Below are 107,194 nucleotides of genomic sequence, written 5' to 3' on the forward strand. Positions count from 1 at the left end.
GAAGAAAAATATTTTCCTAACAATAGTCCAATATCAGAGTGGGTTTCCTGGAGTATTAATAAAGACTGGATGATCACTTGAGAGGTATGTTGGAGAGGGGATTCTCATTCAGTTATGGGTTGGACTAGAGGGCCTCTGAGGGTCATTCTTGCTCTGAGATTCTGTGAATCTGTAGCCAATGTTAGGGCTTGGGTTGTGGTAGAATTGAGGGGTCGGTGTGTGGTCATAGTTAGGATTCCACATGTAGTCTGCTTAGGAGTTATTCTGAATTTGGATTTAGGACTCAATCTGATGTTGAAGTTAAGGCTGAGTCTGTGGCTAGATTTAGACAGAATCACAGAATTAGAAGAGACCATAGTGGCCAACCCATACTTAAATGAGAATCCCCTTTACAAGAACCTTCTTCCATCCAAGGCAGCCCAGGCCACTTTTGGATCCCACTAGTTATTAGGAAGTTATTTCTTAAATCAAGACTAAATTTGCCTCTTTGGAACTTCCACTTGGCAAACCCTGGAGTCAGGAAGATCTGGCATCTTGCCTCAGACATATCCTGGTGACTGATCCTTCACAAATGACTTCCCTTCTCAGTGCCCCAGACAACTTTCTAAGGCTATAAAATGCAAACGAATTGTTGATCTACATTGGTGGAGGATGTTTACACACTGGGAGTTTCCCCAGATGCATGAAGTCATAGGTCTGGACCTCCCCCACTAAAACCAGCAACAAGCAAAAATCTTCTGCGTATTACCCCTTGTTCTACTCTCTGGTGCCAAGAAGTGCAAGTCTGTTTCCTCTTCTATGTATGTATGTAGGTATGTATGTATGTGTGTGCATATATATATATGTATATGTATATATATATATATATGTATATGTCATCTCCCTTGATAAAATGTCAGCTCCTTGAGGGAAAGGACTTTTATTTTTTTTTCTTTGTATGCCTAGCAGCTAACAAAGTAATTGGCACAAGTACATGCTTAATTAATACTTATTCACTGATTGACCTATGAGTTCCACCTGTTAAATAGTACGGAATAGAGAGAGGTTAGAGGTAAGATGGGTCAAGTTCAAGGGGCACATCTAGTCCATTGTGAGCTCCTTCTACTTGAGGTTTTGGTGCTATCCCTGGTTATATCCTTTCTTTGTCTTTTCTAGTCCCATTATTGAAGTGTGACCCACTGCCCCAGTCTGGGAGAAGGTTGCAACTTTAGATATGGAGATATTGGCTACTGTGCCAACTGGGGAGTGAGTGCCATGCTCATATCTTTTTCTTGTGGCACCTTCCTCATCTCCTATGCTGCTCTGAACTTATGGCATCTATAGTTTAGTCTCAGAATCTTTCCTTAAAGGGCCCAAATAAGGCCTTATTGCTTTCAGTATAGAATGGCTGGTCTCTTCTGTGAATACCTTTTTTAAGTTCCAAATGAACCAGGGAAAGCAGGGTGGTATTACTGCATCTCTAGTTCTGTACGTAATGCCCTCTTTACATGCAGGCTGAGAACATGTTGGCTTGAAACTCTCTCTTAGGCATAAAGCATGATACTCACCTTCTGACGGTGAGGGGATGGAATCAAGATTTGGAAACAGACAGACATTTCTGGTCACGGATACAATGTGGTTTTATTTTGCTTGACTATATGTGTTATAAGGTCTGATTTTTGGGGGGGTTTTTTTTTAATTGAGGAGGTAAAGGGTATGGGTGGTAAGATGGTGATTTCCCCTCCCCACCCAAAAAAAGAAAGAAAAGAGGAGAACCACTAAAACATTTTTAAAAGTGTACAGTGTAAAGAAGGAAGTTCAAAAAGAAACACAGATAAGCCAGACAATTTTGTACGGAACTGGTTGAATTTATTATCTACTCTAAAAAAAAGAACCAAACAAGCAGGATGTAATAGAAATCCGCTGTCTCATATTCAATCCTCTTTTTGTATTCCATTTTGCATGTGGTTTGCTCATGGTTTTTAAAAAATCTTGTCTGTAAGTTCGTATGTGTTTGTTAAGTTCAGAATAGGAAAAGATAGCAGTAGATTTCTTGGCCACCATGCCCCACTCTTGGATCATGTTGAACCTGTAGTCTTCTAAAATGTCTGTGTCTTGTAGATGGACCTAGTTTTGTCTCCCTTATCTTGTCATCATCAACATCCCCAGGAAGCCCTCTCCACTTTTTGGATGACTATAATTGCTAGAAAGATTTTCCTCATATCAAGCCAAAATCTGCCTCTTGGCAACCCATTGATGTCCTGGAATCAGGAAAGAGCTATAGCTCTTAGCTGAGGTTCTGTGTCATCATTCCACATGGAAGAGCTGGTAGTTTTTTTTTTTTTTTAAGGTAAATATCACCATCTGCTGGAGGATAGTAATTATAGCAAGAAGGATCCATTACTCTTAACAGGGGTGGGGAGTCGGAGTGGTGAAGCACAATCAGGTGCCCGTCAGAGGGCAGGACATGAAGAAGCCAACCCCAGAGTTCCCCCTGGTTGGTTGGGGCCCCACTCAGGGTCAGTAAGTTAGAGACACATCCCTCTATAGGAGTGTGGTAATTCCAGAAGGGACAGGTCATTTGACTCACTCACCATAGGTTCAGATCTGTGTTCTTTATGTATGAATATAACTATGATTTGAGACCTTAGGGGCCCCAGTGCTTCTAAGGGGTGCTTATGGCCACCTTTAGTAGTTCTGATACATATGGAAATTCTTAGGTCTTCCCTATCTGGGGGATAAGGTGGCAGATTAGTAAGAGGTGCTCAGAGGGTAACTGGTTTCTTCTCACTTTATTATATTCAGCCAAATAAGGGCAGATTCCTCTGAACAAAGTCGTATTTAGAACCCAAGTTTGTCTCCAGGGGAGTAAGGGGAAAAGGAGTCGGGAGAAGTGGTACCATTTGTGGAGTACGGTCCTGTGGCAAAATAGTATGATATAGATGTGTGTGTGTGTGTGTGTGTGTGTGTGTGTGTGTGTGAAAGGCAAAGGCCCAGCCAGGATAGCCACAAGAAATCTTGGCACATGGAGGGCCAGTCACCACCGGGAGGCACTCTCTATTTCCCTGATCTTGGGTAACTCCCTGGAAGAGAGACTATTTGCCTGTGCTCAGCAAGTTGCTTAGGTGAAAGGCTCCCCTCACCCTCACCTGCTTTATGTCTCAGGACAGGAGGGAGCTGTCAGCTACAGCTGGGTCCGTAGACAATACTGTCCTTAGCCCTGGGTCAGGGCAGGGGGATGGAGATACTCTCTGCTCTGGAGTGCTGGAGAAGGGCTGTTTTTTCTGTGCTGGCTAGCTCATGTCTAAGTGATCCATCATGCCATGATCTCTAACCTGGGAGAAGAGAGAGCCCAGACATTCTGTCTGGTAGGCCTGTCTGCCGGTGTGTTGTTGGTCTGGCTGATGTTTGTGTGTGTGGCGTGTGTGTGTGTGTGTGTGTGTGTGTGTGTGTGTGTGTGTGTGAGATGCACTTGGGTCTCAGGGCATCTGTGTCTTGAGCATACCCCAGAAGGACTCAGGTAAGCCTCAGGTCCCTTTCGGTCTCCTTAACAAGGTGTGAACTTGACTTGCGGTCCTCCATACCTAGACTTGGCCCTTTTATTATGTTATTGACTCAAGGCCACAGGTGGAGGGGCAGAGTAGAAGCAGCAATGGGCAGATCTATAAGCCAGTGAAAGTCACACACCTGGGCTGCCCTTGGGCTGGGTCTTTAAAAGGACATAAGGTGAAAGGGCTGGAGAAACGCACAGAGAAGGTTGTCCAAAGGAGAAAGAGCAGTCTTTAACTGGAAAGGTAGAGAACAAGGTCGAAGAGGAGACAATTTATTCAGCCTCAGTTTGGTTGGAGGGGGAGGGAGAGGGAAAGCACCTACTGTGTGCCAGGCACTGTGCTAATCACTTTACACATATTATTTCTCTTGATTTCACAACAACCCCCGGGAGGCAGGTATTATTATCTTTATTGGTCAGACAAGGAAACTGAGGCAGACAGAGGTTAAGCGACTTGCCCAAGGTCACATGGCCAGGAAGTGTCTGAGGCTGGATTTGAACTCGGGTCTTCCCAACTCTAGCTAGGTAGCATAGGTCGATAGAGCACGGGGCTTGGAATCAGGAATACTCCTCTTCATGAAATCATATCCGGCCTCAGACGCTTCCTAGCAGTGTGACCCTGGGCAAGTCACTTAACCCTGTTTACCTCAGTTTCCTCCTCTGTAAAATGAGCTGGAGAAGGAAATGACAAACCAGTATCTTTGCCAAGGAAACCCCAAATGGGGTTGTGATAGAAACAATTCAGCAACAACTTCCTGAGTCCAGACCCAGCATTATCACCTAGCTGCCTAGACAGGCCCATTGGCATACATCCTTCGTCACTCCTTCCATCTCCTGGCACTCCCTGAGACTAGGCTCCCTCCTCATGACAGTTTCCCTCACCATCCTTCTCAATACTGGTCCAGGGGTGGGGAACCTGTAGTCTCAAGGCCACACGCGGCCCTCTAGGTCTTCAAGTGCGGCCCTTGGACTGAATCCAAACTTCACAGAACAAATTTGGGTGCGAAGGGTTGCACTTGAGGACCTAGAGGGGCTCATGTGGCCTTGAGACCACAGGTTCCCCACCTCTGGATTAGACTTTCCCTCATACCCCCAAGTTAGTAGAGAAATTTTCCACTCAGGATTCTCTTACTTGGATTCATTAGTATTGGGGACCCGCTAGAGAAAAATTCAGCATTATTTTCTTTCTTTTGTTTTAGACCATAATCGTACAGCAGTCAGTTTTCTCGTGCATTTCCTTATGTCAGACCAGGTTTTGTTTTGTTTTTAAATAACTCGTGTTTGCTTGAATGCCGATTTACTGATATCTGTTGCATTACTGTAGCCAGTCTGAGTATTGCGGCTAATACGAGAAGTATAGATTTTGCATCCATCAAATGCTAGTATCCAGAAGTTTGCCCAGAGCATGCTATGATAGCTCATAAATGTTCATATGTTTTTCTATTTATTTTGAAGCAGTCCCAGACAGTGACATGAGTCCAGACAGCCTGAGATTCTAATGGGCTGCAGGTTCATAGGATGAGGTTTGCCTGTTGGCCTAGAAACCCTGAGTAATCAACTCTAAGCGTCTCCTTCCTTTTGGGGAGCCTCGCACCTCTTTCAGGATTTTCTGAGTATGGTTTCTTTAAGTTAATCTGCCCCTCTTGGTGAGTAGTGAATTCAAAACTCCATTTGGATTGCCCTTGCAGTGGTAGGGACCCATTAGAGGAAATGTTGGGTGTCCATTGATAGAGAAACCCAGAGGAAATTCACCTATGATCCAGGGTCTCCGGGACAAATTTGGGTTTGCCTTGTGTAGGGCGGGACACCTAGAAGTTCTGTCCTCAACATTCATCTTTACGCTCTTTCAGACAGTCTAATTTCTTAGTTCCTCCATCTACTCAGTTCATGTGACCTACACATCCACTCCACCTTACCCACACACAGAGATGGTCATATATCCCTTAATCACGACTTCGCCCACTAGGGCTCCACTTCTCTGTTCATAAACGCCAAAAGTCTTGATCCAGACCCATGTGGATGGCCTTATGTGCTGAGGAATCCTTGGAGAGTTTTCACCCAGGACAATTTAGTTTCTCAAGTAAAAGTGAGGGAGTCACTTTGAGTCAACTCCAGGACCCTATTCTCTGCAGAGAGAGTCCTACGTGCTCTGGAATCTCAGTAGGGACTAGGTTTTCCTTCTGGGAGAGAAAGCTTGATTCATCTTTCTTTTTTAGGTTGGCCTAGTGATTAAACCGACCTGTATATGTGGGTTCAGAGTAGAGGGACCCTTCAATCAAAGGAAAGGACAAGAACTCCAGCCCCTTTCCCATGGAGTCAATGGATCAGGGTTGATACACAAGTGCTGAACCAAACTGGGGAGGTTTCCCCATCTCTATGGAGAGACCCTCATGTACACAGAGTGCTCTCTATGGGACTAGACTTCCCTCCCAGATAGGAGGCTTGGGTTTTTATTCATTTTCCTTTCAGTGTTGTTTAGGGCTTGGGGAAGGCAAACCAAGGCAGGTGATAACCTATTCAGACTTTGTTAAAAACGATGCTTGTTTGTTAATTTTATCACCCCATATTTGGAAGTATGAGAGAATGTTAATCGCCAGATTTTACTACAATCTGGTCACACAGACTTTTCTTGAAACTCTAACACAAGGTGCTGAGGAAAGCATTTAGAATGGATAATATAGAACCTCCCCAAGTCATCAGAGACCTATCCAGGATTTGGGACTATAGATAGGAAAAACATACTCTGGTAGATTTGTTGGGGATGGCAAATATTAACCTGGGGGGAGCTGTAAGGGTGAGGGGAGTCAATCACTCCACCCCACTTAAAGTAACTAACAAAATACTCTAGCCTAGATACCCTTATCAGGTGAGATCATCTCTATTGCATCAAATTGATTAATCCAAGACATTAAGCACATAGTCACACCTTGTGGGTTTTATATAAAATAGCAAGCTAGCTTAGAACAGTGGCATTTGAAGGTCTGGCAGCTGAGGGAGTAGTTCCAGCCAAGCCCCTGAAAGAAAAATTACCGGCGAACTTCAGGGGGTAAGGGAATTTGGACTTCTCATTGGCATACTAGCAGTACCCCTAAGACAGCAGTGGCTTTGTGGCAGTGGCAGTGACTGCATTGGGAGCCAAGGACAATTTAGGGAAACTGAGGAAAGGCATCCTCAAAGACACTGAAAGAGCCCAGCAAAAAGCTATATAATGCCTGAGGGGAGCTTCATGAGTTCCCCATGAAGAGGGGGACACCAGGATCTGTGAATTACCTCTCTGCCACAATAATCTCTAGAAGCCTGAGTCCACTTTCCCCTTGATTTTGTATGACCTGGTAGGATAGTATCATAGACTTTTGGGGGATATTTTGTACCAGCTTTGTGCCAGCCTTTTGGGGTTTGGTTTATAAAGGTAGACAAGACTATAGCTCTGGTGAAGATTATGACTGGCTAGTACTATCTACTACTCTAACATTTTAGTCCATACCCCTTTCTAAAAGCTAATTGTATGAAATTGCCTGACTAATCTTAACTGCTAATCAAAGGGGAGGAAGCACACTGATGGGGGCTCACAAATTATTGCATTAGGAAACTACATCTCCAGGTTTACCATCTAGAATCCCGATGGGAAATCTAGTAGCTTTCTCTGGGGACTCAATTTTCCAGACCAGAAAGGACCAAGGCGGACTCAGATGCCCCGTCTAGATGACCATAGGACACCAAAACTGGTCATACCTAAAGAAGGCATGAAAGCTATAGGCAAGAACCAAAGAACTGGACCACAAGCAGGTGGCAGTACTGTTGAACATTCAGGTCTTCCATGGCTGTAGCACACATGAATCTTGTTTCATTGAACCAACCTTCTGTGCCTCAGTTTTTCATAGATGACTGGCAAAGAGTAGATGTTTGATGAAGGACTATATGAAGTAATATAAGTCAAGAAGCAAGGGGATGATGGCAGAAGACTCAAATACTAGTCTTCTGAAGGCACTTCACTGTTACGGCAGTAGCAGACATTGGAGTTGGGCAACAGAGTGATGTATTGAACTGTGCATGATCCCACCAGGAAGCAGTTGGCACTGCATAGGGCATACTGTTCCTTGGGCATGAAAACTCTGCATGATCACTTCAGACATATGGATCCAAAAAAAGATTCTAAAGCTAGTGAGAGATAGATGATTCTAGCTTAAGATGTCACCAAGACCTAGGAGACTCAGCCATTGTGTGCAAAGAAAAGTACGACCAACTCATGTTACATCTTTGAAAACTGTAAGGACTAGCAAACCTTTGGAATTTATCTGCTTTGACTTCTTATCTCTGGAAGGAGACAACAAAGAGATAAGGAGATAACAAGAAAACAAGTCATCTCTTGGTGGCGATGGGCCATTTTACTAGGTAGGAACAAGCCCAACCTGGACCCAGAAAGCCTCCTCGGTTGTATTGTAGGAAAAGCATTTCTCAGTGCGTGGACTTCCTTCCAAGAGCCATTAAACTTGGCTGATAACAGGAAGTCTAGAACACCACCTTTCCACCTTCAAGGGGACCAGTAACCTATAATAACAGCTAGCATTAACCGTTTAAGGTTTGCAGAGCGCTTTACAAATATTATCTCATTTGAGCCTCGCAACAACTCTGGGAGTTAGGTACATTATTATTTCATTTTATAGATGAGGAAACGGAGGCATACAGAAGTTAAGTGACTTGCCCAGGGTCACCTAGTTAGTAAGTGTCTGAGGCTGGATCTGAATTCAGGTCTTCCTGACTCCTGGGCAGCTCTAGGTGGTGTAACGGGCTTGTAATCAGGAAGATTCATCTTCATGAGTTCAAATCCACTTACTAGCTGTGTGATCCTGGACAAGTCACTTAACCCTATTTGCCTCAGTTTCCTCCATCTGTAAAATGGCTAGAGAAGGAAATGGCAAACTGTTCCAGGATCTCTGCCAAGAAAACCCCAAATGGGGGTATGAAGAAATAGACAGGAGTGAAACAACTGAAATACAATATGTTCCTGACTCCGGGTCCAGAGCTTGATCCAAGTGTGCCACCCTAGCAGCAACCTGAAAGTCTCAACCGGGCTTGGATGAATGTGTTAGGGACACTGAGACCAGAACAAAAGATCTTGGTGGAGCCAGCATGTGACTTTTCTTGTACACGTGTACCACGCCACCAAGAATGCCAACTGTTTGGCGCCATACCTGTTGACGATTGGGCATGAGCCATGCCTGCCTATGGATTTTTGTTTTGGAGACGCCACGGAAGGACAGTTTGCAGACACTCCCCACCAGTACATATCGAGGTTGAGAGAAATTGAAAAAAACCTAGCATCTAGCTATGTATTGAGCCAAGAATTATGCTGGAGTAAATGGTGATTTGACATTTGTGCTCGTCAAGACCTTCGATGAAGCAACAGCTCTGCTAAGAGATCTTGGTGTCTGTGGGACATACACTGATGGGAAGCTACCCCATAATCTCTCTGTGAAGAGATCAGGCAGCTTGCCTATCTGCAAAGTGGACAGCCTGCAAAGACAATCCGAAGCAATTAGTTATTGCCGATAGGTAAGTCAGTTGGTCCCCCTGAATGAACAAGTCAAGACCAATAGATATCACATTCACCTGACTGGACCCCAAGTGAATGAGTTCACCTGCCAATCATGCAGTGGCTAGGTGACCCAGACAATGGCTGAGATACAGACTTTTCAAAGGAAAAAGACTTTGTGTACTCCAATAACCAATTCAAATAATAGGAGAGGATTGCATCCTAAGGCAACTTCTGCCTGGTAATTCAACCATAGAATCCCTTAGGGCACAGAGGCCAGGGGTGGGGAAATTTGGCCTTCTGACTGAGTCCAAGTTTTACAGAACAAATCCTTTTATTAAGAGGATTTGTTGTGTGAAGTTTGGATTCAGTCAAAGGGCCTCACTTGATGACCTAGAGGGCCACATGTGGCCTCGAGGCTGCAGGTTCCCCACCCCTGGCACAGACCTATCCCCCAGACCCAGGCCACAGCAACACTGCAAGTCAACCTGGGTTCCTTAGAGAAGAGGCATCAAATTTGGGTTAGCAAAACTCCCCAGTGCCTCTTGAACCAGATTTAAATATCACTGGGAAATGTTTAACAAAATGAATAAAAGTACAGTGCAACATAGATAATGTTTGTTTGTGGTTTTCTAAGTCAATATGCTCTGGCAGACAAGGATCCATTTCTGTACTTAAGACGATGAGATTTAGGTAGACAAGACTATTATTCTGAGGAGGATTATAAATGGTTAATACCATCCACTAACATAGCTATAGAGACAGGTCTCAGGAAGGTTAGGACCATCCATCCAATCACCAGACCAACCTATGATGTCCCAGAGGTACTGAGAAAATGGTTATATGTGTAGCCAGATGATGATAACCAATGCTGACCCTCCTTGAATGTAATTATATATGTCAGCCATTCGATAAACATTTATTAAGCACCTACTGTATGCCAGGCACTGTGTTAAGCACTAGGGTTACAAAAAAAGGCAAAAGATGGTCCCTGTCCTGGAGGAGATCACAATCTAATTTCATTGTTGAACACGTTGTTTCAGGATGCTTCTGCTTATTATACATTCAAGCTATATTTTTACTGTGTTGGCATCATGCATGTTGGGTGGTTCCACTTATATGCTAACGGGGCTTTGTCGCTGCTAGCTGTGTGCGTGCCTATTTTTGCCCTTTGGCCTTTCCTGTTGCCCAGTAGGCCTGCTGTTGCTACTAACGGCTGTTCTTCTTGGGCTTGCTTTTGTTCTATGGAAATGCCTTTGATGCTGTACAATGGTCACCGAACTTAGACCTGTAGTAATGGAAGCAGCCATCAAAGGATGCTTTTTTGCAACGTGCTGTGTCTTTTGTGTTCTTTGTTGATGTTTGTTTGTGGCTCCGGGTGCTGTGATGATTACCTGGGATTCTGGGTTCATCACCTTTGCTCTGTTATGTACTGATAAATATTCTGTGCTGTATTGCGTAATTATAGACGCCACATCTGTCACAGCTGATTTTGTAAGGGACTAAAAATTCCAAACCCCAGGGAAGAATGTCATAATGCCTCCTCCAGTTGGGGGAGGAATGATCTGGAACCTGCAGAGACTTCTGAGATTTGGAATTTTTTGCTATCTCCTGAAGCAAGGAAATACCACATGGGGTGGCCTCCAGGGCAGGATTAAGAGGCAATCCTGTGAAAAGGAGAAAGCACACGGAGAGGAGGGAGGTGGTGGCCAGTGCTTGCCCCAAGCCAAAGCAGCATTCATCAATGGCGGCAGATGATGGCAACGATGAAGGATTCTGGGACAACAATTTGGCAGCCCTCCTCCTCAAACCCAAGCTGAGGGGGAGACTCGAAGAGGTGAAATCTAAAGTGGCAAACGGCAAGGGGGTATAAGCCTGCTTTTTGGCCTTGGCCCCTAGCTCAGGTGGCTGGAACATTCAGGGGAAGGAGGAGCTGACTTTTCCCCTTTTCTTCCTTTTCCCCTGACCTATTTCTGCTCGCTGTGAGTGGTCCCCATCTCTAAGAGTGTTCTGTGCATTTCCTCATCTCCCTCTGTTCAGGGGCCTGAGTGGGTGGCCAGAGGCAGGACAGACAGCCTTGCTAATCTTAGCCACCCAGAAGGGAAGCTGCTTTCTTCCCTGGGGTGGATGGATGGGGGAGTTCAGGACCAGTCACCTCTCCCAAGAAGCTAACCAGCTTAAGGTGTGTTGTGTTAGTGACCTGGGTAAAACAGCGACATCTGGTGTTACCTGTGGATGACACACATTGCAATAATGCGATACTGGCCCCAAGGCCACAGGGCTTGTGGCTTAGCTTGGTCTTAGGTCTTAGTTCAGGGATGGGGGATGGTGGGAGCTGCTTGGAACTGCATATGGAGGCCTTGCAGCCTCCTCCCAGTGGGTTTAGCTCCTGCCTGGGGCCTAAGAGTGTAGCAGGGCCTGGGGAGCGTATCTTCATTCACTTCTCGGGGGACACGACCCAGCCCCAGCAGAGAAATCAGCCCAGTCATGTCCCTGGATAAGGGGATCTTAAAGCCCTGGCACCCACCCACACTTCCTCAAATGGAGGGAGGGGGCCCCAAGCCCCATTTCCCCTTAATAAGCAAGAAGAGACAGCTTCTATCCATGTGAGTAAGATGATGCCCAGACTCATAGCTTCTGCAAAAAAGAACAGCCCACTGGAGACGGCGGGCTGATGAGAGGTGCTTGTCTGTCATATGCTCCTCTAGAGACCGAGACAGCCTCCCCCGCTCTCTCCCACTCCCCCTCCCCTTCCCCAAGCCTGCACACATCTACGCCCCCGTGCACACACCTGGGGATGCATGCAGGCACGTCCTCTGCAGAGGCACCAAGCCACATGCTGTTGCACAGACACACTCATGCTCACAAGTGCTGGGCCGCACACCCACACAAAGATAAGTGTGAACATGCATGTAATCACATGTGCTCACACAGAGACAAGCCTCGGGACCCTGTGGGGAGAACTGCACCACCGAGGTTTAAATCCCAGGGATCAAATACAGCCTCAGACACTTCCTAGCTGTGACTCTGGGCAGGCTACTTAACCTGTTTTCCTCAGTTTCCTCCATTGTAAAATAATAATCCTAGTACCTACCTAAAATAATCATAGTACTAAGCATGGTACCTGGCACTTAATAAATGCTTATTCCATTTCCCCTTCCCTGTATGACCTTTGATAAATATTTCACCTCCCTAGGCCTCAGTTTCCCCATTTATAAAATGGGGGGGTCAGACTATATGTTTTGTGAGGTTCCTGTGGCTCTAAATCTGCACTGCTATGATCCTACGTGGAGTTACGGATCCATGTCAGCCTCAAAGGTCCCTCTGGGCTCTGAGACATATTCCCAGGCACACGTCTCGGCCATTGATTACATGCCGTGCCCAAGATCCAAGGATGTAAATGATGTCCATGCCTCCACATGTATTCATGCATGCACACAGAGATTCACTCTTGCCTAGAAAAGGCACGTAGACACAGACAAGCATGGAATCATGTGCTCCACAGGACACACATGTGAGATGCATGCAGAGACAGAGGGCAGACAAACACTCATGCTTACACGCACACTCTCCCTCACTACCTCTCTCTCTTTCTCTTTCTGACACAGCCTAGATATAGTAATCAGGGATTCAGAGGCCAGCCTCGGGGCTGCCAGCACCCACAGGCCCTGCATCAACCCAGAGCTGTCTTCTGTACCCCACCCAGGGTCCCAGGCCCTGATTAACCCCTTTCACTAATTGGCCACCAGACCCCTGACTTTGCTGGAGGCCTTCTTGGGAGCTGGGAGCAAGAGGCTGCAAATTGGCCAAGCAGCCTGGGTCTGGGGAATAGCATCTGCAGCTCAGCAGGAGGGAGCTGGTGGGGAGGGGGAACCCCTCGGGCATGTGTTGGGCATGCATGGACACAGAGAACCAGGCCTGTATCTGCTGGAGCGGGGTGGGGGGGTAGGGAGAAGGGATGCCTTGTGCATGTGTGGGGCATGCATGGACACAGGGAACCAGGCCTGCATCTGCGTACCCGTGAACACTTGCACAGGCAGGTTTTCTGACATATGTGTGCCAAGCAGTCATGCCTCCAACAATCTCCACCCGCACACACAGGCCCGGATACACACATGTATAAAAACTGTTGTGCTTACATGCATGCCCATGTTTAAAGGCAATCATATATAAAGGCAAATCTGACATGTCAGAACATGCCTGTGGACACATACATGTTTATACATAGACACAAAGTGGGGAGGTCAGAAGACCCAATTGGCTAAAGACCTGTTCCTCCCACTGCTTTGCTGGGGGACAGGGCAAGCACTGTTGCCTCTCAGGGCCACGAAATGAAGCGGGAGGGTTGTATGAGGTCGCCTCTGAGGTCCTTCCAGCTCTCATAGTCTGTGATCTGGGGCAGCAGCACAAATACGAAGATGTGACCAAATACACATGTGCCCATGTGCATGCATGTTGTGCATGCTGACCACAAAGCTCACCCTATTACCACCTCTCACACACATGTGCCCACACACACATGCACACCCCACAGGAAAGCAATGTAAACATGTGGGTTGTGTGTCCACACACGTGCAGACATACACACATACAAACATGTCAAGGAGAAAACTGTTTCTTCTCAGGCTCTGCACATTTTCTAGGTTTCATTAACGACAAAGCTCCTTAGGAACAGAGACTGCTCACTCAGTGCTCCCAAGGGCCTCTGTTCCAAAATGCCTTGGGCTGAAGCCCAAGTTCTCCCGGCCTCTGTCTACCAGGGGCCTCTCCAGGCCTGTTAGCTAAGGCTCCAAAGACCCCACCCTGCCCTTCTCCACAGCAGACACCCCTCCCCACCCACCCCTGGGGGTGCACTGAAGCATATGTTGGGAGGAGACAATATTTCATACAACCACAGAATGTCAGCAAGGAAAGTAACCTTCAAATCCTGGAATCCAATCCCTTAATTTTACATATGGTGATGCTAGAAACTAAAAAGGAGAGTTTAAAAAAAAAGACTCTGAGGGTCTTAGTGGACTGCTAATTCAACATAAATTAGTCCCACAACATGGAAGTCAAAATAGATACCCTAATCTTTTAATTAATGACTTGAATGAATATGTGGCACCCCCTTCCAGGGCTACTTCCCCCAAAAGTCTCATTCTCATTAGCTATCACTGCCAGGGTATCTAGGGAGAACCCTGAGGGAGGGGGGTTCTAGTACTGTTGCTCATAAGCCCCCACCAGTGTGATATGCTTCCCATGAATGATCAGCCAGACAGCGAACATTTCAGCAAATTATTCACTAAGAAGATATAGGAATGGTAGTTATAAAAAGTGCCCCTCTCCAGCCCCCACAAAAATATGGGGCACAGTCTTAATCCTGACAGATATATTGTGAACTACTGGTCTGATCTCTCTGGATAGCCATCTGGATTCAGTCTGTTACTGGTTGGGTCTCTCCAATGGCATAGTAATTGGAGGAGGAGAGGAGACAGAGAGAGAAAAGCTCTCCTCCTTTCTTTGCCCACCTCCTCCAGACTGGAAACCTCTGAATAGAACGCTTCCAGCACTGGATCGGTTCATGGTTCACTAGCTGGCTTAATATATATCCCAGGTGTAACATCACCTGGCTTTCATACAATGGCCAAAATTCTATAATCCTCTCAAATTGACTAGGAATCTACACCTAATTTATATTTTCGATCGATTCAATCCAAGTGTCTAGGCCTTCTGTGACTTTATTAATTGTGATGTGATGGGTAGAAGCCCATCCTTATAAGCATGCTTATTTAATTTGCAAATTCTCTGAGGCTGGGAGGCATAGCTAACATACAGGACAACAGAAGCACGAGGCTGGAACCATGAGCCAAATCTAAACAGATGAAATATTTCCTGTCCTCAAGAAGCTCGCATTGTAACAGAAGAATAGACACATATAGTCTGGAATGATGACAAAGAAAGGGTGTTTAAGTCCCAATAGTTACAGGGATGGTGAGGGAGGTCACGGGAGAGTACAAAGGCAGAGTTGATTTGATCATGGTTCCGGAACTATTCATAAGAATAGCTAGCATTTATGACCTGAGTTCAGATTGAGCTTCAGAAACTTCCTAGCTAGCTGTGTGACCTTGGGCAAGTCACTTAATCTCTGTTTGCCCCCAGAGAGGGAAACGGCAAACCACTCCTGTATCTTTGCCAAGAAGGCCGGTCACAAAGAGTGGGACACAACTGAACAACAAATGCATTGATAAGCACCTACTATGTGCTTCTCTAACTGGAGCCTCTCAACATCCCTGTAAGTTAGGGGCTGTTATTATCCCTATTTTACAGAGGAGGAAACTGAGGCACAGAGGCTAAATGACTTAGCCAGGGTCACAGTTATAAGTGTCCGAGGCCACGTTTGAACCCAGGTCTTGCTGACTCCAGGGCCAGCAATCTGCTGCCTCAGAACCGGAAGGTGGTTGTAGAGTCTGGGATGGGAGCAGGGAGTGAAGCGAAGCATGGTAATATTTGCAAAGCACACAGCTCAAAGCCGGGCACACAGCAGGCACTCTATAGATGCTGGCCATCATCACCATTGAACTTTCCTGAGAGTGGGCCAGGAGAGGCAGTCGTTGGTTTGGGGGTGGGGGGTGGGAGAGAGCAAGACAGACATCTTAGAGATGAAAGGGTTAACCCTGCCGGCATATGGAAGGGGGGGATTATTTTGTTTGGTTCCTGAAGGGAACGCTGGGGATGGGGGATGTGCTAGTTGCAAAGAGGTCTTCTAGCAGAGGCTGGATGACTCTTCTCCAGGGTGTTCTAGACTGGATTCCAGAGGTGCCCTAGGAGGGCCCTTGTACAAAGTCACAGGGCAATGGAACTCAGGCCTCCTTCCTCCTCTATTCCTTCCACTACTCAGGATCTTCTGGTGGATGTGGCAGGAAGGGGCTGACCCTAGGGGAGGGGGTGCTTGTGATGTAACCCTGGGGGAGCTGGACAGGGCCTCACAACTTGACAAATCAGTTCTTCGAGGCCCTGAAGTCCTTTAAACCTTCAGGAGGTCCCTAGGGACCCCTGGAACAGACAACACCTTTAGGCATTGGTCCCCAGTAACATTTACTGCCTGCAAAAGGTGCTCTGGGGATGGATGAGAGTACTTGGGGGTGGACTAAAAAGGGCAAGGAGGACACCTGGGATATTGAAGAAAAGCTTATAGAACTTTAGAGCTGGGGGAGCCCACAAGACAAAAAATGTCAGAGCTGGGAGGGCCCTTAGAACACAGAATGTCAGAGTTGGGAGGGCCCTTAGGACACAGGATGTCAGAGTTGGGAGGCCCTTAGAACACAGAATGGCAGAGTTGGGAGGGCCCTTAGAACACAGAATGGCAGAGCTGGGAAGGTTCTTAGAATACAGAATGTCATAGCTGGGAGGGGCCTTAGAATACAGAATGGCAGAGCTGGGAGGGCCCTTAGAACACAGGATGTCAGAGCTGGCAGGGCCCTTAGAACACAGAATGTCAGGGCTGGGAGGACCTTTAGAATACAGGATATCAGAACTGGGAGGGCCCTTAGAACACAGGATGTCAGAGCTGGGAGGGCCCTTAGAACTCAGTGTCAGAGCTGGGAGGGCCCTCAGAACACAGAATGGCAGAGCTGGGAAGGTTCTTAGAATACAGAATGTCATAGCTGGGAGGGGCCTTAGAATACAGAATGGCAGAGCTGGGAGGGCCCTTAGAACACAGGATGTCAGAGCTGGGAGGGCCCTTAGAACTCAGTGTCAGAGCTGGGAGGGCCCTTAGAATACAGAATGGCAGAGCTGGGAAGGTTCTTAGAATACAGAATGTCATAGCTGGGAGGGCCCTTAGATTACAGAATGGCAGAGCTGGGAGAGGCCTTAGAACACAGGATGTCAAGGCTGGGAGGATCTTTAGAATACAGGATATTAGAGCTGGGAGGGGCCTTAGAACACAGGATGTCAGAGCTGGGAGAGCCCTTAAAATATAGAATGGCAGAACATAAACTTTCAGGGCCATGAGGGACCTTAGGACACAAAGTCTGAACTGGAAAGGGCCTTAGAACTCAGTGTCAGAGCTGGAATAGACCTTAATTATCATCTGGTCCTATCTTCTCTGATAGGAAAGGAAAATGAAGCCTAGAGAAAGTAACTCTCCCAAGGTTACATGGCTAGTTAGGGGTAGAGTGTAGAGCCAGAGAGAGAGAGAGAGAATGTGTGTATGTTTGTGTGTGTGTAGGCCCAGTGCACAAGGGAGTTTAACAATCCACCAGATTTGTTGTAGTGCCAGGCTAGACTACCCTGGGCCAAGGGCAGAGACACTAGTTACCCTGAGCCCAAACAAGGTCCAAGGTTTCCACCCCCACCTCCCAACCCCTCAGAAACTGCAGCTTCTGACACCATTTTGTCCTCTTGCTCTCCTGGCTCCCTCCCTGTCAGTCACTGGTGGACGCAGGAAGCCAAGTGCTGACTAAACACCAGCATCTCTTTGGCAGGGGCTGGGGGTAGAGGGGGCCCGGGAGGGGGGAAGGGATGGGGCCACTCAGCAGCAGTGGCTGCTCTGAGCTGTCTGCAAACAAACTCCCCAAGTCCCCGCTGCTCGCTCCCTCCTCTTGGTCCCCACCTTCCCCCGATGAGCTCAGAGCGGCTGACGCAGCAGTTGCTGACAATTAGAAACTTCTGGCCCCTCTCTCCTGGGATGCTGGTGGGTGACTCTTCCCCACACAGCTGGGCAACAGGGCCTTGTCAGGCATGACTGGAGGAGGCCACCCACCCAGGGAGTGCCCTCCCTGGTCCGCTTCCACCCCCTACCCCTCCCAGGCAGCAGCCACAAGCCTCACATTCAGAACTGGGTGTCTGCTCATAAATTACCTCTCCCCCTTTCCCTCCGCCTTCGCCTTCGCCTTCCCCTTCCCCAAGGGTCAGTTACCAGAAGCAGCAGCTGCCTGGAACAGCCATTTCTTTTCTCTCTCTTTTAACAGGTCATTCTCAGGGTCAGAATATAAGAAACTTGCCCCCCATCTCCTCCCCCAACTACAGGAGGTTGGGGGTGGGGGAGGAGGGCAGAGGCCAGAAGCTCTTATCGGATTCCATTGAGAAGGGTTCTATTTAAGGTAAGTTGCTTTGGTCTGACAGAATCAGAAAAGATGCTGGCCAGATGTTGGGTGTCTGCACCAGCTTTCATCTTGCATTCCTTTCCTTCTGGACCCTGTGAGTCACCGTTCGACCAACACCTTCCCCCACACCCCCCCCAGAAAGGTTTGGAGACTCCCACCTCCTTGGTAAGTAGAAGGCTGACTGAGGGACTCCACCCGAAACCCTTCTTACTCTTGGGCAGACTTGGGAGCTAGAATTCCTTGGGTCCAAGTTCCTGACCTTTAGTTGCATGACCCTGGAAAGACAGTGCATCTCTTCAGGTTTATTTTCCTTTCAAATGAGAGGATCAGGAAGATAGCATCTGCATGTCCTCTTATAAATGACAGACCATGGCTTCAGGACCTCCCCCCACCCTCCCCCCCCCTTTTGGCACATCTCTCACACAGATCATCCACCTCTCCATCCTGGACCAATGACGTGACCTTTACCCTCTGTGGGCTTCCTACAGTACCCCAGGAACATCTGCCCTCTAAGTGTTACCCACAAGCCCACCGCCTGCCACCCACGGCTCTCCCTTGGAGAAAAACACCAAATGCAATGGCTGATTGGCTAGAAAGGCTTTATCAAATTCTTTAAAATGTTTACATTGAGAGTATTTATACATATACATACTGCAATAGGGCCAGGGGGAGAACATGGAGCTGCATTTAACAATCAAATGAAACAAGATGCATAGCTGTGGTCTGCTCTGGAAAGCTGGGTGCCTTTCTCAAGGCTTGGGAGGAATGGGGAGAGCAAGGCCGACAAGGACAAGGACAAGGACTGAATTGCACCTTGATTCTGTGGACAACCGAGGTCTAACTTGCCCCTACTCAATGAGATCTTTCCCCCAAATACTTGGAATCCAGCTCAACTGCCTGGCATGGAGGGATTCTCGCAGCAACAGTGCCGTTCCCAACACACACACATCCACCCACACCTACTTCTCCCTAAATCTCAGCATGACAGACTCACCCAAGAAGCCCGAGTTACCACTGGAATATCTGTCCTTATAAATATATTTATATCAGAGAAAATAAGGCACTCTGGGAGCATTACAGCTTGCTCTTCTAGGTCTACATCATTCTAGACAGAAAGTAAAAATTGGTTAGTTTCTCAAGTGAATTAACTGAATAAAGTTAATGCAATAACAAAATTGTTCCCTACCCTGCTTTGAGGCACTGTAAGAACTAAGATGAGGCACACGAGAGGCATGTGTCTGTAACGCCTGCTCTAAGACTCCCCATGGCTTTGCCCCTCCCCCACCCCCAGCCAGGCCAGTTATTACTGGTATTCCACCTCTCCAGATACGAAATGCCTCTCTGTTCCTGAGTAAAGGTCGTTCCTGGATTTGAGGCGAACCTTAGGGTGATGATGAGGCCCTGAACAGCTGTGACAAGAGCTGCCTTGGGGCCAGCGGGGTTGCTGCAGCGGGAGGTAGGCTATTGGCCTAGGCGAAGACACAGGGAGAATGCTAAGGCAGGGTCACCAGAGCCAGGGGAGTCCTTAATTTGTTCGAGCCATCCCTGCAAAGCCAAGGGCTTGGGGGTGGGGCATAGAGCCACATGCACCTCCCCATTAGCCCTGACAACCCAGCCCGGGCTCCTCAGTGACACTGGACAGGGTCATTCCTGGGAGTTCAGGCAGGCTCTAAATTAGGACAAGATCCCCCACCTTGGGGACACTCCCTTGGAATGTGTTCATTTCACAAGTGAACAAGAATCTACCACTATCTGCTGGTAAAGATCAGAAGTTGGGCCAAGGCAATCCAGGCTAACTGAGCTAGGCCACCGCCCCCTATCTCCTACCCACTACTGGCCTCTAAAATCATCACTAAACTTTGCATTTTTATAGTTAGAGGATTCACAAAGACACATGGTTAATTGCATAGAATCCTTTCTTAAAGGAACAGGGAGATTTAGGAATAAAAAGCATGATTTTTTTTGTTGTTGTTCTCTTTCCTGGGGCACATTTGCATAAGCAGAGCCCAGAGGACCTTTCTGCTGCCTGGGACTGGGAGCCCCACAAGCCAGGGTGGCTTAAGCTGGGCGGTTGCTGGTACAAAGCACCGAGGTTGGTTGCATAGATTTTAATGAGAGCATTGGGCAGAGCTGTGCAGTTGCACTCCGGGACTTGCAGATCATTACCAAGCCAGCTGTAGAAGGAGAACACAGCACAGCGAAACCCTAGGAGGTCACTGAGCTAATGATCTAATCCTACCTTCGGCAGCCAGCCCCCTCTGCCCCCTCCCCCCAAAGCCCTTCCCACTGTGGGCTTGCACATGGATGTGATATGTGGATTCTAGAAACCCAGAGAACACTGCCCCTTCTCAAGGTCACAACTGTGCAGGGAGGGGCTGGCTCCCCTTTCCGAAGTGGGGGTGGGGGTGGTGAAGGGCACAATTCAGCCGAAGCAATTGAGTGTACACACCAGACTGGTCAGCCCCAGGTCTCACTCTGGGCTGAAGGAGGCGGGGATGGCTCCTGAGACCAGAGAAATGCCACCCCCACCCCTGCATGCTTAGGGCCCAGCTCTGCAGCAGAACACCGTTCTTCCCCTGGCAGCTGGGAGGCTGGCTCCACTGCCTGGACCATTTGTGGTCTGAGACAAATGCCCATTCTTATGCTTCCAAAATGCAGGCTGGGAAACGGCTGCAGAGCCTTATAAACAGGGCGAGACCTGAGCTGAAGACCCCTGATCTTGTGTGTGCTGGGGGTGGGGGGAGGCCACAGAGATAAGCTGAACGGCCATTCCTCAGCTCCATTTCCTCCCTCCCCATCCTGGGGTTCAAAGAAAAGGAAATACAGGAGAAGCAATAGGGGAAGACAGGCACAATCTCCCAGTGATTATACATACCCTCATCTAGCCAGAGGGGTTTCTGTGGGCTTTGGCAATCACTGCAACTATTGACTCTACTGGCTTGAGAGGCAGCCTGCTTCTCTTTGTTTCAATGCTCTGAAAACAGGAGAGGCATGATTCTGTGGGCTAGTTAGGTCAGGAGGGGGAACAAAGCCCGTATGAGGCCAGTTCTGCTTACTAGCACCTCTGTGTTAATCTTGGGGAGGGGGACAGGGCTGGCACAGAGTTAGACATGCCACCCACTCCAGCCACCAAATTGGGCTTGGGGACAAGGACAGAAGACCTCTATTCATTCATATTCCCCTAACCCCTACCACTGACAGACCCCTTAAGGCAGCAGGGGCTATGATATGTAATCAGTAGACTCTTCCCTAAATTTGGAGGATACAAACAGGTTAAAGGGGAAAAGAGCTATAAAAGACTTATCAAAAATTAATTTGAGGTGGGGCAATGCCTAGAATGAATGCTGAGGTCTACTGATCAGGGCAGGTGGCTCCAATGTTTAACATTAGCATACATCCCCTAAGAATCCTTTCTTCTATTTAGCACAAAGCCTCAGACTAAAGAGGTCAGGATGAAATTCTTACCCCTCTCCAGAGGGGGCGCTCCCCCACCCCTCTGAAAGCAATGCTAGGGACAAATCCCTGGATTATTTGCTGAGGAAAGCATAGGCAATGAAAGCTCCCTAAAGTGGAGCTCCAGACCTGAGTTCTAGTCTCAGCTAGGTCCTACAGACCATGGAGACAAGTCCCAGAACCCTGGTTTCCTTTCCTAATTTGTAGGAGCAAGTCTGTCCCAGGGCTCCTGGTGTGTGAGTGGTATGGGTAAAGGGGCTGGAGGGCAGGGAGGGGCTGGGCCCAGAGTGGCTGCTTTAGATCCCCCACCCCAGCCATCATTTGTTCCTTCTTGCCTCCTCAGGGTCACAAAGAGAGAGCATCGAAACCCCCAGCTCTGCCAGCCTTGCACTGTCCTCACTGAGCCCTCTGGGACTGGAGGGGGACTTCTGGAAAAGATGCTTTCCCAGGTTTCAAAGATGCAGGACGTCCTTTGCTCCTCACGGTAAAAATGAAGGTGATGCTCCAGAGGGAGGGGCCTAGCAAAGTACAGAACAATCTCGCCAGCATCAGGCTAGGCCTCCACACCTGCTTCACGAGAATAATGGAAATGGTAGGCCATTCCGGTGACTCTGGTGTGGGTGGCCCTGCCTGGCCCAGCCTGGAAGGGAAGGCCCTTGTCTGCCAAGATCACACCCCATTCCTTATGTGGCCACCACTGCTGGCAGGGATCATGGAGAGGACTGGGGACTAGACGGTTCTTGAGAATGTTCCATGCCATGCCGGCAGATAGGTGGGGGAGCCAGGGTCAGCACTCTGCTTCCTGCTCCAGGGCAGGGGCTGAGGTGAGGCTGAGACCCCAAAGGCACAAGACAGGTTTAAAGTATCCCCAGGATGCCCACTAAAAGGCACTATCTTCCACTTACAAAAGAAAACATAATCTAAAGGTGGTGCCAAGAAGCAACTTAGCAAGAGGATTGAGAAGGGGATGTTGGTCTCCTTCCTGCCTGGCATCTCCAGACCAGATAAGGAAGACCAGTGAGGATGCTCTTGGTGACTTCACAGGCTGAAGGAAAAGTGAGAAGGGGAGAACGCACATAAGAGGTGTGCAGAAAGCACTCAGGTGCATCTTTGGTTACTTTGGGGAAGGAAGCCCATGGCTCTGTTGGGGCTCTCCTGGGGGGCTCAGAGCGGAAGGTGGAGACAGTGCTGATGGGCACAGTTAGTCGAACCATTCGTCCTCATCAAATTCTGAGGAGTCATCCTCAGAATCGCTGTACTCGACTGCAATTCGTCGGGCCAGGATGGTGGCCACGTCATTGCCCACCACATCTCGTTTCTCCTGCTCTTGCTGCTCCTCCACCTTACGAAGCTGGAAGCCTGGCCCAAGAGAAAAGAGCAGAGCAGAGGGAATCAGTCGGGAATCAGTCGGGAGCTGGGACGGTTTTGGCCCAGGGCACGAAAACCTCATTAAGCCCCGAGGGGCCCCAGCAGGGTTGAGCAATGCCAGGGGAGGCCCCTGCAGGCCTAAGGCACCAGCAGCGGGAGCGGGAAAATGGGGGGAGAAAGAGGACAGGGGAATGGCAGGAATAAAGGGACAGAAAAGAACAGGAGAAAGAGGGAGAGGGAGAAGGGAAGGGAAAGGAGAGGAAAAAGGGTGAAAAGGAGAGGGGGTGGGAATAGGACAGAAGGGCAGAAAAAAAAAAACCCAAAGTAAACATTATGGCAAGGATCGGAAGCACCATCAACGATTACCCTCGGTGCTGGGTATGATCCACCTCAGCCTACCAGGAATTCCTCTCTTCGTACTTCCTTTACCTTCCCTTGGAAAGACTGACCCTCAGCTTCTACCTGCCACCCCCCGCCATACTAAGGGCAGCCAAATCATGTCCAACTGAATGTCATTTTTGACCATGGAGAAGGCTACATCTGAGCCCAGTCAATCTCTGGATAAAGAACTGTGCAGGCCTCATTTCTGTCCTAAGTAAGCCACAGGCTTCTTGACAGCAAAGACCATATACTGCCCACGCTGCCCATGGATGGTAACCCCGCTGAACATGGCTCTTACACTTTTCAGGGAGGTGGATTAGTGTTTACTGAGGGTGAGCTGACACGGCTAACTAGTCCAGGAAGGAGGCCCACACCACAACAGAAAGAAATGCAAGTGATCTGAAGATCACAGAAGCGATAGGGGAGAGCAGAGTGTTCATGCCTGAACATGGATTCCTCTACAATTTCCCATGAAGAGCTCATCCATCTTCTGGGCTAAAGTCTTCAGATACAGGGAAAGCTTGCTACTCAGTGAGGCAGCCCATTCTGGTTTTGGCCATCTCTGAACATCAGGAAGTTTGTCCTTATGCTATGGTAAAATCCACCTCCCTTTAACTTGCATCCACCGTTCCTAGCTTTGCCTAAAAACCCTTTCACATCCTACCCTCTGATAATACCAAAGGGCCCCAGCTCCTGAAGAAGGTTGGTCTGCACCTTTTCTATGGGGGAGGCTAGAGAAATGCTACAAGTGGCCCCAGTACAAAGTGGATTTACCTTGACGAATGGCTGAAAGTAAGTCACTGCGGGCATCATTCACAGGAGGCAATGATGACTTGGGTTTGGATGTAGAGCCGTCGGCAAGTGGTGGCGGTGGTGGGGCCGGCTGACCGTCGCTGCCGCTGAAAGAAAGGGGTGGAGGTCCAGGGGGAGGAGGAGGAGGCGGGGGTGGGGGTGCGCCACCAGCCGGCTGAGCTATAGGAGGAGGCGGAAGACAAGGGTAGTCAGCGGCTGGGGGTGGAGGTGGGGGAGGAGGGGCAGCAAAATCAGGGTGAGGAGGGAAAGATGGAGGAGAAGGAGGTGGTGGAGTCCCTGGAGATACAAATCCAACAGGTGGCGGCGGTGGTGAGACTCTAGTCATTGGTGGTGGAGGTGGGGGAGCAGGAGGAGCAAAGCCTGGTCTGAGGCCAGGTGGGGAGCCAAGAGGTGGAGCTGGTGGTGGGTGGCTTGGACTGACAAGACTGGATCTCTTAGGTCCAGCTGAACCAGACCCTCTCTGATTGTCTACTGGGTAGCTGTGGAAGAAAGAAAACAAAGACATTATCACTATGAGATGAAATTGGAGAAGACTACCATTACACTATTTTCAATTTAAGTTAATTTAGGGGAGACAACACAATTTCATTCCCAAGAAAAGGAAATCTTTAGTGATCCTTCTCTACCCCACTGCTACTCCAAATCTACCAGCTCTTACCGGCTTTCAACTTTGTGGAAAACTTCAGTACCTCTGTTTATAACTAAGGAGGAAGAATGGCTACCCAAAGGCCAAAGAGAAACTTCATTCATTTATTAATTCATTCAATCGATCACCAACAACAATTAAATGACCGTTTGCAAGGCACTATTCTATACAAACACGGACACAACAAAGACCTTGTTCTCAAGGAATTTATACCTTATACAGGGAAAAGACATGTCCACAAGTGATCATAATATAAGAGAGTATATTTAATCTAAAGGACAAGCTCAGGTAAAATGCTATAAGAAATCTGAGGGAGGGAGGGAAGTATCAATTTCCCCTGGGATAGGCAGGGGACAGGGGCATTTGACAGGAAGGAGAGGTCAAGGAAAGCATGGAAGAATGAAATCTGAGGTGGGCAGGGAAGGAAAGGTGAAATTTCAACAGAGGGAGATGGAAGGGAAATCTCACCCAGGTACGGGGGAATAGCAAGAACAAAAGCATAGAGAAGGGAGAAGGGAGAAGAGAAAGGGCGACAAGATGAGAGACGGGGATAATAAAGGATAATTTAGTTTGAGTATATATAGTTATAGTTATAGTTATAGTTAAAGTATATATGAAGGAGAATTGTTTATGAAGGCTGAAAAAAGACGGTGCCAGACTGTGGAGGCCTTGAATGCCACGATCTGGAATTTTATCCTATAGGCAACGAGGAACCACTGAAGTTCTCTGAGTTGAGTGACATGAGAAGAGGTTTAGAATGGAAGCAGTTCGATTCAATAGGACGCTCTCATAACAGTCTCAGTGAGAAGAGGTTAAGGACCTAGACCAGAGAGACTGCCCAGGGATTTGAGAGAGAGACGGAAACAAGACATACTAGAGACATACCTTTCTGGACAATGGATCAGATTTGTTAAGCGATGCAGAGGGAGGGGTCAAATGTGACCTTAAGTTACCAGTCTGGGAAAACGGGGCTGTCATCAAGACATAAAAATGTTAGGCTCAACTTTGGACATGCTGACTCTACCATCACTCATGTGAGAGGGCAATCCGAAGTAGGGGATTAGACTTCTGAGGAGAAGCTGGGGATAGATAAGAGGAAGTGTGAAGACAGAAGGGAAGATGATCAAGGCAGAACCATAGTGGATGCCAACATTTAAAGGGTTAAAGGAACATTAAGAAGCAGCAAATGAAACAGAAGCACAATAGCAGGCTTCCAAGGAAGTCAGGAGAACTTGGGGCAGTCCACAAGTAGTTTAAAGACAATCAAGATAGAGCTTAGACCACTGGCTCCAGTGATAAAGAGGCTGTTGGTGACCTTGGGGGCCAAAGCATGGCTGAATAAGTGGTAAAGAAGTGGTGGCAGCAAGAAGAAGGGGCAGATTTGGGGGAAGGGGGAGGGGAGGAGGGAGGGGGAGAGAGAAAGACAGAGAGACAGAGACAGGGAGGCAGAGAGAGAGACAGAGAGAAGCGGGGTGGGGAGTGGAGCAAGGTCCCAGGGAAATAGGGAAAAATTAGTTGAATGGTACAGGTAACAAGATGAGGAATGACAAGCAGGGACAGGTCATCCTGCAAGCAAGGAGGGTAGTAGGTACGAGGCCAATGAGCAAGCAAGAGGGTCAATGCACCAGAAAACTGCATTCATTTACCAAAACTAGTTATGTAAACCCTTCCCAACGTGCACGCCCTAAACGAGAGTGCTTCTGGAAAATCTAGTCCGAGGAGAGTGGAAGCGAGGAGCGCCTCACATTTGCTGGTTATTTGGGAAAAGATGCCTTCGAGAGGAGGAAATTCACAGCCTCTGGTCACCACATCACTCGAAGAGCAAAAACGGAGTTTAACGTTCAGGCCACTCAAGGAGGTTCTGTGCTGCCACATTTAACACCTATCCCTGCTCAGTTAACAACATGGTGGTACACATAGAGAAACTACCAAAAATGAGAAGGAAACTACAAACCAGGACCCCTGATAAGGCCGGTTCTCTCTCAAGAATGGGACAAGAAAGAATCTGAATGAAAATATAAATCCTCTCATGCCAGACACAGTCTGTCCTTAATTAAAATCGCTCACATTCACTGCAACACTGATGGGGCCTGAAGGACAAGCCAGCTGGCCAGATGTGAGTGAGTTAGGAGATTCAGAACACAGTTTTGATTGGGCATTTCCTAAACCCTCTGAAGAACCCAGATGTTTCATGAGATATGAACAGGGGTTCCTTGCAAAAATGTCTATGGTGGGGATCTTTTCCCCCTCTGAAATATGAAACAGAGACTGCTGTATCACAATTCCTGTACAAAGAATTTTGGAAGGGGCAAAAATGGGCATTTCAATTTACTTACTCTAAATTTTACCTGAGCTCCACAGAGCCAGATTTCCAAGACCAGTATTTATGCATTCTATCAATACCTTTCAGGTCCCAAAGTGTCCCATGGTCAAATTAGCCTGGAAAACACTGCTTTACTACATCAGACAGTAAACCCCTTGAGGGCACATTGGTCTATACATAAGAAGCACTTAAGTGTCCAATTAATAAAAGAACCGGAGGATCTGAACCTGAGCAGCTGACCAGTTAGGAAATGAATGTTGCAATCCAAAAGACAGAAACTGACCCAGGCTCAGAGTGACGGTAAAGGATATGATTCTGAAATGAGACTAATTCAGAGGACGTTTGTGGCCCCATTGCAAAGCTCTGGGCCACATTCTTATTTATAAGGACTCTCCTTTAGGCACCATTTCTGCTCACACACTCCTTAGCGAAGCATCCATTTGGGCCCTGTGTTGGCCACATAAATTCTCCGACATCTCCATGGCCTGGCCTCCATCAGGAGCTGGCAACAGAGATGCTGTTTCCATGCAGCAAAGTCATTTGGGATTAGTGAGTCAGAGAGCGTAGGAAGCGAGGTCTGACAAGAGGACCACGGGATTTAAAGAGCTGTGGTTCTTCAAAACACTAGGACTGGAGCCTTCAGTACATGTTGATGTCCTATCAAACAAGATTCAAAGAGAAAATGTCTCTCTCATAGTGATGAGCCAACAGTTCCTAGGGAAGAAGGCAGCACACAGTGCATGGAGTGAATCCACAGGATCTCCAAACACCACGCACACGGTTACTCTGACATCCTCCTCCACAAATCTTTGCCAGAATGGCCGATAACCACCCGACGGGGAGAACTGGAGCGTCATCTCCTCTCCCCTTCCATTTCCAACTTCTGCTAGAGAGGCTAACAAGCCGGAAGATGGACAAAAGGCAAGAAAAAAGAGAAGATGAAAAGGGGAGGGATCTGGATCATACAAAGACCACATTCGACCCTTGGGTTAACTGGTTAACTGTCTGCTCAAAATTTCCTTGACAGTGTTTATTTTAAGGCATTTTATTTTATGTTGAGTTGAAGCTAAGAAATTGAGATTGATCAGCACAAGGCTTGACAAATTTGTTTTGAACCTAGGAGAGTAAACGGCAAATTATAGGAACCAGAGAAAAATGTCAGTTTTTGAGGAAAGAAAAAAAGGGGAGGGGGGTGGGGGTGGTGGGCGGGGGGAGAGAGATCAGGGCGTGGAGACAGAAGAGAGAGAAGGTAGAAGAAAAGCATTATGTTGCCACAGGACACTGATTTCTCAACATTATTCTAAGATCGAAATGAGGCTTGTGCGAAGACTCAAAGTCACAGCATGGCCTAGGGGGCTGAGCACAGGCCTGAGTCCTGAGAGCTTGGGCAAGTCACTTCTCTCTGAACCCCAATTTCCTCAGCTGGAAAAGTGGGAATAAAAACACTCAGACTACTGCCACTTGGGGCTGGTCAGCCTTAAAGCATTATAAAAACGTGAAACGTGATCGTAACTAACATTTACATAGTACTTTCAAGTTTTCAGAACACTTTCCATACATCATTTTATTTGGGCCTCATAACAACCCTGAGGTAAGTGCTTCAGCTACTACTGAGATTATCACCTTTCTTTTACAGAGGAGCACCGAGGCTCAGAGAGGTCGTGGCTTTCCCTTGGTAACACAGCCAGCAAGTATCAGGCATGCATGCGTGACCTCAAGCCCTCCTGGCTCCGAGGTCAGCACTCTATCCACCCCGCCAGACGACAGACCCACTGCCGCTGGAAAGGCTCAGAGAAGCAATAAGCACATATGGCTAATGTACTTAGAGGGAAATACACAGGGACCTGATGCCTCGTCATCAGCCCATCTTTCTCACTTCCCTCTCTGATCTGGAGGAGGTGAGAAGTCTACGGTGTCTGGCCCTCAGAGGTTCCCTATTAACGTCCAAAGCTATGGAATGGATCACTTTAATAACCACAACAGCAACAACAAAGATAGTGACAGAAATGGGTCTTACTATGGTGCTTTAAGATTTGCAAAGTACTTTACTTTCTAAAATCATGGGCTAAGCTTAACTGGGCAGGAGGTATATTCCAACGGGCTGACCTAGTCCCTGAGCTCTTCTCTGCTCTTCCCTGGGGTAGGCAGGGGATGAGGTGGGGAAACCTCGTTTACCTGAACTCCACTGGTGGCGGTGGCAGGCTGTCATCAGGGAAGGAGGGAGAGGGAGGAGAGTTGGAGTCTGACTGGGGTGGGGGTGGGTAGCCACTCGTATCGACACTCTCTACAGAGCCGATGCTGCCATTCTGGTACACCAGGTTAGATGGATACCTAGAAAGAAACCCAACACATGTCATTTTCAAGGTTCAAAATGTCTTTTTTTTCCTTTCCTGAAAGAAAACTTCTAGATGACTTCCGGTAGGCAGGATCAGGAAGACATTTTTAAACACTCACTCCCCAGGAAAACTCAAGGGCCAAACCCAGTGAAAATTACCTCCAAAGGGCCACCTCTAATTGCGTCTCACAGTGGAATGTAATTCCATCTGGGCACAGGTGAGTCACAGACCAATGCTGGGAAGCCCTGCTGGGCTCCACTGTTCTCTAAACTGGAAGTCCAGGCAGGGAATCCTGCCACTGTTTCATGCACCTTGTCATGGGGTCACAGATCTAGAACTAGAATTGGTGGCCACCACAGTGGCCATCTAATCCAACTCTCCCTTGGCAGATGAAGGCCGTGGGGCACAGGGAAGTTCAATGCCTTGCCCCCGGGGTACACAAGTAGCTGGCATCAGAGGTGAGATTTGAACGTGAGTCCTGTGTGACTCCAGAGATGGTGTTCCTTCCAACTGGACCTATCATGCCACTTCTTTCAATTACATACAGAAATTCCAGCTTTATTTGTTGCTACTGGATTTGAAGGGTATTATTAGAAGAATTATTGCAGTACCAGAGGATTAATTGTTAGAGCTGGGAAGAACCTTAGGGAGAACATCTTGCCAGTGCCTTCAATTTACAGATGAAGAAATGGAAGCCCAGGGAAGGTTAGTGATTTAAGCCAGGCCACACTGTTAGCAAATTCATTGTTTTCCATGCTGTGACCTGGGAGAGCTTGACCTAAGAAGGAGCAAGATGTAATGGAAAGAACAATGGACGTAGAATTGAGAAGTAGGTTTGAATGCCTGCTCTGACATTTAGTAGAACCAGTCCTTTAAGGTCTCCAAGCCCCAGACTCTCTCATTTGGAAAATGGGACTAATACCATTCCTACTATCTACCTTGCATAGTTATTGCAGAAAAGTGCTCTGTAAACCTTAATGCACAACACAGATGTGAATTATTTTATTATCCTATTTTGTTAAACTCTCTGCTCAAAATGTTAAGTGAAACAGAAGCCTAAGGCCTAAGGCCTGTCTTGTGGCCGAGGGCAAACACTGAGCCATGGAGGACAGTGAACACACAAAAATGTGACAGGCAAACAGCATAATTTTGTAGTCAGCAAACCTCTGAAACGATCAAAGGCCAAAGGAGGGTTTCCACTGGGAAACACAAAGAATGAACCTGAGCTGCTGAGAGGTAGCAGATTCACATGCTTCCTGCCAGATTGAAAGCTAAATAAAATGAGTTGCCAATTAAAATAAGAACCTGTTTGGGTTCACTAAATGAAACACTGCACATGTCCCTTAACGCCAGGCCTCAGGTGAACTGGCTTTTGGGAAGACAACCAGCTAGCCAGAGGCCCTACGGCATCATTCATCTGCCCTGTCCCACATCGTCATCACCTCTAACTGCACAGATGCCTGGGCCTTGCTCAAACACAGACTTGAAGAAGATGGAAAGAGGCCATCAGCCTCCCAATGATCTGACTTGGGAAGTCCTGAGAGAACACCAGCCCACACATCTTAGGTGTTACTGCAAAGTATATCAACAGATGTATCACTGGGTTCAAGGGGCCAGGAGTTTGGGCTAGAGAGTAGGGAAGACAAGGTCCGAGCTCTGGCCTGCCCTCACACTGCCATCATCTATGGTTTTGTGGGTGTACATCCCTCATCCACACCTGAGCAGAGTCATGAGTTGCTGTGGCCAAAACCCAATCACCTTGTTGTGCTCAACACTCAGGTAACGAGCCTGAGTGTAATGAATCTGGTTCGGCTGGTCTTCAGACACCATACACAATTCATGACTGGATCTCTGAAGGCTGGAAGGCTCTGCAGGGGAGCCGCAATGGAATAACCTTAAAGAACCAGGGGCTGGTCACTTGGGCAGCTAGGAGACATAGTGGACAGACCACTGGGCCTGGATCAGGAAAATTCATCTTCCTGAGTTCAAATCTGGCCTCTGACACTGACTAGCTGTGTGACCCTGACCAAGTCACCTCACCCTTTCTGCCTCAGTTTCCTCATCTGTAAAATGAGCTAAAGAAGGAAATGGCAAACCACTCCAGGATCTTTACCAAGAAAACCCCAAATGGGGTCATGAAGAGTTGGACATGACTGAAAGGACTGAACAACAACAGTAAGTCGTTCCTTTGGGGCATTACGGAAAACTGTATTGAAGGCCTCAAACTTTCCGGGTAATAAGAAGTGTAGGAAGAACACTCCCCTCTCCTCCTTTCCCCTAGGAAATAAATGACCACATCCTGGGTTTGTATGCTTCCGGCCACTCACCTTACAGCAGGGTAGCTAACTGAACCAGGTGGAACCAGAAAGTAAAATGGTCATTTTTACTGGAAGGTGGAAGATCACTGTTGTTCAGTCATCCCCAACTTTTCATGACCCCATTTGGGGTTTTCTTGGCAAAGATACTGGAGTGGTTTGTCATTTCCTTCTCCAGTTGATTTTACAGATGAGGAAACTGAGGCAAACAGAATTAAATGACTTGCCTAAGGTCACAAAGGTAGTAAGTGTTTGGGATGACTTCTGAACTCAGAAAGATGAGTCTTCCTGACTCCAAGGCCAGTGCTCTACGCACTTGCATCACCTAGCTGCCAATTTCCCCATAGAGAAATTTTCTCCTCTTCTCATGCTTTTCACTCTTTAAAACAAATCTCTTAATTTCAGGAAGAAAAATGTCAGGAGTGACAATTTTAAAACTCAAGGTTTCCAGAGCAGAGTCATCCCTAGAAGGAAGAACGATTCAAGCCTCTCCTTTTGTCATTTTGAGACACCCACCTGGTATCAGGTGGTTCGGCTCTCTGACAGCCAGGGTGTGACATGCTGAGAGGAAAAACAGAAAGGACAGTGTTGTTGAGAAGGACACAGTGCCTGGGCTTTCCAAGTCCCCCAAGGTCAGAAACCTGACTTTCAACCGCACTCGAGCACGTGTGTGCGTGTGTGAGTGTGGTGTGTACATATGCATGTGTATCTGTGTGAACAACTCTCTCTCTCTCTCACACACACACACACACACACACACACACACACACACACACACTCTTTGGTCCTGAGGAATGGGTCAGACCACTGTTCAACTTTTTGCCACAGGGACATGCAGTGTAAATCATGGCAGACTGACCTTTTGACCTTTCCCCCACCTTCTCAGGGGTCAACATTTACTCCCCTGGTCCCTCTCCCCATCCAGACAAAGCCTAGCTCTTGTTAGTGGCAATATTCTGTACCTGCCCTGCCTGCCTGCAGCCCTCCCCATTCCCTCACCAAGTACCCAGCTCTGAGTCAAGGTGGGACCAGAGTCGCCCTCAGAATCATGGATCCAGCAGAAGCAAAGGACTACAGAGACCACTTTATGGGGTCTTTAGATGCCTCAGTGTCACTACAATCAGTGGACTTCTTTCTGGCAAAGCAACCATGGCAGTAAAGGTGACACATCAGTGCTTTTAGCTAGGTTCCTTCTGCCATTCTACGGCACCCAAAGTGGGGCTGGAGTCCCCTGACACCACAGGACTACAAGCCAAACTTCACCAATGCTCAAGGCCTTGGGGCTCACTTACCCAGAAGGTCCCAGTTTTTCTTTGGACTCCACAAATTCCTGTCCCATCTTCAGTTTCTCCCATTCCTCCTTACGGGTTTTAATTTTCCTCGGGTTGACATTTCCTCTATTAGGATTATCTTTCTTTTCTTTCTGGAATGACAAAAGCAAAGGAAGAGCCCAGGATTTAGAAGACTCCAACTACTGGTGACACTCGCTGAGACTCACCTACATTCATCTGTATGGACAGTTAGCTACCTACCCATCTACAGTCCCCAACACAAAACAGCATGTGAACATAGATACATATGTACAAAGCATATTGATGCTATATAGGTTAGGGCGTTTGCCTGATATGATGTTGTAGAAAGGCACTGGGCCCAGTCAAGAAACCTGGCTCTGCCAACTCTGTAAAATGGGACTAATACTTCTACTCTCTACATGACAGGAAGGTTGTGAAGAAAGTGCTTTATAAACAAGAAAGTGCCAAGTCCTAGAGAAATGTGAGTTGTTATAATAATAAAAATAAAAACAAGTCTCTCATGATTATCTGTGCCCCCAGAGCCAAGGAGCAAGCCTGCAGCTGCTCTCTGGGGCTATGTAACCCCAGCCATCCCAGCAGCCACACTAATGATGTCATGAGGATACAGCTCACAAACAATGGACAGTAGAGAAGTAGGGGCAAGAAGCAGCTTTGAGGCAAGGCAGCTCCTCTCTCAGGAGTAAAGGGGTTAAGCTGCTCCTGCTGCAGACCAACACTGGGGGCCTTGTGCCACTTTTGGAGAAAGAAGCTACTAAAGTGAAAGGTGAATGGGCCGGCCCAGGTTTCTATGTCCAGCAGAGTCAGGAAAAACACTGTGAAAAATCCACTTCTAAAGAGTCCGCCTGAATAAACTTGATTGTTATTAGTGTTGGGGGGCGGGGGGATGGACCTCGTTAGAATGACTTGTACTTTCAAACAGACTGTGCTTGGTGAAAGCTGCACCTGGCCTGATCACTCCTCGATGGCTGGCTGCCTCCCCTCCCCTCCCCTCACCCTGTGTTTCCTCTTCTCTTTCATGATGTCCTTGGTGTCCTGCAGCATCTTCTCCTTCCAAAGATCAAAGAAGTACGAAGGGTCTGTGTAGAATTTAAGGGCTTCTTTGCCATCATCTCTGGGATAGAAATAAAGACAAGTGACTATCAGCAGACAGACTCCCAACCAAATCCAACATCCTCAACACTTCCAAGGTAGAGGCAAGTCATCCAAATACATGAATGATCACCTTGTATTCCTCTGCCACTGGAGGACAGTTCTCTTTCTGTCACATTTTTAATAGCTATTATCCTTACTTTCAAGAACCTGTAGCCTAGCATCACTACTGGAATTTTATCAAAAGCAACAACTTTGAAGGGGTTGTGGATATCTCCTGTGACCTACCTGGGTGTGAGACCTACCGAGGACTTGGTATCTCAGCAGACAAGGGAGACAACTTGTACTACCAGAATTCCCTAGGCCTGTCCGTGTGGTTTCACCACACACAACCCCCATCCGATTCAATTTCATATGCCCAAACCCAAGAGACAGGAAGTATGATCTACAACAAGTGAAACTTTCCAGAATGACCTGAGGTCATCTAGTCCAACCCATATCTGAATGGGAATCCCCTCTGTAACAACCCCACAAAGTAGTCCACAGTCTCTTCTCCAAGATGTCTAGTAAAAAGGAACTCACTACCTTCTGAAGCAGGCCATTCTAGTTCTGGGTGGAACTCACTTTTAGAAGTTTTTCCTTACCCTAAGCTGAAACTGGCTTCTCTATAACTTCCACTAATTGTTCCTCATTCTGGCCTCCCGGGCCAGGCAGAACAAGTCTGACCAAGTCTTTTCCACAAGAGCCCCTCCAATGCTCAGAAGCAGCTCTCAAGTCTCCCTCTAAGAGCTCTATTAAACATCTCTTGTTCTTTCACCCAATGCTCACCGAGCATGGCCTCTAGTCTCACTGATAATGTGGCCACATCCTTTTCTATAATTGACCAGCATCCTTTCAGCCACCAAAAGGACAACAGGAAGAGTCACAACCAATCTTCTAACCACAAAATTTAACTACCAATTCTAGTGGCAAGTATGAGGATCTATGAAATGTCAATTACCAAACGTCCAAGTCATCTGTATTAAAGCTTATATCCCAGGCTGTTTTCCCTTCCCTCAGCACACATTTGGGGCCATTCTGCCCTGACAGTATGCATTTAGGTAACAAAAACTCATGCTACCACTAGCTTAGGTCAAAAAAGGATATTCCTAACAATTAGAGACGTCCAAAAAAGTGGGCTGGGCTGCCTGCGGACGCGATGGCTTCCCTCTCTTTGGGGGATTTCAAGAGGCTACAAGATCATTTGTTATAGTGAGGATTCCTTTCAGGTATGGGTTCAACTAGATGCCATCTGAGGTCCCTTCCAACTCCATAATATTGCCAGGGAAGTAAAAAAAAAGTCTAAATACATAACAAATTGTGAAGTCAAAAAAAATTACTTTTGTATTTTTTGCTGTTGGGACTGGTCTTCTTAGGCAAGCACAGTGTAATGGAAAAGAACAGATGTGGCATCAGGAGACTCGAGCAGAATTCTAGTCTTGGGTCTGTGACTTTACAACTTACTAGCTACAGCAGTCTGAGTAATCATCCAACCTCTCTCTGTATTTCAGTTTCCACCTCCATAAACTGTAGGTATAACAATGCCTGTCTTGCCAACTTCACAAAGTTGTTGAAAGAATCCAATGAAATAATTTTGGCAAAAGTGCAAACTACAAAGCATGAAATGTAAGTTTGTAGTACTCTATGTGTAAATAATGAAGAGTTGGCTAAAACCATGCAGAGTTGTGTATGTTAAAAAAATAAAATCCCATTTTACAAAGCTCTCTGGTGCTCTTCCTTTGCCTAAACCCTCCAACAGTATTCTGTGGCATCAAAATGCAGGTAGCCTGTCTCACCCCCACCTAACCCAACCAGCTGACTAATGGGAGCTTCGGGCCTAAACCGAGAGTAGCACATGATAACCTGAAGTAATCCTTTACTGTTTGAGAAACTATAATGTCCCTAACTCCAGGCTCCCTAAATCAGGCCAGTGTCCTTGAGTTTTACAAGTACATACACACACTGCTGCTTTGCAGTACATCCATGTCTCACAGAAGACATCTGCCTCCAGCTATCTGTAATTACTTTTTACCTGTTCAAAAGATATTTATGGATGTGGGCAAGATAAATATTCGTATTCTTCCCCCTGCTTCGGTGCCTTCCTGCAAGATGCCAACACTATGAGACCGATGGAAGGAAAGGCCTTTATGCTGACTATAGAGCTGTCTTCCATTTCAAGTCCCACCCCCAAGAGCAGACATACTTATAGGGGAAACTCTAGACAGGATGCTCAGAAACCCATCTGGCTGCACATATTCCCTAGGTTCTAGCAGGTACCTCTCAGAGAACCCAGTAATCAACTCCTATAGCAGGACCCAGTAAGGAGCTGACCATTCCTACAGGGTTACGATAAAAGGAAATTTTAAACCCCAAAGTGAAACCTAAATGGGAGGGGGAGGGGGAGGAGGAGGAGGAGAGGACCCTCTTTAGATGTAGCCCAAGATAGCTCTGTCTTATTTATACCTGAATCTACTTAGCCTGAAGAGTATTAGAGTAAGATTTCAGCACATAAACCTAGAAAAAGGAAGGCAGGAGAAGGTACAAAGGTAACCTGAGCTTGAATCCTAGATCTGATCCTTATTATTAGCTGTGTAGTCACAGGCAAGTCAGCTTTACCTCTCCAAGTCCCAATTTCCTAAGTCATAAAAGGGAATCACAATCATTTCTCCCAAGGCTGTGGTGAAGAAAATGCTTTCTAAACTATAAAGGATTAGGGACAGGGACTGGTCCTGTGATCTCACTGATCTGTGGAATTCCTTCGTACGGAGCTCCTTGCAGGCTGGTACCAGCTCTGGAGCTTATACCTCTAGAAAGTTACCTGGGGCCCTTAAAGGTTAAGTGATTTGCCCAAGGTCACAAAGCCAACTTTCCACCTGCTATTCCAGGCTGCTTCAACAAAGCATTAGATGCTGTAAAGTGCTATATGAACGCAGGTTATTATTATTAGAAAATGTTAAAATGAAACTACAAAAATGAGTAATTCTGCTTATATAGTCAGCTTCAGTTCTAGCTGTCTCTGGTTCTCTCCAGCTAATCCAGTCCAGGAGACCTTCTCCGTGGCAAACTCTCGGCTGCCACAAGGCTACTGATTAGGGAGCTGTTACCTGTACGAGGACAGATTGTTGAGGGGTGGAGGAGCATTACAAGTGTTATACGTTTCCAGGACGGGCACCGGGAGCGAGGCCCGGTCAAAAAGCTTCTGGTCCTGAGTGGTGGAGCTTTTGAAGGCCTTTCGGGTGTTAATCCCTTGCAGTGACACTGGGAGAAAATGAGAGGAAGGCATTACAAAATGGAAGAACTCCAGTGAAGCAAACATTGACTGAGTCACGCCAGTCACTGAAGACCAAGCTGTTACATTTCTTTGCAGCAGCTGATTAGAGCCAGGTTCTTCTTCCCTGGTCCTCTTGGGAAGCCCCACAAGGCTGTTTGCAGGCCGGCCATTTCACAACTGAACAAAACAAGACAACACAGAGGTCTGCAACATGGCTGGCTCCAGCAGCATCTTCCTCAAGAGTCACTCCATCTGAACGTGCAATGTCTCTTCACAGAAGTGGATCATGGGGAGAAGAGGATGGGGCTGGGGGTGGAATCTGCTGAACTAAAGAGGGCTCAGCACCCCTGCCTGGCCAATGCCACAGATTTTTGGAACTCCGCCCTGCCCCCCCCGCCCCCACTTTTCTAGAAATCAGAAAAAGAAAAAAGCTTGGCACAGCACTCCTCAGCTGGGCATGCAAATGCTGAGCTCAGCTTCCTTACCTTCTTCCTCCTTGGGATCCAGCTGAGTGACTTTAACTTGTAGGCGGTCAACCCTCTCAGCTAGAGAGCTCATCCGGAAGGCAAAGGTATTTGCCTGAGTAAAGAGCTCTCCAAAAATGTCCTCTGCAAATTTACCTAGAAACAGCAGAGGAATCAGGTTACAAATGAACAAGTCATTCTCCATGTATCTATCACAATGCTGCCTGCCACTGCCTAGGAAGGCTAGCCAGTGTAGACTGAGATCACTCCCACTGTGTGGGCAGCAAGCAGATGTTCTAAAACTAACGGAGCCTTCTGGGCAATCTCTGAGCAAGTCAGAAAACTCGAAGCAAACTGAACCAACTCTAAAGAATTAAGAGAATAGAAAGAGTTGACACTGAAAGGCCGGAGAGCCAACCGCATGCCTGCACATTCCATTTGACTCTTACCACCAAAGAGGAAAGTGTTGGGGAGACAGTTATTAAGAGGTCCTCCTCTTGGGAGGTCAGGTGCTCAATAACACTCAGAAGTACATCATACAGGCCCAAGAGTGTATATACCAACACGAGCCAATGTACAAGCTCCTCTACTAGGTGAAATCTGGATTTTATAATTTAGCATGCTGCAGAGCATTCCTTCAAATCTGCATCCCAAGGAATAAAAGTTAGTATGTTCCTTGAAAAACAGCATACCAGTGATCAATCTCCTGTCTTTTTTTCTCCCTCTTAAAAAGACACAGGCTTCCTTATTTTAAATCTTGGACCTAAGAAGAGCCACCAACCAGAGAAACAAAATGGCACTTTAATGCTGCCTCCATCCTGTCACGCCAAGTCTCTCTCACTCTGTCTCTCTCTGTGACACACAGACACGGACACACACAGACACACACACAAACACCCCCCTTATTAAGGATGTGAGGTCAAGGAGAAAAATGGTGAATGTCTTTTACGTATATTACTCAAGCAACATCCAAGGGTAAGGCAGGAATAAAAGTGACCAGAAACAACCGAACAGTGATGATTATTTTGACGACTATCTGAAGTACAAGTTCCAGTTCTTAGCTTTTAAATGATACTCTATCCCAGTTCAAAGTCTAGCAGAAAAATCAGTTACAAAGGAGCTAAACTGCATCTTCAGGGTGAACTGCAGCTCACTTTGCCTACACAACCTGGAGGGTAGAAGATTAATCAGCCACAAGTTCAAAATTGCTGGGGAACTCACTTCAACGAGGGGCTTCTAATCAAGAGAGGAACAAGTTCTTGCATCCTGCCCGGTCTGGGGGTCTAAACAACCATGGTAAGCTGCCAGGCTCAGAGATTTCAAATCAGGCTAGCAGTAGGCATTTCTGCAGAGCAAACTGCAGGGTTAAGGACTGTGTCTGATCCCTGTCTAGAAAATGGCTAAGTTCCATAAAACCCACATTGTACAGCCAGGCTCCTTCAGGTAATGGCAAATTGTAATTAGAAGGCTAAAGCACCAAAATGAGCGACTACATGGAAAACAGTTCATGGCCATAGCTGTTACCCATACAACGTCCAAACTCTGCCCTCACCAAAAAATAAAAAATTAAAAAACCAGAAGGAAGAGCCCAAACCCCTCCAACCTTAACCCCTGGGATCCAAAGGTCTGTGTGCCAACCAGCTGAGCTCATCACCTCCTGCCTGGACTATGGAAGAGCCTGCTGGTGGGTGTCCCAGCTTCAAGGCTTTTCCCACTCCGGTTCACCTACTACTGAGAGGTCAAGCAGGTCTGCCTTATTCAATAAGTCCTTGTGCTACCCTATCACCTCCAGGATCAAACATATAATCCTTTGGTGTTCAAAGTCCTTTAGAACCACTCCCTTCTCCTCCACACTTTTCCAATCATCTCACACCTTACTCTGCCCCAAGAACACTAGTCTCTTTGCTGTTCCTGGCACAAACGTCCCAATCTCCCGACTCTGGGCATTTTCACTGGATGCCCTCTGTGCCTGAAATTCTCCCTCTCCTCACCTCTATCTTCTGGCCTCCCAAGCTCCCTTCAAGTCCCAGCTAAAATATCTCCTTTTTCAAGAAGCCCTTCCTGATTACTCTTAATGCCAGTGCCTTCCCTCTAGTGATGATCTCCAACTTGTCCCGTTTCTAGCCTGTTTGTACATAATTGTTTGCAAGCTATCTCCCCGATTAGCCTGCGAGCTCCTGGAGAAGGAACTTCTTTTTGGCCTTTATTTGTGCCCCAGCATTCAGCAGTGTACATGGCAGGTGCTTAAGAAACTTGTTGAGCCCATCTGGACGATCAGGTTAGCTAGGATTTTCCTGCTCCCAAAAAGGAAAAAGTGGTTGGGGTTTGGGGAGATGGTAGAGGAGGAAGAGAATACTACTATATTATTATGGCATTTACATCTAAGACTGACACAGAAAGCAAAGCCTGGAAGAGAATTAGAATCAGAATCCTTGGGTCACACAATATTGGCATGCCTGGAAGGAAAGCAAAATATTAAAGACCTAAGGCTTGAGAAAGTTTCTAAATGTAACTCCAACCATCAATTTAACTATCTTGTCCCTCAAGCACCAGCCTTCAAAAACAAAATACTGATACCTGATAAATTCGTTCATTCAGCCATCAGGATAGATGGTTCAATCAGCCCTATGCCAAACAACAGATCTGAGTCTCCTACAGCTGACAATCTCCTACAATACCTCTTAAAGGGTACTGGGTTGTGCTACAAGTCCAATTTTATCAGGATTTGCCCTGGGTCCTAACTAGCCAAGAAGCTAACAAAGATGTGTTTAAAAAAAAAAAGTAGTCACAACTACCATAGCTATTCAAAATAGTGCAACCAACTATAAAGACTGCTGATCATACTGCACTAATGGGGCAAAAAGTGGATCCTGTGGGTCAGCTACAGTAAGGAGAGTATGGAATCTGGAGTCCTGTTCTTTAACAGTTAACCCAATTAAAATTTCTCTATCAGATGCAGCAGATCTTATTAGAGTTCAGTGCTTACTGAGGCCAAACTCATGGATTTGATTCTCGTGTAGACCATTTAGCTTCACAGTGAAGAAAAACACTACTCCGGGCCAAGACTACATCCTTTGCCTGGCCAACTCTCATAAATGCATACTGTTGGTCACAAGGGGGAGGGGGCGAGCAAGTATGGATGGCTCTGTGTAACCCAGCCATCCCCATACCAATGGGAAAACAAATGCAAAGCACATGTGGTATTTGCTTTCTGTGGAGCTGCCTAGTACAGCGAAATGAGGAGGAGGACAGGGATCAGGAGGCCAGTATTTATGGGTCAGTTCTACCTCTTACATACTAGATGACTCGGGACAAGTCACAACCTCTCAGGGGCTCTATGTCCTCCCCTCAAATGAGATTGGACCAGATGGTCTCAAAGGTTCCTTCAAGATATAATATTCTGTTATTCCACGTGAGAGTCACATATCCCACTGGTTACTAGGGTAGCCTGCATGGAGCAAGGTCATCAGCAGAGAGCAGGACACAACATCAGAGCCAGAGTGTGACCAGGGCAAAGCCCAGGTTTTCCAATTCCCCAAGTCCAGTATTTGTTCAGCCTTCTCAGTGCTATCAAGGCAGAACTGACGCCTTTAAGATCAAGTAAAGCTCTCGGCTGCTTTGGAGCATGCTCCTCTTAACAAGCATTTTGTACCTGCTTGGCAATGTTCCTTTGTGTAAAGCAAGGAGTCAAGGTTCTGTATCTTTCCTAGGCCCCACCCATAGTTTCCTAAGCCCTCCATCAACTGAAATCAACCCTGGGTGAGATGACAGCTTAGGAATCTCAGAGCTCATAGATCACCTGACCACAGAGCAGGGTCTCTGCAGCCAGCTATTCTAAAGGCAGGACCTATTACTATCTGGGGGAACATAGGCTTTACTGATATTCTAGTCCCTTCACCCATGGCCCTGATGCAGTAGGAGTATCTGCAATGATTCATGAAGATGTGTTTGCTAAGGGAGATCACCAAAATGGCATTTCAGCTGAGGTATTCATGGAAGCAGTAGTGGTATCAGACAACTGCAAAGCCTATCAAAACACTTGCCACTCCCAGATCATGGCATCAAGCAAACAAAGTCGATTTAGAATGAAATCTGAATCACATGCATGCATGCATGCGCTCACCCCACCCAGGGCAAGATTCATTCATTTCTGCCAATTAAGAAAACAAAATAAAAATGACTATCAAGGTAGTTTTCTCTCAGCCTCAGAGCAGACAGGGTTAGACAGAGGACTAGCTGTAGTTACAATATGCATTACCACATACAGCCTGCAAAAACTCTTAACACTCCCCAGAGACTGCAGAAGTAATTTGTACCCTTAACTTTCAGACCTTAGGGCCTATGACACAGGGTGGCTGAGACAGGCCAAATCTCTGTGTGTAAGAGAGGGAGGGGAAGAGGAGGAAAAGAGGAGTGAGAGAAAGAGAGAGAAAGCCAGTGAGATTGCCCAAGCTGACTTTCTATCTCTGTGAAAGGGAGGGGAAGAGAAACAAAGAGCTGAGGATGATGGGAACATGTGAGGCTCCATCAAATAGCTCCTGCAATCCCAGGCACACTCTCCGACCCAAGATGCCGCTCTGTGAACCTCCCACTTTCTACACAGAATTCTGCTCTGTCACTCCATCTGCAATCCCGCTGCAGCCCTTCCTACCACCCTGCCCACGGATGTCTTCTGAAGCAGGTGGGGTGATGAGGGTTGGGGGGGTGGGGAAGGGGGTGGCAGTAAAGAGAGGACTGAAGGGAAGAAATCTGTACTCAAAAGGAACTCTCTTTTGGGGGGAAATAAATAAATATATTTTTGCATTACCTAGGGAAGGCAGATGGGGGAGAAATAGGAACATGAGAGGAAAAAGGAACTAAATAAAGAGCACCAACGACCCCTGAGGGCAGAGCGCAGGCTCTCTGCGGTACTCACTCAGGCTGCCCAGCTGTCGAATGACATTTGCCAGGGTGATGTTGGTCTTGCATTCCAGCTCGCTTGTAACGCTAGGCAACGTCTGACGGCACAGGTGCCTTGGCTCGATGTTCCTCGTTACTAACGGCATGGTGGACCTGCTTCAGGCAATGTTCTGAATGATGAAAAACAACCTAAAAAAGAAATAACAGGAAAGTATTACTCAACCACAAATTCCAGGCACACTAGGGTTGTGTGATATTTTTTTCCTTTGCTCTGATCTGAAACAGCTTATAGAATCCTCCCTTCCCTGACCCATCTTTTAAAAAAGCAGACTCCTTTTCTATATTTAAGGGGATTGTGGGGGGGGGGGGGGAAGAGTAAGATTTAGCTGTTATAAGGCTTGTTGGTATTATATGCAGCAATGGAAACCTACCCATCTTTGAGAGGCAAGAATTTCCCTGGCCAAATATCGTCTCAGCAGGCAAGGGGGGGGTAGGATTAGAGAAAAACCCATTCAGCAGTCACTGGATGGCATAGACACCATCCTTGCAAGGATGGTAACTAGGACAGATTAGATTCCAGGCCACCAACTGTACAGGATCAAAAAAGGGCTTCTGTCATCTGTATCTCCATGATGAAATCAAGCTGCCAATAGTGATTTTTCCCTTCCACTGATACACGTCAGGACATAACCTTTCCAGTTCTTCCTTGATGGGTGACTGTTAAATGTGCAACTAAGTACTTGCTGCCAGAATCTACTAACACCACTAAAGTTTAGTCTGTAAATTGACAGAATGAAAGAACGTCAAAGAAAATTCGCCTGTTCAATATGCCAAACACAACGCTGTGCAAAATGTGCTGTGATATTCCCAACCCTGCCCTCCCCCCGTCCCTTCCACCCCAATATCTTTTCTCCTCCTTCCAGTCTAGGCACAATATACCTGGGCTGAAAGGCTCTTGAGACAGCAGGAAACATCTCCTGCCAACAAGGAAACCTTCCAGTGACTGTTTCTTATCCTGTTGGATGAGTCCCTTTCCCTAGGAAATCCCCTCCCCCCCACCCCCCAGAGCCATTGTTTTAGACTTCATCTACCAAGTTCCTAGCTTTACAAGGGTAGGAGGGAGCTTCATTCTGAACCAAAAAGATTTGACTTACAGTCAAATTACAATGGCCAGGTCCTATTTTCACATTCTATAAAACTGATGAAATCTAACACTGTTTAATGGCCTTTGTACTAGAGAAATGGTGAAAAGTCAGGACACACAGCAGCTTATCCAAGTTCCCACTGCTAGGATTCTTCTAAAAGGCAAAGGCACAGGCTTACTTACACAAAAAGCCTTAAAACAGAGACGGAACACTAATTCAATCACCAAAAGATTGGCCCCAGCTACAAAACGCTTAAACCAAGTTGATCATCATAGATCTGAAAAGCTGACCAAGATACCGACTCAGAAAAAGTAAAATGAAGCCCTTCAGGCTCAAAGGGGGAGCAGTACCCTTTGGAACAGACTGCTCCTTGTTATGGACATTCTGATCTGCTCTGAGTAAAAATAAAACAGGAAGCCAACAGCTTGGGGAACAAGATTTCCTGTCACCAACAGCAACAGCTCAAGAACCAAGAGAATCAGCTGCTTGCTCATAACTTTGAACCTCCCTTTAATAGTCATTTCATGGCAGCTGGGCCTATCTTGGGGGTGCAGAGGTGTTTCCTGAATGCTGTAAGTATGTAAGTAAATAATTTCCATTCTGTTCCTCTGCCAAGTTCCTCTCCAAACCAGGGCCCTTCTTACTGGGATCCCAGGCTTCTCCCTCCAGCTGATCCCTTCCATCCCTTCCCTTCCTTGAACCGCTATGACCCAGGGAATGTGAAACACGAACTCTCAGGGAGGGTCACCAGCTTTCTGGGTTTCCGTAACTAAATGGTTAGGTGAGAACTGAAAATGGGAACAGGGCTGTGGGAATCCAATGAGAACATGTGTAAGTCATCAAGTACCATCTCAATGTCATCTGCTATTACTGGTAGAAGAGAAAGAGAACCTGGGAAGACTTAAATGAACTGATGCTAAGTGAAGTGAGCAGAACCAGGAGAACATTCTACACAGTAACAGCCACATTGCGCAATGACGGACTTTGACAGACTTAGCTCTTCACAGCAATCTAAGATCTAAGACAATTCCAAAAGACTCATGATGGAAAACGCTATCCACATCCAGAGGAAAAGCTATGGAGTCTGAATGCAGATCAAAGTTTACTATTTGCTCTCTTTTTTTGGTTGTTGTTTTGTTTTGTCTCTTCTTTCTCCTGGTTCCTCCCATTGGTTCAAATTCTTCTTTACAACATGACTACAAATTGCATACCCTCTTGGGGAGGAGGGAGGGGAAGAAGGTGGGTAGAAATTTAAAACTCAAAATTTTATGGAAGTGCTGAAAACTAAAAATAAATAAGTTTATACATTTAAAAAAAAAAGAAGAGAAGAGGGACACAGATAAGAGCCTCCTTGGGTCCCATATACTGCTACCTGGGGGCTTCTATGCCCTCAAACTTCTGACTTTTCCAGTAGAACCAGAAATGCAAGGGTGGACCAGGATAACTCAGTCACCACTGCAAGCCACATCAGTGTGTCACTTGAGAAGCTGTCCTGGCCTCTCCCAAAGGCCCAGACAGCCTGGAAATTCTGGGAATGTGGTAAAGATGAGCATGGCCATTGGCACCACATTTATTCCAGACTTTCCCTCTGGATACCTGATTAGGGACTGTGGATTCCAGACGGTCTGGGCAAATGTCTGATGGGCAGCAACTTTGAAGCACCATGCAATATGGCACAAACACTTTACTATGGTCTGTTATTCCACCTACCCAAGGTACAGAAACTCAAATATGGTCAATTATCTACACAAGTATTTGTTCATTCAGGGAGATCTGGGCTCCTGGGTGTGGAATTATTACAAAGTAGACTGCTAGCCTGCCCATGACCAATTTTTAACCCACTCCCCACAAAATCAGCCTTCCTGACAATCAGGTGGTTATGTGGCATGTGCACGGGGAATTAAAATATTGTAATTTTCACGTAAGCAAAACAAATATTTCTCTAACGAAAATTCCCTGCTATGAAATAAAAATCATGCCACACATTCCCAAAGCCAAACAGTAATGACTACTCTTTCATCTGCCGTTTGATATTATCCGCACGGTGACCCCTCCTGGATCAGTGGCCCATGGATGCAGTGAACAGCAACTGTAACAACAAAAATCCAGGCCACATATTCTAACATTCAGATGAAGTTTATAGCATTTGCACTAGGCCACAGGTAAACATAATTAAACTTGGTGTGGAGCAGCTTTAGAATCTTTGCTGTCTTATACAATAGCAAGAACACTGGACTGGGAACCAGGAAGCCCAGATGGAGTCAGAGAATGTGAGAGCTGAATGGGAGGGAAAAGGGGTAAGACATCACTCCTGCAAAAACCAGAGAGAAAGGCCTGGCCAAGCTATTCGCCTCTCCTCCACGTCAATGTCCTTACACATCAACAATAAATCAATAAGCATTAATTCATCACCTCCTCTGCATGTACTATTCAAAGTGCAGGGATCTAAAGCCAATGCCAAAGCAGGCTTTGCCCTCAAAAGCCTTACCTGATATCCTCTAGGAAGAAACAACACATAAAGAAATACAAAATATTTACAAACACAATAAATATGAGGTAACTGGAGGAGGCACTAACAACTTGATCGATCAGGGAAAGCTGGTCTCCCCTCCAAGGTCCTTCTGAGCCCTGACCTAGGCTCCTTGCCTCATTCCACTTCTCTCTTCACCCAGCTGCTGCCAGGACTCTGAACCTCTGACTACCCTACCGTGCCTCCCCATGAGGTAGTGGGATACAAACTCCGTTCAATTCTGGCATTCAAGGCCCTCCATGGTTCATCTACACCTTCCCTTTTTAACCTTTTTCTACCATAATCCTCTGCATTCATCTGGACTACATTCCCCCCTCCATCTCTGACTATGGACATCCTTCTCCATCCTGGTGTCGTCAGGTGCTAACTCCTCCTGACCTCACCAGCTAGAATCCATATTTCTTGTCCTTGAATCAATTAAGCCATTGGGTTTGGCCTCTCAGGCACTTGATGGTTTTCCATTTTGAATTACAGTTATTTGTAGGCATGTTTCATTCTTTTATTTAACTGTGAATTTTTTGAGGGCAGTAACTCTCATCTTGTATATCCAAGGCCTTGTGAATAGTATGAATTTGATAAATGCTGGATGAATTCAACTTTCAGAACTTCTACTTTCTTCCATGCACCCAAGCTATCACCTCCTGACATGGCCTACCTACACTTTAAAACCAAGCTGAAGGTGATTTAGTTCTTTCCCTAGGCCTCGTTTTACCTGAGGTCAGGACCTGCAGGTGGCACAAAAAGGGGTGTTCTAGGAAAGGCCCAGAGTTGCTTGCTGTTGCTTTTTAACCCATCTCTTGGGCTGAGCAGAAGCCTGAAAGGATTTCCCTAAGGAGACTGACTTTTTTGAGCAGCTCTAGGACACCCCCCTCTCCCATTACAGACAGAAATACTCTTCCCACCTTTCCCATTCCTTGGCTATTTTCTGCCTAAGTACAGAGCAGGAAAATGCTGGAAACCAAAGACATCCTGGCCTTCCCAGTCTTCATCTGAACTAACTCCAGAGCCCTCTGGGTCATGACAAAGCACTGGAGCCTGTCCCGTGTTTGTAGGCATAGAGAGAAGCCTGATATATTCCTGAAATCTTACAATGTTCCAGCTTGACGCTAAACCTAAGCCCTAAGTCACCTCATGGGAGCCACCCCCACAATTCAAGGCCTCTGGCTATGTCAAAGCAGTTGTTTGATTGATTTCCCCAGGCAAGCTCTGCCCTGTCCCAAGACCCAAAACAGGGATGGGGGCTGCTATCTTGGGCCCAAACTCTGAATTCTTATTCTCATCAGGGATGAGGAGAGATACCTGATCATTCCTGCAAGGATGCCTTTCTCTAAGCCATTTACCAAAGAAAATAAAGCTTCCTTGAACCAAGGTCAGGTCAGCCCTGATGATACCTGCAGATTTCAACAGCGACACTGCCTAAACAGCAAGGAACTTACAGCTACAGCAACAATCACCACCAGAGCTAAACCTCCTGTAGCATTTTGCCTTTGAAATGCAGTCCAAAAAAGCTGATTAGCAATGGCAGGGGATGGGGTGAATGTGGAGGTTTTTGTATGTGTGTCAACTAGGACTTCTGCATTCTCCCTATTCTACAGATGACAGCATTCTGGGCACGGGCAGGGGCAGGTGAGAAAGGGGGTTTGTTTTATAAGCCTGGTTTTTATAAGCCTTCTTTTGGTAGACTTTAGTGGATATTTCATTTAATCAAGGGGGGGAGGTCACAAATGGCTATAGGAATTTAAACTACAATGTTCCTCCCTCCCTCACTCCCAGTTTAAGTCAAAGAGGGTGGGCACATAATTGAGTCTGGCTATTGAAATGTTTAAAGAAAGATGAATTTACTGTGGCATGCAGAGTCTTCACTACCAGGCAGCAACCACAGGCAGGAATGCCTCATTATAGGCTTAGGCACCCACCCACTTCCTGTTGAGATGCAGGGTGGGGCTGAATATACAAATATAACCAGTCTCTTTCTCCTAAAACACATAACAAAGAGTTACTGACAAATCAGTTTAGGTCACAACACAAATGTCCCAGAAGGGCCTGCAAGACTGAAGTAGAATTCTTAGGATGGATTTTATGAACAAAGAAGATAACTGACCGGGGCAACTAGAGGAGAAGCTTATTTGAGATTTAAAACCAATCCTTCTCCTTGCAGGCTCCACTGAGCTACGGAGAGCCAGGTTATGCCAGTGGAATGGGAGCTTTAGGAGGCCACACCACACTGGAGAGGCCTTGGGACTAGCAGCCATGTAGCATTCATCTGAAAACCAACCCAAGTTTGACAGGCTTGTCACCAAATGCTAGCCACTAGGTGAAATTTATGAGCCACAACAACCTATGAGAACATTTGCTAAGGCACCCAGGAGTTTCAATCTCTATCAGTAGAGGTTAACACCTGCACCAGTGAATTCACATATCCTTTAAGTACTGAAGAAATAGGTCACCTAGTCCAATCCTTATCTAACCAAGCATCTGCTCCACTACTGTGTCTGGAGCGCTCTTTCAGGCACTGGGTGAAACAGAAGGGCACCTGCTCTGTGGCAGGCACTGTTCTAAGCACTTCACAATCATCAGCTTATTTGACCCTGTAAGGTAGGTGCTATTATGATCCTCATTTTACAGGTGAGGGAACTGAGGCAAACAGAGGTTAGGACTTGCCCAGGATCACACAGCTAGTAAGTGTGTGAGGCTAGACTTGAGCTCAAGCCTTCCTAACTCTAGGCTCAGCACTCTATCCACTGTGTCACCTAACTACCTAACAAAAACAGCAGCAGCTACTGCTGCTAACATTTATTTAGTGTCTACTATATGACAGGCACCAAGTTAAGCACTTTACAAATACCATCTGATCTCACAGAGCTTACAGTCTAGTAGGAGAAACGAGACATACAGATTAACTGCAATATGCGTTATTATATGGAAACTCCATCGGAAAATTACAAAGCAAAGGGCTATATACTACGACCCTGGCAAATGGTCATCCGGCCCCAGCTTAAAGACCTTTCCTCCTTCCAAAGCAGCCCATGGCACTTTGGATCTGCTCTCTTCTACCTAACTATTCTTCACCTGCCCAGGCAGGCTCTCAAGCCCCAACCCAGCTGTGCAGGGGGAAAGGTGTGAAGATGATCTAAAGGCTCCCCTGCCTCCTCATTTCTCTGCTTTCCTCAGGTAGATCCCCTTGCCACCGAGCCCTATTAATCCCTGATACCTAAAGTGGGTGCCCTCATCATCTCTATGCAGATCTCTCAGATCTACCTACCGAGACCTAACTTCTTTATTGACCTCCAGTCATACATCTCAAAATGCTTATTAAACATCTCAAACTGGATATTCTGTAGACAACTTGAACTCAACATGTCCAAAAAGGAACTCATTATCTTTTCCCTTAAACCCTCCCCACTTCTGAACTTTCATATTAACTGTCAAGGGCAATATCATTTTTCCTGACACCCACGTGTCACCTTGCAACCTAGGAGTCATCCTCAACTCTTCACTCTCCCTCATCTCCCACATCCAAGCTGTTGCCAAGGCCTGTCGATTTTACCTTTGTAACATCTCTCCAATACACTCCGTCTTCTCTAACATTGCCGCCACCCTGGCACAGGCCCTCAACACTTCACACTACTGTAATACCTGCTGGCGGATCTGCCTACTTCAAATTTCAACCCCCTCCAGTCCATCCTCCATTCATCTGTCAAAGTGATCTTCCTCAAATGCAGGTCTGATCACGGCATCAATATCCAATATATGTCAGTGGCTCCCCATTATCTCCAGGACTCAGTGTAAAATCCTGTTTGGCATTCAAAGTCCTTCCAAATCTGCTCCCACCTTTACCTTTCCGCTCTTCTTTTAGTGTCGAGTGTCAAGTGTCTGAGGCCGGATTTGAACTCAGGTCCTCCTGACTCCAGTGCTGGTACTCTACTCAGTGCACCACCTAACTGCCCCTCCGCTCTTCTTTTAGCTTACTCCATCCCTGAGCTCCAGGGACATACAAGCGACTCCAGATGTCTTCACTGGCTGCTCCTCCCTTGCCTGGAGCATTCTCCCTTCCTCCTCATGGCCAACTCCTGGCTTTCTTCAGGTCCCAGCGAAATTCCATTGTCTATGAGAAATTTTTCTGATCTTCCTTAATGCTAGTTGCCTTCCTCCAATTCATCCCATGTTTAAATGTATCTTGTTTGTACACAGCTGTTTGCATGCTGTCTCTCTTTGAGAGCAAGGGCTGGTGTTTGCCCTTCTTTGTATCTCCAGCACCTGGCACATAAGTAGGTGCTTAATAAATGCTTATTAACATTACTGATCCTGTTTCTCATTAGTATAAAAGTATAGTTGGTATAGTATCCAGAAATATCATGTGAAACCAAGTTCATTTATGAAAGCATTGAGTCTTTAAGAAAAATTTCTTCATATAAAATTTTATATTCCCATCTTGACTATATACCCAGTAGGGATCTGCACAGTATTATGAATAATAATAGTTCTTATGTTTATACTATATTTGTGCAGTTAAATGATCAATCACAAAACTTCCAAAGACCTATATCTTTAGTTTAGTTAGTTTCATGAGTTGCTATGTCCCCCAAACTGACTACCTGGTGGCCAAACTCGGACCTGGCCCAGGAAGCCTTTCCAGGTTGGGGGTCAGGGGCCGCCAGAGCTTATGTCCCCACTAGCATATCCTTGAAAAATCTAGAGGCACTACCACGAGGCAGGTACTAGAGGAAAAACAGCAACAACCACACATTTATATGACCCCTTAAAGTTTACAAAGCATCATGCTCACAACAACCCTGTGAAATACACCATTCAAATATTAAACTGAAACTGCTAACATCGATACAATTAGGACTTGGATTAGATGATCTCTCTCTTCCATTCCAGCTCTAATGTTTTGTATAGAGAGCCAACTACATTTTACCTGCCCAAACTAGCAATAAATTTCTTGCAAACTCCAAATAAAAATACGTGGTTCTAGTAACTTCAAACTACTTCAGCCTTTCTACTTTTCTCCCCTAAACAATCAAATATAAACTTTGAAGTCCAGTTCTACTCATAAATGCAGAAACCCTACCCCCGATTCCCATTAGAGTTCATGTACTCTTACAGTCTTACCTGTGAGAAGCTAGGAGGCCAAGTGGGTAGAGTGCTGAGCCCAGAGTCAGGAGGACTGAAATCTGGCCTCAGATGAACCTGGTCAAGTCACTTAACCCTGTTTGCCTCAGTTTCCACATCTATAAAATGGAGAAGGAAATGGCAAACCACTCCAAGAAAACCCCATATGAGGTCATAAACAGTTGGACACGACTAAACAACAACTGTCTTAGCCTTTCAGCCAATACTTAAGAGTATTAAGTTACCAGGTCTGGAGTCATTAAGACTACCTGGGAAGTCTAATAGGGAAAAACTTGTCCAGCCTACCTATCTGATGGTTCATCTTCGGGTCACTAAAAGTCTTTCAATAATATACTCAAGCACCAACCACTGCTCAGTTTCAAACACAACTTTTCCTGTCTCTAGCTAATACCAAGTTGTTGGTGACTAAAAATTCTGGACTACCTGAAGGAAGTAACGCAGTCTAGGTGCTCTCAAATGAACAAGGAGTCATTAACCCAGCACTATGTGTATACACCCAGGCTGGGGCTTCATGAAAAAGTGGCTGATTCTACTTGACTCCCTTAACTGGGAATGGAGCTCAGGTCTTTTCTCCCTCCATACTCTAATAGGTAGGAGCCTACCAGATACTGGTCAAGAGCTAAGCTTTACCTGGACAAGCCAAGAGGAATAACTACTGGTGGCTTAGACACAGTGGCAGTTTTAGAAATAAGGAAGGAAGGAAGGAGATAATCAAAACCGAAATTCCCATCAAGCCACTGAGTAAGTCTCATTTCATCCTGCCAACAGTCTAACTGTTCTTTTTAATCTCTATGATGTCTTCACATTTCAAGTTTCTGTCTGCAGTATCTGCTCCCTCCCTGGGCTAGAAAGGCCAAAAAAGAACCCGACTTTACGAAACTGCAAAAGGCCAGAGAAAAAAAAGGTTGCACAGCAACAACAAAAAAGAAAATTCAGCAGAATGTTTTGCTGACAGCTCAGGGCAATATACAAACACACCGTGTGGTCACTGAGCAGTCAGAAGCAGCAATCTGAGATGTGAACTGTTCATACACCAACCAAAGTGAGGAGAGAGACCCAGCAATCACAACTATATCCAAGCAACAGAGAGTGAGATTACAGAGCAAACTGCTTTGCAATTCCACACCCCCTATTCTATTCTGCCAGCCACAACAAGGATTCCCCCCTGAAACTGTGTTCTACTCACTGGTCACTGGTGGCCATGCCTGCCAGCAACTAAGGAAGAATCCACAGCAAAGGGCAGCTGTGTAGATACTCCCTTCCATGAGAGCCCATTCTCCACTCACATTCCTGGAGATTTATAAGAATCAGCCCTTAAACAGAAGAGAAAATAAGCCACCCTCTCTCCCTGTCCACCCCCTTTTACTAGAGGGTTTGAAGTCAGTCACTCTGGACTACAATCACTTACTACTCATTCCCCAGTAATGGTCAAACCACCAATCTTCTCTAAATGTCTACTAGGGTCAACACAATGTGTTTGGTGCTGAGGAGATACAAAGATAACTGAGACACCCTCCCTATCTTTAAGGAGCTTACAATCAGGTGCTAAAACAGAAACAAGGATAAATGGAATACAAGTCAGAAAACCGTAAGTATGTGAGAGGAGTACTAAGGGACTGCATAGATGAGGGAGGCACCAGCACTCCATAACAGGAATTTCAAGGTAGGATCCTATCAATCAACTATGACCTTCAAGGAATTCAAAATCTAGTTTGGGAAACATGACAAATCAATAAAGACTGCCAAAGGTCAGTATACAGTAAACTGATAAATATAGGCATTGTAAGAGATGGGGGAACAGTCTTGTTTCCACAGAGTTGAAAGTATTCCTCTTCCTCCCCCTTCCCCCGAGCTTTAGCAGAATGTAAGTCAGGTGACTGAGTGGAACTACTTCTAATCAGAGCTCTGATCTAGCAGAAACCAGGCCTCAGGTGGGTCCGGTGAAAGGTCAGAGGCTGGTATACATGCTTAAACAAGCCATTTGAGGAAGGCATGATGTAAGCAGTGAGGGGGTTGTATCTGGCCAATGAAGAGCCTGGCGGGAGATTTGAAGGGAGGGTCTATAAGAGGATTGGCGACCATCTGAGTCCTTTGTACTCTCCTGTACTCTGTTCAGGGGAGGTACCCATTTATTCAGACCAAATAAACGTAAAATATAATTAAAGCGCCCCCAACCTCTACTGTTTCTCATGAGAAAGAGTAATAAATACCTTTTCTGATTTTGGGCTCGGACTCCAAACTCTTTATTGTGCCCTTGCACACAGCATTGTAAGAGTTTCAAAGAGGGAGAGAATTTTATGAGCTCCTTGGGAAAGACTTGAGCAGGGTAGATTTTAGATACACAGTGAGAAGGGGAAAGAGCATTACAGATGAGGTAAGGTGATGATCAGGCAATCCAAATCTGTAACGAGGTACTCAAATTTCACTAGTCCATCCACTCCATGGGAAGAACAAATAAAGGAGATGAGCGCCTTCTCTAGCTGTTTAGCATAAATAGGGAAGAGTCATTTACAAAGCTGAGATACACACCTAGCACTGAGCAACTAGCTGCCCAACTTCATGTCACTACTCATCCGGAGGTGTTATGCAATTTTTAAAGTCATATGAATTTCAATTTGCCTTAAAAAAAACAGGGAATGCCATACAATACATTTGAGGGAGAGAAAAGGTGTCATAAAGTCAAATAAGAAGGGGGTAGCCTAACTCCAAAGGGGTCAGAAAGGATTGTAATAAGTAAACAAATGCATCTGAATAGCCTACTTAGTCAATTGGTAAATTCTTGAAATTGCAAATAATCAGAGTAAATTTCTTAGTACTAAATCAAAAGAAGAAAGTTGCTAGATTCAAGGAGGTAGAAACAAAGTGCTGCTCACCTTTCAGGGTGGGCTCTGCATGCAAATGTAAATAAACATTTTGAAGGAAAACTGGTTTAACATGGATACTGCTTGATATGCACAGGTAAAGGGAATTTCCTTCCAGTGAGTTTCCTATGCTAATAAAATAACAGGTCAGAGCCAAAAAAAAGATGTAAAAGAAATGTCCTGGGGCAGGAGGACCTGAGTTCAAATCCACCTCAGACAACTGACACGTACTAGCTGTGTGACCCTGGGCAAGTCACTTCACCCAGACTGCCTGGGGGGTAGGGGAAGAAATGTCTTGAGACAGAAGACTCCTAAAAGAAAACCAGCCTGGGTCCTAAATTCTTTGCTTGCTACCAAGTCAACAATTAGGTTTCTAGATGAGGTCAAATTGCCCATAGATGAGCAAAAATTCAGCTTTATTCATTAAATCAAGAGTTCTTAACCTTTTTTTGAGTAATGGACCCCTTAGGGGAAGCCTATGGAACCCTTCTCAGGATGTTTTTTGGGAATGTTATAGAAGGGATTCATTCCCTCCACTGGGTGGGAGGTTGGACTGAATAGTAGTGTAAAACTCAAAAAAATGGGGGCCATTAAACTGTACATCTAGGTGGGCAGTACCTATTGACTGAGAAAACCAGGTATTAACAGTATCAATGTTTTACTGAATTATTTATTCTTAAATATTTCCTAACACATGTTAATCTGAGTAGAACTAGAATGCCAAGTTTGACACCTCTGGATTAGAAGATCTGAGGGACCTTTAAACTACAATTCTATAATTCTTGCCCATCCTTCAAGGTCCTACTCAAATGTCATTTCATTCTAAAGGGTTCCTTGATTACCCCAGCAGGAAGTAATCTCTCCATCAGCAGGCCTCAAAGCAGATTTGAATATTCAGGTCTTATTGCCTCAAAAAGAATAAAATCCTTGAGGGGAGAAATTATTTAGTATTGAAGGATTATTGATTATTGAGGGGAGGGATTATGAGTAACATTCATTTACTCATTCAAACTTTTAAGTGCTCATTACACACAGTGCATTATGGCATTGGGAAACCACAAATAAAATTAAACACAGCCCCTACCTTTAAAGTGCTTACAATCTACTAGATAGTGTACAAACACAAATACAAAGTGATATGACATACGATGAAAGGAGAACATTCACAGCTGGAAGAATCCAGGAAGGTTTCACAAAGAAGACAACATTTGAGCTAGGCCTCAGAGGCCTCAACTGGCAAAGCTGGGGGTGAAGGGTGGGGAGAAAGGGGGAAGTATTCCATACAGATAAGAATATGAGCAAAAGCAGAGGTATCTGAGCAAAAGCAAAGGGTATCTCCATTTTCTCCTCAGTAAAGTCAGGGAGTTGGATTAGGTGATCTCTAAGGTCCTCTTAAGAGCTAAATCTATGATTCCATGATCATCCAGTTTGCCTGAGGTATATGAAGGCTGTAGATTGAGAGAGTTAGTTCTCTAAATCGCCACTGATTAGAGAAATGCAAATTAAAACAACTCTGAGATACCACCTCACACCTTTCAGATTGGCTAACATGACAGAAAAGGAAAATGACAAATGCTAGAAGGGATGTGGAAAAACTGGGACACTAATGCACTGTTAGTGGAATTGTGAACTAGTCCAAGCATTCTGAAGAGCAATTTGAAACTATGCCCAAAGGGCTATAAAACTGTGCATAATTCCTTGACCCAGCAACACCACTACTAGGTCTGGAGATCAAAGAAAAGAGAAAAGACCTATTTGCACAAAATATTTATTGCACCTCTTTTTGTGGTGGCAAAGAGCTGGAAATCAAGGCAATGCCCATCAATTGGGGAATGGCTGAACAAGCTGTTGTATGATTGTGATGGAGTACTACCATGCTGTAAGAAATAAGCAGAGATGCACATCCAGAGAAAGAACTTTGGGGTCTGAATGCAGATGGAAGCATACCATTTTCTCTCTTTTCTTTTGTTTGTTTCTTCTTTCTCGTGGCTCCTCCCAAGTAGAGCCTATATCAGATTGCACGCCGTCTTGGAGAGGGGGAAAGGGAAGAGCAAGAGGAGGGAGGGGGGGAAAATTTAAAACTCAAAATCTTATGGAAGTGAATGTTGAAAACTAAAAATAAATAAGTTATTTAAAAAAAAAAAGAAATGATGAGCAAGATGGTTTCAGAAAAACCTGGGAAGATTTTTATGAACTCATACAAAGTGAAATAGCAGAACTGGAAGAACACTATACATAGTAACAGCAATACTTTAAGGGTGACCAACTGATCTGATAAAGACAACAATCCAAGACAATTCCAAAGGCCCCATGATGAAATACGCTATCCACCTCCAGACAGAAAACTGATCAACTCTGAATGTAGATTAAAGCATACTTTTTAAAAAATGTTTTATTTTTATTGTTTTATTTTTGGTTATGTTTTCTGTTACAGCATGGCTAAGATGGAAATGTATTTTGCACGACCTCACATGTATAATCGAAATCAAATTGCTTGCCTTCTCAAGGAGGGGAGGGGCAAGAGGGAAAAAGAAAGTTTGGAACTCAAATTTAAAAAAAAATAATTGTTAAAAACTTTTTTTACATGTTACTCGAAAATATCTAACAAAATAAATAAAAAATTTTTAATTTTTTTTAAAAAGAGGGGTTAATGTAAGACTGAGGAAGATTTTTAACGTCATCCTATAGACATCAAAAAACTACTCAAAGTTTAGGGCAGTGGAAATGATGAACATTTTAAGATTAACCTGCCAATAGGTTTGTAGGATGTACGGGTAGCAGGACAGACTGATGGCCAGAGACGTCAGGAGTTCAAGCAAAGGGTGATGAGGGAGAAGTAGTCAAAGATAACTACAAAGTTAGGAACACAGGTTAGAATGATGATACCATGACAAATACAGCAATCAGAACAACAGGCCGGGGTGGACAGAATGTTTTATCAAGGAAGCATTCATTGCATGGGGGGTTTAGACTATCTAAACAAGTCATTTGCAACTCTGATATTCATGCATTTCACCATTTGGAACAGTAAAACAATTCAGCATTTTCATTCCATTTATTTTGAGAGCAAAACATTCTTCAATGAACAATCTAAATTGTGGCTATCTGAAAAACAACTCATCATCACCCACCACCACCACCACTCCACCATGAAGGTCATTTCCAAGTATCCCCATACTTCCCCCATCTTCACGTAAAGGGGTGCTACCTTTCGCAGGCTAATTTTCCCAAACAGGCTAACACAAGAAAGGCTTCCTGACATATTTATACCAGAACTGATAAGAGTGTTAATGAGGATAACACACTGCCTCTCCCTCTCTGCACCTAACTTTAGCCAGCTGCTCAGGGGCCTCAAATGTTTCACTTTCAACAACATAAACACTCATCATTTTAAAGCACCGACCTCAGAAAACATGCTCAGCTCCTACTGCTTTTCAAAATAAACCACTGTTTTCATAGAGGTGAGCATGTAAGCTTCTAGCGCTTGTGATGGGCTAGTTTTATCTCCGGTGTCCTGGAGAATTGCTTTAAGCTTAATTCCTTGGGCACCATTCAACCCATTAAATCTTTTCACTAAGGATTTTTTGGGGAGGCGGGGTACCTAGTCTTTTACCTCTAAAAGACAGTGTGGTTTAGGGAAAAGAACACAATTTGGCATCGAGGCCTAGGTTTGAGTCCTAGCTTTAGCATCTTTCTGAATGACCTTGGGTGAATCACTAAACTTCTCTGGGCCTCACTTTCTTCAACTGTAAAATAGGGAAAATAAAACTTATACTTCCTACATCAGGGTTGCAAGGATAATACTTTACCAAGCATAAAACTATGTAAGAAATGTGACATATTGCTACCTCCTATTAAAATTAACTAAAACACATGTTACCGGGTAATTTCCAGTGTGTTATAGTGTTAACATCTTTAAAAATATTTTGATAAATGTATTTCAATATAATTGGCTTCCTTTGTAATTCCCCTGCATTTTATGAATTTAAAAAGTGATTCTGAGAAGGGGTCCATAGGCTTCACCAGCCTGGCCAAGAGGTCCATGACACACAAAAGATTAAGAATCCATAATCAAATCCAACCCTCCTCATTAAAAAGAAAAAAGAGAAACTGAGGCCCAAAGGAATGAAGTGACTTTCCCAAGAATATACAGAGACCAGGCTGGATTAGAAATCAGAATGCTTGACTCCTACGTTCATGTTATCTACTGCTCTATTCATGAAGTGCAAGCATTTGAAAATATTGTTCTGACCCCTTTTTCTTAAGAGCAGAGTGCCTTTTTCAAGTTTAGTTTGAGCTGAGATAATTATATCAGAGCAGTGAGTTTCCCCCATCTCTTTCTGCACATGGGGAATACTGAAAAGATAAGTCTTTTTTAATTATTAACTGTAAATAGCTCATTAAATATAATCCAATTACTTTAATTGTAAAAAGGAAGTAATTACAATATGTACATGTATTCTTGCCTAGTAGATTTAATATCTTAAATTAATCTTTTCAGCATTAATATTTTAAATTAACCTTTGACATTAGCAAAATGTGAGGAAGTGATGTCTTCTTTCTGTTAACCAGTGTTTCCCAGATCTTTGTTGTGATTTTACCCACAAACAGTTTTGGTGCTATCAACCTACTCACTCTAAAAAGGTTTTACTGAACACCACCTGCCAAAATAATAACAGCAGCTCACATTTATATGGTGCTTTGAGGTTTGCAAGGCTCTAGAGCTGGAAGAAACCTCACTCTTACTCACAGAAGAGGAACCTAAAGCCCGTTGTTGTTGAGTAACTTGCTGCAGAACCAGTTGGTGGTAGTCAGGATTTCAACCTGAGTCCTCCAACTTTAAATCCAGCATTCTTTCTACTACCAGTAATACCTAGTTTGTGTCCAAAATTTTTTTTCAGAGTCTTTTTAAATGTTGGGGTCTCTGTAGGGACAAGGAACAGCAAAAATTCCTCCTAAGCAATCTCACTCATCATAAGGTCTTTCCTGGGGAAAATATCTAAGCTTAAATCTCATAGATATGTTAGACCACCCTGGCATTTTACACTTTCTTGTTTCTTCATTTCCATCTGTCTACTATCAGCGCAGATACCCCAAAGAATGCTTCTTCCTCTCTGGTCTTTGGGCCCTCAAGGACCAGCTGTTATCATAGCTTCCCTCAGCAGCCATCTGACTATCTGGTTTTGAGACTTGCGTGGTGAGCAGGGATAAATAAATTGCATGGCTAAATCTCCATGAACTGCTTTGAAAATGTGTTCTGCCATGGTTTGTGAACTAAAGAACTCCTATTAAAGGGGAGGGAAAAAGGCTTACACACAAGAACTAAAAAGAGCTAACCTTGTTTTTATAACCCCACACACAAACTGAAAACTACCAACAGGAGTTATTTTAAGTTCCAAATCTGCATTTGGCATAATTAGAATCCTACTTATGTTCATACTGAGCTCTTTGCAAATTCCAGATCGCCCTAAGCTCAATGGCAATGACTATTGCAAGTGTGTTATGGGGGTAAATATTAGGGCCAAAACATTATAACATAACATACAATCATAGAATGTTAGAGTTAGAATGGACTTTACTGATCAAGTCTCATTTGACAGAAGGAACTAAGACCCAGAGAGGGGAAATGACTTGCCCAAAGGAGACACAACTAGTCAGTAACAGAGTAAGTTTGAACCCAGGTTTCCCAATTCCCAGAGTCCAGTGTTTATAAAGGCATTTCAACTCCTAAGATTCCAAGTGCTAATTCAAGTACCAAATATTATGTATGTGATCTCAACTCTCAAAAGATTTTACAAAAATTGATTTACACCTTGTTTGGCTAACACACTAATGAGCCAAACAAACAACAATGACTGACCGTGATTGTTTCTCAAAATGAATGAATAAATCTAGTGTAGCTTACTGAGACAAACTCCTTTCATCCCACAGACTCCAAATGCATTGGAGCAGCTCAAGACTGTATGGAGACAACTTCCCATGCCACCTAAACCATAGTCTCTTGGGAGAAAAGATGCAGAACCAGGTCACTACAGATGTTCTCACTCCAAGACTTGTTATGGTTTCCAAAAGGCCACCACAGACTACCAGGAGAACTAGATCCAAGGGAGTGTTCAACATGTTTGGTCGTGATTATAATCCTGGGGAAAGATGGTGACACCCAAAGTCAAAATACAGCGACTGCACAGGCAAACAATGAGAATTTCAGGGCTCAAGGCGACAAACGAAACCTCCTTCAAATTTTAAATGGAAGTCATATCATGGTAACACTGGTATTTTCATACAAAATGGTACTTATTGGTCAGCACTTGAAAGTTATAAAGCCAACTCTCTAAATACCCATGCACCTATAATTGCCGTGTCTTGCTCTTTCAAAGAACTGACTTTTCTAACAAAGGACAAAACAATGCCAAAAAAGCTATCGCATGGAAACTAGAGTCTCTGTTTTGCACCTGTACAACCAAAAGTAGAAGTGTCTCACACCGCCCAGAGGAAGGATGGTATTTATATGGGCTCTGCTACCCTTTGGCAGCAAATGCAAGAAAAATCTTTTTTTTTTTTAAAGGCTAAGGGGTGGGTCCAGGACTTTCAACCAGCTATTCAAGCAGGGTTACAGTTCCCCTCCCCAGTAATTAAGTTCCTTTTTCCACTCTCCATGCATGCATGAATCCTAATAACAATGGGGGGGGGGGGGGAGTTAGGGGGTGGCTGACGTTAGCCTTCAGAGGTCATATAAATCTTCCTTTCTAGGATGCCTTAAAAGCAAAAACTACATTGTCCATTCCACAATACCAGAGCATGGTATCTGACAAGATGTGCCTCAAAGCTGGTTCACCAGAAGTATGAAAAGAAAGAAGGTCCAATTCTGGAGACTATGGAGAAATCAAAGACACAAAACATGGAAAAAAACTTCTCAAAAAAGGTGGTATGCTATAGCAGAAAGAGCATCTGACCAGAAATCAGGAGATCTGAATTTTGGTCCTGACTATCACTCCCTTACCAAGTGGCCTCAAACAAGTCACTTCCCCTAGAGCCTTCATTTCCTCCTCTCTAAAATGAGAGGGGGACTAGATGGCCTCTGAGGTCCCTTAAAATTTTGAAAAACCAGGAGCCTAAGATGGTCTCACTTCCCTAAATAAAGTCCTACTCCAATGCCTCATGTTATCACAGGAGCCCTAGGTTCAACAGATAACAAGCTCTGACAATTCCTATCAAACTGGAAAGCCTTTGAAGACAAATACAGCAATGGACTGTGTCTATTGTCAAGGAACCAGTCTAAGTTCAAAGAAGTTCATCACCAGAAGGCTAAGTGGTGAATTTTCTTGGCCACAGGAAATCATGAAAACTAAGGTATCAGTGGGTTTCTGATATGCACCCTGGGAACAGCCACAGCACTGAAGTCATAGATCTTTCAAAGTAGTAAAGATGAGAGAAATTACAAACCATGTAGCACCGTGTGCACAAAACCACTTGTGTTTATGCATTCCTTTATCTTGGGTGATCAGACCCCAAAGACCCAAATGTAGCTTTGTGTCCACTGCCTTAGACACCCTCACTCTCTATTCTGGGGAACCTGGATCTCTGGGCTTATAGGAGCAGTAAACTTCTGGAGTTATCTGAAAGTGTAACAGGAAAGCTGCCAGTTCCAAGTGGGGTTTCCTAAAAGCAGGCCAAGTTAAGAATCAACACCATCTTCCACATTACGAGGTCCAATAACAGAAACCAAATGTCCAGCCTGAGATACTCATTCAAACCTAGCACCTAGTATGTACAATACACTGTGCTGGGTTATGGAGAAGACATAAAGACAAATATAAAATAGTTCTTGCCTTAAGGATGCTAAGTTCTAGTAGGAGAGAGGAGACATGTTACACAGATAAACACAATCTAGAATGAAAAGTGTGTAAGAATACAAAGTGCTAGGAGATCAAATGATAAATACTTAGATGTATACAAGGAAATCAAAATGTAGACTATTCTGATTAATGTGTTATGTCCTGTCACCTGAATTTCCTTCCCCATCCCAAAACTCAAAACCACAGCTGTCGAAGGTGAGAGAAGGAACAAGTCAGCAAACGGTGGGAGGAGAAACAGGTCAGAGAAGAAAAAGGAGATAGGTTTTCAGGAGCCTTGGACAAAGCAGGAAAAGCATATATCACACCAATGAGGATACACCTGAAATTGAAAACAAAAGCAAGCTAATTTTAAATCACCAAGAATCTGGCAACCTGGAGCTCCCTTTTCCAACCTAAATCATCTCCTACTTCTGTTTTTTTCCACACCTTTTCCCCAACCACCATTTTTTCCTTTACTTTCTCTACAATGAGACAATCCACCTCCCAGAATTCCTGACCAAATTACAGTCCTTTTTATCATCAACTCCCTTTAGAAGTTGTGTTAGTGTCTTCTCTTAGCCTGGTGGCAGCTTTCCTAAACAACACTACGTACCTAGGTGTACAGGCTGGCGAAGAGCAGGCCAACAGACATCCAGCTCAGCTTAATTGTAGAGATTACAAAAAGTATCTGCAAGGCCAGCAAATGATATGGTTACTCCTAACGGTCCAGCAGAAAGCGCTGGACTGAATTCTAGTATTGGCTGTACTCGTGTAACCTGAGGCAAATTACCTGGCCTTTCTGGATCTCAGTTTCTTCATCAGTAAAATGAAACTGCTAGACTAAAATGGGGAAGAGCTACTTTTTATTCCCCCAAAGCCATGAGAGCAGGGATGGTACAGTCACAGTATGCTGATAATCAAGTCCTTGAGAAGAGGTGCACTTCCCCTCTGCACTGAAAGCTGCATCCCAAAATAAGCTAGTTAGGGACTTCTCTGGCACTGTGGAAAGAACCCTGGACTCAAGCAGCTCAATTCAAATGTCATGAAATGGCTCTGCAGCTCACTCTGGATGTTTCTGGGGAAGTTATTTCATCTCTCTCTCTCTCTCTCTCTCTCTCTCTGCCCCTCCCCCTTGGGTTCTCAAAGCCTATTCTAGCAGGTGTGACATCTAGCAGGTTCTACCATGATAGAAAAGCTTGGAAACAGACTCTATGTTCCAAGAAGCTGACCAGCTGAACACAGGGGCTCATCATGAGGAGGCTGGCCAAATGGCGATAAAGTCTTTGGCCATGGTAACCCACAAAACAAAGGAAAAATGAAATGGGCCATGGTGGTCCCCTTCCAGTTCTATACTGAGGGTGGGAGTGGCAGAAAGGGGGACAAAAGGAATTGGCAATTATCGATTCTTTATTAGACTGAATATTAACCTAACCTGAAAGATTAGTAGTTTACAAGTGAACTTCATGGTTCAATTACCAATAGATGGATAGACTACGAATCACAGGATCTGAGTATTGGAAGGGACTTCAGCAGACATCTAGTCCAACTCATAACATAACTAAAAGGAACCCCCACTACAATATATCAAACAAACCCAAGGATTCTTTGCCATTTTTTGTGTCATGACCCCTTAGGTAGTCTATGGATCCTATCTCAAAATAATGTCTTTAAATATACTGGATTCTGAAGTGCTAAATAAAGATGTAATTTTCCCCCTATCCAAGTTCACAATCTCTCTGAAATCTATCCACAGACCCCCTAACAGATGCCCAAGTTAGGAGCCCCTGTAATCTAGCCTTGACTTGAGAACCTGGATAAAGAGAGAACCTACCACCTCTCAAGGCAACCCATTCTACTTGTGGCTGGCCATCAGCTTCTCCTGACAGCAGGGTTCTGTTGACCATTTTGTGGCTCCCACTCACTGCTCCTACTCCTGCTTTCTGAGCCAAAAACAAGTGTAATTCCTAATATACAGGACAGCCCCTCAAATAAGTAAGCTCAACGGGCCCCTCCCACCTTGCCCTAGTCTTCTCTTCAGCATGATGAACATCCCCAGTGCCTTCAACTAGTCCTTGTATGACATGAATCCAAGGTTTTTCACCTGTCCTGGATGCTGTCCTGTGAGTACTTGCCAATTCTCAATGTCTTTCCAAAACAATCTGTTTTCAATTAACAAAAATCTATTTTTTCTCCCTGCCACTTCTCTCCCCCCCACTCAAAAAAAAAAAAAACTCCTAGTAATAAATACGCACACTCAAGCAAAACAAATTCTCTCACTGTTCATGTCCAAACAACACAAACTATTTCACTCTGCACTGAGTCCATCACCTCTTTTCCTAGAAATAGATAACATGATTCATCATTGATCCTCTGGAATCATGGATGGTTACTCTGTTGATGACAGTTTTTAAGTCTTTCAAAGTTGTTTGTCTTTAAAATGTTATTGTATAAATTTTCCTTGTTCTGCTCACTTCTTCAGTTCATACAGGTCTTCCCAGTTTTCTCCAAAACTATCCCTTTCATCAATTCTTAAAGTATAATACTATTTAACATAATTTGTTCGGCCATTCTCCAAATGATGAGCATTTAGTTTTTAGTTCTTTGCCCCAACAGAGCTACTATAAACATTTTTATCCATATGGGCCCTTTTCCTCTTTCTTTGCTCTCTGAGATATAGGCCTACTAGTGGTAGAGTTAAGGAGGTACTAAGTTGTCTTCAAGTGTCTCCACTTTCTTACCTCTCCCTCTCTTCTTAATTCTCTACAGTCTGGCTTCCAACCTCATCATTCAACCAGAATCATGCTCTCCAGAGTTACTTGCTAAATCCAATAGCCTTTTCTAAATCTTTACCCTTCTTGACCTCTGTGCCATCTTAGACACTGTCAATCATCTTCCTTGATACTCTCTTCCCTCTAGGTTTCCATGACACTACTCTCATATGGTTCACCTCCTCCGTCTTCTTTGCTAGGTGTTCATCCAAGTCAAGCCTTCAGGGTGCCCTCCAAAGGGCTGCACTGTTCTGGGTTCTCTTCTCCCTGTATACTACCTCATTTGGTGATTACACAGCAGATCACAGGGATACAATCATCACTTCTACGCTGATGATTCTCAAATCTATTAATCCAGCCCTGCCCTCTCTGCTGGTCTTGCATGTCCAACCATCTCTCAGACACTGTGAACTGGGTGCTCTGTAGTTATCTTAAACTCAACGTGTACAAAGTTAAACTCATTATCTTTCTCTCCAAACTTCTTCACCACTGTCAAGGGCACCACCATTCTCCAACTCACCCACCTAAGCGTCACCTTCAACTCCTCACTTTCTCTCACCCCACCGTCCATGTCCAATCTCTTGCCAAGGCCAGCTGATTTTCCCTTTATAACTTGTCTTGCATATGCCTCCCTCTCTCCTCTGATACTGCCACCATCCTGGTGCAGCTCCTTACCTTACACTTAGACTATTACACTACACTATTACAATAGCCTGTTGGTGGGTCTGCCTGCCCCAAATTTTGACCCAATCCTCCATTCAAAGTGATCTTCGTAGACAGCAGATTTGACCATGTCATCCTTATTCATCTTCAGGATCAAATATAAAATCCACCTTGGCATTTAAAGCCCTTCATAATCTAGCCGCTCGCCCTTTGACCTTTCCACTCTTCTTATACCTTACCACTATGTACTCCATGATCCACTGACACTAGCCTCTTTGCTCTTCCTTGCACAAGGCATTCGATCTCCTGACTCCAAATATTTTCACTGGCTGCTCCCCCATGCCTATAATACTCTCTCTCCTCATCTCCAACTCCTGGTTTCCCTGGCTTTCTTTAAGTCCCAGCTAAAATCCCACCTTCTACAAGCAGCATTTCCCAATCCCTACTAATTTTAGTGCCTCCCCGAAGCTGATTATCTCCAATTTATCCAGTATCTATCTTGTCTGCATATCATGGCTTGAATGTTATCTCCTCCACTACATCGTGAGCTCCCTGAGGACCAGTGCTATCTTTTACCTTTCTTTGTATCCCCAGTATCTGGCACATAGCAGGCACTTTAAAAATGTTTACAGACTCCAATTTGGGGGGCATAGTATCAAACTATTTTCTGGAATAACTGAACTTACCAATAGTACATTAATGTGCTTGTTTTCTCACAGCTTCTCTAACATTTGTCATTTTCCTTTTTTTTACTTCTGTCAACTTCACTGATCTGATGGGTACCAATGTGAGTCTTAAACCAGTGTAGCCAGAACTGAACTTCCAGATGAGGTCTGACAGGGGCAGATTACAACAGCACTATCACATCTTTAATTCTAGAAGCTACTATCTGCTTCTCTTAATGCAGTCCAATATGGTCTAGGGGGAAAGCATGGCATGGTGGATAACTTGGGGGTTAGGAAGATGTGAGTTTAAATCCTTCCTCTGACACCTACAAGCTGGGAGCCTGTGCCTCAGTTTCCTCATCTGTATAATGAAGAACTAGACTGAATAGTTTAAAGTCTCTCCTAACTCCAAATCTGTGATCCTCTGCATTACCCTTTTTGGCTGTCATACCACACGGCTGACTCATATGGAACTTGCAGGCCAATAAAAACTCTAGATTTTTTTTTTCAGAACTGCTATCTAACCGTATTTCTCCCATCTTGTACTTGTGATGTTGATTTTTTTGGTACCCAAGTGTAAGATGTTACCAGTTGTATCTCTACTGAATTTCCTCTTATTAGATGGTGCCCAATACTCTAGCCTGTCAAGATCCTTTTGGATCCTGTCATCCATTGTGTTGGCTCTCCCTTCCAGTTTAGTGTCCCCTGTCAATCTGATGACCCTTATCTGTGCCTTTTCCCCAAGTCACTGATAAAAATGATAAACTGTCTAGGAACCAGCCCAGATTCCTGGAGCCCTTCACTCAAGACTTTCTGTTACCTTGACAATGAGCAAATAATGACTCCAAGAACAACCATCCAACCAATTCTGAATTCATTTAATCATTTTCTTATCTAATCCATATCTTCTCTATAATAAGAGGATGATATTCTTTATCAAAAACTTTGCTAAAATCTAGGTAAACTAAATCCTCCAGAATAGTGCCCTCACCTACTGCAATAATTTAGTAATTCTGTCAAAAAAAGGAAATGAGGTTAGTCTGGCATTATCTGTTCTTGATACAGCCACAGCTATCCATGGCCACTGTTTCCCCTTCTAGATATTCACCAACCATCTCTTTAATAATCTAGTCTAGCATTTTTCTAGGAAATATATTGGCCTATAGTTTGCACACTCCATTTTCTTCTATTTTTTGTTCTCGAATCCTGTGTGACCTCTCCCTTTGCCATGGTCTTTCAAATATCATTGACAGTGGCTCAGCAGTCCCATCTGCCAGCTCTTTAGTATCCGAGGATGTTGTTCATCTGGGCCAGATGACTTGCATTCATCAAGGGAGCCAAGTGCTCTCTCACTGCCTGCTTCATTACTTATCTTCAGTACCAACTCCCTGTTACTCATTCCCCTTAACAAAAAACACAGAAGCAAAATAAGAACGAGCAGTGCAGCCACTGCTTGGTGTCAGTTTTTGACCCTCCTTTTCTTCTCAATCTGCCTTTAATAAAAGATCCTCTTTGTACTGCCCCTTGCTTTCCCTGCCAGCTACCATGAACTCTGTGCTTCGGCATTCCTAATATTATTTTTGCAGAGCGGGCCATGCACTTACATTCATCCTGTGACTGGGCCATGCTTCCACCTTCTGTACATTTCTTTTAAAAATCTACATGGGTTGGTGAGATCCCTGTGCATCCACATCAGTCTCTTCATACAAATCCTATTTTCCTGCCTCAGTGGAACTGTCTCCGTTTATGTCTTCAGAATTTCATTCTCAGGCATCTCCCATCCCTGCCTGGGTTGATCTTTCTTCTGAACCCTTAGAAATCTTCTTCACTGCAAGTCTAGGGAACCTGTCAGGACATACCCAGATTTTTTCTCCTCATTTGCCACAGATTCAAGGAAAAGACAGTTGCTTTCCATCAAAAGGATGAAATGAAATAGAGAGGTAGAGAACTTCTAGGACACAGTGTTATATACATCACCAGATGTATTCACCTAATCAAATATTTTTGCTCAATAGCCACTCTTTGTCATTAGGACCAGTTATTCTCCCTCCAGAAATGATTGATGTAAAGACAAAAGACAATGATAAAATAAATTTTTAAAAAATAAATTAAACTAGAAGACAGAGGAAACTTCTGGTAAACGGAAAACTGGCTCACAGGTTCTCTTTGAAGAGGCAAATACAATAGATGACAGAATTCAATCCATCAACAAGCATTTCTTAAGAACTACTATGTACCTGGTACTGTACTAAACACTGGGGGAATACAAAGACCAAAGTGAAAAAATCCTTGCCCTCAAGGAATTTATAATCTAGCAAGGAGAAACACAGCACACATATACAAAATAAATAGAAAATAACTTTGGGAGCAAGGCACTAGCAACTGGAAAATCAAGAAAGGCTTCATGTAAAAGGTGATGCTTGAGCAGACCCTTGATGGAAGCCAGCAGTTGGGTGCAGAGTTGAGAAGGACACTGATTCCAAGCAAAGAGGGCAGCCAGTACAGAAGCTCAGAGATAGGAGATGAGATGCCATGTGTGAGGAACAGTAAAGAAACTAGTTCTGGCTGGACTGGAGTAGAATGATATGAAATAAGGCTGAAAGGGTAGAATGCAGCCACATTGAGAAGGGTTTTTAAATGTTCAACAGAGGAGTTTATGTTTGATCCTAGAGGTAACAGAAAACCACTGGAGTTTATTAAACTGGGGAATATCATGGTCAGATCTGCACTTTAAGAAAATTGCTATGTGGAGAATAGATTGGAATGGGAAAAGTCTTGAGGCTTGAGACCAATTAGAAAGCTATTGGAAAAATCTGGGCAAGACATGATTAGGAACTAAACTAAGGTGGTGATTGTGTGAGTGGAGAAAAGGGAATGGATGCAAGGAATGCTGTGGAGGTAAAAACAAGGTCTGTCAACTGATTGGTTATATGGACTAAGAACCAGGTCTCAAGAATGATCCTGGAAGGATGACACTACGCTCCACGGAAATAGTGAAGTCTGGAGGAGGGATGGATTCAAGGGGAAAGATAAAGTTCTGTTTTTGAAATGTTTATTCTAAGATGTCTATGACCCATTCAGTTTGAAATGTCCAATAGGCAGCTGATGAGCTCCCTGACCGGAGTTCAGGAGAGAGATCAGAGCTGGATATATAGTGCTTGAGAGTCATCACCGCTGAGAGAATTATACCAATGTGGCTGTCGAGGTTACTAAGAGAAAATGTTAAAAGACAGAAGAGAAGAGGACCTAGGACAGTGTTTGGGGTACAACCACAGTTAGGAGGGTATGTGGTAGCAATGACTGAGAAGGTATAGTCAGGCAAGTAGAAGGAGAACTAGGGGAGAGTCATATCACGAAAATCCAGATGAGAGAGGGGAGGGTGGTCAACAGTGTTAAATGTTACAGAGAGGTCAAAAAGGATGAGAATTAGATTTGGCAATTAAGAGCTCACTGGTTACTTTGGAAGGAGCAACTTCAATTGAGTGACATCAGAAACCAGATTATAGAGGATTTGGAAAAGAGTGAAAGGAAAGATGATGGGATCTCCAAGTATAGATGGCTTTTTCAAGGAGTTCATCTGAGAAAGGGAAGAGAAATATAGAACAACAGACATTAGGACCTTGTGAGGATTTCTTTTTAAATGAAGTAAACTTGGGCATGTTGCAGGCAACTGGGAAGGAAATAGTGCACCAGGAGTTTAGAAATTAGAGAAGCAAATGACAATGGGGACAATGTGGTATAGAAGATAGGAGGGGGTGGGATGAAAGGTTCATGGAAAAGGGTTAGCCATGGCAAAAATACAGGCCAATTCTTCACCAGAGACTGAAATAAAGGAAAAGACAATGAGAGAGGATGTCAAAATGTTGTAAGATGTAGAAAAGGGGAAAAGAGGGAGTTCCTGACAAAGTAAAGTACATAGTAAGGTGAGGGTGGGGAGAGAAGAGAAAGTCTGGAATAGTTACTATGTTAAGTAGGACAGACAATCAATTAAAGAGGTGAATTAAGGCTGTCTTGCTGTAGTGAGGGACCAGTTGAGATTAGATAATAAATTTGTAATGGAACAGGCAGCATGGTTGAGTGACTCTCTCCAGCTCCCACAAATAGGAGAATTGGATGGTGAGAATAATCTAGGGTTATGGTCTGGCAAGGTGTGAGCTACGATAATAAAGGTGAACAAGGGATGGGAGAGTAAAGCACAAAGTTGAACTGGTAAAGTAGAGGATTAATACTGGAAAAGGAAAAGTGTGAAGTCAAAGCAGGTATGATGTCATATAACTACTGACAGATAGAGGTATATTGTAGCTTGCAACAGGAATAAAGAGCAGTAAGGCATAAAGAATGATGGCATGACCTCAGAGGTTCTGGTCGGATAAAGGAATTTCAGAGTCTTAATTACAGATGTGGAACTGCTGTAGATGATGGCAAGATCAAGGGTGTGCCCATCCCTGTTGGTTTTATCATACATCCAAAGGCAACAAGAAAACATCATTTCATGGGATATTGTGTTCACTTCATGCTGTAGTTCTCATAATAAGTATATGTAAAAAGGCTACCATGAAAATAACTGCTGCTTATTTATCCCTAGGTGCAAATGATAAGAAGATAGAACATTTCTATGAAGAACTTGATAAAACCCTCCAAGTTAAATCAACATATATTTTGATACTTGGGGATTTCAATTCAAACAAGGGCAAAGGAAAGGATGGTGTGGGAAATATATGGGAAGATATGGTTCAACAATAAGGAATGAGAAAGGCCAAAAAAGTTTGTAGACTACCAACCAAAAGTCTCAATCAAGTCTATATGTCATAAATACTTTCTTGGGGAAAAAAATATCAGGAGGTACTGGAAACAGTAAGCACTACATAAAAACACAAGCAACGAAACTGATTGTATTTTAACAGAAAAGAAACGTCATTATCGATGTAGAAATTATTAGCCATACGGTTTGTTTAAAGATCAAAAACTAATACAAAACTAGAAAGATAAAAATAAGAAAAAGATAGGGCATACAATTTGAAAACTCTAATACATCTTAAACCAGTTAATGATGCTCAATAATAGAAGATAAATTGAGGAAAGGCCATCAACACTGATTATAACAACTTCAACAAAGTTTAACTGATGATACATTACCCTCTCCCTCAATATTATTATGATAATATTTGTAAAAAATACTTAGCATAGTGGCTGGCACACAGTAGGCACTATATAAATGCCTATTCCCTGCCTTCCCCCCTCCTTTTGATAGAGAGATGGGGAACTACTAGGGCAGAGTGTAGTATACATTGGCAGTTGCAATCACTGTGTTGATTGCTTTTACTTAACTTTTTTATTTTTTTACACGAGATAGTTCAATCCCAGGAGGATGTGAGATCCAGAAATCATTCTGATGTAAAAACAAAAATTTGATTTTAAAAATAAAGAAATCTAACCAATTACCATAATAAGTAGAATAAAAAAGCCTGAGAACCACCTCACCTAGCAAACACTCGATTTCTGTGCCAAAAAGAGAGAGACAGCAGCCAAGAACAATACTGGTAGAATATAAATTTGTTTATAAAATCTTTTGGAAAAGTATGGTTGAAAATCATGAGCAGTATCACCTCATAAAACAGCAAGAGGTAGTAGATGGGAAAAGCAAGTTTAAAGAGGCAGGAGACCCAAATAAGTAAAGGCTTAGAGCATTTAAGGATAAACTAGAATGACAACAAAACAATGAAAAAGGGAAAAGATCTGAAAAGACTTTTTTTTTATATAACATGCTTGTCATTACTGATGACAGGGGAGCCATGCTATTTCAACTCAATATCACAATCCTAAATGTTCTGCCAGAAGAAGTAGAAATGACATGAGTTGGGGCAGCTAGGTGGTGCAGTGAATACAGCACCTACTTGGGAGCCAAGAGGACCTGAGTTCAAATCGGCCTCAGATACTTAACACTTACTAGCTGTGTGAGCTGGGCAAGTCACTTAATCCCAATTGACTTGCCTTCCCCTCTTCCCCCCAAAAAATGACAAAAACAAAACAAACATGGTGAAAACAGCTGAATTAGTGTATTGGTATATGCTGGAGGTAAAAATTTTGAGGGCTCTGAAGGACTGATTTTCAAGGTATATACCTCATGTAGAAAAAAAACTCAAACATTATCATTGCCAAAATTAAGTGACTAGGAATATCAAGAACTACCTATCCTTCCTACCTACCTTCCCATATATATATAATTTTTTTGAGAATAATTTACACACATACACACATCTTTGGAGTACGTAAATGTTTACAATATATCACACAACTGACTGAAAAGTGGAAAGAATAAGGATCCCACTGCACTTTTTTGTTGAATATAAAAAAAACTCGTGATTTGGTAGAACAGAATGTCATCTTAGGGGCTCTCTTTCAACAAAATCTTTTCCATGAATACAAATGTAAAAATCATATTAAAAATTTCAAAAAATGGAATAATAAAAATTACTTTATTTGATAACCCTCTGATTAATATTAAGCAAGGCATAAAACAGGGAAATGTATGCTCACCAAAAGACGGTCACCACTTTCATGAAGGAAGTCCAACACAGAGTATCATTTGAATGATTCCCTATGGATGGTGATGTACTCCAGGTACCATTTTCAAATGACAGTGCGTTGATTAAATCAAGACCTGGAATACTGTAGAGCTTCCTAAATGGGATCTATAATCATTCAAAGGAGCAAACTTTAACTATAACAGCAGAAAAACTAAGTAGATGAAAAATGCCTCTAATTCAGACTATGTAGTACAGTTAGATAGAGCTCATCCATCAGCGTATATGTACCTAAGACAGACAATGCATACAGAAAAACAGCAGGGCCCAGAACCAAACAGAAGGGTGGATTAGAATGCTTTTGGGAAATTTTCCAGTACTTCTTTTAATGACTCCAAGCTTTTTCCTGAAACAAAGGCTCATCTTTGTAACACCAACACCCTTCCTGTACTTCCAACGATGCTGTACGGCTCCAAGTCATGGAATACTAGTCGCCAAAAACTGGAAATGGAGGATAACTCAAAAGGCAATGAAGGGGGTACACAGCGGATATGAGCAGGCTGGGTTGACTATAACACATAACAAAATGAATTATGCAGAAGTGGTATAAAGAATGCCAACAGAAAGATGTGACTAAAAAGAAAAAGACCAAGTTACATAGAAAGAAAAAGGGACAACGGATGAAGTGCCCACCTGTTTCCCTGTCAATAGAAAGAGAAGGTCCCTCAACACACTGAGTGAATCCCATGTAGTACATCTGTGGGAGGACAGGAATGGAAGTTACACAAGATGACCAGGGAAGGATGGACTGTGGTTTGCATCCCTGAAAGAAATACCCACATCAATGAGATCACAGATCCATTGGAGTATTACAGTATTTAAGAAAATCATGGGAGGGCAAAACTCAGTGATCTTAAAGGTCCCTTCAGTTGTAAATCCTGTTCTAAACTTCTATAACGAGAAAATTAACCACAATTAAGTTCTTTCATTACAGCCATAGGGCTCAAATCTGGCAAATTTTTCATCAAGGAGCGCCTCTTTAGGAGTGTTCAGCGGCTGAATTTAAGGGTGTTTCAGTGGTTGATGTTCAGCCCAGCAAAAATGCACTGAACCAGAAAGCAGGAAACAAGTTAGAAGATATAGACAGAATCCACTGCACAGTTCCTCTAGAAATAAAAAATAAGGAACAAAAGGTCTGTGGTTTAACAAGGAAATCTGTATCTTGCTCAACAGAGAGAACAAGAAAGAGAGAGAGAACAAGGAAGAAAAAAGCATGACCTAATGAGGAACAAACTATCTCCATTAAAATTATTTGAGAGAGATATGGCCAGGAAGGTCAAGAAATAGTAGCCTGATGTAAACTCCTCAAGGACAAGGACTGCCTCACTTTTGTATTTACGCCCTGTGCCTAACAAAGCACTTGGTAAAGAGCAGCAACTTCATAAAAACACACTGACTGAACTGGTCACTATGATAATTAGGTAAAGGAGACAGTACAGAAAATTAAAATTTACAGAAACATGAAAACTTATGTTAACCATTTGCTTCAACCTTCTTCCCCACCAAACTCAAAATTCCTAATTTAAACCTCTCTCCCTGCCATGGCCCAAGTGAACCTAGAGTAAGTGCTTATGGCCAAAAGATAGGCAGCAGCAGGGAAGGCAAAGAAGCAAAGGCTCAGTCTGCCTTGGGATAATCTGACTTACAGTAGTATCATCTTCACAGACCATATGAGGGGAATCGAGGTAACAATTTTGCTCCAGTTCCCCCCAAACCTCTTCAACAATGACCTAGAAAACATGATGAACTGAATCCTAAGCGGGAAAGCCTCCCCCCCCTCAAAGTCACAGTGAGTCATTTTTCCAGCTGAGGATGGTTCTGGAAAATAAACAGTGAGGTCTGCAGATAATAGGGCAGAGGCTGGCCAGGAGTTCAGCATAGCAACAGAAATGGGATTGGGTCATGACAGTGATGACAGTAGCAGAGAGCATCATAGCACCCAAAGACAATAAGGGAACACTTGAGCAGAGAAAGAGATCCCACGGGACTCTTGTACTAGCATTGGGCACAGAAACGGGTGCCATCTAGCAGATCTGTCTCCAATAGCCAGTTCAGGGACATAGTTCCTGGGGACAAAGGGAAGGTCCCAAAGAAGTAAGGGCCTACCTGAGTAAGGAGCAGAGCACAGACCAAGAGGGCAGTGAACAGACCCCTTCCCAGACCATACCACATTGGAAGCACCAAAAACTTACAGGCTACCAAACTGACCTGTAAAAGCAGCAAAACATAAAGGAGAAGCTCAGGTCAGACATCTCTCCCAGAGAAAAGCAGAACCCAACTCTAACATAAAGTCCAAGGACAAGATATAGGCTGGGAAAAATGAGCAAAGAATAACCAAAAAGAACCTGACCATAAAAAGCTACTATGGTGACAGGGAAGCTCAAGTCACAAACTCAGAAGGAAACAATGATCTGAAAACATCTACAAGCAAGGTCTCAAAGAAAAATGTAGATTGGACTAAAGTACAACAAGAATTCCTAGAAGAAAAAACTTTTTTTCAAAAAAGTGATTTTAAAAATCAAATAAGAGTGGTAAAGGAAAAATTAGGGAAAGATATGAGAGTTATGCAAGAAAACTATGAAAAGAGAATTAACAGCCTGATAAAAGAAGTGCACATGCGTGCGCACGCACGCACACACACACACACACACACACAAAACCTTAAGAAAGTAACTCCTTGGGGCAGCTAGGTGGTGTAGTGAGTAGAGCACCGGCCCTGGAGTCAGGAGGACCTGAGTTCAAATACAGCTTCAGACACTTGAAACGTACTAGCTGTGTGATCTTGGGCAAGTCATTTAACCCCAACTGCCCTGCCCGCCCCCCCAAAAAAGTAACTCCTTAAAAATCAGAATTGGCCAAATGTAAAAAGAGGTACAAAACCTTAATGATGAAAATAACTCCTCAAAAATCAGATTTGGTCAAGTGCAAGTTAATGACTCTATTAGGTTTCAAAAAATAATAAAACAAAGTTAAAAGACTAAATTTGAAAAATAGAAAATGTGAACTATTTCATAGGAGAAACAAATGACATAGAAAACAGATCGAGGAGAAAAAAAAATTTAAGAATTATTGGACTACTTGAAAGCCATGAACCAAAAAAAGGCCTAGAATCATATTTCAAGAAATTACAAAGGAAAATTGCTATGCTATCTTAGACCCAGAAGGTAAAACAGAAATAGAAAGAATCCACTAACCACCTCCAAAAGAGATCCCAAAATGAAAACTCCTAGGAATATTACTGCAAATTCCAGAGCACCCAGGTCAAGGAGAAAACATTGCAAGGAGCCAGAAAGAAAGAAATAATTCAAATATCGTGGAGTCACAGTTAGAATCACACAAGATTTAGCACCTACCGCAATAAAGGAGCAGAGGTCTTGGAATGACATTGCAGAAGGCAAAAGATTACATCCAAAAATAACCTACACAGAAAAACTGACTATAATCCCACAGTGGGGGGAAAAATTTTCCACTTGATGAAATGGAGAATTTCAAGCACTCCTGGTGAAAAGACGAGAGCTGAATAGGAAATTTGATATTAAAACAAAACGTAAGAGAAGCATAAAAAGGTAAATATGAGTGAGAAATAATAAGGAAGTTACAAGGAGTCTACTTAGACAGAGGGCATGGGTATGAATCTATTGTGCTGGGATGATAGCAAAAGAATAGAGGGGTGAAAAAGAAGGATACACTGGGAGAAGGGAGAAAGGAAGGAAGAATGGAGAAAATCATTTCATATAAAAAACACATGCAAGGAAAAGTTTATACAATAGAGGGAATAGGGGTGGGAAAGCAAGCAACACTTGAACATCTCATCTGAATTGGTTCAAGAAGAAAAGAATATATATACACAGAGTTGGGTAGGGAAATTCATCTTACTCCATCAAGGAAGTAGGAGGGAAAGGGGCTAAAAGAGGCAGGAGTGGGGAAATAAGTGGGAGGGTAGATTAAGGCGAGCAGTGCTTGGAAGCCAAATAGACTCTTGAGAAGGGGACAGAGTGAAAAAAAATGGGGGGGGGGGGGGCATTTGATGGTCCTAACATGGGAATGCACATCTTCATGCAGATATTCAAACATTTAGCTAAATTCAAATGCAATCCCAAACCATTTGTCAGATTTTACAAAACATCTTAAGATTTTTTCAGGGGCAGCTAGGTGGCACAGTGGCTAGAGCACTGGCCTTGGAGTCAGGAGGACCTTAGTTCAATCCAGCCTCAGATACTTACTAGCTATGTGACCCTAGTCAAGTCACTTAACCTTGATTGCCTCCACAAAGAAAAAAAAAGGAAAAAAAAGATTTTTTCAAATATGGAGGTGGAGTGGGATTTTTAGGGAAACTATTCTACAGGGTTTAGCAAAACTGATCATACAGTAGAGAGGTGGAGGTTTAGCAAAGAGGCAAAAAAGGAGCTGGTAGTCTATACGAAATTATCGAGAAGGCTCTGAGAAGGCTCTACTCAACGCGATGTAGGCCTAGCTTGCTATCAAAGTAATAATCAAACATCTGGAAGCATTTAGAATGAAGAGCGCCCTAGCTCACTGAACTAGAATTCAAGGCTTTTAAAGCTGCCCAACGACAGGAGAGGAGGAGGATTCCAGCTATGCTACTAACCAGCTGTGTGGCCTTGGGCAAGTCACTTAACCTCAGCACCCCCTTCCCCACTCATAAAATGGGAATAACAATACTTCTACTACCTACCTCAAAGATTTGTAGCAAGTAACAGATTACAAAGCGCTTCATAAACAAACCCTAGAGCACCATTTAAGTTAAAGCTATCATATAATTAATACTAACTGCTAATCATTCTCCTCTACTCATTAAAATAGGTACGAGGACCTCCACCTGCCAAAGCAGCTCTGGGTAACATTGTCGGTATGGTTCTATATTTATTGATTCGGGCTATATCGAATGCAAAATTACAAACATGCTTTAAAAAACAACTCTAACGTCGACCAAGTTCCTCCCAAATCAATTCAAATGTTTGAACTTTAATGCTAACTGTAATTATTACTCCAAAGCTCAGAAAACCTATTCTTTGCACTGTTTAGAACACTTAGAGAATTAAAGCACAGTCTTACTTTTCTACTTACATTTCCTTTCCAGATAATGCAAACTTAGCCCTTGAAACACTGAATGGTTTTATTTTAGCCATTTTTCATGGACATATTTTCAAAACATATTACAAATGTTCCTTTCTTAAATAGAGCATAGTAAACATAATTTAAACTTTTCTTGATGAGTCAGGATCATCATTAGAAAAACAAATGACCAGACTGCATTGAGGTGTGTGGAGCAATTTACTCCACCCCCCTCCCCAATTCTTTAACAACTCTTCTGTAAGCTTTTTATCGTTCTTTCCCTTCCCTCTGCTGCCAGCTGTCACTTCTATGGCCATATTTCCTGCTGCTTCTAAATCTGCAGCCTTATTTTACACACATTTGCCTAGAGAAGAGGGTGACACTCCCTCCCCTCTAAGGTAAAGTGCATGGGCTTTGTGAGAGCTATTGACTTTTTCAATTGCTTCTGACTTCAAGAATATAGCTGTTATGGCTAAAGTTGCAAGCAATTACTATACTTGGGAAAAGGTTCCTTTTTCCTGACCAGTATTTTTCATTAAAAGTCCTCTCTACTGAATAGCAAACATCAGCACTTTGGACGTCACAAATATGAAATATAACTTGAATTTCTTGGGCTCAAGTTTACCTTTGTATATGCCCTGACTGATTCCTAGCCACACTTCATTTCCATCCATCAACAAGCACCTCCTAAGAAACTACCCCCACGTGCCAGTCACTCAAGCCACAAAGACTAAAAGTGAAACATGTCTCTGTCCTCGATGAGTTTCCATTTTACTGGGGGAGAGAATATGGACATAGATAGTATGCACAAAACAAGGTAACATTTTTTGGAGATGGTGCTAGTATCTGGAGGGGTTCATGGAAGGCTTAATGTAGAAGATGTCACTCAAGTTTTTGCAGGTAACAAGTCAGAGTTACAGAACATAATATGGAAGATTAACCAGCAAAGGAGACTGAGAAGGAGCAAGCACAGAGGCAGAAGGAATGAGCAGAACAAACCCTGAAAGGAAATGTTATCCAGGAGGAAACTCAGATAATTAATGGCACAAACAATCTTTATGGGGGGGAGAGGGGGGGAGGGAGAGGAGTTGAAGAAGGGAAAGGTTCAATATATTGTTCTTCCACACTTTGGGAAGAAATCGCTGGCACCTAAGAGACAACAAGGCATAGTGGAAGGAGCACTGGGTTTGCAATCAGAGACCCTAGGCTGGAGACCCTGCTTTGTCACTCACGAGCTGTGTGACCCTGACGTCAGCGAACCTTCCTGAGCTTCCGCTTCCTCATTTATAAAATGAGGCTCATACCTGCACTACACTTACAAGAATGAAAGGAGATCTACATGAAGTGGTGTGGGAGCTAGTGTTATTATAATACAATGTTAGCTTTGCATCACTTACTCATTAAAGCAGGTACGAGGACCTCAATCTAGCAAAATAGCCTGATAATGTTTTACTAGCCCAGCTCCTATTTATTTCTTTGGACTCTGTCAATTACAAAGTAATAAATGTGTTCTTACAAAACAACTCCTATTGAGATTGCCTCTTTCTTCACTTAATCCAAATTTCTGAGATTATACATCCAATTACCCCAAAGTAAAAAAGGCCTATTTCCCCCACTGATAGTGCAAACACTGAACTGTAGTTAAGGCACCCATCCTAGAACAACAGCTTCATGAGGCTGGCAAAGACCTCAACGGGTCACCCCCCCTCTCTGCCTCTAGGTAAGCATCCTAATAGATGGGAGTTTATTCTAGCAAATCCATTTCAGCTCAAGAGTTTTATTGGACTTGAATAAAGGGTATATCTCTGCCAAAGGACTCAGACCCAACAGAGTTGCCTCTAGCATCCTCTGCTTTTTGTTTTCCTCCCCAAAAGGGTCAATACCTGGTACCAAAGAAGTCTTAGGAGGGCAAAATGTCATTAACTGATCTTCCATTTAAACGAGGGTAGAATACAATGGGCTAAATTATGTTCACCATCTAATGAATGACCTCTGGAGAGGGCCAGAAAAAAGAGATCTTCCCTTTAAGACAACACACAACAGAAAGGGCATGTTATATCAGACACCTCCATAAACACACATCATTTCATATATGACTAGTCCACATAGAGAATGCCAGTAAAGCTGCTGGCCCACTAGCAACAGAAATTGAGTTCAGTCTGAAGAAAATCCTTTGGAGGGCAGGCAGGAGAGAGGAGACATGACTGCTGTCTTCAAATACATGCTGGGAGGGTTATGTCAGAAGTATAGGCAATGCACTCATTTTCCAGATGAAGAAACTGAGGCCCACAGAAAAGGGCCTACTCAGAATACATTACTAGAAAGTGGCTGCTGCACTGGGCACAGAACTAGTCCGGTGCTCTTTCTCCCTATACCAAGATACATGAATTTCATAACAATTAGATCTCTTCGATACTTTAAGAATCTATGATTTTTCTGGTGTGAGTACTGCTTCCACAATGTAGACCTATAACCCTACTATGTAAGATGTTACTGCCGCCAAAAACTTCATCGCCTTACAGTTAACACTGTGTAAAACATAATTTATTTACTAAAAACTCTTTAGCGGCTCCTTACTGCCTACCAAGTAAACTATTTCTTGAAATTTGGCTAGGCTGGTCCACAGAACACAAGTATAAACCTGTCATTGGCTATACTCAAAGGCCTTTCTTGTAGGACCTCTGGCATAGCTTTTGGGAAACTTTGGTAATTTCCACATCATAATGAGTCAATGAATAAAAAAAAAAATTTAAGTGCTTACCATATACCAAGTACTGTGTTAACCACTGGGTATATATACAGGAAAGTAAGCCAGTCCCTGTTCTCAAGGAGTTCACATTTTGACTGGGGAGACAATACACACAGAAGGGTTCGGCCACAGGGCAGATGGAAGGGACCAGTAGTCCTAAAAATCTAGCTGTAGGGTGGACGGCAAGGCCCAGGAGTCATTTGATTGCACTGACAGGTCAGATGGCAATCAGTGCTCAGGGCTGTGGAGAACATGTTGGCAAGAGAGATGGTAAGGCCCAGTAGTTGTACATCTTACAACAAGGATTGTAGCTGATGACTGACTACCTGTTCACACAAACAGTGTGAGAGTGTGAGCAGCCACGTCTATCTCTGCCCAGCTGAACCCACTGTAGGAAAATGGAGAATGGGCCTAGGGTGGGGGTGGGGGACAGAAAGGAACAAAAAAATAAAGGGAGGTTTGAGGAGAAGAGTACAACCTGTGGTGCCAACTCCTTCTAGGCCCTCCTGATGGGCCAGAGGGTAGGCTAGGGCAGGGGAAAGGAAGTACATGTACCTACAGTTAGTCTAAGCACTAGTTACTATGTAACTTGTCAATGACCAAGACAGATCCCTTCTCTCCTCTCTATTGGTACTTATTCAAGTGGAGTCTGTAATTATTACCCTAAATTACTACAACAACCTTTTTAGAAATACATTTTTATTTATCTCTTTTGTTTTTCACATCACCTAAATATCTTCCTCTAATTCCTCTCTTCTCTCTCCCAGAGAACAACCTCATGCAACAAAGAATTTTTGAAGGAAAAAAAAATCGGCATGACTGATCAATACATTGAAAACAACCTGAAAACACATGCCGTGTTCCAAACCCATGCACCTCCCACCTCCACGGAGGGGCAGGGGAGGCATCTTGTCATAGCTCTTACTTGGGGGCTAGGTTTTTTTATCTGTAATTCTGCAACATTTAATTCTTATTGTTTTGGGGCGATTGTTCTATCTGTTTACATTGTTGTAGTCTCAGCAGCTTTTTAACAGTTCTCTCCACTTCAATCTCCTCCTTCTAGCCTGTCCTTCCTATCTTTACCAGACTAACCTGCTTTACGCGTAAAATGTCATTTGTCTACTGAAAAATCTCCAAGGGCTCCTACTGACCTCCCAGTAAAAGGTGCACCCGTTGCCATCTACATCCGCCGAATGCCTGTCCTGCCTTTCCAATCTCCTTCTCATACTCCCCCCCACTACATATGACACATTCTAGCCCACTAGACAATTCTGGCCCCAAAAACATCTTGCACATTTCTGTCTCCATCCCACTGCTCATGCTATTCCTCCCAACAGCACTTCTTTCCTTCTCCTCTTCATTTTCTGAATTCCTACCCATCCTTTAAAGATCAACTTGCATGCTGCCTTCTCTGAAAAGTCTTCCCTGGTACTAACTCGCCTCCTTTAGGCCTTATGTTGCACTTTGTTTTCTACTTCTTTCACTTGCCATGTGTTATCCGTACATAGGTCGCAGAGAACCAAAAGTCAAATGAGGGCAGGGTCCATGTCTTATCTCAAGTTTGCATCTTCTGCAGAGCACAGGCTCTATACAACAAATGACTAAAAATTAGTCTTTGCTTTGTTGTCGGGAGACTCTGGAGATGGGACTCACACCAGGTATGAGTTAAGCTAAATGACTCTGGAGGGCCCTTCTTACCCTAAGGTTCAATAAAGGAATTTTATGGTAATGCAAGTGGAACAGTAGGGCTCCCACAGATTGATACTAAAATTTATACTTAAAATTTTCATAAATGAGCTGGAAATATCCCAAGGTTGCAGATGCACAATCTGGGCTGTGTTTCTGCCTCTAAAGCCTCTGCCACTATGATTCAGCTGCCCTCTCACCCTAGAACTTCCCTGAATGCCAAGGACTTTCTCACTCCAAAATTCCTCACACTGTGCCATGACAGCCCTCTTCTCCCATTGGTGAGTTTCTTTCATGGCTTCCATTTTCAGAAGGCCCCAAGGCCCCTCATGGCTGGCTTTCTGACTCTAAGGACTTTTGCCAACATGTCCCCACACTGGTACACTTTATTCCTCCTTCTTTCCACTTCCTTTTATGTGTTGTATTTCTCCATCAAAATGTAAGCTCCTTGAGGGCAGGGACGGTCTTTGTTTTGCTTGTGTTTGCACCTCTGGTACATAGCACAGTGCCTGGCACACAGTAAGCACTTAATAAATGCTTGTTACCTACCTACTTCATGAAATGCTAAACTGACAGGAATAAATGTTAATTAAGATCTTGCAAAGTTATGCCATTGAGTAGAAAAGTGTCAAAAGATCATCAATGGGGGCAAAAGTAAGACTGGGGCATTTATGGAAAAAGTATCTAAGCTACATTTAAGAAATTGGAGTTCCAGTTCTAAGCTATGACCCAGGCCTGGAGTCATCAGAAACCGTATCTCAAATACAATGGCCTAATCACAATTCACACTCAAGATTTACAAAGGGTCTTCTTCCAACAACCATGAGTTAGGTAGTACCGCCTCTGTTTGTGGATGGGGAAACTGAGACATAGGGAGGTTAAGTGATTTGCCAAAGGTAGCCAAGTAAGCGTCAGGACTCTTCTGCAGCTCTTCTGTCTCTCAGACCAAGGTACTTTCCACTACAACACGCTGTCCCTCCTATACACCAACCAAAACCAGAAAACTATGAAATGCCAGATGTCTGAAATAAAACTGACGATGTTATCCTATCAGGGCACAAAACTAAAGCCTTTGAATACCTAGCGTACCACAGAAAACAACTAAAACTATCAAAATGTCAAGGGGCCTAATTAAGGAGGAAACACTTTAAAAAAAACCAACAAAATCTTCAAGTGGGAAAGAACAGGAAACAAGGGATGTGATATAATAATAATAATAGTGTACTTAACTATGTGTCAGGTAAGCGCTTATTATCTCATTTGATCCTTCTAAAAACCCCAGGAGGTTGGCACTGTTATTATCCCCATTTTACAGATGTGGAAACTGAGGCAGACAGAGGATAGATGACTTGCTCAGGGTCACACAAACTGGATTTGAAATCAGGTCTTCCTGACTCCAGGCCTGGCACTCTATCCACTGTGCCACCTGGCTGCTCCCAAGTAAGTGTGGCTAGGGTAAATGCAGACTTGTTTACCAAGTCCCAGAAACTAAACAAAGTACTTTGCACACTAAAATGTATGGCAAATTTGTACAATTTATTATCATAAGTGATAGTTCAGATTGCATTCCCTATACCAAAGAAATCAAAGGTCTAATTTTTTTTTTAAAAAGATGACATAGATATTAGGGAAAAGAAGGTATGTTGAATAGCTAGCCTATTGAGGTTGACACTACATGCCCTTACCTAAAATGATAATACTGTTTAAGACAAAATACTGACCTAGAAGGACCATGGGTTTTACCCAGTCTGCCACTTATATTCTTTTGATATAAGCAGATAGAAGATGGGGTGGAGGGGGAATGGGGCAGGTGGCTGGGTGAGAAAAAGAGAAAGTGATAACTAATGAGAGCTCATAACACACTGATTACTCAAAACACATTGGATGACAGGGCCAAATCATCTCTGATATGGTTCTCAATGATAAAGTACAGTTGTCCAGGGCTGGAATAGTAGCTTTCAGGACGTTAAAGACAAAGGATGGATTGCAAGCACTGATTAGGAATCAACTGTGGCTAAGGAAGTCATACTACTACATGGAAATTAAAGTCCCTACCACCTAAGCCATGAAAGGAGGAAGAACAGTAACACCAGAAGGTCTAAGTTCTAGTACTGACTGTCACTAGTCAGGAGCCTGACCATGGCCAAGACAAATTCTCAGAACTGTAGGTTTTCCTTGGTACAACGAAGGGGCAGGAACAGGTAACGCTATACAAGATACCTTACAAAACCAACATTTCATGTTGTCTAATTCTAACTAAATAAAAAAGCTGCATACAGATGTCAGGGCAAAACCAGTACAGCTTAAAACCCGACATAGGAGTTTTACTGGTGGTCCCTTTCCAGCTGTGGGTGACAACAGACACTACCCTCTGAAGACTGTCAAAATTCCATGGAGGTAAAAAAAAAAAAAAAAACAACTTAGAAATGAGGCACAATACCAAATGGAATGTATCTCTCTAAGTTTTATTCTTTAGAGTATTTATTATCTCAAATACTAGGAATGAAGGGTGAGAAATGTTCTCATAAACTTTATGATGCCAATTTTTTCCCCCTAGATCTTACTGCTTTGATGTAGAAAGGTGCAGGTGAGGAGGCTCCTACCAATGCAACCCAAGGTGACTGGTTCTACTATTTCTGCTCTCAGAGAGTTGTCTGGGGCTCCACCACCACACCCGTGCACTGGCTCTCCCTATGCCTGAAATGTTCTCCATCCTCACCACTAGCTGATGTCCTTCACTACTCAGCTCTGACCTCCCTTTTTGTAAGAGGCCTTCCTGGCTCCCTCAGCTGCTAGTGCCTTCCCTGCAGAGATGACTTTTTCATAGAGATGCCACCTATCTAGACATATCGCCCATGTACCTAGTTATTGATTTATGTGTTGTCTCCCCCATTTCAATGTTAGCACCTTGAGAGCTCCTCCAGGACTAGTGCTCACCTTTCTACCATCAGCAATTAAGCACTGTACCTGGCACACAGGAAAGATGTAAAAAATCCTTTGGAACTGAGTAAGAAGTCAGAAGGCATGCTCAAAGGCACACTACAGACAGTGCACGCTAGAGGAAGGACTTCTGTCCAGGTCTGCCCACCTCTGAATCCAATATACCATGCTGTTTGTGTGTCAACAACAAGGTTTAAATTTTAGTGTGAGTCAATGTCTTGTTTCCATATTTTTCTAATTAAAATCACATTAACTATTTCAACTATTGCTCCTTCCTGAAAAATCAATCAAAAGCACTCGTTAAGTACTTACTATGTCCCAGGCACAGAGCTACTGTACACTAAAAAGAAGAATCTTGTGCTAAATTGGAGACAATCCAATAACTAGAAGAGCCTGCCTCAGAGTCTTTCATAGTTTAACTGTAGAAAAGAGGTCTGGAGCTCTAAAAGCAAAAAGACAGGCAAAAGTTAATAGCCATTCTCAACGTTCTGTCTTTATTTGTATGTAGAAATTAGTATGAAAAGCAAATTTTTCATAGAGACTTCCATATCTGAGAATTTCTCTTACAAATTCAATAATTTTAGTATCTATTCTACTCTTTTTCTCATTCAATTCTGTTTGGTTTCTAAGTTAAGAAGTGTGTTTCATTTGCATAAATGGTAACTATTCTGAGATAAGGGGGTGGGCTTTACCATTCATAACTATACATTTAAATTCTCTAGAGTATCATTCATACTTCAAATGGAGCAGGAAAAAAAAATACTCATTCAGTTTCATTTTAATGGTGACTAACACATGAATGATTATAACGTTAGGTTCTGAAGGGCTGGGGGGTGGTCTCCAAATGCCAGCTATCAACTCCAATCATTGTAAGTCCATTATGGTCCATACTGACCCAAGGACCACTGCCACCTCCTTTGACCAATTTCACCTACAGTGAAAAATGTGAAGATTATGAAACATGCCTATTAACTAAATAGGCTTTATAAAGTATCTGTGTATAGTGCTATCACAATAGTAAAATATTTTACCAAATAATCTGAGAACAGAAATTAGCAAGGAAGCAACCTTTTAACCAAAACTCAATAATAGCTGCTCTCTAGGCACTGATTTTTCTAGCTAAGACTATGAGCTCTTGGGAGGGAATATAAATGTAAGGGAATAGTAGTTCTTTACCCCTATCTAGTTTTAATCAGTGATAGAAATTGAATTTACACAGATCTGCATAAATTATTCAGCTGTCTGTGCTTCTCTCATACATTTAAACTTAATAAAAACTTAATAAAATAAAATTTAAACTGAATAAAAATAACTTGGCTATCTTTAAAATTGTCATATCTTGATTTCTTCCCTCTGCCCCTGTTCTCCCTATGAAACAGACCCAAATACGGCAGGGAAGAACAAGAGGGGAAAGCTTATCCATGCAGCCCCCTTGGAGATAACAGCTGACATTTATATAGCTCTTCGGGGCTTACAAAGAGCTGTCCTCACAACAGGAAGATGAGGTAGGTAATATAAATATTAGTCCCATTTTACTGATGAACAACCTGAGGCTTAGAGATGTGAGGTGGTCTGCCCAGGTTACAAAGCTAATACTTGAACTACAACTGGAATTCAGGTCTTTCCCTCCCTTCCTGCACCCGTCCTCCTGCTGCACTGGCCTACTGGCAACTCCTCCAACACGTCCCTCCATCCCTCACCCCTCTCTGGCACCTCTGGGCCTCTGCTCAGGCTCTCCTCTCACCTTGGCCTCTTGGCTTCCTGTAGGGCTCAATCCTCCTTAGGAGGCCTTCCCTACCACCATCCCCAGCCACACTATTGCACCCCCCTTCCAGATTTCCCTCATCTACCCGGTAAACATCTACGGACTTAGCTTTATGGACATGTTGTCACCCCCATGACGATGTCTATCTCATGAGGGCAAGAACTAAGGATACTCTTTTTGCCTTTCTCTAGAGCTTAGCTCAGTGTCTAGCACACAGTAAGCACCGAGCAAATGCTTGACAGACTGAGATCTCAAGTCTAAATCCAACAGTCTTTCTACTAGACCACATTGCTGAGCCTGCCTTCATTGCCTTTTACTGCCCTACTTAACCCAAAGTCAAGACATCTCAGCCCCAACACAGAGAAGAGGAAAAAGGTAACTAAAGCAGGAGTTACAGAGCAAGAAAGAAGAGAATGAATCATCACAATTATAATAACTCACACTTACAGAGACTTACAAAGCATTCAACAAATTTCATTCAATGCCTATAAAGCATGTACTCTGTACAAAGCATTCCGGGAGTACACAGGGGTCAGAGTTTATTCACCCTGCCACCACATAAGTTCATACCCCACAAAACACAGATTTCAAAGGGTCCCGCCCTAAACTCTGCACCATTTCCTCTGTCCCAGCCTCTATCAATCCTTCCCTGGCTTCCCGTTCTGCCTCTTCCTGCAATTCCAATGTGACTGTTGGCAAACCACTTTGCCTCTCTAGACTTCAGGTTTCTCATTTGTCATATGAAGGTGAAAGAGGCTGCCTGAGCAGAATTGCCAGTTATAGCACTCCAACAAAACACCCAAGTATGAATCATGGTCAAGAAATCCAAAGAGAAACCACAGTAAGAGACTTCTTCCACCCCAGAACTGGAAAAAAGTCAGCCAGAAACTCACAGGCAACAGAACTGGATGCTTGTTGCTATTAGGTCGTTTCAGTCTTATCCAACTCTTCATGACCCTTTTTGGGTCTATTTTTGGATACCAGAGCAGTTTGTCATTTCCTTCTCCAGCTCATTTTACAGATGAGGAAACTGAGGCAAACAGGGTGAAGTGACTGGCCCAGGGTCACACAGCTACTAAGTGTCTGAGACCACATTTGAATTCAGGTCCTCCAGACTCCAGGCCTGGCATTCTAGCCGGGTAATCAGTCTCCCAGGGCTATCAGAGACAGTGCATGTAATGTCTGATGGCTTCCCCAGAGAAAGTCCTCTGGGATCGGACACAACAGGAATTGTGTCAGAACACTCCAGAGTAAGGACCCTGAAAGTCCCAGGGAACAGGGGGCAGAGATCAGCTACCAGTATGTTTCCCCAAGGCTCAGGCCAGGAACAGCCCAGACCAAGACCAATGGGCTCTTAGGTCACTAACAGTCTGTCCTGAAGTGGCCTCAGTGGAATCTAAAGATCCAGTGGTCAACCTCAAAGACTCAGGGGAGCCTAACCCCGGGAGGTGGAAGTCAGTACAAGAACCCAGGAGAGAGGACAAGACCAAGGAGGACCAACCTTCCCACTCAAAAATATAAGGAGTAAAGGGTAGGGTGAAGCCTGGTCCTAGCCCAATGCCCCAAATCAGGAACTAATGCTGGAAATGAGTATATAAAGAAAACACTAACTAATATCAAGAATTATTACAAATCTAGAGATCCCTCAAAAGGAGGGAGCTACTCTGTTAAAAACTGAAAACAGAGGTTCAACAGGAAAAAATGGATTTTCCACAAGGACTAAATGAATATCTAGAAGAAATAAAGCAAGACATAAACAATAAAATAAAAGATTTAGAGGAAAAGAATTGAGAGAATGAGAAGCTTAGTAGAGAAAGTGTTAATCTTTGCCCAAATAACAAACTCCCTGAAAACTATAATAGACAAAACAGAAATGAATGGCTCTACAATAAGAAAAAAATCAAAAGGCTGAAAAAATATAAGAAAATGTAAGACATCTGATACCAAAATAACAGACCTGGAAAATAGAATAAGGCAAGATCATTTAAGAATCAGTAGACTCCTTGAAAACTAGGATTTTAAGAAACCTGGATACTATGCTTCAAGAAATAATAAACAAAAACTGCCCAGACCTACTTGCACCTTACACCCTATAAATTAGGGAAGGTGACAAAAGATGGTAATATTCAAATAGTGCTGTACCATTTGTGATTGCAAGGAATTGGAAACAAAATAGATGCCTATAAAGTGCATAACTAAACAAATTGTAGTACATAAGGTAATGGGCTATTACTGTGCATAAGAAATAACAAATGTGATGAGGAGTTCATTAGAAAGATCTATATGAACCAATGCTGAGTGAGGTTAAGTAGAGCAAAGAAAACAATATACACAATGACTACAACAATGGAAATGACAAAAACCACAAAAAAAATCAAAAGTAAATGTTGCAAAATTACAAAGAAAAAAATGACTCAAAAGTAGAAATATGAGAAAACACTTCTACCCCCTCCCTTTGTAGAGATGAAAATTTCCCAAATGTTATACATTGCATATATTTTTATTTTTCTAATGTATTAATCAGCTATGCTGACTTTTTTCCCTTTCCTTTTCTCAACAACAAAAAAAAATACTGCTATATGGGATGACTCTCTGTGAGGAGAGAAAGAATCCTGGGGGAATTATGACTCTATAATAAAACAAAAGACTTCCAAAACAACTTATTTTTTAAAAAAGGATCTACTTGGAAGAAACCCCAAAAGAAAAAGTCCCAGGAATGTCAAAGCCAAAATCCAGAGCTTCCAAATCAAAGAAAAAATACTGTAAACATCCAGAAAGCAGTTCAAGTATCAATGAAAACAGGATTACACAAGATCTAGTAACCTCTATGATAACTGAAAGGAGATCTTGGAATAGAATACTTCAAAAGGCAAAAGAGAGATAAGCTTACAACCAAGAATAATTTACCCTGCAAAACTGAGTATAATCTTATTGGGAAAAAAACAGACCTTTAATAGAATAGAGAACTTTCATGCATTTCCAATGAAAAGAGTAGAGTAGGAATTCTGAAATACAAATATGAGAATCATGAGCAACCTAGAGGGGTAAATTTATCTGACCAATTGGAAAGAGCTATATAATGATGTAATGCTAACATTCTAAAGGGGGAAAGGAAACAAGCAGCCCTTGAGAACCTTAATGTCCTCAAAATGCATTTAGGGAACTAAATAGGAAAAATAGAGGTATTTGAGATAGATTAATTCTGTTCAGAGAGTTTAAGCAGGGAAAGAGAAGGGAGGGCAAAAAAAGAAATACTCTTGTGTAGAAACGAAGCAGGAGATGGAATGTGTTATTTCTTATAATTGAGGTGCATGTGAAGAGGAATATCCAAATACAAAGGAAATAAAGTGGAGGAATTAGAACATCAGTTAAATCTCATTTATCTTAAATGGAGAAAGGAGAGTTGAACACATAAAACAGTCTGGTGTAGAGATACATCAAATTCAAAGGGAAATGAGGAGGCATAAGGGATGAGGATGACTTAAGAGGGATCATAATACCAGGAGGGAATAACTACAAGCAAAACAAACTTCCTGTTCCTAGAGCAGGGATGTGAAAAAAAAAAAAAAACAAAAAACTCATTGCCTCTTAGACAACTGAGGAATGGCTGGATAAATTGTGGTATGTGATGTAATGGAATATTACTGCACCATAATAAATGATGAAAGAGACAATTTCAGAGGATCCTGGGTAGTACAAACTGATGCTGAGTGAAATAAACAAAACTAGGAGAACAATTTATATAAATACAGCAAAGTTACAAAGAAAAACAACTTTGAAAGATTTAAGAACTCTGATCAATGCAGTAACAATGTCTCTACAGGAACTATGATGAAGCATGTTGCCTCCTCCCGACAGAAAGGTGATAAGCACAAGGTGCAGTAACGTACAGTTTTGGACACTGAGCAATGTTTTTTTGACTACATTTATTTGTTACAAGTATGTTTTCCTCCTCTTTCTCTCAATTTTTAATGGTGGAAAGGTTAGTAATAGTGATTTTAAAAAGAGGGCAATTTGAACATTTTTAAATTCACCAAAGAGAACAAAAGAAGTTCAGAAGAAAGCATAGAGAAGCAGGTTAATTTTAAAAGAAACATGAAGAATTTATTATGTGCTGCTTCTTAAAAAACAAGCAGTGGAGACCACAGTTTCATATAGGACACTTTTTTCTGTTCCAGACTAGGGGTTCTTAAACTTTTTCCACTCGTGACCCTAAATAGGGTCACAACCCCACAGTTTAAGATATGCTGTTCTACAGTGTGTATGAACTGCTCTTTTGGGTGGTATTTTAAGTTCAGAATAAAATTTTTTAAACTTTCAAAGAAGGGAAAAAAATAAAAGTTTAAAGAAAAACAGAAAAAAAATTAAAGAAAGAGAAACAGAAAATAAAATAAAAATGAATGGTTTAACCTAGATGACCCTTTCCAGAGATCTATCTATGATTCTGCTTCTTAATTTGTCTTAGACCACTGGTCAAAATGTTAAAGTGGAAAGAGCATGCATGGCCTGTGCTTGCCCCTATAAGTGACCATCCAAGAGTCAAGCAGAACTCTCTACTTGTATAACACTGCCCTCATTTCCTACACAGTCACTATGTAAGGGATGAAATCAGAAATTTGTGGTGGTAAGGTTTTCTTCTAATAATGAACTAGGGTTCCAGAAGTCGCTATCCAGTGAAGCCATGCCAATTCTAAGAATGAACTGTGACACAAAGACAGTTCTCCCACCTCATAATAAACTTGGATTCCTTTTACTCATTCTACTCCCCCCTGCCCCCCTCCCATTACAAAGTATTAGGAGACAAAAAAGAATTTGTTCGTCCTGGGGATATCTTGAACACCCCACTCCTAGGATACAGAAGTGTAGAAGATACAAATTCACGGTTAGGCTAAAATAATATTCCTGACCAATTCCTCCACTGATAAATATTTTTGAAATATCAAGAAATGTGTTGGGAAGGAGTAGAAGAGAAGCCTGGGACAGTTTGATTAAGACCTGCTCCTATAGAAGCCAAGAAAGGGACTTTTGTAGGGACAGGAAAAGGGTAAAAGTACCTTTTTAGATGTTTTAACAAGCGAGGGATAGATTTTGGTATTCAAAAAAGGGGGCTGGGTGGGTATGCAGGATTTCATGGGACTTGCTCCATTGATACGGCTTTAACTAAGTAATCTTTCAAGCTCTAGTGATGCAGATGGAACTCACTTTCCAAACTTTATGTGGCCCTGAAAACTGCCTATAGGATAAATCAGGAACTCTACTGTGGGGCATTTAATCTAGCTCCACCTACCTTTCCAGACATTACTCTTCATACAATCTACACTCCAGCCTAAATGTCCCAAATGTCCTACTTCGCTGTACCTCATATATGACATTCCATTTCCTGTCTCCACAACTTTGCAGGGGCTATCCCTGTGCAAACTGAGGAGACATGGGGGACAGAATGTCACCAGCATCCTTTGTTTTCCTTCTCAGCCCATTTGCCAGATCTTACAAGGTCTATCCTAATCCCTCCCTAGAAATCACTTTGCATGAATTTTATATCTACTTATCTGTTTAACATGTTGTTTTTCCTTCAACAGAATCTAAGCTCTTTGAAGGGAGGGAACATTTCATTTTTTATCTTTGTATCTCCAGACCCAGCACAGTACTTGGCACCAAGTGCTACTTAATAAATGCTTGAAGAATGAATGTAAATTTAACTTTGGTAAACATTAAGGCTACAGAAATGAATAATTATCCTTAATTTGTGTTTCACAAATCTAGATTTCCATACCAGATACATGTAAAAGTGAAGTACATCAATGCTTTAAATTAAAAATACATTATAGCATATTATTTCTTTTACATTTTAGCACATTCTACCCAGGTGCCCCATCAAAGTGTGAAGGAGACCCTGAGTTCCTAAAGGCTACAACAGTAGGTAGGGTCCAAACTGTAGCAGGTCCCACCGAGCAAAAAATGGTCTGAGCAAGTCTAAAGAGGCTTACGCCATTTTTTCCACTTAATTCCTGCACAAGGGCAGGTCACTTCTCTGGATCTCAATTTTCTCATCTGTAAAATAAGGAAAGGTTAGCCTAGATGATCTCCAAGGTCCTTTCTAGCTCCCACGGGCTCACCAGAAGGTAGGTTTAAGCAACTTTTTAAAACAAATTTCATGCACAGAACTACCACAGTAATGATATTATAACTAAAGACCCATTTTATTTGCAAATCAACGCTAAAATTCTAAAAATTGAGGATCTCCTGGTTCTGCTCCTGAGAATTCAGGAGATAAGCTTTCTCCAATACAAACAAGCAAATGCACGCTGAGCAATTCTTTCACTTACCAAAAGTCACTACATAACATAAAATATAAAATAAGCAATTTCTTTTGACAACAGACATAAATTGAACACGTTATAGTGTTGTTCAACTGTAAAGTGCCTTTTGCCCTATCCTGTATTTAGATCAAGATTAATTCTTCTGAAGTTGAAACCACTAACTAGAATCATAGTTAAAATATACTACAAAACTGACTTGGTAATTATGTCAAGAGAAAGAGTTATCTTACTGATGAATCACCTGTACAGTGAAACGTTGTGAATTGTTTTTTTAATTGTCTTGTGGGGCTCAGGAACAAAATTTATTTGATCTTGTAATATAATTTCCACTGAACAAATTACAATTGACTTTTTCCATGACAGCAGCCTCTGACAGGGACAACTCAGAAGACATCTAAACAGGAATAAGTTTCACATGCTTTCCTTCCTCCTTTAGCTATCTGGTTTTTCAAACAAAGAACAATGCGGTAGCTCTGCTGCTTAAAGACACTCCCTTTCTCAGCAGTTTCCTTCTTGACCCTTCTCCAAAAAGGCTCCTCCCACCCCAAAGTGACAGGAGAACCTTCCCCAGGCCAGTCCTACCCATCTGTCCAGTGGCCAGGATTAATCAAAGCCTCAGATCTAGAGAAGGAGAGCTGCAGTTTATGAAGCCAAACTGACCCCAGAGAAGGTACTCAACCTTCTGGAGGTCAGATAACAGAGAGCACAAAGAAATGCCCTGGCTTATAGACAGGCTTTCATCCCAGGGACTCCAAAAGCTGTACAAACAGAGAGTTTTATTGGGACCCAATTCCAGCGAAATGCAGCCATGGGGAGGGAGAAAAGGAAACTGTGGGGCAGGAAGCCTTCACTGCCATTGTTGGAATAACTCTTTCCTAATGGCAACTCTGCTAACCATGGCTGAGGTCGCAGCCTCTAGAACTGAGGAGCTGTGAGGTGGTATTTATTTTATTACAAATCAGTAGGTTGTTTAGTAGTTACTTAAGGGCCTAAATGATGGGACCCTGTCTAGGGGGAAGGCCAGGACCCTGTATTCTCAAACTCCCCTAGCTCCTAACCACCAAATGGCTGCCAAGTACCTCTGTGTGCCTAAATATGTGTTGGGGCAGCCCCAAGCACTGGGGAAGAAGTTCTCCTCAGGCCCCCAAAATCTTCTGACTAGATCCTGTAAGGAGGTAACATTCTCCCTAATGCTTTTCCTTAGACAAACGACATCTCCTTAACCTCACTACGCCAATATCTTCCCATGAGAAAATGTATATGAAAATGAGTGAAACAGAGGAATGTGAGAAGCAGCAAATATAGCAAATATAGCAAAGAGGAACAATGGATTCAGAATCAGAAGGCACAAGTGATGATCTGATCACTAGCAGTTACCAACTGCATGACCTTGGGTAGTAACTTTTATTTGAGCCTACTCCTCGGTAACAAATGGGGTAAAGAGCAACACCTACTTCCCAGGGTTACTATTAAGCAGTGAAGGAGAGAACTGACTGGAGAATACCAGATGGAGTCAGAATCCTGGGACCCCCCAGGATCTATGAAATGACAAGGAGCCCCAGCACAAGACCGACAGGAGGGCAGGGCCACACACAGAGAATGATAAGGCACGGGACACTATCTGAGGAAGTACTCACACTGCTGAGATCACAGATCCATCAAAATATCAAGCATTTGGTAAACTTACAACACTACATGCGTTATTTCATTATGTCCCCCAATGCCTTGCATATGGGAAACACTTAATAAACGTTTGCTGAATAAAACTGAACAGAAAATACACATACTGTTTTAAGTCTCTGGTAAGCCCAATTACATCCTTCAAGAGCCTTCAGAATGCCTCTCCTCCATGATTCCCTCTGGGGCAATCCTTGACCACCAGGCCTTAGGATTCTTGGTGGCAACACCCAGAGCCATACTGCTCCAAGTATGCCTCCAAGGCTCACACCTGCATGGAAGGTCTAAGTGACTTCCCCCTTGGGCCCCTTCATTACTCTTGGCTCAGTGACAGTATAGCATATAGGTTGATTTCTCCTGCTTTGGCAAGTCTTATTATCCTCCCAGTCTTTACCCTAGACCTTCACACATGAGGCAGTCTGTGAGGTATCCCTGGTATCCCTGCTACGTCCCAATCCCATCGATCTGCAAGACAGATGGCCGTGGTATTGTCCCATAGCCCCATCACACTTGGAACAGTAGTACCAGCCCTCACTTGCCTCTGGGTTAACTCAATAAATCCCCCACCCACATCTTTGTGGAAACACCTTGCAAGCATTCACAGTCTTGGTCTTACCTCCCTGGGGACCAGCCATGAAACACTTCACACATTCATTTCTCTGTGGAGCAGCCCTGATAAGCCCCTGTCCTACCTCCCTATCAGACAGGTCTCACACTCTGTCCCACCCAATCCCACATCTTTAACATTCTGTAGGCCTTCCCCCACCAATTCTTACATCCCTATGGGCAACCATTGGAACCCCTCACACAACCCTCTCTATAGGGTGGCCCTGGCTGTTCCCCATACCTCAATTTCCCACCTCTCAGGGGAGCAGTCCTGATTTGTTCCACTACTCCCATTCTCCCTGTCTGCAAGATAACTTTGGAATTATTTAGGAAGCACTGCTCCATATGTTCCCTCCACATAACTATCTACGGGCCAGGTCCTGGTACTCTCCACATCTCTCTTAAGGGCAATGCTTGTAGCCCCACCCGACCCCACTCTCACCTCCTTATGGGAAAGCCTTGGACACTCCCAGATGCACACTATTCCACGGGCCCTTTGTGGTAGCCCCTATTCTCCCATTTTCCCTTGCTTAGGGGCAGCCCTGAAACACAAACACACACACACACACACACATACACACACAACTGGGCTAGACCTGTATTCCCCCACTTACACTTCTCTTTGGCTAGTGCTGGTACTGCCTCCCCCACCATCTTACATCTCTTCGAGGCAGCCCTTGTATCCCTCAACGCATTCTCATTTCTCTACGGTATAACCTTATGATCACTCCCCCCTCCACCTCTCTTATGGACTGCCCCTTGTACTCCCCAGGCCTGCCTCCCTATGAGATAGTCTTTACAATGCCACCACCTCAGCTCCCTTCCCCTATGGGCAATCCCTGGTATATTCTAGCATTCACATTCTCACCTTTGAGCAGGCCCTGGTATTCTCCATCCTCCTGACGATGGGACAATCCTAGCTCCCTCCTCCCCCATATCTCTGCATGGTCCCTATAGCCTCCTCCAAACATATACAACTCACTTCCCTATGGGGCAGCTGTAGTATCCCCAGCTGGGCTGGCTCAGGTACTCCTCCATCCCCACTGGTCCGTGGGGCAGCCCTGAGAAGGCCTCCTCATTTCCCTATGGGATGGTCTTGGGAACTCCCACCTATCTCTGGGGCAGACCTAGTACTTCCCAGTCTAAGTCAGTCTTTGAGGAAGCCATGGTATCACACTTCATTTATGTTGACCTATGTGGCGACCTCAGTATATTCCTTCTCACTGCCCATGGGATGACCCTGATACCCACCCCCACCTAACTTGGGACAGGCCCATACCCACCTTTATCTCACGGCAAAGGAGACCTAGTACCTTCCAAAGCTTATGACTGTCTCTGGAGCAGTCTGAGCACTCCTTTTACATTTAAGGAGGTCCAAGGGGGGGGGGGGAAGGCCCCCAACTAATTCTCCTAAGGGACAGACCTGGTACCCACCTCTACCTTTCCACAGGGAAGATCTGTTCCTCCCTGCTCCCTCTCCTACAGGGCAGCCCTGGTATCCACCAGCACACCTCCAAAAGGAGGCTAACTCCACCATGGGTCAACCTGAGACTCCTTGCTCACTTCCCCATGGGATGGCCCAAGAATCCCTTGCTCAGTCCTTCATGGCTCACTCCCCCATGGGGCAGCCCCGGACCCCTGCTCACTTCCTCATGGGACAGCCTGGGATCCCTGCTCACTCCCCTCTGGAACTACCTGGGGCCTCTGTTCACTACTCTATAAAACAGCCTAGAACCCCCTGCTCACTGCCCGAGAAACAGCCTAGGACCTTTGCTCACTCCACCATGGGGTGGCTTGGGGACCTCCTGCTCACTTCCCCAAGGGGCAGCGGCGGACCCCTGCTTACTTCCCTAAGGGGCAGCCCGGGACTCCCTGCTCATCCCCCATGGCTCACTCTCCTATGGAACAGTCTGGGACCCCTGGGGGCTCCCCGTGGAGGCAGCCCTGATCTTGTCCCCCACGCCTGCCCAGTGCCTCCCCTCTCAGACCCGTCGGACCCCTTAGACACCGGCCCCGGCCCGACCAGGCCCGGCCCCGCCAGGAGCCGCCCTCTCCCGAGGCAGAGGAACTTGTTGCTCACCTGGCCTCGCAAGGAGCCAGCAGCGGCGGGCCCGGCCGCCCCTCTCTGCCCGCTGCCGCGGTCCGCAGGGTCGTCTCGCCCCCCGGCAGCTTGCCGCCACTCCCGCCTGCGGTCCCTCCCTCAGCTCGCTACGCCCCCGGCCGCGCTCGCCAGATCCGCGTCCGCCATTACGCGCTCCCCTCCCTGAGACGTAGCCCCACCCCGACACCTGATCTGATTGGTCCATAGCCCCGCCCTCCCGGAGCTTCCCACTCTTTCATTGGCCTTCATGGAGCGCCTGTCAAACTGATACGCAAAAGACGTACTCCGCAGGCACTGCCCCGGGAGCTCCACCCGAAAGACTTCCGCAAATGGAGTAAACAGCGGGGAGGAGACCAAGTAAAGTTAAAGGCGGGGTACTAGCGAGTCAACTTCCTAAATTAAAGTAACAAAACACCACTTCTGACAGGACAGATGCTCTTTAAAAGCATTTTAGGCGGTGGTCTCTTAGCTAATATTCTAGGAAGAGGTGCATAGGAAGCGAAGGAATGAGCCAAGCCTAGGAACTTCCTCTTGCTATCCCTCTAGTTGCAGTTGGTTTTGCCCCAGTCCCTCCTCCCGGCTTCTAACGAGGGCTAGGTAGGAACTGGAAAGTTGAGTCATTGACTGGCGCCCGGGGTCTGGCTCGAGCACACCCAGGGCGGGACTGAGCGCTCTGCGAGGGAGGGGCAACCAGCTTGGAGAGGTCCTTTCTGAGGTCCCCACGTGGCGAAGAAGTGGGCTGTCAAACGCACGCCCCTGGACCACCGTCCTTTTCGAAGTTCTCTTCCTCCCAGAACTTGGGACCCCGAGTGGACCTCCCACCCTTCGGGCAACTCCTGGTGACCACCTGTGTCTATTCCATTCGATTCATTTCAATTCAACGAACTTTTATTAAGTTTTCTTTTGTTCGAGGCTGGGGAGTGGAAAGGGTTCGTAGACAGAAATACCCGCCCTCCAAGAATTTAAAATCGAATAGGTGCAAAGCACGGATCTGACGGTGCCTTACCAGTGCTCGGGAAGTTTCAGCGGTCGAGCATTTATTAAGCGCTTTCAGCCTGCGGGGCACAATGCTAAACCCTGGGAATACAAAGACAAGCGGAAAAAAAAAGGCAATACCTGCCCTCGGGAAGCTCACATTCTAAGGGAGAACACACACACACACACACACACACACACACACACACACGCTAAAAGAAAGGTCTGGGAAAGGGAGGGAGAAGGAAGGAGATGAGACGGAGAAGTCCAGCGTAGTGCACCCCTGGTGAGAAACGAGAATGCGGCATTCAGCAGGCTGGGCACCCTCCTTAAACGGAGCTTCTGGGAGGTGTTTTTCACCCTCCAATTTCCAATCAGACAGAGGGGTTCCCAGGACAGAAGGTAAGCTCCAGGGCTGAAGTGATCTTCTGGGCCATCATGGAAAAGTCCAGGATATGACTCAAACTGCTCTGGCATTTAAAGCCCTTTACAATCTGATTCCCACTTGCCTCTCTATCCAAGCTGATTAATCATTACTTCACCTTCGCTAAGGCAACATTCCTCCCTCTGAGATTACAACCAATTTATCCTACCTGTATTTTACTTGTATATAGTTTGTATGTTGTCTGAAGTCAAAACATTTATGAAGCGCCTACTATGCGCAGGGCACTGTGATAAGGGCTGGAAATGCAAAGAAAGGTGAACAAAGATGGTGAACTTCTTGAAGGCAGGGGCTGTTTCCCCCCTTTGTATCACCAGGGCTTAGCACGGTGTCTGGCACATAGTAGGTGCTTAAATACCTGCTGACGAGATTGGAAACTGACCTACTTAATTCCAGGTATATCACGCTGCACTTCATATCTCTTACCTCTTCAGGCTGCACTCCTGGACTTTATCTTCATTTCTTTCTTCCCCTTTTACCTACACCACCACTATCTTTCCTTCTACTGATAATAATAACATATAGCCCTTATCCTGTGCTAGGCACTGTGCTAAAGCATTTTACAAGCCTTTCATTCGATTCTCATAACAGCCCTGGGAGGTAGGTGCTGTTATCCCCATTTTACAGAAGAGGAAACTGGGGCAAACAGAAGTTAAGTGACTTGCCCAGGGTCACACAACTAGTAAGTGTCTGAGGCCAGATTTGAACTTAGGTCTTCCTGACTCCAGGCTAAGTGCTCTATCCACCGTACCATTTCTGCTTGTATTTCTATTTCTAGCACTTTAGCATAGTGCCTGGCATATAGTAAATATTTAATAAATGCTTGACTTGATTTGACTGGTACCTTAGCCCACTGAGAATACCTACCAACCACTGCTCCTTTGAGGCTCAGAGTAAATACTCCTTCCTATAAGAAACCTTTCCTGATTTCTCTCCTTAGTAAGGGAGAACACTGTAATCTCCTTGAGGGAAAGGACTGTTTAATTTTTGACTTGGTATCCCCATCAACTAGTACAGTGCCTGGCACATAGTAGGTTTTTCGTTGTTGTTTTGTCAGTTCAGTCACGAATGACTGTGACCCATTTGGAGTTTTCTTGGCACAGACACCAGAGTGGTTTGCCATTTCCTTCTCCAGTTCATTTTACAGATGAGGAAACTGAGGCAAACAGGGTTCAGTGAGTTGCCCTAGTCAGTGTCTAAGGCTAGATTGCAACTCAGAAAGATGACTTTTCCTGATTCCAAGCCCAGTGCTCTGTCCACCATCCACTTAGCTACCCTAACACTGACGTAGAGGGTGTTCAGGGAGGTCTAGCCCTCTAGTGTAAAGACCGTCCGGTACTTTGCAGGGCCGCTCATCTACCTTTGGTGTCCACCTTCACCCAACTCCTACCTAAGTCTCCAAGAAGCTGTAGCATGCCCAGGGGCCACATCTCAGTAAACCATCTCAGCAGACAGTCTAAAACCAGGTTGAGGATAACTGACAGCCTCATATTGGTTGGTGAGTTGGTGGGATATCTGCCCCAAGCATTTGAAGACTTCCCCCAGTGGAATGGGCAGATGAAAACAATTTGTTCCATGAAGGCAGCTGAAGCAGGGGCTATGGAACACTGTATTGGGGATCCTTGAAGAGTTTGGCCTTTGTTTCCTTTGATTAATTCAGTGTCTTTGATTGAGTCTTACTAGGTATTAAGCCCCAGGCCCAAACGCCTATCTATTAGGTGCTAAGCCTATGTGGGTATGAATTGGTAACTAAGGTGGGGCCAATGAAGGGAGGTGGTAACACCAGAGCCAAGCATAGGAGCCTAAGTTCTGGTCGCTCTGTGTGGAACGAGTGAAGACCTCTCATAAAAGAGGACAAATTAAATAAATAGAAATAAGTAGGATAGTGAGTCCCATTTCTCTACTTAGATGTTTTCCCCTCCATAAGCTAAGCTAGTGACCGTAAGGCCCCTGAGGTTAAGAACAGGACACAAGATGCTCACATCCTGTGTATTTACCTAATGGCGAGAGGCCTGGAAGAAAGAAGGGTTGAGGTGAATAAGTCAGCAACCATAAAATCCTCTGAACGTAAGGATAGGACACAGGATGCTGACCCCCTGTGTATTGACCCCAGGATAAGGGACCCTCAGCTCAGCAGAAAAATGGATGAAAAGCCGGAAAGCCAGGTGCAATGGTAGACGAGCAAGACCAGTTAGGTATGAATGATGGGAGACAAGGTGTATGGATGCTGGGGATATCTGTCACAGATGTAAGGGTGATGGGAAAGGCTAGTTTGCCACAGATGTGAAGATGAAGTAAACAACAACTGGCTTCTGCCTGTCACAGATAACCAAACCATTTGTTCATTGTCATTATCATTAAGATAGATTTATCACTTCAGATTGATTGGAGAATGGGATAAGAATGGTAGGAAGGTTATGTCCGTCACCTGCTTGTCAAAAATAACCATACTGTTTGTTCCTTGCCATTGTCCCTGGGATAGATTTATCACGTCCAGATTGTACCCTCAAAGCTTACGTCTGCAAGCTGAGAGGAAGGAGGTTGGGAGGGCGAATTGCGGTTAGGGACCTATATAAACACCCCAATTTTCTGTGTCCAGTGAGCTCTGACACTGAGAGGACCCCCAGTCCTTTTGGTGTCCGAGTTGCCCTTTCCCGCGGGATCGTAATAAATTTTCCTTTCTGCTTTCATCTTGAGATGCCTCTGTTTTTAATTCTTGGATTCGTAAAATCCATCACAAACAGCTCAGATGATGGTTGATGATGTCTGAAACTGTATAAAAAGGAGAGCAGAGCTATTTGCTTAAGGCTCTCACTCCTGGAGGCTCAGGACTCTGGGCAGCTGCTCTAAGGCCTTCCGGCTGAACTCAGATGTTGATGGTTTTTGGTAACTATGAATTGTATTGGGTCTGTTTGTAATTTGATTGTATTTGCTCTGAAGTTCAGGATGCTGACTTTTTCCCCTCAACTAAGTGAATGATGTTTGTATGCTGGATTAAAGTGAGATTGTGAACCCCTTAACGTTTTGCTTTCCTTAGCAAAGCAGATCAAAATAACCTGGGCTTGCAGCATTCTGTAAACTGGTTGTTGTTGGTTTTACACCCCCCAACCCCCACAGTAGCTGCTAGCTGGATTGCTCAGAGCTTGGTCAAAGAAACCAAGATCATCCATTGCAGTCTGGGCCATCACCAGTCGTTCTGACTTTGGTCTTGCCACTGGACTTTGATGATCCTGGGAAAAAGAGTGAGGCCAATGGCTTTGTGCAACTCTGCCTCACTTAAATCCAGTTCAGTTGAAAGTCAAGACATCACCCTGTGATGTCACTGGAAGATGAAGGAGGAATAACAAGGGAGAACACTAAACACCCTTTAGTGCTCCGGCCCAACAAATTACTTTGTAGACATCTGTGCACATGATAGGATTTGTTCTCCCTCTAGAATGGAAGCTCCTTGAGGGCAGGGACTGTCTTCTTTTTCTGTCTTTATAGCCTCAGGGCCTGAAACTTTTTTTTTTAATCTGACAAGCAATTTCATCAGTTTGGGGAGTTGCTAGGGAAAGACTCCCCCTGTAGATGCAGATCAGTAGCTGCTCTGCCACTTAGAATCTAAGCTACCTGAGGCATCGAGTGACTTTCCCAGGGTGACAGCCAATAAAGGTTTAGGAAGCACCTACTATGTGCCAGGCACTTTGCACTGGGAACACAGAAAGAAGCAAAAAGTCGCTGCCCCCAAGGAACTCATAATCTAACAGGAAAGTCAACTGGCAAATAAATATATTATAAGCAAGCTATATACAAGATAAAGAGGAAACAATTCAGAAAAAAAGAGGCACTAGAATTAAGAGGGGTTGGGGAATGCTTCCTGTAGAATGGTAGTGTCAAACTCAAATAGAAGGGGGGGGGCCACTGAACCACACATAACAGATTCCTAGGTTGACTTAGAAAACCACATAGTAACATTATCTATGTCCTATTGTATTTTTGGTTACTTTGTTAAATATTTCCCAATTACATTTTTAGTATTTTATTTTTCCCCAATTGAATGTTAAAACAATTTTTAACTTTTCTTCTTAAAGTTTTGAGTTCCAAAAGCTATCCCTCCTCCTTCTCTCCCCTGCCCCCATTACATTTTAATCTGGTTCATCAAGAGGTTCATGGGACTCCTGGCCTCTCTGTTTAACACCATTGAGTAGAAGATTTTAGTTGAGACTTAAAGGAAGCCAGAAGAGATGAGGAAGGGGAGAGCATTCCAGGCATGGAAAACAGCCAGAGAAAATGCCCAGAGCTGAGAAATGGAATGTCTTGGTCAAGGCATAGCAAGGAGACCAGTGTCACTGGACTGAAGAGTACATGGTTGGGGGAGTAAGGTATAAGAAGACTAGAAAGGGAGGAGGGGGCTGGGTTAGGAAGGGTTTGGAATGCCAAACAGAGGATTTTGTGTTTGATCCTGAAGTCAATAGGGAGCCATTGGAATTTATTGAGTAGGAGAGTGACATAAGCAGACCTGAGCTTTAGGAAAAATCACTTTAGGGGCCAAATGGAGGAAGGATTGGAGTAGGGAGAGACCTGAGGCAGGCTGACCCAGCCATCTGTTGCAACAGTCCAGGCATGAGGTGACAAGGACCTACCCTGGAGGGGTAGCAGGGTCAGAGGAGAGAAGGGAACGAAGATGAAATTTATCTGTTTGTCAGAGTAAGGACTTGAACACAGGTCTTCCTGACTCCAAGGCAAATCTCTATTAACTATACCACCCCTAATGAATATTTGTTGAATTAAGTTGAAGACTGGGCTAAGTATAAAGGAAAGGACCAGACAAAGCATTCTGGGAAATTCAGGGTAGGAGGAAAGAGAACACCTAAGCTGGGTCTTCATAGAAGACAGGGTCTTGAACAGATGAAGATTTGGGGAGAGGGGCGTCCATTCCAGGCAAGTAGGATAGTGTGCAGAGGCCCATGATGGCAAGGTGAGAACAGAGACATAGAGTGGTCTAGCCAGGCTAGAACTCAGTATATATGAAAGGGCAACTGTCTGAGATAAGGCTAGAACAGGAGCCAGACTGAATAAGGCCTTGAATGCCAAGATCAGGATTTGATACTTTTCAGTCGACAGTGGAAATTTCTAAAAGTTAAAGTAGAGAAGTGACATGATCATTGCAGTATGCCTTTGCCCCAGTATTTCAGGGACCAGTGGGAAATAGGCATAGGGGACAGGTCAGATGTGCACCAAGTTCCCCAGTCACACACGGGTCTGGATCCAGGCTACGTCCCAACTGGTCAGACCAAGGACTCTAAGTCAGAAGACCCTCCAGGCGTAGGTCCCCTAGAAAAGCTCTATCTGGGTTTTGTCCCAGAGTATCAAAATTGAGAGGGCATTGATAGCACTTTCACCCTAGTGTTTTGGAATCTCTTTCCCATGTGGTCTTGTGTCCTTAGAGACTCTCCACCCTCACCCCCACACACCCTTTATTGAATTTGTCTTAAAAAATTGATTTTATCTTTGTCTCAGGCAGGGGTGGGGAAAATGTGGCCTTGATATAGCCTTCTAGCTCTTGGGTACATCCCTTTGACTGAGCCCAAGTTTTACAGGACAAATCTTTTTATTAAGGGGATTTGTTCTGTGAAGTTTGGATTCAGTCAAAGGGCCAAACTTGAGGAGCTAGAGGGCCATGTATGGCCTCCAGGCTGCAGGTTCCCCACCCCTGGTCTTGGGTGTCTCCAGAATTGCTAGTTAGAACTCTCCTCCCTACCCTGGAGAGGAGGTCATCAGAAGGCTGAAAATCTGTTCTAAGATCAGGGAAGAGAAGGAAGCCCTCATAGCAGATGGAAGATACTGGGAGGCCTTTTTGTCAGTCAGTTGTTTTGCTGATGATCACTGGAGTCGAGACTCAGATTCCAGCCTCAGCTCAACCTTGAAGCTGTGACACTCCCTCTTCCCCCCACCCACCCCCTAGGCCTCTGTTTCCCTATATGTAAAACGAAGACTAGATGCTCTCTAATCCTATAAAACAGTACAAGGATATAGAATTCTCCAGGCCTAAGCACTCTCCTCAAAAGTCACAAGAGAGTCATTACCTCCAGAGTCTGGGCCTAGACATAGAACTCCAGGGTTCTGTTTGGAGGGTGGGCCCCGACCCCACAATTCACCATAATCAACCTCCAACCTTGAAGAAGGCTAGTTTTCTCTTCTGGACAGTGGGGGTACAATCTGCTCCCCTTTTCTTACCTGATAAGATCTATAGAGTTTGGCCCCTTTGAAAAGGAGGCCACATAAATCCAAGATGGCACTCCCACAGCTTGGAAAAGCTATTAAGTCAAAGAATCCCTGTGGCTTTTCTCTGTGTTTCGTCTGCTTCCCTGGTTGGTCCCTTTGCTGCCAACCACGCAGGTCTGGGAGCTTGGTCCTCCCTCCCCATTCCTGTAGGGTACAACAGCAGCTTAATGCAGACAGTCTTCCTCCTGACTAGAAAATTGAGACAAACTTCCCAGTCTTTGGCATAAAAATAACTCGTGTGGCAGGTGGCCTGGTGAAGGCAGGAGTGGGAGGATACAGGTCAGAGATACTTCCAGGGGGAATCTCCCAACCTTGAGGCTACCGCCCACCCCTTAACTTTCCCCTTTCAACACCCACCCCAAACCAAACAAAACTTTTTAGAGCACAGAAATGTAGTTCAGTTTATACTCTCCTTTATTCCCAGCTCTTCCTCTGATTCCAAACTCCTTCCTACCTAGGCCGATGGAGATGATCTGAAGCTCCCTTCCAGATCCTACATTCTTTGCTCTGAGACTCCTCCCAGCTCTGACATCCTGAGTCCTAAGGGCCCTCCCAGCTCTGACATTCTCTGTTCCAAGGCCCCTCCCAGCTCTGACATCCCGTGTTCTGAGGGCCCTCCCAGCTCTGACATTCTCTGTTCCAAGGGCCCTCCCAACTCTGATATCCTATTTCCCAAGTCCCTTTCCAGCTTTAACATTCTACAGTTGTGTGATTCTAAGGTCTTATCCAGCAAGTTATCTCAGGGGGCTCCGAATCTCAGTTGCAGCCAAATGAACCGGCTTCCCCTCCTCCACACCCGGCTTGACTCCGGCTTCAAAGCCTATTTTGTGGCCATTTCTTTCACCTGGAGCTCTCTCCCTCCTTCTGCAGGGCTTAAGCTGGGGAGGACCTGAAATGGCTCCCTTCCGTCTTTCCTCAGTGCCCCCCCTCCCACTCCCAGCCAGCCTCCCTCCATTCCCTGGAGAGAGAAAGAAGGCCGGGTGGAGCTGTGAAGAGCTCTCTGTAATGGTTTGCACCTGCTCGGGAGAGGTAAGAATGAAATGGAAGCCTTCCCAAAGGATGGGGAATTGTGATTCGCCTCTTTCCACCCCAGCTCCGGCCCTGTCTTTCCCCTGAAACCAATTCTGTCCTTCCCTTCCCACCACTTTGCTCTGAGTTCTCCAGCTCCCCACTGCCTGGCCCCCCACTCCAGAGCCTGCTGGAAAGCTCACCAACTCAAGCAAGCCTTTCCAGACTAATCAGGCCTGGCTCTGGTTGCCTACTCTCTCCAGCCTTCCCTGTGCAAGTGTATAGCTCGAGATGGATATTATTATAATCATAGACCATTAGAGTTGGAAGAGACCTCAGAACAGAAGATGTCAGCTCTGGAAGGGACCTTGGAAATTACTGCAAAGAGGCCTGGCTAATTTAGTCGTGCATTTTCTAAATTATCATATATACTGAGAGCACAGCAACGGCTGCCCTGGGAGGGTCTGGGAAATGTCTAAAGTAAAAAAAAAAAAAAAGGTCCTTCTATTGTACCAAAAGTTTGGAGCAGCTGCT

The 107,194-nt window shown here is 44.4% G+C and overlaps 1 protein-coding gene across 2 annotated transcripts; it reads right to left on the minus strand.

Annotated features, from left to right (window-relative positions):
* Positions 1-18,733: 18,733 nt before the first annotated feature.
* Positions 18,734-98,109, minus strand: WASF2 (WASP family member 2). 2 transcript variants are annotated; one of them, XM_036745074.1, is made up of 10 exons: positions 97,948-98,109; positions 42,878-43,050; positions 37,984-38,118; positions 37,332-37,485; positions 34,093-34,210; positions 33,079-33,209; positions 32,303-32,347; positions 29,311-29,466; positions 24,128-24,645; positions 18,734-22,963 (listed from the first exon to the last, which is right to left on the minus strand). In XM_036745074.1, exons 2-10 carry the CDS (start codon positions 43,005-43,007, stop codon positions 22,806-22,808), a joined length of 1,545 nt encoding a protein of 514 aa, XP_036600969.1. In that variant the 5' UTR covers positions 43,008-43,050; positions 97,948-98,109; the 3' UTR covers positions 18,734-22,805. The 2 variants fall into 2 exon arrangements, with proteins under 2 accessions (XP_036600969.1, XP_036600970.1); XM_036745075.1 differs by lacking the exon at positions 32,303-32,347.
* Positions 98,110-107,194: the final 9,085 nt, after the last annotated feature.

The sequence above is a fragment of the Trichosurus vulpecula genome, chromosome 2 (assembly GCF_011100635.1).
Source record: "Trichosurus vulpecula isolate mTriVul1 chromosome 2, mTriVul1.pri, whole genome shotgun sequence".
NCBI classification, from domain to species: domain Eukaryota; kingdom Metazoa; phylum Chordata; class Mammalia; order Diprotodontia; family Phalangeridae; genus Trichosurus; species Trichosurus vulpecula.

Excerpts from the sequence above, each read along its gene's own strand:
- WASF2 (XM_036745074.1), bottom strand. The coding sequence starts at position 43,007 with ATGCCGTTAGTAACGAGGAACATCGAGCCAAGGCACCTGTGCCGTCAG. Across the intron at positions 38,119-42,877 it reads TCGACAGCTGGGCAGCCTGA|GTAAATTTGCAGAGGACATT; the intron begins GTGAGTACCGCA and ends TGCTGTTTCTAG. Across the intron at positions 33,210-34,092 it reads AAGAGAAGAGGAAACACAGG|AAAGAAAAGAAAGATAATCC; the intron begins GTGAGGGGAGGG and ends TTGTCATTCCAG.